This window comes from Podarcis raffonei, chromosome W (genome assembly GCF_027172205.1).
Source record: "Podarcis raffonei isolate rPodRaf1 chromosome W, rPodRaf1.pri, whole genome shotgun sequence".
NCBI lineage: Eukaryota > Metazoa > Chordata > Lepidosauria > Squamata > Lacertidae > Podarcis > Podarcis raffonei.
Genome location: NC_070620.1, coordinates 829,649 through 973,827, shown reverse-complemented (window position 1 = coordinate 973,827; position 144,179 = coordinate 829,649). Strand labels below are relative to the sequence as shown.

The 144,179-nt window shown below is 46.2% G+C and overlaps 1 pseudogene; it reads right to left on the bottom strand.

Annotated features, from left to right (window-relative positions):
* Positions 1–69,586: 69,586 nt before the first annotated feature.
* LOC128406103 (inositol polyphosphate 5-phosphatase OCRL-like) lies at positions 69,587–128,233 on the bottom strand (annotated as a pseudogene).
* Positions 128,234–144,179: the final 15,946 nt, after the last annotated feature.

Genomic DNA, 144,179 nt, shown 5'->3' with positions numbered 1-144,179 from the left:
ACTAGTTGGAAACAGCTTCCAGGCTAGGCAGGACCAAGGTTGCTTTGTAACTGTTCCTGTCTGCCTGCTTGCCATCGTGCATATTTGTAAACCATTTTTGCCAAAATATATACATCTGCAATAGTAGTTTCTGGAAGCAGACCCTGCAGTAGTGCACACTCCTTGAAGTCCATATGAATAGTGTTACGGAATGGGGGGGGCATATGAACGAAGTCTTACTCCTGAGTAAGAGACGTAGAGCCCGAGGCGATGACCTCAAGGGAACCCTGCCACACTAGGGCTCCCCTCGCCCCGTCACAACGTTGCACCAAGCACCGCAAAAAAGTCCAAAACCCCGAGAAGAAAGCGCCATTTCTGACCCCGTATCCCGATGCTATACACGATCGATGTATAGGGCTTGTAGGGCAGCAGCTGAAGAAGGAACAAAAAGGGTTTTCTTGTGTGAGTTTCTTGTGGCTGATTAGCTGCTCTCCCTGTGCAAAGGTCAGAGGGGGCAGGGCTTCTGTTGAGGTAGGTGATTAGCTGTGGGAGGAGCTTATCAGAGCTTGCAGTTTGATCCATCTTTTAGATTTAGGGGAGCTAGTCTCAAACGTTTGTTGGGGGAGACCTAGGTTTTTTTGGGGGGGTTATTTGTCCTGTCTTCACGTTTTTTATGATGGAGGACTGCTGTAGTCACCCCCAACGACACGTTCTCAAAATGGAGGGTGAGGGAACAGCTGCAGTCGCCTGTGGTTCCTGCGCAATGTTTGCCATCTTGCCAAAGGTTGCAGGCAGCTTTACCTGCAGCAATTGCATGTTGATTGCCCTCTTAAAAGACAAAGTCCAGCAACTGGAGGAACGTGTAGCTATGCTCCAAAGAATTAGAGAGCTGGAGCTCTTCTTGGAAGCAACAGAGCACACCGTCTCCACCAAGGAGGAGACAGGGGACTCCCCTGAGAAGGAGGCTAGTTCACCAACACAGGAGCCAGATATATGGAGAAACGTGACTCAAAGAAGTAGGAGGCCCAGGGTTCGCTCTGATTGTTTAGAAATACGCAATCGCTTTGAGGTCCTTTCCCCTAGCATGGAAGACGAAGAGCAGACTCCATTTGAGGATCTCTCCCTCATTACAGTCGATTGGGTATATGAAGACGAGCAGCAAAGGCAGTCCTCAGGGAATGTCCAGGCGACCTTGGAACAGACAGCTCACGGAAGAACCCCGACCAGACCTAAGAGGAGGCGTGTAGTGGTGATAGGGGATTCCCTACTGAGGGGAACAGAAGCAGTGATCTGTGGGCCTGACAAGATGTCTCGGGAAGTGTGCTGTCTCCCCGGGGCTAAGATCCAAGATGTAACTGAACGACTGCAAGGAATCATAAAACCCACTGACAAATACCCCTTCCGCTTGGTTCATGTGGGAACCAATGACACTGCAAGCAATAGCCTCCAGAAGATCAAAAGAGACTACGAGGCTCTGGGCAGGAAATTGAAGCAATTAAATGCACAAATTGTCATCTCATCTGTCCTCCCAGTTGAACGACGTGGCCCAGGGAGAGAGGGGAAAATAGTGGAAGTGAACAACTGGCTTCGCAAATGGTGTAAACAGGAACGGTTTGGATTCTTAGATCACGGAATGCAGTTTCTTGAAGATGGACTTCTGGCAAGCGATGGGCTGCACCTCACAACGGTTGGGAGGAATGTTTTGGCAAAAAATCTCAGAAACCTCATCAGGAGGGCTTTAAACTGACTAATGTGGGGGAGGGAGACAGTGCTCCTGAAGGTAGGAGTCTATCAATTGATGAAGATGATCATCCAAATGTCATAGACCAAATGGAGCAAACAGCACGCAGAGGAAAAAATCCTTAAATAAGAGACACGGGGGAATGATTAATGGACTTCAATGTCTGTACACTAATGCGCAAAGCATGGGAAATAAACAAGATGAGCTTGAGCTCTTGGTACAGCAAACTAAATATGACATAATAGGAATCCCTGAAACCTGGTGGGATAAGTCCCACGATTGGAATGTAATAATGGAGGGATACAATCTATTTCAGAGAAACAGACCAGACAAGAAAGGAGGAGGAGTGGCGTTATATGTCAGGGATGTGTATACCTGTGAAGAGATCCAAGATTTAGAACCTCAAAGCCAAAGTGAGAGCATTTGGGTCAAAATTAAGGGAGAGAAGAATAACAGTGACCTCATTGTGGGAGTTTACTATAGATCCCCAAGCCAAACGGAGGACATAGATGATGCCTTCCTGGAACAGATGGCCAAGCATGCAAAAGGAAGGGAGATAGTAGTAATGGGGGACTTCAATTACCCGGATATTTGTTGGATGTCAAACTCAGCCAAGAGCATAAGGTCAAACAGATTCCTCACTGGCCTTGCAGACAACTTCATTGTCCAGAAAGTGGGAGAAGCAACAAGAGGAACAGCCATTTTAGATCTGGTCCTAACCAATGTTGATGACCTGGTTAGTGGGGTAGAAGTGGAAGGATCATTAGGCGCGAGTGATCATGCTCTTCTGAAGTTTACTATACAGCGGAAAGGAGCAGCCAAGCATACTAGGACTCAATTTCTCGACTTTAAGAAAGCCAACTTCATAAAACTTAGGGAAGTGCTGGGTGAGATCCCATGGACAGTGATACTAAAAGGAAAAGGAGTTCATGATGGCTGGGAGTTTGTTAAGAGGGAGATAGTAAAAGCACAACTTCAGGCAATACCAATGAGACGGAAACATGGAAGGTGCCTAAAGAAGCCAGGGTGGCTATCTAAAGAACTTTTAACTGAGTTAAGATTAAAAAAGGATGTGTACAAAAAATGGAAAAGGGGGGAAACCACCAAAGAGGAATTCAAACAAATAGCCAGCACGTGTAGACACAAAGTCAGAAAAGCTAAAGCACAGAATGAACTCAGGCTTGCTAGAGAGGTTAAAAGCAACAAAAAAGGCTTTTATGGGTATGTTCGTAGCAAATGGAAGAACAAAGAAACAGTGGGGTCACTCAGAGGAGAAGATGGTGAAATGCAAACAGGGGACACAGAAAGGGCTGAACTCCTCAATGCCTTCTTTGCCTCAGTCTTCTCCGATAAAGAAAACAATGCCCGACCTGAAGAATTTGGAGCAAAGGATTCAGCAGAGGAAACACAGCCCAGAATAACTAAGGAGATAGTACAAGAATACTTGGCTAGTCTAGATGTATTCAAGTCTCCAGGGCCAGATGAACTGCATCCAAGAGTATTAAGAGAACTGGCAGATGTGATTTCAGAACCACTGGCAGTCATCTTTGAGAATTCCTGGAGAACAGGCGAAGTCCCGGCAGACTGGAGGAGGGCAAATGTTGTCCCTATTTTCAAAAAGGGGAAAAGAGAGGACCCAAATAATTACCGCCCAGTCAGTCTGACATCAATACCAGGGAAGATTCTGGAGCAGATCATTAAGCAAACAGTCTGTGAGCACCTAGAAAGGAATGCTGTGATCACCAATAGTCAGCATGGATTTCTGAAAAATAAGTCATGTCAGACTAACCTGATCTCGTTTTTTGACAGAATTACAAGCCTGGTAGATGAAGGGAACGCAGTGGATGTAGCCTACCTTGATTTCAGCAAGGCATTCGACAAGGTGCCCCATGATATTCTTGTAAAGAAGCTGGTAAAATGCGGTCTTGACTATGCTACCACTCAGTGGATTTGTAACTGGCTGACTGACCGAACCCAAAGGGTGCTCATCAATGGTTCCTCTTCATCCTGGAGAAGAGTGACTAGTGGGGTGCCACAGGGTTCTGACTTGGGCCCGGTCTTATTCAACATCTTTATCAACGACTTGGATGATGGACTCAAGGGCATCCTGATCAAATTTGCAGATGACACCAAACTGGGAGGGGTGGCTAACACCCCAGAGGACAGGATCACACTTCAAAACGACCTTGACAGATTAGAGAACTGGGCCAAAACAAACAAGATGAACTTTCACAGGGAGAAATGTAAAGTATTGCACTTGGGCAAAAAAAATGAGAGGCACAAATACAAGATGGGTGACACCTGGCTTGAGAGCAGTACATTGATGAACATTGTCCTTGGTTTCCTGCGGATGGGACATGGGAATTAAAACATTGGGATAAGATCGGGACACATTTTCATGGGCACCCTAGCATAGGTGTTTGGATTTTAAATGCATGGTGCAAGGTTCGTTACGCCATGGGCTCTTTATCACCAAAAAATATCTCCATGGCTGCATTGCCAACATCACCTCCGGCTTCTTTAATTCAGCCTGCTGTGCTGCCATCTGTTCCAATACTCGCTTTGCCAGCAGCCTCAGACCCCAAACCTCCAGACTACAGTTCCTCACCAGAGGACCCAATCCTGCAAAAATACCGTGGTCTGGCTGGAAATGACCCTACTCTCTCAGCGGCAGAACCAGCTACCCCTTTTCAATGTGCAGTTCTTGCCTGTTCCTTAATTCAGGATACTATGGCATTCCCTGTTATTGTGCCCCCTGCTGGTGCCCCGGCAGGCACCCAAGCCCAACACCAACCTTTTGACTTTAAGATCTTGAAAGAGCTACAATTGTCAGTAAGGACAAATGGACTTCAAGCCCCATTTACACAGGCTCTTTTGGAAGCCACATTAGCCCAGCTGTTGGTTCCAGATGACATCAAGCTTTTGGCACGTACAGTTTTACCCCCATCAGCTGGTGTATTGTTTGCCTATGAATGGGAAATCGCCTGCCGTGCTTATGCTCCAGCCTTATTACAACAAGCAAGAGGGAATAATCCTAACCTTACTCTTGCAGACGTCATAGATGCCATGATGGGGCGTGGCCCCTTCACTCAGGCTTCAGTGCAAGCCACACTGCTGCAGATCTTATTGAGGGATACTGCTCTTGCTGCTAAACAAGCAATGAGAAAAATCCCAGAACCCACCAGTATTCAATCAAGGTGGGGTTCAATCAGACAAGAACCTAGAGAATCATATTCTTCCTTTATGGACAGGCTGATTACAGCAGTGAGTAGACAAATTGAAAATCCTGAAGCCAAACAAATAATTATCAAACAATTGGCCTTTGAAAATGCAAATGAGGAATGTAAGGTTGCGTTGCGCTCGATAATACACAATCCTACCACAGACACAGCAGCCAGGCTTCGCATTTGTCAGTCTGTAGGTACAGCAGCTCATCTGCTGGCAGCAGCGCTAAATGAAAACCAGCCTGTAGCCACCAATACAACGTTTCCAGTATGGCAAACCAGGATCACCGATACCTCAGTGTGGGTAGAACAGTGGCCTCCACCAAAAGAAAAATCCGCAGCAATGGCACCATCTTGTTTTTGAACAGCTTATTTCTGAACAATTGACTTTCGGCCACATTAAACCATCTTCATCCCACTGGCTCCAGCAGACAGGGAACGGTTTGCTTTTACATTGCCAGTATATAACAATTTGCAGCCCACCCAGCGATATCAGTGGGTTGACCTGCCTCACAGCATGCGGAACTCCCCTACACTTTGTCAACATTTTGTGGATAAAGCATTGAAACCTTTCCGCATGCGCCACCTAGAGGTGCTGCACACGAGCTGCATCTGGCAGTGTTTGCCTTCCTAACCATCTGCCTTGCCATCCTTTGCTGCACCGTTATACAAGGAAGAGAAGCAGACTACCCAGTCCAGTTGAAACCACCATATTTCACCTTATCGGCTGGCAAGCAGCTGTCACCTGAATCCTACTCTGGCTGGCAGTATCCACGGCTCAGCCACTCTCGAACTAGAAGAACAGCGTTGTTGAATAAGACTTTTAGGGGAGAAAATTATCATAAGATATGGAGGAATAATATTTTTGTACAAGATATGATTAAGTTTACCAGTTTATTGCATGCTTCTAAATGTTGGTTATGTATGCACATGCCGCCCTTTGCCAGTCATTCAGGCATAATGCTTCATGGTGTGCCTGTCAATGGATCTTTTCAATTTACTAATATTATATCCCCTAAGCAAACTTTTTGGCCTCCAGTACAATTGACCCTCCATGAGCCTGCCCCCATTTGTTTTCAAATTAAAGAGGGGAAAGAATCATGGGGCATATATCCAAACTGTCAATATACATTGAAATTCATGTTTAATAGCACTTGTTCTCTTACAGGAACATACAGTGACCAATCTCAGTGCTATAGGAGTGACACCAGTGCATGGCTAATAAACTAGAAAGGAAGCCTACCATGCAGTTTGGAATCAGAATTCTTATATTCTTGGCTTCCGGATGGAAGTTGGCTTCGACATTTATTGATTTTAGTGATCATTATAGTAGTTATTTGCATGATCTTGTGTTGCTGTATACAATGTCTTCCTTCTTTAATTTCTATGTGTACTGCATGGTTCTCCAGTCCGCGGCCCGCTTCCGGTCTCACAAGAGTCGCTTATCGCGCTCGACATAACTGTATTGGTACTGATATATATGGCTCTGATTCAAAATATAAAGAAAGAGGGCATGTGGGAGCCAGGAAGTCATGGCAAATAGCGCCACCTGGTGCCTCGCTGACCTCAGTGACCTGCATGTCCGTGCCTTGCAGTGTATAAAGTGCATTACCATATATGGTGATGGGTGGGTAAAAGCCATGACCGGATGTAGGTAACGTGAGACATTGGCAAACAGCCATGCTGGAGGAGAGAACAAAGGATAATAAAAGTGACCGGAGAGGGGGGAGAAGAAGTCAGAAGGAGCTGCGCTCCGTCCATGAAAATATTGCTGGCTCTCTGTGTCTTTATTTTATGCTAAACAAGCGCCATATGTGACGGCTGGCTTCGTCAACCCTTCCTACCCACGCAAAAATGCAACTTTCATTGGTCTGTTTGCTACTGGACGTGGTCGCCAAGCTTGGCAAAAGGGGTTTGTTTTTTTCTTTTGTTTTAAGAAGTGAAGCAATAGCTCATTTGCTTGCGAGTGTGGGAGTCTGCAATTCTTGGTGTTCCAGGGCTTTTTGCAAGCTGGAGTTGCCTCCAGTCCACCCCGGATGTAAGAACAGTCCTTCTGGATTAGACCAATGGATGATCTAGTCCAGCACCTTGTTCCCCATAGTTGCCCAGCAGAGGCTCACAACAAGCCCATAAGCAGGACCTGAGTGCAATGGCCCTCTCCCACTCATATTCCCAAGCAGGGCCGGACCTCTGATGAGCCAGAGTGAGGCAGCTGCCTCAGGCGGCCGATGCTGAGGTGAGGGGATTGAGCTGGGAGTGGCCTGTGGCCTGGCCTGTACCCCTACGTTAGCTGACTGCTCTCAAGTGCAGGGAAAGCTCCTGTCCTTTCCAAAGTACTTGGAAGAAGATTCAACAGTCAATCCAATTGGCTTCGGTACAGGAAAGATTTTGGGGTGTTTTACTGTTTTGGATGTTTCAATTTGCTGGCAGCGCCCAGAATGGCTGGGGCAACCCAGTCCGATGGACAGCATAGAAATCTCAAGGTTGAATTTGTCTGATTTCCTTTCAGAGCCATTCAAGTTGGTACTTTTCAGCACCTAGGGGTGTAGTGGCATCTGGACCATGGACCTCTCAGCTGGTGACTTGTGGGAGTCAGTCTGCAGCTCACCACACCTCAGCCAGTGGGATGTATCACCAGAGATTACAGAACCCCAGCCGAGTCTTCAGAGGGCTGGCGCCATCGGTAATGGCGGATTCCCTCTGACTCTGAGGGACCAGCTCTGCGGGAATCGGGTCTGTACCGCTGCGGCGAAGCGGGGACCCCTCAAAATCACAGGCGGGTGAAGCCTGTGAGCGTGGGACTCGGCGGGCACCTTTCGCGCCCCCCCAACTTGCAAAGGAACCCAACTACGGGCTCCGGAGCGAAGCGGGGCGAGTGGCGCGGTGCTGTGAGTCGACTGCTTCTTCCGCGGAGCGAAGCCGCAAAGCCGTTACCGGAGAGCGCTGACTTTTTCCTGTGACAATTCGGCTATAAAAGCAACTACCCGTGAGTAGGATAAAATTGGAAATAAAAGAAGAAAAAAAGGCTTGATTTGGTACCGAAGCGGGGAGGTATAAACAGGAAGTCCGCCTTCCGTTTCTTGTAAATAGATCAAAGCAAAGAGACTGTAAGCTAAAACCTTGAAAGACGCTTCTAAAGGACTATAATCCTAACGTCAAACAAGCGATTTCCCCCCCTGGTTGCAGGAGAGGAGGGGGAAAAGGTTTGAACTGTATTTCCCTGCAAAAAAGAGAGGAAAGGAAGCTAAAATCCATCGCTTAAAACCTGGGAACGGATTGCCAATGGACAATAGGAATGCCGTACTGTGAAAAGCGCTGCTGGTAAATAGAGTACTTTTTGACAGCTAACTCTGCAAGAGAGATACAGTGTTTCTGGCTGGCTTCTCCTGGTTTTAAAGTAACTGGGAATTAAGTGAAATTGAAACTGTCGTCTATTTTCTGAAGTGGGGGATTAAAAAAAGTTATTTTCTCTAAGGTTACAAGTTATGACTGCTACTGTGTCCCCCTAGAGGAAGTTTGAAACTGTTACAATAACAATTGGGCCAGGGGAATTTTCCACTTTAAAACAAACTCTGGCCGTGGGACTGACCTTGGGTTTTAACTAGAGTGTTATGGCAGATGGAAAAGAAAAGATAGAGTTGCCTCAAGAAAAAACAACGAGGTCTGGTAGATCTTTCCGCTCAGACACAGGGTTGCAGCGAAGAGCATCGACATCTGGCCCCTCTGTACCATCAGGGGCTGCACCTGTACAATCTAAACCAAAAGGAATGGCATCTGAAGATGTTTTAGCTTTGGCACTAGCTAGAATTAACGAATCTTTGGAAAATTTAAGTAAACAAGTGGCTGAAACAAATAAACAAGTAGCTGAAGCATCAGTTAAAATTGACCAAAACACTACAAGTATCAATAATTTGGGACAGAAGGTGAACACTAATACAGAAACTATTGAGAAACTGCTACAGGAATCTACTTTGACCCGAACGACAGCTGAAGAAGCAAAGGAGATAGCAGCTGCTACAGAAGAGAAGATACCACCGATATATAAGCAACTTGAGGACCACAGGTCGATGTTCTCTATGATTGAATTGAAGGAGAAACAAACGAATTTGAGGATCAGGGCTGTACCTGAACTTGAGAAAGACAATTTGATTGACTTTCTTATGCAGGAATTTGCAGACTTTTGGAAACCAGATTTGGAGAAGGAAGAATTCAAGATAGTGAGTGCATTTAGGCTTGGAAGAGGGGGGAAGAAGAACAAAGTGAGAGACTGTTTGATTACCCTCCGAACAAAAGAGGAGAGAGACAAAATCTTGAGTCTCCATTTCAAGAAGACCTTGGAAATACATCAGTCAAGAGTGGAGATATTTAAAGACATTCCGAAACATCTTTTGGAACTAAGGTCCAACTACGGAGATTTGGTCGCCCTGTTGAGAAGTAACAGAATTGTTTTTAGGTGGGATTTTCCCCAAGGCCTATCTTTTAGTTTCAAAGGAAGGAAGATAAAGATAAGATCAGTGGACGACAAAGACAGATTTTTGAAAGATCACGGAGAAGACCTGCAGAAAGAATCTGGAGAAGAGCTAAGAGCACTGGAAAGAGGAATACTAGACATAGAAAAATTATCTTTTGGACTGCATAGTTCAGAGAAAGTGACACCACCGACAGAACAAGAACAAACACTTGGTGCAGTTGGAGGAAAAGCAAAGTAACCACATCATGGCTCTGCAACTATTAAGTTGGAATTGTAATGGTTTTAACTCCCCCCAGAAAAGGAAAAGAATTTTTCATTTATTAAAAAAGGAACAATTGGACTTGATTTGTCTACAGGAAACACATGTGATAAGGTTACATAGAAAAATATTGATTAATAAAAGACTTGGTCAGGAGTTTATCTCATCGGATAAAGTTAAAAAAAGAGGAGTAGTGATTTATGCAAAGGAGAGTTTATCACCGAAATTTATCTTTAAAGATGACCAAGGAAGATTTGTGGCAATTGAGATTCAAATACAAGGAGAGAAATTTTTGATAGTAGGAGTTTATGCACCTAATGAGGGGAAATCTGAATTCTTTAAAAAGTTGCATGAGATCTTGATGGACTATTTGGACTATAATCTGATTTTGATGGGGGATATGAACGGAGTGGTATCTACAAATATGGACAAGGCACAAAGACAGGTAGTCACCAAGGATGGTAGATTACCAAAAACATTCTTTGAGATGACAGACAATTTGGACTTAGTTGATATCTGGAGAACAAAGAATCCCTTGGGAAGAGAGGGAGCCTTCTTTTCTGAAGCCAAAATGACATGGACAAGAATTGACCAAATAAGGGTAACTAGAGGAATGGCACCAAAGACAAGGAAAGTGGAAATTTGTCCAAGAACCTGCTCCGACCATAATGCTGTGAAGATGGAGATGAAACTAACACCAACTGGCTCTTTTAGATGGAGGATGAATGACACCTTATTTAGAGATGAAGAAGTGACTAAGAAAGCCCAAAAAACCTTGAGAGATTATTTTGAGATAAACATGAATACTAATGTTGAAAAAAGAGTAATCTGGGACGCAAGCAAAGCGGTTATGAGAGGGTTCTTGATACAACAGAATGCAATAAAGAAGAGAAGCCAAAATGAGAAGAAAGAAGAAGAAGAAGAGGAAGAGTTTGGATTTGATATCCCGCCTTTCACTCCCTTTAAGGAGTCTCAAAGCGGCTAACATTCTCCTTTCGCTTCCTCCCCCACAACAAACACTCTGTGAGGTGAGTGGGGCTGAGAGACTTCAAAGAAGTGTGACTGGCCCAAGGTCACCCAGCAGCTGCATGTGGAGGAGCGGAGATGCGAACCCGGTTCCCCAGATTACGAGACTACCGCTCTTAACCACTACACCACCCTGACAAAATTTTGGAGAAAATAAAGGAAAGTGAGAAGAAATTGAGAGCAAAACCAAAGTCGCAAGAGATTTTGAGAGAAATAAAGTTATATCAAGTACAATATATGAAAATGATGAATCAGGAAATAGAATGGAAAATTAAACAAATGAGACAAAAGACATTTGAGTCAGCTAACAAATGTGGGAAATTGTTGGCCTGGCAAATGAAAAAAAGATAAAAATTAAACACTATTATAAATTTAGAAGTGGAAGGAAAGAACATACAGAACCCAGCTGAGATTAGAAACTGTTTCCAGAGGTACTTTAAACAATTATATACAAAAGGGCCACAGAAAGAAATGGATATAGATCGATTTTTGAAGATAAATGGATTACAAAAAATCTCCCAATAAAGTAAATTAACGTTGAATTATAAAATAACTGAACAGGAGGTAGAAGGCGCCATTCAGAATATGCAATTAGGCAAATCTCCAGGACCAGATGGACTGACTTCTAGATATTACAGAACTTTGAAAGAATGGTTAGTACAACCTTTAAAGGAAGTCTGTAATGAAATATTGGAAGGGAAAAGGGCACCAGAGTCGTGGAAGGAAGGGTATATCACACTTATACCGAAACCAGAGACTGAAAAGACTCAGCTTAAGAACTACCGCCCCATATCACTGCTTAATGTGGATTATAATTTTTTTGCAGATATTTTGGCCAAAAGATTGAAAAAAGTGCTGGTGGAGGAGATTCATAAAGACCAAGCAGGCTTTCTCCCGGGTAGACACTTGTCTGACAATTTGAGAAACATAATTAATATTTTAGAAAAACTGCAAGTGAATATTAATACCAAGGCAGTTTTGATATTTGTGGACGCGGAGAAAGCTTTTGACAATATTTCTTGGAGTTTTATGAAGAGGAACTTACAGGAGATGGGGGTAGGTGAAGGTTTTGGAAATGGTATAAGTGCAATTTATTCTGAACAAAAGGCCAAATTAATTGTTAACAATGTGGTGACGGAGGAATTTAAGATAGAAAAAGGGACACGACAAGGTTGCCCAATTTCCCCACTGCTTTTTATATCGGTCCTGGAGGTCCTGTTGAATATGATTAGAAGGGACCAGTTGGTTAAAGGTATACAAGTCGGAGCTAAACAGTACAAACTGAGAGCATTTGCAGATGACTTAGTATTGACATTACAGGAGCCAGAATCTAGTACTAAAAGAGTTCTGGAACTGATTCAGGAATTTGGTCAGGTTGCAGGATTTAAACTGAACAAGTCAAAAACAAAGGTTTTAGAGAAAAAATTAACAGCGATTGAGAGAGAGAGGTTTCAGAACGAGACAGGCTTAACAGTGGTTAAGAAAGTGAAATACCTGGGGATTAACATGACAGCTAAAAATGGGAACTTTTTTAAAGACAATTATGAAAAATGCTGGACGGAAGTGAAAAAAGATTTAGAAATTTGGTCAAATTTGAAGCTTTCACTGCTAGGCCGTATTGCTGCGATAAAAATGAATGTATTGCCTAGAATGTTATTTTTGTTTCAAACATTGCAAATTTTGGATAAAATGAATTGTTTCAAGAAGTGGCAGAGAGACATTTCTAGATTTGTCTGGCAGGTCAAGAAGCCTAGAATAAAATTTAAAATACTAACGGATGCAAAGGAAAGAGGTGGATTTGCCCTGCCACACCTTAAACTTTATTATGAATCAGCAGCTTTCTGCTGGTTGAAAGAATGGCTGCTTCTTGAAAACACAGACATCTTGGATTTAGAAGGTTTTAATAATGTATTTGGATGGCATGCATATTTATGGTATGAAAAGGTCAAAGAACATAAACCATTTAAAAACCATATTGTCAGGAAAGCATTGTTTAATGTCTGGATAAGATATAAGGACTCACTTGAAAATAAAACCCCAAGGTGGTTGTCACCGATGGAAGCGAAGGCTCAGAAAAAACTCAATATGGAGGCCAAATGGCCGAAATATTGGGAAATTTTGGAACAAGAGGGAGATAAACTAAAATTGCAGAGTTTTGAAAAACTAAAAAACAAAGTGCGAGATTGGCTTCATTATTATCAAATAATGGAGGCATATAATTTGGACAAGAAAATTGGATTCCAGGTGGAAAAATCAAAATTGGAAACAGAACTGTTAGATCCCAAAACTAAGACTTTGTCAAGGATGTATAACTTGCTGTTGAAATGGAATACTCAGGATGAAACGGTGAAATCTGCTATGATTAAATGGGCACAAGATGTTGGACATAACATTATGATGGCTGACTGGGAACAGTTATGGACCACAGGTATGAAGTTTACGGCATGTAATGCCTTAAGAGAGAATATTATGAAAATGATATACAGGTGGTACATGACCCCAGTCAAGCTTGCAAAAATCTATCATTTGCCCAATAATAAATGTTGGAAATGTAAAGAAACTGAAGGTACATTCTTTCACCTTTGGTGGACGTGCCCAAGGATTAAGGCTTTCTGGGAGATGATATATAATGAAATGAAGAAGGTATTTAAATATACCTTCCTGAAGAAACCAGAGGCCTTTCTCCTGGGCATGGTCGGCCAATTGGTGCCAAAGAAGGATAGAACTTTCTTTATGTATGCCACAACAGCAGCAAGAATACTTATCGCAAAGTATTGGAAGACACAAGATCTACCCACCCTGGAAGAATGGCAGATGAAGGTGATGGACTATATGGAACTGGCGGAAATGACCGGCAGAATCCGAGACCAGGGAGAAGAGTCGGTGGAAGAAGATTGGAAGAAATTTAAAGACTATTTACAGAAATATTGTAAAATTAATGAATGTTAGAATGATGTTGGATTTAAGTTAAGTGGTTTTCAGCAGTAATGTTATAAAGATGTGCAAAAATGGTTTGTTAACAGGTGATAATCTAAAGTTATAATATATTAAGATTAAAGATTAGGATAAAAACAAAGAGGGAAAGGATTTGCTGAACCAACTAACTGAACTGGATACAAAAAAGGGAGGTTCGAGGAGGTCTGGGGAACAAGCAAATGAAAGATAAGATATGGAAAGATTGAATTGTTTTTAACTGTTTTTACTTTGTATTTTTTCTTTTTCTTTTTTCTTTTTGTAACTTTCTGAAAACTTTAATAAAAATCTTTTTTTACAAAAAACCAGAGATGTCCTGCTCTCAGCAGAGCAGCTTCTTTCAGAGCAGTGGCGGAGCAGGGTGGGGGCGGTCCGCACCTGCGGGGGGGACGGACACATTCACTGTAGGCTTGGGAGCTGGGGGTCGTGGGTGGGCGCTCCCGGCTGGAGGAGGCAGGCAGGGGAGAGGACGGGGAGGAGGCAGGTGAGCAAAGAACGGAGGGGGGCAGGAAGGGGAGAGGAAGGAAGCGGGATCGGTGGGTGCGCCTTTCATTCTGCCTGGAAGACCAGCGCCTACAGCTGGACTATCAAGTGGATTGAAAGGGTCACATCGGGGGCCGGTTTCTAAACAGGGAAAGTGAGTTTCCCTCTGACAAACGCTTTCTGCCTCCCCTCTGCAAAGCTCCACATGTTTCCGCCCCACCCTGTCCTCAGCCAACCCCCCACTTAGAAGCCACTCTTGGGTTACTGACTTCTGTGTGCTTGTGTATCTGTGTCTCCCGTGTGGGGTTCCTCTCTGCGTAAAGTCTTCAAGCTGTGCCTGTGTGCGCCTGACAAATCGGCCCCATTGCCTTTCCCTCCTCAAAATGTATCTTTCCCCCCACCTCCAGTCTGTTGTTGTGGGTCCTGGCTGAGGGGGGGGGCATCGGTCAGGGATAGTCTACTTGAGATTCCTGCATTGCCCCAGGGGGTTGGCTTGATGACCCTCAGGGGTCCCTTCCAACTCCACTCTTCTCTGGTGCAGGCTTGTGCAGAGTTTTAGGTACAAGTTGGGTGCAAGGGGTGCAGCCCATCTTATGCACCGCCGGCTCGGGAAGAAGTCCCACGGATCATGATGAGACTCGCAGGCGAGTAGATTGCTGCTGTGCAGGCCTGCTGTTGAAATCAATGTTTTCCTTTTCAGAGCATGGTGAAATCCCCATGACTAAAACCTCCCCTTCCGTAGTTTCTGTCAGGAGTTCAGCCTACACTCGAGTAGCACCCTGGCAGAGACACGTGCCCGACTGGCTCCCTCCTGGTCGATCGTTTGGGAGCTTCATAAGCTTGCTTCAGCCCGAACATCACAGCGACCGATGCCAAGCGACACCGGCACACTTAGGGATCCGCAGAGTTTGTGCATCATGCGTGACAGACCTCAGCAACTCAGCATTTTGGCTAATCGACTTGATTTACATATCAACACACACACGGAGCACTGCAACATGGCTCCCTCTCTCACGAGCATCAGGCAGCAAAGAGAAAAAGAACAAAGGACAATCGTCCCACTCCACTCTGTGGAGTCAAAACATAGACAACAATCCCATGACTGCAATCATGGAGCTGGAATTCTCACAGTTTCAAGCGCTACCACAGGTTCCGCAGAATATCTGTACTGCATGGTTTAGTGTGGCAGCACCTGCCCTTTGGAACTCCCCGCCTCTTGCAACAAAGCACGTGCCTTTGCTAGACGCTTTTCAGGCACCTGCTAAAAGCATTCTTGTTGAGGCAAGCATACCTAGAAGCTTAGGAAGTTGAAGTAATTTTCATCTCTTTTAATATTTTAGCTTTTGTATGTCTTAAAGTAGGATTGTTGATTTTTCTTGATTTGACTGCTGTGGTGGTTTTTTGGTTTTTTGTTTTGGTAAACCACTTTGCAGGCTTTTAAAAATAAATTTTATTAAATAAAGAAGCAATACATAGAACTAATAATAGAAATATATAGGGAAATATATACCCCCCCCATTTTCTTTATTTTTCCTTCTCCTCCTCCTGCTGCTGCTCCTCCTCCTCCTCCTCGTGTTCCTCACCTGAAGGAAAAGCCAAAGAACCACCATTAACATTGGTGCCTGGTATGTGCAACCATATGCTGTATTTTTACTCTTTTTGGCAAGAAAATGGGCACACAAGGAGGCAGCAAACCTTTGTGCCCTCCCGAGGCACATGCTGGCCATGTCTGCTACTGGCCTCTGGTCTCCTGCGCATGGGGTGGGGGTGGGGGGGAGGCCACCCCTTCCACGCAGCGAAGGCGACCCTGGCATGGCTACCAGCTGCCCACAAAGGCGCACTGAACTGGGCTCCAGACTGTGGTGGGACTCCCCTAAGCCCCAGCCAACATGGATGATGGGACTTGAAACCCATTGGGAGGGAGGGCCATGTGAAGACAGGATTCTCAAAAATACCTCTGGCTTGCGGCTCCTGGAGTGTTGCTGGCAACGCCTGGAGTTTCTCTTCAAGCTCCCGGAGCTTCACACGGAATACTTGAGCTTCCTTAAATACTGTTTCAGCTGCATGCCACACCTCAGCCAAAATCACTGCTTTACCTCAGAAAAAGAAGGGAGCATCTGTGCATGTCATTCCGGTCAAGTTGCACCAAAGTGGGACTTGTTCATCTGAGCTCCACAGGCTGGTTTTTCTAATTGTTTGACTGGGGTTGTTTGTTGGTTTTTCTTTAATTTGGGGCAAGGCCTTTTTATGTGCCCTTTCAATCCCCAAGAGCCAGCACTGTAAATCAGTTTTAAGGGAGTCTTACAACCACAGCTGCCGCCACCCCCCACCCCCCAACATCATCAGCCGTTACACATACAGGCTTTTAAAACTTATTTAATATCTTTTTAAAAAAGTTAACCGTGTAATTCCTAAATCATTTTAAACACTTTGAAATACTTTTTTAAATTCTGCTTTTTAACATTTATGTAAACGATGTAATAAAGGAACCCAAATGGCCAGATATTTCCCTGTTTCAGTTTTATCCCATAATGTATCCATTTTGCTACATGCCAATGATACGGTGTTGTTAGCACAAACGCAAGTGGCTATGAGGCGATTACTAAAGAACTTTGGGAGACTGTGTCGTAACAAAGATTTGAATACAAATTATTCCAAGACAAAAGCCGTAGTATTGGGGGCACAGCCCAGGAAGCAGAAATGGCTCCTAAATGGACAAGCCATTGAACAAGCCAGGCATTTCAACTACAGTGGTACTTCTGGTTGCGAACGGGATCCGTTCCGGAGCCCCGTTCGCAGCATGAGCAGAACGCAACCCGCGCCTGCGCGTGTGTGGGTCGCGATTTGCCGCTTCTGCGCATGCGCGTGACGTCATTCTGAGCGTATGCACATGCGCAAGCAGCGAAACCTGGAAGTAACCCGTTCCATTACTTCCGGGTCACCGCGGGACGCAATTCTCAAAAATACCTCTTGCTTGCGGCTCCTGGAGTATTGCAGGCAATGGCTGGAGGTTTTCTACAAGCTCCTGGACCTTCATACCCAGTGCTTGATCATCCTTATGTACTGTTTCTGTCCCCGTCTTAGGGCTATTGGGCGCCTTCTTCAGTATTTCAACAGGCTCTACTTAGTTGCAAATGAAGCACATTTCAGTTATGATAGAAACCGGTGTTTCCATGCATGCTTCTTCAGGAACTATGCGAACTAGACAGCCACTGTTTTAAACTGGGCCTTTTTCTGGCAGGTTAAACGATTAAAGTTGACTTGATTCACTTCATCCGCCAACTACCCTTCTAAGCAACCAGAGCAATTACAAATAAAAGGCTCTCCAACCGTGCGCTATCCCTATCTGCAAGCAAGCTCTCCCACAAAGTGGGGGGGGGACAGGGGATCCCCTCTGCTGTGCTTTGCCTCAACGCCCCAAAGACAAGCCGTCCAGCTGGAGATAAGGGGGGAGGGGTGTACGCCACAGGAACGGCCAAGAACGCTGTTTTGTGCTCAGCAATGAGGTGTTAAAGCAGACAGACCTTCCTCTGGGTGTGCTCTCTCGGGTCGGGCTCTCCCTCTCCTCAGCGGCAGCGGCTGCAGCAAGGTTGGATCCCCCCCCCCAGCCAGCGGATTGGCTGGCTGGAACTGGCTGGATTGTCCCCGGATTTAATTAATGTCCCCGGATGTAGTCGGGAGCTCCGATGCTGCTTGCTGCCTTGGCCTCAGCCATGTTGCAGCGCAGGAAGTCCCCAGGCGTAAATCCAGGGACATTCCGGGGACAAATTTCTGCCGGGGACAGATTGCTGAATCCGGGGACTCTCCCTGGCAACCGGGGACGCCTGGTAAGCCTCCTTCTGGCCTTACCTGAGCAGCAAGTGCAGCTTGTCTTGGATCACCGTGGATCCCTTCAGCTGCCGTCAAGCTCCCAGGTGTGGATCTCTTGTCCTGACCTGATTTTTAAATAGAATTCCATTAGCCTTTACCTTTTAAACTTTTGACTCTTATCTGCAAACTCGCAGCCCCACCTCCCCACCTTAAAACTGGGAGGGCCATGTCCCCGGAATTTGTGAAGACGGGATTCTCAAAAATACCTCTGGCTTGCGGCTCCTGGAGTGTTGCTGGCAACGCCTGGAGTTTCTCTTCAAGCTCCTGGAGATTCACACTGAATGCTTGAGTTTCCTTAAATACTGTTTCAGCTGCATGCCACACCTCAGCCAAAAGAGCTGCTATCACTCAAAAAAAGTTGTAATTTTTTTATATATATTTCTCATTAAAGAATTCTATATACCGTATATATATCTACTATTCCATCCCCACTCCCCTCTTTTTCTATTTACTTATTACAATGGTGTTTTTTCTTTTCCTTCTCTTTTCTAAACAAACAAACAAACAAACAAACAAACTATTTTAAGTAGGATTTTTTGTGTTTTCTTTTTCTTTCTTTCTTCTTTTTCTCTCTATCTCTTTTCTCTCTTCCTTATCTTTTCTTTTCCATGTTGTCTTTTGTCTCACACTACAACTTGAACCACCACAGCTACTTTTGATTTTTAAATAGAATTCCATTAGCCTTTACATTTTTAACTTTTGACTCTGATCTGCAAACTCCCAACCCCACCTCCCCACCTTAACACTGGGAGAGCCATGTCCCCGGAATTTGTGAAGACGGGATTCTCAAAAATACCTCTTCCTTGCGGATCCTGGAGTATTTTTGGCAACAGCTGGAGTTTTTCTTCAAGCTCATGGACCTTCATACGCAATGCTTGATCATCCTTAAGTATTGTCTCCGCCCCCGTCTTAGGGCTATTGGGCGCCTTCTTCAGTATTTCAACATCCTGGAGAGGACAGACAGTTCCTGCTAGACATTTACTCCAGACATTTACAGAAGGCACAGAGGCACTGGTTGAAGAAGTTGGGAATGAGCAGACAGTGCTTATGCTGAGAAGGAGCTCCACCCCAGGGTGCTAAAGAGCTCTTTCCCTAGCCTGCAGGTGCCAGAAGGCCAAGCGCTGGTGTTGCAGTGGTGGTACTTCAGAGGCGTATGAGAAAAGGCTGCTCTGGATTCTGGGTATATAAATGGCCTTGCCTGAAGCTGTGGATTGTGCTCTGCATTAGCAGAGAGGCTCTACTTAGTTGCAAATGAAGCACATTTCAGTTATGATAGAAACCGGTGTTTCCATGCATGCTTCTTCAGGAACTATGCGAACTAGACAGCCACTGTTTTAAACTGGCCCTTTTTCTGGCAGGTTAAACGATTAAAGTTGACTTGATTCACTTCATCTCCCAACTACCCTTCTAAGCAACCAGAGCAATTACAAATAAAAGGCTCTCCAACCGTGCGCTATCCCTATCTGCAAGCAAGCTCTCCCACAAAGTGGGGGGGGGACAGGGGATCCCCTCTGCTGTGCTTTGCCTCAACGCCCCAAAGACAAGCCGTCCAGCCGGAGAAAAGGGGGGAGGGGTGTACGCCACAGGAACGGCCAAGAACGCTGTTTTTTGCTCAGCAATGAGGCGTTAAAGCAGACAGACCTTCCTCTGGGTGTGCTCTCTCGGGTCGGGCTCTCCCTCTCCTCAGCGGCAGCGGCTGCAGCAAGGTCGCCCCCCCCCCCAGCCAGCGGATTGGCTGGCTGGAATGTCCCCGGATTTAATTAATGTCCCCGGATGTAGTCGGGAGCTCCGATGCTGCTTGTTGTCATGGCGTCAGCCATGTTGCAGCGCAGGAAGTCCCCAGGCGTAAATCCAGGGACATTCCGGGGACAAATTTCTGCCGGGGACAGATTGCTGAATCTGGGGACTCTCCCTGGCAACCGGGGACGCCTGGTAAGCCTCCTTCTGGCCTTACCTGAGCAGCAAGTGCAGCTTGTCTTGGATCACCGTGGATCCCTTCAGCTGCCGTCAAGCTCCCAGGTGTGGATCTCTTGTCCTGACCTGATTTTTAAATAGAATTCCATTAGCCTTTACCTTTTAAACTTTTGACTCTTATCTGCAAACTCGCAGCCCCACCTCCCCACCTTAACACTGGGAGGGCCATGTCCCCGGAATTTGTGAAGACGGGATTCTCAAAAATACCTCTGGCTTGCGGCTCCTGGAGTGTTGCTGGCAACGCCTGGAGTTTCTCTTCAAGCTCCTGGAGATTCACACTGAATGCTTGAGTTTCCTTAAATACTGTTTCAGCTGCATGCCACACCTCAGCCAAAAGAGCTGCTATCACTCAAAAAAAGTTGTAATTTTTTTATATATATTTCTCATTAAAGAATTCTATATACCGTATATATATCTACTATTCCATCCCCACTCCCCTCTTTTTCTATTTACTTATTACAATGGTGTTTTTTCTTTTCCTTCTCTTTTCTAAACAAACAAACAAACAAACAAACAAACTATTTTAAGTAGGATTTTTTGTGTTTTCTTTTTCTTTCTTTCTTCTTTTTCTCTCTATCTCTTTTCTCTCTTCCTTATCTTTTCTTTTCCATGTTGTCTTTTGTCTCACACTACAACTTGAACCACCACAGCGACTTTTGATTTTTAAATAGAATTCCATTAGCCTTTACATTTTTAACTTTTGACTCTGATCTGCAAACTCCCAACCCCACCTCCCCACCTTAACACTGGGAGAGCCATGTCCCCGGAATTTGTGAAGACGGGATTCTCAAAAATACCTCTTCCTTGCGGATCCTGGAGTATTTTTGGCAACAGCTGGAGTTTTTCTTCAAGCTCATGGACCTTCATACGCAATGCTTGATCATCCTTAAGTATTGTCTCCGCCCCCGTCTTAGGGCTATTGGGCGCCTTCTTCAGTATTTCAACATCCTGGAGAGGACAGACAGTTCCTGCTAGACATTTACTCCAGACATTTACAGAAGGCACAGAGGCACTGGTTGAAGAAGTTGGGAATGAGCAGACAGTGCTTATGCTGAGAAGGAGCTCCACCCCAGGGTGCTAAAGAGCTCTTTCCCTAGCCTGCAGGTGCCAGAAGGCCAAGCGCTGGTGTTGCAGTGGTGGTACTTCAGAGGCGTATGAGAAAAGGCTGCTCTGGATTCTGGGTATATAAATGGCCTTGCCTGAAGCTGTGGATTGTGCTCTGCATTAGCAGAGAGGCTCTACTTAGTTGCAAATGAAGCACATTTCAGTTATGATAGAAACCGGTGTTTCCATGCATGCTTCTTCAGGAACTATGCGAACTAGACAGCCACTGTTTTAAACTGGCCCTTTTTCTGGCAGGTTAAACGATTAAAGTTGACTTGATTCACTTCATCCGCCAACTACCCTTCTAAGCAACCAGAGCAATTACAAATAAAAGGCTCTCCAACCGTGCGCTATCCCTATCTGCAAGCAAGCTCTCCCACAAAGGGGGGGGGACAGGGGATCCCCTCTGCTGTGCTTTGCCTCAATGCCCCAAAGACAAGCCATCCAGCTGGAGAAAAGGGGGGAGGGGTGTACGCCACAGGAACGGCCAAGAACGCTGTTTTTTGCTCAGCAATGAGGCGTTAAAGCAGACAGACCTTCCTCTGGGTGTGCTCTCTCGGGTCGGGCTCTCCCTCTCCTCAGCGGCAGCGGCTGCAGCAAGGTCGCCCCCCCCCCCCCAGCCAGCGGATTGGCTGGCTGGAATGTCCCCGGATTTAATTAATGTCCCCGGATGTAGTCGGGAGCTCCGATGCTGCTTGTTGTCATGGCGTCAGCCATGTTGCAGCGCAGGAAGTCCCCAGGCGTAAATCCAGGGACATTCCGGGGACAAATTTCTGCCGGGGACAGATTGCTGAATCTGGGGACTCTCCCTGGCAACCGGGGACGCCTGGTAAGCCTCCTTCTGGCCTTACCTGAGCAGCAAGTGCAGCTTGTCTTGGATCACCGTGGATCCCTTCAGCTGCCGTCAAGCTCCCAGGTGTGGATCTCTTGTCCTGACCTGATTTTTAAATAGAATTCCATTAGCCTTTACCTTTTAAACTTTTGACTCTTATCTGCAAACTCGCAGCCCCACCTCCCCACCTTAACACTGGGAGGGCCATGTCCCCGGAATTTGTGAAGACGGGATTCTCAAAAATACCTCTGGCTTGCGGCTCCTGGAGTGTTGCTGGCAACGCCTGGAGTTTCTCTTCAAGCTCCTGGAGATTCACACTGAATGCTTGAGTTTCCTTAAATACTGTTTCAGCTGCATGCCACACCTCAGCCAAAAGAGCTGCTATCACTCAAAAAAAGTTGTAATTTTTTTATATATATTTCTCATTAAAGAATTCTATATACCGTATATATATCTACTATTCCATCCCCACTCCCCTCTTTTTCTATTTACTTATTACAATGGTGTTTTTTCTTTTCCTTCTCTTTTCTAAACAAACAAACAAACAAACAAACAAACTATTTTAAGTAGGATTTTTTGTGTTTTCTTTTTCTTTCTTTCTTCTTTTTCTCTCTATCTCTTTTCTCTCTTCCTTATCTTTTCTTTTCCATGTTGTCTTTTGTCTCACACTACAACTTGAACCACCACAGCGACTTTTGATTTTTAAATAGAATTCCATTAGCCTTTACATTTTTAACTTTTGACTCTGATCTGCAAACTCCCAACCCCACCTCCCCACCTTAACACTGGGAGAGCCATGTCCCCGGAATTTGTGAAGACGGGATTCTCAAAAATACCTCTTCCTTGCGGATCCTGGAGTATTTTTGGCAACAGCTGGAGTTTTTCTTCAAGCTCATGGACCTTCATACGCAATGCTTGATCATCCTTAAGTATTGTCTCCGCCCCCGTCTTAGGGCTATTGGGCGCCTTCTTCAGTATTTCAACATCCTGGAGAGGACAGACAGTTCCTGCTAGACATTTACTCCAGACATTTACAGAAGGCACAGAGGCACTGGTTGAAGAAGTTGGGAATGAGCAGACAGTGCTATTGCTGAGAAGGAGCTCCACCCCAGGGTGCTAAAGAGCTCTTTCCCTAGCCTGCAGGTGCCAGAAGGCCAAGCGCTGGTGTTGCAGTGGTGGTACTTCAGAGGCGTATGAGAAAAGGCTGCTCTGGATTCTGGGTATATAAATGGCCTTGCCTGAAGCTGTGGATTGTGCTCTGCATTAGCAGAGAGGCTCTACTTAGTTGCAAATGAAGCACATTTCAGTTATGATAGAAACCGGTGTTTCCATGCATGCTTCTTCAGGAACTATGCGAACTAGACAGCCACTGTTTTAAACTGGCCCTTTTTCTGGCAGGTTAAACGATTAAAGTTGACTTGATTCACTTCATCCGCCAACTACCCTTCTAAGCAACCAGAGCAATTACAAATAAAAGGCTCTCCAACCGTGCGCTATCCCTATCTGCAAGCAAGCTCTCCCACAAAGTGGGGGGGGGACAGGGGATCCCCTCTGCTGTGCTTTGCCTCAACGCCCCACTGCTTGTGTGAGTGCTGGGAAGACCGCTCCCTCTCCTGCCAACTCCATCCGGCCGAGGGGGCGGGGCCTGCACTCACCGCCACAGCATAAGAGGCCTGAGAGAGGCCTCCGGGACACGGCTGCTGCTGCTGCTTGTGTGAGTGCTGGGAAGACCGCTCCCTCTCCTGCCAACTCCATCCGGCCGAGGGGGCGGGGCCTGCACTCACCGCCACAGCATAAGAGGCCTGAGAGAGGCCTCCGGGACACGGCTGCTGCTGCTGCTGCTTGTGTGAGTGCTGGGAAGACCGCTCCCTCTCCTGCCAACTCCATCCGGCCTAGGGGGCGGGGCCTGCACTCACCGCCACAGCATAAGAGGCCTGAGAGAGGCCTCCGGGACACGGCTGCTGCTGCTGGTGCTGCTGCTTCTGTGAGTGCTGGGAAGACCGCTCCCTCTCCTTCCAACTCCATCCGGCCGAGGGGGCGGGGCCTGCACTCACCGCCACAGCATAAGAGGCCTGAGAGAGGCCTCCGGGACACGGCTGCTGCTGCTGCTTGTGTGAGTGCTGGGAAGACCGCTCCCTCTCCTGCCAACTCCATCTGGTATAGGGGGCAGGGCCTGCACTCACCGCCACAGCATAAGAGGCCTGAGAGAGGCCTCCGGGACACGGCTGCTGCTGCTGCTGCTTGTGTGAGTGCTGGGAAGACCGCTCCCTCTCCTGCCAACTCCATCCGGCCTAGGGGGCGGGGCCTGCACTCACCGCCACAGCATAAGAGGCCTGAGAGAGGCCTCCGGGACATGGCTGCTGCTGCTGCTGCTTGTGTGAGTGCTGGGAAGACCGCTCCCTCTCCTGCCAACTCCATCCGGCCTAGGGGGCGGGGCCTCTGCTGCTGCTGCTTGTGTGAGTGCTGGGAAGACCGCTCCCTCTCCTGCCAACTCCATCCGGCCTAGGGGGCGGGGCCTCTGCTGCTGCTGCTTGTGTGAGTGCTGGGAAGACCGCTCCCTCTCCTGCCAACTCCATCCGGCCTAGGGGGCGGGGCCTCTGCTGCTGCTGCTTGTGTGAGTGCTGGGAAGACCGCTCCCTCTCCTGCCAACTCCATCCGGCCTAGGGGGCGGGGCCTCTGCTGCTGCTGCTTGTGTGAGTGCTGGGAAGACCGCTCCCTCTCCTGCCAACTCCATCCGGCCTAGGGGGCGGGGCCTGCACTACCACTACAGTTTAGAGGCCTGAGCAGCTACCGGCAGCAATGGACAAAATGGTTTTAAATGTTTGAACCGCTTTTAATTTGCAGCACCTTAAATGGTGGTTGTTGTTTTTTATAATATTATATTATTTCATTATTTTATTTTTGCTTGGGGTGGGATAAGCATTTAGTCAGCACTATTGTTTCTTGTTTGTTTTGTTTTGTTTTATTATTATTATTATTATTCTGTTAAATTATTATATAGTTTGTATTTTGCTTTTTAAGGGGAAGGGTCATGGCGGCCTGGGAGTGGGCCTCAGCCAATAGATTGGGTGGGGCAGGTTCCACAGGGGGGGATGTATTGGGACACCCGATCTCAGTGATCACGGACAGGAGGAGGAGTTATGCTAAGACCAGACCATGTCATTACCGAGGAGGCAGGTTTAGTCGTTGTTTGAGGACTATCCCTGCCTCCAGGTCTGGTCCTGACCGGAAGGCTACTGGAATCAGCAAGGGAAACCCACATGACCTGAAAGTGTTGCTGTGCAATGCCAGGTCAATGATGAATAAAACCACTGCCATCCACGACCTGATTGTGGATGGAGGATTTGACCTGGCATGTGTGACAGAGACCTGGTTGGATGAGGCAGATGGGCCTGTCCTTGCCGCTGCTTGCCCACCAGGTTTCTTACGCACAGCAACCCAGGTCATGTGGGCGGGGAGGGGGGGTTGCAGTGATTTTTAGGAAGTCATTAGTCTGCACCACGCGCCCTATTGGGAAGACCCAGTTTTCTGAGTGCATGTTCTGGAAGTTGGGCAATAGGGGCAGTACAGGATTCCTACTGGTGTACCGACCTCCCCGCTGCACCAAGGATTCCCTGCCCGAGCTGCTTCAGGTCGTGGCGGATGTCCTCCTGGAGACACCTAGTTTGGTTGTCCTAGGGGATTTTAACATCCATGCCGACACGACCTTACAAGGGGCCGCTCGGGACTTTGTGGAAAGCATGGCCTCCATGGGGCTGTCCCTGAATAAGTTTGGCCCAACTCATAGCCGTGGACATGCCTTAGACTTGGTGTTCACCTCTATGGATGTTGGTGATCTGACCCTAACTAAAAGCGAAACAAAAGAAGTGCCATGGTCAGATCACTTCCTGGTGCAACTGGACTTCTCCGCAACCCTTCCCCTCTGCAGGGAGCTGGGACCGATTCGGATGGTCCGCCCCCGCCACTTAATGGATCCAATTGGCTTCCAGAGAGTGGTAGGGGATGCTTTATCCCAAGCTGATGGCCTTTCAGCTGATTCCCTGGTGGCACGCTGGAATGCGGAGTTAACCAGGGCTATTGACTGTCTGGCTCCGAAGCGCCCTCTCCGATTGCATGGAGCCCGGAGAGCCCCGTGGTTTTCCCCGGAGCTGAGGGTGATGAAACAATCGTTGAGACGGCTAGAGCGCCGGTGGCGGAAAACTCATTCTGAATCAGACCGGACACGGGTTAGAGCTCAACGTCGAGCCTACCAAGTGGCAATGGCGACGGCGAAGAGGGCCTTCTTCGCCGCCTCCATTGCATCTGCAGAAAACAGCAGCAGGAGACTTTTTCAAGTGGTTCGCAATCTATCGGAACCACCTGTACCACCGGGGCCTGGTAGGGACCCCAAGATCTCCTGCAATGCTTTTGCCAAGTTTTTTGCAGATAAAATCGCTCAGATTCAGAAGGAGGTAGACTCCACCGTGGGAGCAGGGCCAGGGCGGGAGAGTGCTAGAGTTCTGTCTGGTCCTGTTACATGGGATCAATTCCAATCTGTTACCTCCGAGGATGTGGACAGGCTGCTTGGACAAGTGAAACCGACCACCTGTCTCCTTGATCCTTGCCCATCCTGGCTGATAAAAGCAAGCCGGGAAGGGCTGGGCGATGGGCTCTGCGGGGTGGTGAATGCTTCCCTCTGTGAGGGAGCCTTCCCAGGCCCGCTGAAAGAGGCGGTCATTAAACCGCTTTTTAAAAAAACATCTTTAGACCCGGCCAATTTGGCCAACTATCGCCCAGTCTCAAATCTGCCATTCTTGGGCAAGGTGATTGAGCGGGTGGTTGCTGAACAACTCCAAGCACGCCTGGAGGAAACGGGCCATTTGGATCCCTTCCAATCAGGATTCAGGCCTCACCATGGGACTGAAACTGCCTTGGTCGCGCTGGTTGATGATCTCCGGCGGGCTAGGGACAAAGGTGAGAGCTGTTTCCTAGTTCTGCTGGATCTCTCAGCGGCCTTTGACACCATCGACCATAACATCCTTCTGGACCATCTAGAGGGGCTGGGAGCTGGGGGCACTGTCATACAGTGGTTCCGCTCCTTCCTCCTGGGCCGTGTCCAGAAAGTGGTGGTGGGGGATGAGTGTTCAGACCCCTGGGCTCTCACTTGTGGGGTGCCTCAGGGTTCTGTCCTCTCCCCCATGCTTTTTAATATCTATATGAAGCCGCTGGGAGAGATCATCAGGGGGTTTGGACTGGGTGTTCATCAGTATGCAGATGACACCCAGCTCTACCTCTCCTTTAAATCAGAACCAGTGAAGGCGGTGAAGGTCCTGTGTGAGTGCCTGGAGGCGGTTGGAGGATGGATGGCGGCTAACAGATTGAGGTTGAATCCTGACAAGACAGAAGTACTGTTTTTGGGGGACAGGGAGCGGGTTGCTGTGGGGGATTCCCTGGTCTTGAATGGGGTAACTGTGCCCCTGAAGGACCAGGTGCGCAGCCTGGGAGTCATTTTGGACTCACAGCTGTCCATGGAGGCGCAGGTTAACTCTGTGTCCAGGGCAGCTGTCTACCAGCTCCACCTGGTACGCAGGCTAAGACCCTACCTGCCCGCGAACTGTCTCGCCAGAGTGGTGCATGCTCTAGTTATCTCACGCTTGGACTACTGCAACGCGCTCTACGTGGGGCTACCTTTGAAGGTGACCCGGAAACTGCAATTAATCCAGAATGCGGCAGCTAGACTGGTGACTGGGAGTGGCCGCCGGGACCACATAACACCGGTTCTGAGAGATCTGCATTGGCTCCCAGTACGTTTCCGAGCACAATTCAAAGTGTTGGTGCTGACCTTTAAAGCCCTAAACGGCCTCGGTCCTGTATACCTGAAGGAGCGTCTTCACCCCCATCGTTCAGCCCGGACACTGAGATCCAGCGCCGAGGGCCTTCTGGCGGTTCCCTCATTGCGAGAAGTGAGGCTACAGGGAACCAGACAGAGGGCCTTCTCGGTAGTGGCGCCCGCCCTGTGGAACGCCCTCCCATCAGATGTCAAAGAGATAAATAATTACCTGACATTCAGAAGACATCTTAAGGCAGCCCTGTTCAGGGAAGTTTTTAATATGTAACGCTGTACTGTTTTTAACACTGATTGGGAGCCGCCCAGAGTGGCTGGGGAAACTCAGCCAGATGGGCGGGGTATAAATAATAAATTATTATTATTATTATTATAAAGACAAGCCGTCCAGCTGGAGAAAAGGGGGGAGGGGTGTACGCCACAGGAACGGCCAAGAACGCTGTTTTTTGCTCAGCAATGAGGCGTTAAAGCAGACAGACCTTCCTCTGGGTCTCTTCTCTCTCGGGTCGGGCTCTCCCTCTCCTCAGCGGCAGAGGCTGCAGCAAGGTTGGATCCCCCCCCCCCAGCCAGCGGATTGGCTGGCTGGAATGTCCCCGGATTTAATTAATGTCCCCGGATGTAGTCGGGACCTCCGATGCTGCTTGTTGTCATGGCGTCAGCCGTGTTGCAGCGCAGGAAGTCCCCAGGCGCAATTCCGGGGACATTCCGGGGACAAATTTCTGCCGGGGACAGATTGCTGAATCCGGGGACTGTCCCTGGCAACCGGGGACGCCTGGTAAGCCTCCTTCTGGCCTTACCTGAGCAGCAAGCGCAGCTTGTCCTGGATCACCGTGGATCCCTTCAGTTGCCGTCAAGCTGCCAGGTGTGGATCTCTTGTCCTGCCCTGAATACAAAAGAAGTCATTTTACATCTCCATTCCAACACGAAACGAAAGCCCAGAGCCTGGCTTCATGCTCCCCCTCATCTGGAATATGGTCACTTCCAGCCCCCTCCCAGCCCAAGGATCTCCTTGTAGAGGACTGCTTGTATGACAGAGAGGTTTTCTGTGGAGTGCTGCCTCCCTCTGCTGGTGCAAGCTGTTTCTCCAGCAGAAAAATGCTTCCTGGTAGACTGGAAGTGGCCACCCCTCTTTCCCGAACCCATTCCATATGCATCCCGACCCCAACTATCAGGATTTGCCATCTGGCCTGACTCTACAGTGCTGCTGATGCACAAGATAGGCAATAGCCTGCCACTCACTAACCTAACTGCAGCCTTGCAGGAAAAGAATATAAGAGCAGCCAGAGATTTTGTAGTCCAGCCTATTCACATAAGCAGACCAGTCCCCTGCAGCGCACACCCTCCTACTCAAAACCAAGTCAGCTCACCGCCATAAACTGGGCCTCTTTCTCCTGCTTCACTTCTGAGATATTTCAGGGCAGGCTGGATTGAAGTCGGCTCACATTCCTGGCAAGGCTGTTTTCGTCCACGGAGTTTGTTCTATGAGACACATGAGCCAAATGGCCGAGGAGACAGTTTTTTAGCTGCCTGTCATTCATACACTTTATACTGAAAGGATTTCAGGGGCAGATGCTCTTTTCCTGCATGGAGGGTGGGGGTTTCCAAAGGGGCACTATTCAGACCTGCATTCATGGCTTGTGAGTCCTAGCCGTGCGACAACTGCACCTCATGCTGATGTGTTGAAGGGCTGATGTTGCACTTCCAGGTAGAAGAGCTCGTTGGCATTATTTTAGGCTCGGTGTCAATTGACTTTGTGACATGATGGGGGGGGGGAGTTCTTATTTTTAGAGTATTTACCTGCAACCTCTTATGTGGGAATCTCAAGGTACTTGACAACTAGGTCCGGAAATAGGCAAACATTGAAATGCAGCAGAATAAACAGGCCTACAGTCCAAAAATATCCTTCAAAGCCCATATTGGCTGGCAGCAGCATCCCCCCAAGTCCATGATGGATCAAGACTTTCCCCACATGGAGCAGAATTGCACCCATGTTGGCAAAGGCCTCTTTCTAGAAGGGGGAGGAGAGGCTGCCCCCACCCACTGCTCTCTTCTCCCAGGCATCTGAAGAGACAAACGGCTCCCCTTCTCTACCTGTGTGCCACAAGCCTGAATTGCAAGGCGGTTCCCACTTTGGGGCAACAGGGAACAAACATGCAGAGGACGAGTTCTGAGGCTCCCCCAACAAAGCCATTTCCCTGGGCCCACCTGCCAGCCTGCTGCTGGCTGGCTGGCTGCCCACCCACAGGAAAACGGCACGATTCTCCCCACCAACAGGACATAACAAGAAGATGGGGACTATAACATAGGACTTCCTAACTTGTGAGTTCCCCAGTTTAAAGGATGGCGGCTCAGGTGAGCCATTAAGCTCGAAGGAGGAAAAGGACCGACCCCGGGATGGGCTGTCTGCCTTCCTTTTGCCTTCCACCTCACGACATCCTTCCCCAGCCTGGTGCACTCCAGGTGTTCTGGGGCTCCATCTCTCACCAGGCCCAGGCGGTATGGCCAGGGGTCAGGGATGGGGGCAGTTGTCCAAAGCAGCTGGAGAGACTCAAGGAGGGCATTGCAGCCTCAAAGCCCTTTCCCTACCTCTCAATCTGGACTTACCTGGCCTTGCCCCTGGCCGCCTTTAGCCAGGTCAGCTGTGCTCGGAGCTGGGACAGACCCCTCTGGAGACTTAGAGGTAGAGGAAACAGCCCGGGTCTCCTGGAGAGCACTCTCAAAGGAGATGCCCGCAAAGCAGATCACACTTTTCCTACTCCCAGACTGCAGGCTAGAGAACGTCGCTGCACGCTGGTGACCCGTTCCCTGGGAAGAAGAAACCTCATCCAGAGATGGGAGGAAAGCACTTTGGCCAGAGCCAGCGTGGTGTAGTGGTTAAGAGCGGTAGTCTCGTAATCTGGGGAACCGGGTTCGCGTCTCCGCTCCTCCACAAGCAGCTGCTGGGTGACCTTGGGCCAGTCACATTTCTTTGAAGTCTCTCAGCCCCACTCACCTCACAGAGTGTTTGTTGTGGGGGAGGAAGGGAAAGGAGAATGTTAGCCGCTTTGAGACTCCTTAAAAAAAGGGAGTGAAAGGCGGGATATCAAATCCAAACTCTTCTTCTTCTTCTTCTTTCTTCGGCAAGCTGCTCGGGGACCTGCAATGGAGCACTGCCCAAGGAGGAGGACATGTGGGAGGCCTGCTGGGAAGGCTGCTGGGACCCCGACTCTTCCTGGCTAAGGGAAGCAGCTCTTCCAGGGGTATCTCTGGGAACAGAGGGCATCGAAGTGAGCTGGCAATGAGAAGGCTCAGCCAGGTGGCAGCCGGAGGTCTCTGGGGTCGCACCCAGGGATTCGCTGGGCAAACTTCTCTTCTCCATTCTGTGGACACGAAGGCAAGTCTTCTGACCACTGTACCAGCTGGTTTCAAAGGCTATTTTTTATGAAAGCTTGAAAAACAAAGAAAACACAATATACAGAAATCAGTGTCAGATATCAAGCATTTTGAAAACATAAAAATGAAAAGAAACAGAAGACGAAAAGCTTTCTTCTTTGTTGCAAAGTAGTTCCCAAGAATAAGCCCAGAGTAGGTAGGCCTTTTTACTCCTGGGGAAATCACCGGCAATTTCATGCCAAATGCAGCAGAGGAAAGGGGCACAGGAGCTGCTATGAAACAGACGATCCTCAAATCACAGCTGTTTGATGCAGGGATGGAATCAATCCTTTTGCTTCAGTAAAAACCTCAAGGGTCGTAGGTTGTGGTTAAATGAAGTGGATGGTGTTACAAAGGGTCTCAAAATGAAACACCGTTTTTCAATTTGAAAACTGTTGAATGATCTTTACCTATCCTGGGAACAGTACATGAAGAACTACATGAAGATGATGTACAGATGGTATACAACACCAGTGCAGTTAGGGAAAATGTAGAAAACTAGTTCAAATATATGTTGGAAGTGTAAGGAAAAGGAGGGAACATTTTATCATATGTGGTGGGAGTGTAAGGTAATTAAAACATTTTGGGAAATGATATACAATGAATTGAAGAAAATGTCCCATTTAACATTTGTTTAAAAACCCGAGGCATTTTTGTTGGGGATTGTAGGGAAAGATCTGCCCAAAAAGTTGAAAAACATCTTCATGTATGCGACAACGGCCGCGAGAGTTCTGGTTGCGCAAGGATGGAAGACTGAAGAAACCCCAACTAAAGAATCATGGCAAGAAAAATTGATGAGAAGAACCTACAGGGGATGGGGGTAGGCCAAGGTTTTGAAAATGGTATAGGTGCAATATACTCTGAACAAAAGGCTAAACTAATTGTAAATAATGTGGTGACGGAAGAATTTAAGACAGAAAAAGGGACACGACAGGGGTGCCCAATCTCCCCACTGCTTTTTATATCGGTCCTGGAGGTTTTGCTGAATATGATTAGAAGGGACCGGCTGGTTAAAGGTATACAGGTCGGAGCCAAACAGTACAAACTGAGAGCATTTGCAGATGACTTAGTAATGACGTTACAGGAGCCAGAATCTAGTACTAAAAGGGTTTTAGAATTGATTCAAGAATTTGGTCAAGTGGCAGGATTTAAACTGAACAAGCTAAAAACCAAGGTTTTAGAGAAAAAATTAACACCGATTGAAAGAGAGAGGTTTCAGAATGAGACAGGTTTGACTGTGGTTAAGAAAGTGAAATACTTGGGGATTAATATGACAGCCAAAAATGGGAACTTATTTAAAGATAATTATGAAAAATGCTGGACGGAAGTGAAAAAAGATTTAGAAATTTGGTCTTTCATTGTTGGGTCGTATTGCTGTGATAAAAATGAATGTATTGCCCAGAATGTTGTTTTTGTTTCAGACATTGCAAATTGTGGATAAGATGGATTGTTTCAAGAAGTGGCAGAGAGATATTTCTAGATTTGTCTGGCAGGGCAAGAAGCCCAGAATAAAATTTAAGATATTAACTGATGCAAAGGAAAGAGGTGGATTTGCTCTGCCAGACTTTAAACTTTACTATGAATCAGCAGCCTTTTGCTGGTTGAAAGAATGGCTACTTCTTGAAAATACAGACATTTTGGATTTAAAAGGTTTTAACAATGTATTTGGATGGCATGCATATTTATGGTATGACAAGGTTAAAGTACACAAAGCATTCAAAAACCATATTGTCAGGAAAGCATTGTTTAATGTTTGGATAAGATACAAGGACTTACTGGAAAATAAAACTCCAAGGTGGTTGTCACCGATGGAGGCAAAGGCCCAGAAAAAGCTCAATATGGAGGACAAATGGCCGAAATATTGGGAAATTTTGGAACAAGAAGGAGACAAATTGAAATTGCAGAGTTTTGAGAAATTAAAAAACAAAGTGCAAGATTGGCTTCATTATTATCAGATAATGGAGGCATATAATTTGGATAAGAAAACTGGTTTCCAGGTGGAAAAATCAAAATTAGAAACAGAACTGTTAGAACCCAAACCTAAGAATTTGTCAAGAATGTATAACTTGCTGTTGAAATGGAATACTCAGGATGAAACGGTGAAATCTGCTATGATTAAATGGGCGCAAGATGTTGGACATAATATCATGTTTGCTGACTGGGAACAGTTATGGACCACAGGTATGAAGTTTACGGCATGTAATGCCTTAAGAGAGAATATTATGAAAATGATATACAGGTGGTACATGACCCCAGTCAAGCTTGCAAAAATCTACCATTTGCCCGATAATAAATGTTGGAAATGTAAAGAAACTGAAGGTACGTTCTTTCACCTTTGGTGGACGTGCCCAAGGATTAAGGCTTTCTGGGAAATGATATATAATGAACTGAAAAAGGTATTTAAATATACCTTCCTGAAGAAACCAGAGGCCTTTCTTCTGGGCATCGTCAGCCAATTGGTGTCAAAGAAGGACAGAACTTTTTTTATGTACGCTACAACAGCAGCAAGAATACTCATTGCAAAGTATTGGAAGACACAAGATCTACCCACTTTGGAAGAATGACAGATGAAGGTGATGGACTATATGGAATTGGCAGAAATGACTGGCAGAATCCGAGACCAGGGAGAAGAGTCGGTGGAAGAAGATTGGAAGAAATTTAAAGACTATTTACAGAAATATTGTAAAATTGATGAATGATAGAATGATGTTGGATAGCAATTAAGGGGTTTCCAGCTGTAATGCTCTAAGAGATATGAAAAAAGGGTTATAAATGGGTTAAAATTTAATGGTAAGGATTTGCTGAACCAATAAATTGAAGCGGAATACAAAAAAGGGAGGTATGAGGAGGTCCGGGAAATAAGTTAAAGGAAAATAAGTAACAGAAAATATGTGTTTTTAACTGTTTTTATTTTGTATTTTTCTATTTTCTTTTTCATTTTTACTGTATTATTCTAAAAAAGCTTAATAAATATTTCTTTTAAAAAAAAAAGAAAGAAAAGTTGATGGACTATGCAGAAGTGGCAAAATTGACATATAAGCTACAGGACAAGGATAACTATGACTTTAAGGATGAATGGGAACCTTTCACAAAGTCTCTGAAGATGCAACAAAGCAAATTGGACTCCTTGGCAGGTTTTGAATAAACATCCACAATTTTTTTTTACTGATAATAATCAGCTATACAGTTTGAGGATCTAGACAACTTTGTAACATGCAGAAAATAGCAATATTAGAGAAACCAAAGACTGGAACTGAGGGACGTTGGGAGGTGGGGGGGGTTCTGGGGGGAGGGGGAAGGGGAGGGAGGAAAAATGGGGGGGGTAAGGATATGTTTTTGGATAATATGTCTTGTTATAACTTTGAATAATTTTTTAAAAAAAAATATTCTGGGAACAGTACACCGCAGTGGTGGGCAGTTCCACAGACCCTCCTCCTCTGCTCAAAATGCATACAGACCCATCTTTGCACGGGGAAGATCCAGACAAAAGGAGTCTGTTTTCAAACTACCCGCGGAGGGGTTTAGACGGCTCCATCCTCTTGCCTCCCCCGCCCCCCCCCCCCCATCACTGTTTCACTCCGGAAGGCGTCTCAGACCTGGGTGGAGCAGCCACAAATGACAGGCAAAGAGACAAGGTCCTGCCCAGATTCAGGCTTCCTCATGATCGTGTGGAATCTGTACACGTTTCTGTTGGCGCTTCCACTCGTGATTTATCTGTACAGGATCGGACTTCATTTCAGCCAACTACATCCTTCCTCTTCCCCCGACAGCATACTAGAGTTCATATGGCTTTCAAAGCATGCTTTCAGAACTTGTATGCTTAGCTTTAAACTCCACCAAATTAGCCCATGGCTAGGATGCTATTTATCAAAGTCTGTGTCCCTTAAGGTATGGTCAGATACAAGTAGTCTTTCCCCCTTGTTATACAATTATTATTTTTAAAATTGCATTCAAGCATTTACTATTTCAACAGCTTATACCCCACTTGACTATAATCATCTCTGAAGTGACACACGAGAAATACATTGCAGAAAAATTTAACATTGATGACATCAGACTTCCGTTAAAAAGACCTGCTGGAATAAAAAAAGGATTCGGTAGGCGCTGGGTGCTCTGCCTGATGCTCTCAACTGACAAGATGTAGGTGTGGTTGAATCAAATGGGAACAGTGACCACAGTGCTATCAAATTCAACATACACAGTATGGAAGTGGACAATTGCTAAGGAAACCCAGAACAGTCACATTTGACTTCAAAAGAGGTCAAGGTCAAGGTCAAGGTACCCCTGCCCGTACGGGCCAGTCTTGACAGACTCTGGGGTTGTGCGCCCATCTCACTCAAGAGGCCGGGGGCCAGCGCTGTCCGCAGACACTTCCGGGTCACGTGGCCAGCGTGACGAAGCTGCTCTGGCGAGCCAGAGCCGCACACGGAAATGCCGTTTACCTTCCCGCCAGTAAGCGGTCCCTATTTATCTACTTGCACCCGGGGGTGCTTTCGAACTGCTAGGTTGGCAGGCGCGGGGATTCGAACCGCCGACCTTTCAATCGGCAAGCCCTAGGCGCTGAGGCTTTTACCCACAGCGCCACCCGCGTCCCTACTTCAAAAGAGGAGACTTCCTCAAAATGAGGGATTGGGTAAAAAGGCAGTTGAAGGGGGAAAGTCAAGGATGGTGAGCCCTTCTGTGCTCCAGAGGGCCTGGGTGGCCGCATTCCCCTCTTCTTCTGAGCCCTGCAGAGGGAGGCAAACATGTCCTTCCTGGGGGCTGGTCCCTCCCCGCCCTGTTCCTGGAGGGCAGCAGGAGGAGGGGGCTGCTGCTGCGGCTGCCTCCTTTGGGGGCATGGCTCACCTTGCCTGCTCCTGCCCTCCTCCAACACAGACAACCTTACCTGCCTCAGCCATCCATGGGGGCTTGAGAGTGTGTGAGCAGACTTTGCCATGGGAGGAGGCAGGCCTTGCAGAGGAGGAATGCTGGGGGCAGGCATTCAAACTCAGCCCTGAAGCTCACTGGGTGACCCTGGGCCAGGCACTCACGCTCAGCCTAACCTACCTCAAAGGGTCGTTGTGAGGATAAAATGGGGGGGGGAGAACTCTGCACACCAACTTGACCTCCTTGCAGGAAATGGGGGCTATCAATGTAATTGTGTCTTTTGTACCCCACCCACCTCATTGGGTTTCCCCAGCCTCTCTGGGCGGCTTCCAACACATATTACAACAACAAACATTCAAAGCCTCCCTATAAAGGGCTGCCTTCCAGAGGTTTGATAGTTGCTCATCTCCTTGTCACCTGTAGGGAGGGCGTTCCACAGAGAGGCTGCCACCACCCAGAAGGCCCTCCCTCTGCCTGGTTCCCTGCAACCTCGCTTCTCGCGGGGAGGGAACCACCAGAAGACCCTCGGAGGAGGACCTCCGGGCTGAAGGATGGGGGTGGAGATGCTCCTTCAGGTATACTGCGCTGAGCTTCCTGACCTAACATTTGCCTCGCTTAACATCATTAATTAGGAAGTGAAGTTTTCCTCTTCCATTCAAGCAGTACAGGAAGTAAGAACGTGCAAAAAGGAGTACTACTTCTAGAATTCCCAACTCCTGACATAAAACAGCACAAAGGTTGCCTTTTCTTGACCATCGATCACCTGCGCAAAGTCCCTACGCCACCCCCTCTTGTGCTTCAATACAGCCCCATCGGTCAGGCCGGACACTGCCTTCTGGTGGTTCCCTCATTGCGAGAAGCGAAGTGACAGGGAACCAGGCAGAGGGCTTCTCGGTAGTGGCGCCCGCCCTGTGGAACGCCCTCCCACCAGATGCCAAAGAAATAAACAACTGTTTAGGGAAGCTTTTAATGACTGATGTTTTAATGTCTTTTTAATCTTTTGCTGGAAGCCGCCCAGAGTGGCTAGGGAAACCCAGCCAGATGGGCCGGGTAGAAATAATTTAAAAATATAATTATTAAGTTATTATACGCGTTAGAAACAGCATTTGAAGGGGCAGTCTTTTCTGGCATTGCCAAATGAAGCTGCTGACCCATTTCTAAGTCCTAAAATCCACAATTTCTCTGAATACTTGAAAAACCCAGTGGTGCAGGACCTCCTAGCATGGCATCTGCTGGGGAACATTTCCTAGCACTTGGCTGGGAGCTGCTGCAGCGCTATGGTCAAGAAAGGCTTTCTGTATATCGGTAAGTCCCAACAGTTGAAGAGGAACCTTCAAAAACAATGAATGTATTTGTATCTCAGATGTTTTAAGCTATTTCACATGTCCACCAAGCACGAGAAAATGTCCCTTCATCTTCTTGACATTTCCAACAAACATTTGGCATGTTTTCATGTATTCTAAATAACTTCTCAGGAGTCAGATACCAAAAATACTTCAATATATATATATATATTTAAAAGTCTATTTTAAGTCATAACTCCATTATTATTTTAACTCTTTAGTCCACATATGTTACCACTATTCCAACTGTACAATATAACCAAAAAAAGAGAAAATCTTGCCCCTTTAATCATGCACTTTTTAATCTGTTCCTCTTCCATTTAGGATTTCAACAAAAGTTTGTACATTTTTGATATCACATGATGTGCACAATTGTATCTCAAAACCCGTCTTCCACTCTTCCATACCCCAAGTCTTCATTTCCAACTAGAATCTCTCAATCAATCAATCATTTATTTGTATGTTGCCTTTCCAAATCTCAAACCATGTGCAAGGCGGCTTACAAAAAAAAAAAAACATTACATATGTGCAAACATAACAAAACTAGTCGTAAACAATGAACAAAATATCAAAAAGTACACAACAAAATTGAAAAAAAATCCACATAAATAATAAGATTCCACGTAAATCATATAATCCAAGCTAAAGAAAAAAAAATATAACATCAGCAACAGCAACCCCCCCCGAAAAAGAACCCATAAACAACACCCCAACCCTCTTTAATTAAGTGTAAAAGAGAAACCCCTTGTTTAAATTTTACAATCTCCCCGTTTCCACTTTAAGAACTCTCAGTAGATTAACCATTTCTCTTTATCCGTCACCCTTCTGTCGATAAAAAGTGTCTTCTGGTGAAACCCAAAATAGAGTCTTTGTGAATAAACTAACTTTATATCTATTTTCAGATTCTTAATACGCCACACACGTCTAATACAGTGGTTCTCAAGGTGCGCATTTACTCTGACTTGATCTACCACAAATATCCAAGCCATCTAACCCTGAAATCCTAACCTTCTAATTCCAAGTCTCTTCTTTCTCAATATCCCCATTCCGTTAACCGCACCAAGCAACAAGCTGTCAAATGCAAGTTTAAAACGCAAGCTTTCCTTTGCATCTCGCAGAACTTTAAATGTAATTCGTGGTTTTTTTCACCTGTCCTCCAAACTTCGGTCTTTTTCCCATCCTTTAAATGGGAAATCAGTAGTCGAGCCATACTTTTTGGTAAAACGTTCGTCTGGATCCCGGAAGTCCTACCTGAGAAGAACAATGGGAGTGTCCGCTAGCGCCAGCCGCTTCTCCTTCTGCAAGCAGCGCCACCCGAATTCCCACCTGGGATGAGCCGCTAAACTGAGCCGCAGGAGAAAGACTGGGGCGAGCAGCAAGTGGGAGGGGGAAGTCATGCGCTTCTGTCCCGTCAGAAAAGTGCTGGTCCTCCCCGGAGGCAGCCTGCTTGCAGACAAGGGGGCTAGGCTGCCTCAAAGCCCATCAAGGCCACAGGCTGCTAGCATGACTCATGCCAGCTTTATCATCTGAGGGGAAAGGGTGCGTGGTCTGAAATGCTGGCCTTGGCAACTTGGCTGAGCTACCTTGGGCCAGTCCTTGGGCAGCTTAGCCTCCCTCACAGAGGGTTGTTCTGCAGATACACTCAGGAAAACACCCGAGGCATGAAGAAGAAGAAGGAGGAGGAGAGTCTGGAAAGGGGGGTGGGGAGCGCTCCCACCCCAGCCGCTCCAGGATGGGAAGTGCGCCCCAGGGGAAGCGGGATTCAGGCGGAGGAGGACGTCGGGTTGGGTGGGGGTTGCCAGGAGCAGCACGGTGTCCCTCCAACCCCTGGCTTCCACTCTCCAGGCAGGCGCCCAACGTGGCCAGCTGGCAAGGGCTCTTTCTTACTCCAGCCTTGGCGTGCAGATCCCGGGTTCAGCCCCAGATCTCTGGAGCGGAAAGGCTCTTGGGCGTGAATATGAAAGGCAGCATCTGTCAGAATAGGTCATACTGAGCCAGTACAGATGAACGTGACTATTGGTTCGCTTCCTCTGCTATCTGCCTTTTCGGGCACCTCAGAGGTGGCAGAGAGAGGCAGGGGAGAGACTCCGGCCTCTACAGAAGGCTGCACCCCTTTCCTCCATGTCCCCACCCCAACTCTTAGGACCAGAAGCAAGAGACAGCTTTGCTGAGCACGTGCCCCTTCCCAGGGAGATGCAACTCTGCACTACTGTTCCCTGAACTGCTCCCGAAGCAGCCATACTCCAGGCTCTTATTGTCACAGCCCTGCAGGATCAGACCAAGGCCCATCTAGTCCAGCTCTCAGCAGCCCAGCAGATGTCCAAGGGAAGCCCCAAGCAGACTCCAAATGCAGCCCCACTCTCCCCACTGGGCACGCCCGCAACTGGTATGCAGAGGTAGACTGCCTCTGCGGCTGGAGGTGCAACATGGTCTAACCCTCCATGAATCTGACGAATCCTCTCTTAAAGCCATCCCCCTCAGTGCCTCTGGAAGGAGGAAATTTCAATGTCACTAGGCACTCTGTGTCTGGCCTGAATCTGCCATCATTCCGCTTTCTTAAAGAGATCCAGGTTCTGATATTATGAGGGAGAAAACATCGCTCTGCACCTTTCCCACATCATGCATACTTCTATGATGTCCCCACTTTCCCCCCTCTCGCAAAGCCCCAAAGCCTCCTACATTGTAAGCCTTCCTTACAGGGGAATCATCAGAACCACCTGTGCTGCAGAGCTTCTGGCTGAAAGGCGACTCATGGAGATTTGCAATGACTGCTGCAATGCACCCCTAATGATTCAGATTGTATCATTATAGCGTCATTGTGTTGATTTGTTATTGATATATTAAAGGGGCCTGGGACTTGCCTGTCCATTCCCAACAGCAAGGGCCCCTCGCCAGTTGGCTTGCTTCCTCTGAGGCCGCCTCAGCTCCTGGCAGCCCACACCCCCTGGCCAGCCCCAGAGGCACCATTCTCTGGGGGGAACAGCTGGGCAAGCCTTGGGGAGGCAGAGATGGCATCCGAGGAGGGAGGGAGGGAGGGAAGGAAAGAGGGACAGAGGCCAGTGTCTCCCGCGGCACCCCAGCTGCCACAGCACACTGCTTGAAAACCACTGCAGAACTGGGATGGGAAAGGTTTCTAGTCCAACTAACTGGTTTGGAGAAGAGGAAAGGCAGCCATGCTTGCTCCTTTGTCTTCTCCGAGGAGACTTCCAGCCTGACTTCTCATCTTGAGGCCCCAGGGAGAAGTGGGAAGAGGAGGAGGAGGAGGAGGAGCAAGCATCCCCAGAAGAAGTGTGCTCCCCACCAGTAGGTGCTTCCACCCCCCACTCCTAAATCTGCTCCCAACAGATACTTGGGGGGGGGGCATCCTGCACCATCTGGTCAATTCTTGGTGCTAGGAGAATTAGGAGGTCTAAGATATAAACACATACATAAATACCGTAAGTAGTTCTCATCACAAAAGAATATGCAGGTCAACCCATCAAGAGGTTTCCTGCCAGACAGGAGTCTGTTGTAGGCCGCCCCTTCTGTGATGGATGTATCGTTTTTCGCTGTATCGAATCGTATCCTTTTGGCTGTATCTTTCTCATTGACTTTAAGAATGGATCTGAATGTATTTTTCCTCAAAATGCTGTACTTTTCTAAATGTATCCAAATGTATCCGAATGGGTTTTTGTATTTCCCCCCAATCTCATCGCCTAGAGAATGTTCCTTAAATGTAACAATCACTTGTTCCAAATGTATTTGATTCAAATGTATTTAAGGCCCCACTTTTCACATGGTGTCCTGTTGTGTGGTCGGAAAGTACTCTTTATTGTTTGATTTGGGTTAATGTCAGAATAAAAGCGAGTTCCTTCAAAATTACACATTCCTTTTTCTCTTACCAATTTCTCATATTGTAAGAAGCGGAAGAAGAAACCACAGAGAGCATTCATATTTTCCTTCTGATCAATGAAGTCAAACGTTACAATTATCCATTTTAGAATGAGCACCTATAGGGAGAAGACAGATCTCAGTAAGCCAAAGCAAGGCCAAGGCAACCAACCCCTTCTGGAATATGGTCAGCGTGTACAACATCTAGCCGAATCATCACCAGGATAACTAAGTCAGACTGGGGGAAATATCATTCTTCAGAACCAAGACATCATCACCATGCTTTCCAAGTTACCTGAAAGTCACGAGAACACTTGCGAGCGCAGAGCCAAGAGACAGCGGAAAGAAGAGAACCCTCTGTGAGTACGGAAATGGGAATCAGAGTCTTCAGTAGCCTAGTGCTGATCACTGTGCCTGCAAGACCTTGAAAGACACTGCTTAACATTCTGAACATCTTCACTCTTGATAATTTCTCACAAGCTCGAAGCAGCCCCGGTTCTTGTTAAGGGAGAAGGCAGGGCAATGCAGCTCCCTTGACATACTTTGCTGCCAAGGGGAAAGAGAAGAAGCCAAAACATGTTTTCTTTACCAAGCTTGGCACTGAGTGCGATGTTCAGCAAGTTCTGAATTTCTTCTGGTGCCAAGCCTCTCTCTTGCGCAATCTTTTCCACAGTCTCCAAAGGACTCTGCAAAGCTCCCTGCTTCCGTGAGGCACTATCTTGAATTAGGAAAAAGGCCAAGTGTGATTCAAATCCATTCGAAAAACCATCCTCATGCATGATGGCCTGTCCAATGGCTTGCTTTACCATCAATTGGCAAGGGAGCCCCATTGAGATGCCATGGCATTTGGAAAACTCTGGAATGCTGAACTTGCCTTTTGCTTTCTTGCTCCTTCGTTCAGCGGGTAGGGAGGTGTAGGTCGGGGCAAGTCGAAAGCTTCCTTGAAATTCCTCAGCCCCAGCCAGCATTGCCAATGGGCAGGACTTGTAGTTCAGCAACGTCTGGAGGGCCAGAGGTTACCCTCACCTGTTTTATCGGTTAGTGTGCTAAGATCTGGGCACAAGCCCAATTCAGCTGACGGCACTTAACAAGGGCTTGCTTTACACAAAACATGAGAGCTAATACACTATTCTGCTCCAATATACAAAACAGCCCCTTCTCTAGAGAAAGCTCAAGAAAATACAAACTTCGGGGTTTGTAGATGGTTGTAAAGGTTTCCATTTCACTAGTTGGAAACAGCTTCCAGGCTAGGCAGGACCAAGGTTGATTTGTAACTGTTCCTGTCTGCCTGCTTGCCATCGTGCATATTTGTAAGCCATTTCTGCCAAAATATATACATCTGCAATAGTAGTTTCTGGAAGCAGACCCTGCGAGAGTGCACACTCCATGAAGTCCATATGAAGAGTGTTACGCATATGAACGTGTGGGATGTAAACACAGGAGCAGTCAATGACAACATTCCTAGAGTGTACATGTTAGAACATGGGGAGGGATGTCTGTCTAGCAAGCAGGTAAACTTCCTGGGGACAGACTTCCTTCGCATGTGACCAGAGGTGGGTGTGGCCTCACCTGTGCAAGTAAATGACAAAAGCACAGGGCAGGCAGCCATCTCTCTCTCTCTGCCATCTCTCTCTGCCATCTTCCTTCCATGAGGAAACATCTAAGGATGCTCTCTTGGCTCCCAGCCAAGAGAGGAGATAAGGACTATCTTGCTACAAGATAGATTCTAAATGTATTTTACCTTTTTAAGCCTGTCTGCCTTCTGGGATCATATTGTGAACAGAACGTGAGTAAACTCTTTTATACTTTTATAAAGACTGTGTTGTGTCTTGTATTTTAAGAGGGAACAAAGGGGAAATTACCAGAGTAATTATTATAGAGGTTCTAGCGAACCTGTGCACACGTTACCGTTGCAAACTTAAAGGGGAATGTTATAAACTCTGCTGATATTTTGGGAACTTGTTAGCACAAGTTGGATTAGGATATAATCTCACAATATATCCTCTCCTGCGCCCCAGAACATTCCCACAGAACGAAGTCTTACTCCTGAGTAAGAGACGTAGAGCCCGAGGCGATGACCTCAAGTGAACCCTGTCACACTAGGACTCCCCTCGCCCCATCACAACGTTGCACCAAGCACCACACAAAAGTCCAAAACCCCGAGAAGAAAGCGCCATTTCTGACCCCGTATCCCGATGCTATACACGATTGATGTATTTGATGAATGAACAATGTATTTGCATGAGGATGCGCTCTAGCCAATCAGATGGCGTTGAATGTAGCCCTTCAGCCAATCGCAGCAATGCCATGTCTCTGCAGAGGCAGCTCAGCTCCAGCTGTTTTGCACGCTCCACTGAGCGCTGACAAGGTGATGACAGCTCCCGCTGCGAGAACAACGGACTGAGTCAATCGAAACCTCATTACCCTGTTAATCCAATCAAAACTAGATGTTGTTTAGTCGTTTAGTCGTGTCCGACTCTGCGTGACCCCCTGGACCAGAGCACGCCAGGCCCTCCAGTCTTCCACTGCCTCCCGCAGTTTGGTCAAACTCATGCTGGTAGCTTCGAGAACACGGTCCCACCATCTCGTCCTCTGTCGTCCCCTTCTCTTTGTGCCCTCCATCTTTCCCAGCATCAGGGTCTTCTCCAGGGAGTCTTCTCTTCTCCTGAGGTGGCCAAAGTCTTGGAGCCTCAGCTTCAGGATCTGTCCTTCCAGTGAGCACTCAGGGCTGATTTCCTTCAGCATGGAGAGGTTTGATCTTCTTGCAGTCCATGGGACTCTCAAGAGTCTCCTCCAGCAGCAGAATTCAAAAGCATCAATTCTTCGGCGAATGTGAGCGGTATTGGCCAAGGCATTGATTGGACCTGACTATATCTGACTCCTGCCCATTGTGCAGGAAGTCCCAGTAAGGGTAAGCCACTGGTAGGGGGAGCCCTGTCGATGCGAACCAACTCAAGCTCCCCCTGGTGTTCCCGTCAGGGTCATGTCAAGGCCTTAGCCCCCCAGCCGGGCTTCAGACTAGATCAACACCCCCGGATTCCTTTAACGGAATACCCTTAAGCATGGAGGGGCAGGTGGTGGCCACACCTCCCCTCCCCCACACAAGGTCAAACAATGCCTAACCGCAACCCTAACAAAGTTGTGACGATTGCTACGAGGTAGGCGAAAACCAAGTGGCCAGTGCCAATTTGCCAAGTGGAAAAATTCCTACCAGGCCCCTCGGACAACCAAGGCGACCAACCGTAGTCCATAGCAAGGCCATTGCCTAACCTGCAAAATAGGGAGGGAGGGCGGGTGATTGAGGATAAGATAAATTTATTGTCATTGTCCATATATACACAGTATACACAACAACGAAAATCAAACACCCACCCAAAGACCGGGTTCACATACACATTTGCACGTATCTCCAACATTCTCATCCTATTCAGACATAATCTATAAAACATAACATAATCCAGAATATAACATAACCTATTTAAAGGCATAACATAACCTAAAACCTATCTCATTCCTTCCTACTTCCTGCTTGCTATTTCTTGCAACTGGCCCTAAGATCATTATTTAGTGCAATCAGAGCTCTTGGATAGAAACTATTCAGAAGGCGTGTGGTTCGTGTTTTCATTGTCCTATATCTTCTGCCCGAAGGCAACAGTTCAAAGAAGTTGTGAGCAGGATGGGTGGGATCTCTCAGGATATTGTGTGACTTCTTCAAAGTGCGAGACGTGAAGATCTCATCCAGGGTTGGTAGTTGGAGCCCAATAACATTCTGGGCAATTTTAATTATTCTCTGTAAAGCTTTTTTATCCGTTTCAGAGCTGCTCCCATACCACGATAATACACTATAGGTTAAGACACTCTCAATGGTACTGTGATAATAGGACAGAAGTAGGTGCTGAGATAGATTCAGTCCCCTGAGCATTCTCAGGAAATACAACCTCCCCTGCACCTTCCTCACAACCATATTAATATTTGCAGTCCATGAGAGGTCCTCAGAGATATAAATGCCCAGGTATTTAAAACTACCAACCCTCTCCACCTCCTCGCCATTTATGTGCAATGGTAAAAATACACTTTTCTTTCTCCTAAAGTCAATTATGAGTTCTTTGGTTTTTTTGGTGTTAAGCATAAGATTGTTTTCTTTACACCATTGAATTAACCCCTGTACTTCTTTCCTATAAGCAGTCTCATTGTTCTCACTAATGAGCCCCACCACCGTTGTATCATCCGCAAATTTGATGATTGTGTTGGACTTATACAGTGGGGTGCAATCAAATGTGTACAGGGAATAGAGAAAGGGACTTAGCACACATCCCTGAGGGGCTCCTGTGCTTAACACTAGAGTAGAAGAATAGTGAGGTCCCATTCTCACTGTCTGCGGCCTATCAGTCAGGAAATTCCTTACCCACAGACAGATCTTCTGATGTATACCCAAGTTGGTCATTTTAAGAAATAACCTGTCTGGCAGAATTGTATTGAAGGCAGAACTGTAGTCCACAAACAACAGCCTTGCGTAGGTTCCCTGTCGTTCTAGATGACTCAGTACAGTATGGACAGCGATGGAAATAGCATCATCAGTAGATCTGTTTCTTCTGTATGCAAACTGGAACGGGTCTAGAGTGGATGGAAGACCAGCCTTAATATGATCTAGCACCAATCTCTCAAAACATTTCATAACGACAGATGTTAGAGCTATTGGTCTATAGTCATTGAGAGATACCACCACTGACTGCTTGGGGACTGGCACTATAATCGATGTCTTCAGGCAGGTAGGGACAGAACCCTGCAACAGGGATAGGTTAAAAATGTCCGTAAATACCCCAGCTAATTCTGCAGCGCAGTCCCTAATAACCCGTCCCGTGATTCCATCCGGTCCAGCTGCCTTCCTAATGTTAATGCTCCGAAAGGCACGTTGTACGTCAGAGGTCTGTAATAAAAATGGTTGTCTATCAGTAGTAGTTTCTGATGATGTGCTGGTAGCCAATGCTGTAGTGACGGTAGTTCCAGTTCCCACCTCAAAGCGACTAAAAAATTGATTCAGTTGATCAGCCAGGTGCGCACTGCTACTGGCCAGTTCGTTTTTAATATTTTGCCCTGTAATTTGTCGCAGGCCTTGCCATACTCGACGAGGGTCGGAGCTTTCAAAATGTTTTTCAATCCTCCGGCAGTACATAGCTTTGGCGTTCCTAATGCCCTTTTTCAATTTGGCTCTGGCTTCTCTATACTGTTGCACATCACCAGAGTGAAAAGCAGCATTTCTTGCCTTTAGCAGAAGATACACATCCCTGTTTAGCCAGGGCTTGTTGTTAGGGAACACCCGTATTTGTTTGATGGTAGTGACAACATCAATGCAGCTTTTAACGTAGAACAGTACTGTTGAAGCGTATGTGTCCACATTATTCTCCACAAAAAGCGACCACTCGGTGCTCCGAAAGCAATCTTGAAGTTGCTCAGATGCACCTACTGGCCACACTCGTATCTCTCTAGTTGATGGTCTGATTCTGCATACGAGAGGTCTATATGATGGTATCATAAGTAAAGATATGTGGTCTGACTGCCCCAAATTGGGCAAGGGCTTGGTCTTGTATCCATGCATGATGTTACTATATACTCGGTCCAGGGTATTTCCCCCCCTAGTGGGACAATCAACATACTGGTGGAACTTAGGAAGCACAGTCCTTAAATCGGCTCGATTAAAGTCACCAGCAACCACAAATGCTCCATCCGGGTAGGCCCGCTGCTGTTTGCTAATAGCAGTTAGCAGGTGGCCCATAGCTGTAGTAGTGTTTGCATCGGGAGGTATATACACCGCTGTTATTATAACAACATTAAACTCACGTGGCAAATAAAAAGGGCGGCACTTCACCACTAGGTACTCCAAGTCAGGAGAGCAATGCGTGTCCATTTGTTTGATGTCCGAGCAGGAAGCGAGCCAAAGAGGAAGTTCTCTGGGGGTCGGCCGGCTGGGCTCTGACGTGGCCGGGATCCCAAGTGAATAGTAGCCACCTATCTGGGGGGAAATAAAGTGGTATGCTGAGAGACATGGTTACGGTGGAGAGCAAATCTGTGTTCCACAATCCGAACATCCCGAGAGAAACCAGATGGCAGCTTTTTTTTACTGTGTCCACAGAACTCAATGAAAGCCAACCAATGGTTTTGCAGTTGCTTTCCATGGACATTCTGCAACCAAGCACAGAATTCCTTGAACCTCGGAAACACTTCTGATTTCTGCTTGAGCATGAACACATGAATGTACCTGGAAAAAGCATCAATCAATACCATGAAGTACTTTGCTCCACCTAGAGAGGTTGCAAGTGGACCAACAAGGTCTGCGTGGACCATCTGGTAGGCTTTAGATGCCCACCTGCCAGAAACCTTGCCCTATTGAACTGTGTGTCATTATGATGGCCTTGGCCGGTTGTGAGTTGTGAAGGCCGCTTCCTGCAAGGCCCTTTCCACCTGGCCTGGGGGGCAGGGCCCAGACACCAGCTCTACTAAAGAGGCTCCTGGTGAGACCAGAGGGACATCGCTCGGCCTGACAAGAAACCCAAACTATTGGATTCTTTTGCCCCATCTTTTTGTGCCTGCTAAACAGCCGTGTCATGCTTATGATCATATTTTATTCTCTTGGGAATTCTGCTGTTTTAAATGTGCATTTTATATTTGACTTTACTTAGCAATGTTGGTTTTTTTTTGGGGGGTGCTTAAGTTTTTTGTTTTGTTTTTGTTAACTTTGTGTTAAATATGTATTCTGTAGTTGACTTCCTTTGTAATGTTTTATTTTGAAATCTTTAATATTTCAGTTTTTTGTTAACTATGTTGCTTTAACTGTATACTCTATATTTGACATTCTTCAGATTGTTTTATTTATGTTTTAATATGCTGTAAACTGCTTGGAGATTTTTCTTGAAAATATAAAGCGCTATAGAAACGAAATAAATAAATAAATAAATAAATAAATAAATAAATAATAATAATAATGTTCATTGAAATGTTGTGTCCAAAGACTGCAGCTGATGGAGAGATCACCCCTCCCTCAATTTTCTATCAGATCATTTCGATTTGGTAAATAATTCTTATTGCTATTCTTATTGTATTGATTATTATAATTGATTTATGTAGTTCTGACGGTTTAGCTGCCTTGAGCATGAAAATAGAAAGGCAGGCTACAAACCTAATCTAATAAAGAGCCCCCCTCCTCCTCCTGAGCCTGGGGCAGGACCGTAGCCTGAGAGAGAGAGGGTTGCACAGTTCCCCGATTCTTTTGGAGGAATTCCACACCACACATTTATTTTTATTTATTGAATTTAACAATAGAAAAATTCCAAAACAACAAACAGAGAACAATAAAAACACAAGAAAAATATAAAACACAACAATACAAAATTACACAATACAAAAATACAAACATTTAACCTAACAAGGGAAAGAGAAAAAGAAAACAGAAAAAACTAATAAATGCACACACACAAAAACCACACAAATCCCTCTTTTTTAATTGCTCATCTTTGATTAACTTATTTTCCTGACTTCCTCACGCTTCCCTTTTTTGTATCCCTTTTTGAAAATTGGTTCAGCAAATTCATATCCTATTACTTTATCCTTAATTATTTTACCTCCCAAATTATAATTTCAAATTTTTATCTGTCATCAATCCAGTCTTACAATATATCTTGTTGCTAGAACCCCTTCATTTCATTTCAATGTCAGCAGCATTCATACATTTTACAATGTTTCTGTAAATAAATTTTAAATTTCCTCCAATCTTCTTCCACCGACTCTTCTCCCTGATCTCGGATTCTGCCAGTCATTTCAGCCATTTCCATATAGTCGATTACTTGCATCTGCCATTCTTCCAGAGTGGGTAAGTCTTGTGTCTTCCAATGCTTTGCGATGACTATTCTTGCTGCTGCTGTAGCATACATAAAGAAAGTTCTATCCTTCTTTGACACCAATTGGCCAACTATGCCCAGGAGAAAGGCCTCTGGTTTCTTCAGGAAAGTGTATTTAAATACCTTTTTCATTTCATTATAAATCATCTCCCAGAAAGCCTTAATCCTTGGGCACGTCCACCAAAGGTGAAAGAATGTACCTTCAGTTTCTTTACATTTCCAACATTTATTATCGGGCAAATGGTAAATTTTTGCAAGCTTGACTGGGGTCATGTACCACCTGTACATCATTTTCATAATATTCTCTCTTAGGGCATTACATGCCGTAAATTTAATCCCAGTGGTCCACAACTGCTCCCAGTCAGCAAACATAATATTGTGTCCTATATCTTGTGCCCATTTAATCATAGCAGATTTTACCGTTTCTTCCTCAGTACTCCATTTCAACATCAAATTGTACATTCTTGATAATATCTTAGCATTGGGTTCTAACAATTCTGTTTCTAATTTTGATTTTTCCACCTGGCAACCAATTTTTTTATCTAGGTTATAAACCTCTCTTATTTGAAAGTAATGTAACCAGTCTCGCACCTTCCCTTTAAGCTTCTCATAACTCTGCAATTTCAACTTGTCACCTTCCTGTTCTAAGATTTCCCAATATTTTGGCCATTTGGCCTCCATATTAAGTTTTTTCATAGCTTTCGCTTCCATAGGTGATAACCACCTTGGGGTTTTACTCTCCAGAAAGTCTTTATATCTTATCCAAACATTGAACAGTGCTTTCCTGACAATATGGTTTTTAAATGCCTTATGTGCTTTAACCTTGCCATACCACAAGTATGCATGCCACCCGAATACATTGTCATAACCTTCAAGATCTAAGATGTCAGTATTCTCAAGAAGCAGCCATTCCTTCAACCAGCAAAAAGCTGCTGATTCATAATAAAGTTTAAGGTCCGGCAGGGCAAACCCCCCTCTGTCTTTAGCATCAGTAAGTATCTTAAATTTTATTCTGGGTTTTTTGCCCTGCCAGACAAATCTAGAGATATCTCTTTGCCACCTCTTGAAGCAATCCATCTTGTCAATAATTTGCAATGATTGAAACAAAAACAACATTCTCGGCAATACATTCATTTTGATAACAGCAATTCGACCAAGCAAGGAAAGCTTCAGATTCGACCAAATTTCTAAGTCTTTCTTCACTTCTGACCAACATTTCTCATAATTGTCTTTAAATAAATTCGCATTCTTAGAAGTCATATTCACCCCCAGGTATTTTACCTTCTTTACTAATATTAAGTCTGTCTCGTTCTGAAACCTCTCTCTCTCGATCGGCGTCAAATTTTTCTCCAAAACCTTAGTTTTTAACTTATTCAGTTTAAAACCTGCCACTTGACCAAACTCCTGGATTAATTCTGGAGCCCTCTTGGTACTAGATACTGGCTCCTGTAGTGTCAATACAAGATCATCTGCAAAAGCTTTAAGTTTGTATTGTTTAGCTCCGACCTGAATACCTTGAATCAGCTGGTCCCTTCTAATCATGTTCAGCAGAACCTCCAGGACCGATATAAAAAGCAATGGAGATTTTGGGCACCCCTGTCGTGTCCCTTTCTCTATCTTAAATTCCTCCGTCACCTCATTGTTAACGATTAGCTTGGCCTTTTGTTCAGAGTAAATTGCACTTATACCGTTTCCAAATCCTTCTCCCACCCCCATCCCCTGAAGATTTTTCTTCATAAAACTCCAAGAAATATTGTCAAAGGCTTTCTTCGCGTCTACAAATATCAAAACTGCTTTTGTGTTGATATTCACTTGTAGCTTTTCCAAAATATTGATTACATTTCTCATGTTGTCAGATAAATGTCTACCAGGGAGAAAGCCAGCCTGGTCTTTATGTATCATCTCTGCTAATACTTTTTTCAATCTTTTGGCCAAAATATCTGCAAAAATTTTGTAATCCACATTAAGCAGGGATATGGGGCGATAGTTCTTAAGTTGTGTCTTCTCAGACTCAGTTTTAGGTATAAGTGTGATATAAGCTTCTTTCCATGACTCCGGCGCCTTTTCCCCCTCCATAATTTCATTACAAACCTCCTTCCACACCACACATTTAAAGCTCTTACACCACTTGAAAGAGTCCAGGCTTTCCCTCAAGAATCCTGGGAACTGTAGTTTGCCAAGGGTGCTGAGAGATGTTAGATCTGTAGCAAACAGAGGTTCCCAGGATGTGTTGGGTGAATCTGTGACTCTTAGTGCAATGCTTCTTGAAATGTGTGGTTGTGACCATTGTCCTCATAACAGCACTGGGGTTCGGATTGCAGTGTGTGTGTGTGTGTTGCAGAATGGTTTAATTAGCTCATTCTCCTCCTAGCACATCGTCTTCATTCAACTCTGGCTGCTGAATGAATGCTTTCTTATAATCATTCTTATGTTTAAGTGGGCTTTGGCCTCCTTCCAGACAGCAGCTTGAAAGGGAAGCAGAGGAAAGCTCAAATGATGACAGAAGGCAGGGGCATCCAACAACCCAGAGTTTTGGTTTGGATGTGACACTTTGAGACTTCCCCAAAGCCCCAATTTCACTCGGCCCCATTTCACTCTGGTCCATCTGAGTATCTCCTTTCCACCCATGCCTCCCCTCCCCCCCAAATATTCACAATTAAGAAATCAGAAAACAACCCCCACCTCTCTTTCGACAGAACTAGGTGGAATGATCAGGCATAGCAACTCCTGCAGAGAGGATAAAACCAAAATGTTTCCAAGGGACACATTTATCAAACAAGATATCTGCCCCTAGCTCAGTCAGTAGAGTGTGAGACTCTTCATCTCAGGGTCGTGGGTTCGAGCCCCACGTTGGGCAAAATATTCCTGCATTGCAGGGGGTGGACTAGATGACTCTTGTGGTCCCTTCCAACTCTACAATTCCATGATATCCTGTGAGGAGTCTGAAGTGAAGGCACAAGACAGGAGTTGATCATCATGTGAGCTGCGCACAGGTGGGCTGAAGCGAGCTGTTGACCAGTCCTGTGGAGTCTCCTTTTATTGAGACAAATAGGCAAGCTAGGCAGATACATTTTGGGCTGTGACCTTTACACACCTTTGGTCCCGAGATCATGGGGTGGTTCAAAATTATTTTGGCACCTGTTTCCACCGCGTCATTTTCCCCTTGCACAGTGTATGACGAAGGAGACAGACAGGACACCGCAGACTGCTGAGACCGCAAAAGGTCAGACAGAGGGAACGATGTTCCAGACAGCCATGACTTTGTCTGTGAGGGGGAGTATGCTACGCACCCCAGGGTCACGCGTGCAGGCAGACTGTGGCTGCCTGCCGGTGGGGAGTGTGCTCCCTCCGGACCCCACTGCCCACTCCGCGATTATCCCTACAGTAGTCAACTGAGTTTTACTCAGAAGAGATGCGTTATGAGTTAAGAGTTATGAAAAACTAAAGAATAAAGTGCGAGATTGGCTTCATTATTATCAAATAATGGAGGCATATAATCAGGACAAAAAAAATGGATTCCAGGTGGAAAAATCAAAATTGGAAACAGAACTGTTAGAGCCCAAAACTAAGATTCTGTCAAGGATGTATAACTTGCTGTTGAAATGGAATACTCAGGATGAAACGGTGAAATCTGCTATGATTAAGTGGGCACAAGATGTTGGACATAATATTATGTTCGCTGACTGGGAACAGTTATGGACCACAGGTATGAAGTTTACGGCATGCAATGCCTTAAGAGAGAATATTATGAAAATGATATACAGGTGGTACATGACCCCAGTCAAGCTTGCAAAAATTTATCATTTGCCCGATAACAAATGTTGGAAATGTAAAGAAACAGAAGGTACATTCTTTCACCTTTGGTGGACGTGCCCAAGGATTAAGGTTTTCTGGGAGATGATATATAATGAATTGAAAAAGGTATTTAAATATACCTTCCTGAAGAAACCAGAGGCCTTTCTCCTGGGCATGGTCGGCCAATTGGTGCCAAAGAAGGACAGAACTTTTTTTATGTATGCCACAACAGCAGCAAGAATACTTATCGCAAAGTATTGGAAGACACAAGACCTACCCACCCTGGAAGAATGGCAGATGAAGGTGATGGACTATATGGAATTGGCAGAAATGACCGGCAGAATCCGAGACCAGGGAGAAGAGTCGGTGGAAGAAGATTGGAAGAAATTTAAAGACTATTTACAGAAATATTGTAAAATTAATGAATGTTAGAATGGTTTTTAGCTATAATGCTATAAGGAGTATGAAAAAATGGACTATTAATAAGCAAAAATCTAATGTTATATTATTTTAAGATTAAAGATTAGGATAAGCAAAGAGGGGAAGGATTTGCTGAACTGACAAATGAAACTGGAATACAAAAAGGGAGGTTAGAGGAGGTCCGGGAATTAAGTAAATGAAAGAACGTAATGGAAAGATGGAACTGTTTTTTATTTGTATTTTTCTTTTTTCTTTTTTCATTTTGTAAAACTTCAATAAATATTTTATTTAAAAAAAACAAAAAGTGAAGAGATGCGTCAAAATCAACACAGCCACATAATTTGTGCCCATCAATTTAAATAGGTCTGCTGTGGAAAGGACTGATGTTGACTACAACCCTGATGTTTTCTGATTATTTTATAGAGCGTTTCCCTCAATACCAAAAAATGGAGGCAGAGACAATTTACTGAATTTCAAAACCACCGAAGCTTTATTGAATGAACGAATCAATTTATTACAGCCACAAACCAGAATATGGACTTATACAGAGATAGAGAACATGTAGAAGAAGAAGAAGAGTTCGGATTTGATATCCCGCTTTATCACTACCCTAAGGAGTCTCAAAGCGGCTAACATTCTCCTTTACCTTCCTCCCCAACAAACACTCTTAACCACTACACCGCTCTTAACCACTACACCACACTGGCTCTCATATATATGTAGGTTAAAATCAAAATCTATAAGCTAGAACACAGTAAAGAATACAGATGTGAAACTATTAAAATGTGTAGTTTAAGACCTTAACCGCTAATTTAAAATATGCATGTCAATGCTTTATTATAATTAAGGCAGGTAAAGTAATTATTACTCTTAATATTATTCATTGCTATGAGGCTTCTTGAAGCAATTGAGAATACAATCAACATTAGCAGAACACTTTCCTTTACAAGGACAATTTAAAAAGCAACAATTTAAAAGCAATAAAAAAGTAATATTGCATAGGAAAGAATTCTAAAACAACAACAATGATCACAATTAGCAACAAGACACAATGAAACAGCAAGCAAAAATTGCCACTCCATCATCGCTGAGCCTTGAAACTTGTGTCTTATCCCCATAATCGAAACTGACATCAAGTCTTATGTCATCTGGAAGAGAATGAAGGAGAAGAGAGATGAATTTCTGCCACATTTACCGATTCACCAAATTGACCTGGCCCCCATTCCACCCTATTTACAAGGAGGCTTTATGGATCCTGTCTTTGGTGGCAACGACTCCTTCCAAGCCTGCAGTTTGGCCATCCTCTGGGACACGGCTGCTGCTGCTGCTTGTGTGAGTGCTGGGAAGACCGCTCCCTCTCCTGCCAACTCCATCTGGCCTAGGGGGCGGGGCCTGCACTCACCGCCACAGCATAAGAGGCCTGAGAGAGGCCTCCGGGACACGGCTGCTGCTGCTGTTGCTTGTGTGAGTGCTGGGAAGACCGCTCCCTCTCCTGCCAACTCCATCCGGCCTAGGGGGCGGGGCCTGCACTCACCGCCGCAGCATAAGAGGCCTGAGAGAGGCCTCCGGGACACGGCTGCTGCTGCTGCTGCTGCTTGTGTGAGTGCTGGGAAGACCGCTCCCTCTCCTGCCAACTCCATCCGGCCTAGGGGGCGGGGCCTGCACTCACCGCCACAGCATAAGAGGCCTGAGAGAGGCCTCCGGGACACGGCTGCTGCTGCTGTTGCTTGTGTGAGTGCTGGGAAGACCGCTCCCTCTCCTGCCAACTCCATCCGGCCTAGGGGGCGGGGCCTGCACTCACCGCCACAGCATAAGAGGCCTGAGAGAGGCCTCCGGGACACGGCCTGCTGCTTGTGTGAGTGCTGGGAAGACCGCTCCCTCTCCTGCCAACTCCACCCGGCCTAGGGGGCGGGGCCTGCACTCACCGCCACAGCATAAGAGTCCTGAGAGAGGCCTCTGGGACACGGCTGCTGCTGCTGCTGCTTGTGTGAGTGCTGGGAAGACCGCTCCCTCTCCTGCCAACTCCATCCGGCCTAGGGGGCGGGGCCTGCACTCACCGCCACAGCATAAAAGGCCTGAGAGAGGCCTCCGGGACACCGCTGCTGCTGCTGCTGCTTGTGTGAGTGCTGGGAAGACCGCTCCCTCTCCTGCCAACTCCATCCGGCCTAGGGGGCAGGGCCTGCACTCACCGCCACAGCATAAGAGGCCTGAGAGAGGCCTCCGGGACACGGCTGCTGCTGCTGCTGCTTCTGTGAGTGCTGGGAAGACCGCTCCCTCTTCTGCCAACTCCATCCGGCCTAGGGGGCGGGGCCTGCACTCACCGCCACAGCATAAGAGGCCTGAGAGAGGCCTCCGGGACACAGCTGCTGCTTGTGTGAGTGCTGGGAAGACCGCTCCCTCTCCTGCCAACTCCATCCGGCCTAGGGGGCGGGGCCTGCACTCACCGCCACAGTATAAGAGGCCTGAGAGAGGCCTCCGGGACACGGCTGCTGCTACTGCTGCTTGTGTGAGTGCTGGGAGGACCGCTCCCTCTCCTGCCAACTCCATCCGGCCTAGGGGGCGGGGCCTGCACTCAACGCCACAGTATAAGAGGCCTGAGAGAGGCCTCCGGGACACGGCTGCTGCTGCTGCTTGTGTGAGTGCTGGGAAGACCGCTGCCTCTCCTGCCAACTGCATCAGGCCTAGGGGGCGGGGCCTGCACTCACCGCCACAGCATAAGAGGCCTGAGAGAGGCCTCCGGGACACAGCTGCTGCTTGTGTGAGTGCTGGGAAGACCGCTCCCTCTCCTGCCAACTCCATCCGGCCTAGGGGGCGGGGCCTGCACTCACCGCCACAGCATAAGAGGCCTGAGAGAGGCCTCCGGGACACGGCTGCTGCTTGTGTGAGTGCTGGGAAGACCGCTCCCTCTCCTGCCAACTCCATCCGGCCTAGGGGGCGGGGCCTGCACTCACCACCACAGCATAAGAGGCCTGAGAGAGGCCTCCGGGACACGGCTGCTGCTTGTGTGAGTGCTGGGAAGACCGCTCCCTCTCCTGCCAACTCCATCCGGCCTAGGGGGCGGGGCCTGCACTCACCGCCACAGCATAAGAGGCCTGAGAGAGGCCTCCGGGACACGGCTGCTGCTTTTGTGAGTACTGGGAAGACCGCTCCCTCTCCTGCCAACTCCATCCGGCCTAGGGGGCGGGGCCTGCACTCACCGCCACAGCATAAGAGGCCTGAGAGAGGCCTCCGGGACACGGCTGCTGCTGCTTGTGTGAGTGCTGGGAAGACCGCTCCCTCTCCTGCCAACTCCATCCGGCCTAGGGGGCGGGGCCTGCACTCACCGCCACAGCATAAGAGGCCTGAGAGAGGCCTCCGGGACATGGCTGCTGCTGCTGCTTGTGTGAGTGCTGGGAAGACCGCTCCCTCTCCTGCCAACTCCATCCGGCCTAGGGGGCGGGGCCTGCACTCACCGCCACAGCATAAGAGGCCTGAGAGAGGCCTCCGGGACACGGCTGCTGCTGCTGTTGCTTGTGTGAGTGCTGGGAAGACCGCTCCCTCTCCTGCCAACTCCATCCGGCCTAGGGGGCGGGGCCTGCACTCACCGCCACAGCATAAGAGGCCTGGGAGAGGCCTCCGGGACACGGCTGCTGCTGCTGCTTGTGTGAGTGCTGGGACGACCGCTCCCTCTACTGCCAACTCCATCCGGCCTAGGGGGCGGGGCCTGCACTCACCGCCACAGCATAAGAGGCCTGAGAGAGGCCTCCGGGACACGGCTGCTGCTTGTGTGAGTGCTGGGAAGACCGCTCCCTCTCCTGCCAACTACATCCGGCATAGGGGGCGGGGCCTGCACTCACCGCCACAACATAAGAGGCATGAGAGAGGCCTCCGGGACACGGCTGCTGCTGCTTGTGTGAGTGCTGGGAACACCGCCCCCTCTCCTGCCAACTCCATCCGGCCTAGGGGGCGGGGCCTGCACTCACCGCCACAGCATAAGAGGCCTGAGAGAGGCCTCCGGGACACGGCTGCTGCTGCTTGTGTGAGTGCTGGGAAGACCGCTCCCTCTCCTGCCAACTCCATCCGGCCTAGGGGGCGGGGCCTGCACTCACCGCCACAGCATAAGAGGCCTGAGAGAGGCCTCCGGGACACGGCTGCTGCTGCTGCTTGTGTGAGTGCTGGGAAGACCGCTCCCTCTCCTGCCAACTCCATCCGGCCTAGGGGGCGGGGCCTGCACTCACCGCCACAGCATAAGAGGCCTGAGAGAGGCCTCCGGGACACGGCTGCTGCTGCTTGTTTGAGTGCTGGGAAGACCGCTCCCTCTCCTGCCAACTCCATCCGGCCTAGGGGGCGGGGCCTGCACTCACCGCCACAGCATAAGAGGCCTGAGAGAGGCCTCCGGGACACGGCTGCTGCTGCTGCTGCTGCTTGTGTGAGTGCTGGGAAGACCGCTCCCTCTCCTGCCAACTCCACCCGGCCTAGGGGGCGGGGCCTGCACTCACCGCCACAGCATAAGAGGCCTGAGAGAGGCCTCCGGGACACGGCTGCTGCTGCTTGTGTGAGTGCTGGGAAGACCGCTCCCTCTCCTGCCAACTCCATCCGGCCTAGGGGGCGGGGCCTGCACTCACCGCCACAGCAAAAGAGGCCTGAGAGAGGCCTCCGGGACACGGCTGCTGCTGCTTGTGTGAGTGCTGGGAAGACCGCTCCCTCTCCTGCCAACTCCATCCAGCCTAGGGGGCGGGGCCTGCACTCACCGCCACAGCATAAGAGGCATGAGAGAGGCCTCCGGGACACGGCTGCTGCTTGTGTGAGTGCTGGTAAGACCGCTCCCTCTCCTGCCAACTCCATCCGGCCTAGGGGGCGGGGCCTGCACTCACCGCCACAGCATAAGAGGCCTGAGAGAGGCCTCCGGGACACGGCTGCTGCTTGTGTGAGTGCTGGGAAGACCGCTCCCTCTCCTGCCAACTCCATCCGGCCTAGGGGGCGGGGCCTGCACTCACCACCACAGCATAAGAGGCCTGAGAGAGGCCTCCGGGACACGGCTGCTGCTTGTGTGAGTGCTGGGAAGACCGCTCCCTCTTCTGCCAACTCCATCCGGCCTAGGGGGCGGGGCCTGCACTCACCGCCACAGCATAAGAGGCCTGAGAGAGGCCTCCGGGACACGGCTGCTGCTGCTGCTGCTAGTGTGAGTGCTGGGAAGACCGCTCCCTCTCCTGCCAACTCCATCAGGCCTAGGGGGCGGGGCCTGCACTCACCGCCACAGCATAAGAGGCCTGAGAGAGGCCTCCGGGACACGGCTGCTGCTGCTGCTCTGTGTGAGTGCTGGGAAGACCGCTCCCTCTCCTGCCAACTCCATCCGGCCTAGGGGGCGGGGCCTGCACTCACCGCCACAGCATAAGAGGCCTGAGAGAGGCCTCCTGGACAGCGCTGCTGCTGCTGTTGCTTGTGTGAGTGCTGGGAAGACCGCTCCCTCTCCTGCCAACTCCATCTGGCCTAGGGGGCGGGGCCTGAACTCACCGCCACAGCATAAGAGGCCTGAGAGAGGCCTCCGGGACACGGCTGCTGCTGCTGCTGCTGCTTGTGTGAGTGCTGGGAAGACCGCTCCCTCTCCTGTCAACTCCATCCGGCCTAGGGGGCGGGGCCTGCACTCACCGCCACAGCATAAGAGGCCTGAGAGAGGCCTCCGGGACACTGCTGCTGCTGCTTGTGTGAGTGCTGGGAAGACTGCTCCCTCTCCTGCCAACTCCATCCGGCCTAGGGGGCGGGGCCTGCACTCACCGCCACAGCATAAGAGGCCTGAGAGAGGCCACCGGGACACGGCTGCTGCTTGTGTGAGTGCTGGGAAGACCGCTCCCTCTCCTGCCAACTCCATCCGGCCTAGGGGGCGGGGCCTGCACTCACCGCCACAGCATAAGAGGCCTGAGAGAGGCCTCCGGGACACGGCTGCTGCTGCTTGTGTGAGTACTGGGAAGATCGCTCCCTCTCCTGCCAACTCCATCCGGCCTAGGGGGCGGGGCCTGCACTCACCGCCACAGAATAAGAGGCCTGAGAGAGGCCTCCGGGACACGGCTGCTGCTGCTGCTTGTGCGAGTGCTGGGAAGACCGCTCCCTCTCCTGCCAACTCCATCTGGCCGAGGGGGCGGGGCCTGCACTCACCGCCACAGCATAAGAGCCCTGAGAGAGGCCTCCGGGACACGGCTGCTGCTTGTGTGAGTGCTGGGAAGACCGCTCCCTCTCCTGCCAACTCCATCCGGCCTAGGGGGCGGGGCCTGAACTCACCGCCACAGCATAAGAGGCCTGAGAGAGGCCTCCGGGACACGGCTGCTGCTGCTGCTGCTGCTTGTGTGAGTGCTGGGAAGACCGCTCCCTCTCCTGCCAACTCCATCCGGCCTAGGGGGCGGGGCCTGCACTCACTGCCACAGCATAAGAGGCCTGAGAGAGGCCTCCGGGACACGGCTGCTGCTGCTGCTGCTTGTGTGAGTGCTGGGAAGACCGCTCCCTCTCCTGCCAACTCCATCCAGCCTAGGGGCGGGGCCTGCACTACCACTACAGTTTAGAGGTCTGAGCAGCTACCGGCAGCAATGGACAAAATGGTTTTAAATGTTTTACTTGCTTTTAATTTGCAGCACCTTAAATGGTGGTTGTTGTTTTTTATAATATTATATTATTTCATTACTTTATTTTTGCTTGGGGTGGGATAAGCATTTAGTCAGCGCTATTGTTTCTTGCTTTGTTTTGCTTTCTTTTGTTTTGCTCTGTTTTGTTTTGTTTTATTATTATTATTATTATATAGTTTGTATTTTGCTTTTTAAGGGGAAGGGTCATGGCGGCCTGGGAGTGGGCCTCAACCAATAGATTGGGTGGGGCAGGTTCCACAGGGGGGGATGTATTGGGACACCCGATCTCAGTGATCACGGACAGGAGGAGGAGTTATGCTAAGACCAGACCATGTCATTACCAAGGAGGCAGGTTTAGTCGTTGTTTGAGGACTATCCCTGCCTCCAGGTCTGGTCCTGACCTGAAGGATACTGGAATCAGCAAGGGAAACCCACATGACATGAAAGTGTTGCTGTGCAATGCCAGGTCAATGATGAATAAAACCACTGCCATCCACGACCTGATTGTGGATGGAGGATTTGACCTGGCATGTGTGACAGAGACCTGGTTGGATGAGGCAGATGGGTCTGTCCTTGCCGCTGCTTGCCCACCAGGTTTCTTACGCACAGCAACCCAGGTCATGTGGGCGGGGAGGGGGGGTTGCAGTGATTTTTAGGAAGTCATTAGTCTGCACCAGGCGTCCTATTGGGAAGACCCAGTTTTCTGAGTGCATGTTCTGGAAGTTGGGCAATAGGGGCAGTACAGGATTCCTACTGGTGTACCGACCTCCCCGCTGCACCAAGGATTCCCTGCCCGAGCTGCTTCAGGTCGTGGCGGATGTCCTCCTGGAGACACCTAGTTTGGTTGTCCTAGGGGATTTTAACATCCATGCCGACACGACCTTACAAGGGGCCGCTCGGGACTTTGTGGAAAGCATGGCCTCCATGGGGCTGTCCCTGAATAAGTTTGGCCCAACTCATAGCCGTGGACATGCCTTAGACTTGGTGTTCACCTCTATGGATGTTGGTGATCTGACCCTAACTAAAAGCGAAACAAAAGAAGTGCCATGGTCAGATCACTTCCTGGTGCAACTGGACTTCTCCGCAACCCTTCCCCTCTGCAGGGAGCTGGGACCGATTCGGATGGTCCGCCCCCGCCACTTAATGGATCCAATTGGCTTCCAGAGAGTGGTAGGGGATGCTTTATCCCAAGTTGATGGCCTTTCAGCAGATTCCCTGGTGGCACGCTGGAATGCGGGGTTAACCAGGGCTATTGACTGTCTGGCCCCGAAGCGCCCTCTCCGATTGCATGGAGCCCGGACAGCCCTGTGGTTTTCCCCGGAGCTGAGGGTGATGAAACAATTGTTGAGACGGCTAGAGCACCGGTGGCGGAAAACTCATTCTGAATCAGACCGGACACAGGTTAGAGCTCAACGTCGAGCCTACCAAGTGGCAATGGCGACGGCGAAGAGGGCCTTCTTCGCCGCCTCCATTGCATCTGCAGAAAACAGCAGCAGGAGACTTTTTCAGGTGGTTCGCAATCTATCGGAACCACCTGTACCACCAGGGCCTGGTAGGGACCCCAAGATCTCCTGCAATGCTTTTGCAAAGTTTTTTGCAGATAAAATCGCTCAGATTCAGAAGGAGGTAGACTCCACCGTGGGAGCAGGGCCAGGGCGGGAGAGTGCTAGAATTCTGTCTGGTCCTGTTACATGGGATCAATTCCAATCTGTTACCTCCGAGGATGTGGACAGGCTGCTTGGACAAGTGAAACCGACCACCTGTCTCCTTGATCCTTGCCCATCCTGGCTGATAAAAGCGAGCCGGGAAGGGCTGGGCGATGGGCTCTGCGGGGTGGTGAATGCTTCCCTCTGTGAGGGAGCCTTACTTGCTTTTAATTTGCAGCACCTTAAATGGTGGTTGTTGTTTTTTATAACAACAGCGGTTGCAGCTACTGAGTGGGCTCTCCTTAGTCTGGAAAGTGCGACTGAGGGAATCGGCTGGCTCAGGGGGCGTGACCAGCCCTATTTATCGCTGGCGCGGCTGGGGATCTCCCTCTTTTGCCGGACTTGGTTTTTCGCCTGGGGCGGGGGGTTGCGAATTGATGTGCATCAGCAGGACTCCCCCTACTGGTGGTTAACCCTTCCCGGACCTCAAGCGGACGGGCTGAAGCCGGATAGTCGGTTAGGACCAATGCCTAAGCCAATACCGCTCATCACCTGTAACCAATAAAGTTGTGGCCATATTTAGCCCATTAACCTGAAATAATTGTGTCATGTGTCTTTATTTCCTCTTGGGGGGGGGGGACTCGCCACGCAATAGGGCTCTTTTTGTTTTTTTATGCACCCACAGACCCCAAACGGCTCTCCACAGGAACACAGTGGTGCATCTCATGTACGGGGGGGGGGGGGATTCCAACACTCGCCCCACCCCCAGCAAAGCAAAGATAAGGGAAGCATTTCCAGCATTTAAAAGAGCCCTCAGCATAATGCTGTTAGGACAGCAGCCCTGCCTGGAGAGGGAAGGAGGCTGTTAGGAAGGTCGTCAAAGCATCAAGGCATAGATGAGCCGAAGAATGCAATGAAAACTCTCTTAGAGCCAGAGTGACTGACAGGAAGACTGACAGAACCCCTGTCTGTTGCAGTTGATGGCTGAAGAGTTGAGAAAGGGAGAAGGGTAGAGAGAGGGGGGTGTATAGTGGCTAGAATTCTGGACTAGGAGGACCTGGGAGATCCGAGTGCAAATCCCCACTCAGTCATGAAGTGCACTGTTTGATGTTGGGTCCAGTCACTCTCATCCTAGCCTGCCTGACAGGTTTGTTGTGAGGGGGGAAACGGGGGGAAAGGCAAGCCATCAATGCCACCTTGAAGTGCTTGGATGAAAAGTGGGCTATGAATGTAATAAAAAGCATCCCCAAAGAATGATCATGGAAGGTACCCTGGGGATCATCTAGTCCAACCCCCTGCAATGCAGGAATATGCAGCTGTGCCTTATGGGAATCGGGCCTGCAACCTTGGTGCTATCTGCAGCTCCCTCTAACCAGCTGAGCTGCAATGAGATTTGAGGGAGAATGGGAAGGCGGGTGGGAAGAGAAGTTAAGCTGTTCAGGAAGGGGTTGAATTCCATGGGGATGCTGGCCGTGTGGGGGACCCCAAGCCCTCGCCCCAGAAGATTACAAAAAAGAAGCAGACGAAATCCTACTTACAGATTCACGATGCTGGCCATCTCTTCAGGTGAAATCCCCTCCTGTCTAAACTCAACTGCTTTAAAATGCTCACACAACACTAACTCTGAACCTTGCCTCTAACCCTATTGCTACTCCTCTCTGTCTAAAATATACAGGAAAATATGTGCACAAAATATACAAATGGAAATGAAATGATAAAGTGAAAGCATTTGCTGAAATACAGTAGAGAACTCACGCCTCCCGAGTTGAGGGAGGCCTTGCTTTGCATGCAGGAGATCCCAGGTTCAGTCCAGGATCTCCACCAGACAGGGCTGGGACTGCCCCCTGTTTGAAAACCCTGCAGCGCTGCTGCCAGTCAGTGTAGGCAGTGCTAGGCTAGATTGACTCTGTCAAGTGCAACTTCCTATGACTGCTCCTCTTATACGATTTCTCGAAACACAAGCAAGCTACCTTATCAATGAGTTGTGAGAGTTCATTCATGACTTTTAACCAACAGCAGAAACCCTTTTATTGTTTCTATGTGAGTACAGAAATCCTGAATATGAAAGGAAGGAAACTTCCTGCCTCTGCAATAAAGGCAGCTGCACTGCTAGGTGAGCTGTCCCGATGCCAACTGAAGCAGACCCTCCAAAGATTCAAAGGTGAAAAGGGAATTTTGAGCATCTGAGCACAACTGGGCCGTCTTCTGCGTTAACGTGAAATGCAAGAAGTGGCAGGGGTAGGCAACCGAAGGCCCGGGGGCCGGATGCGGCCCAATCGTCTTCTCAGTCCGGGAATCAATGTGTTTTTCCATGAGCAGAATGTGTCCTTTCATTTTCAATGCACCTCTGGGTTCTTGGTGGGGCATAGGAATTTCTTCATTTTCTCTCTCCAAAATATAGTCCGGCCCCCCACATGCTGTGAGGGACGGTGGACCAGCCCACGGCTGAAAAAGGTTGCTGAGCCCTGGCCTTGAGCCTCCTCAGGACTGGCGCAGGGGCCGCGCATTTCAGGGTGCCAGCCAAGGCCCCTGCCCCAGTACTGATTGCTGATTCTACTGAGTCCGTCAGTATATTGCTGTGAAGTGACCTGGCATTTTGAATGAAGTGCAATCTAGGCTTGTCTTACATCTTTCACAACAACAGCAACACCACAGTAAATTGCACAGAAGAATTCCATGTTGCCTGTGGGAGCGGCTGGGTAGACCTCTTTGCAGCTGCCTGATCCATGCATTTGATCTATAAGCAACTGGTCAATCTTCAGAATTGGCTCTGGCTTCGTGTAGGAGATCGAATGCATCCTTCTATTTCTCAGCCCTGTATTCCACCCCCACCCCCCTCCTCCTATACTGGGACGGTGCCGACTACTCATCTCTACAGAGTGAAATGTTTATGAGTCCTGCAGATCTAGTCTCAGACGTCAAACCTCTACCCCAAAGACGGGGGAGCCTGTGACCTTCTAGAGCATACCTTTCTTTGGAGTGCTATATGCTGAAGTGAAGAAATGTTTTGTCTGAAACCCTTGAGAGCTTCTGTGGGCCGCCCTAGAGAACACTGGGCTAGAGGGATCATGGGGATGACTTGCTCCACAACAGCAGATGGCATGCAGAAATTTAAACTGTAGCAAAGGGAGGTAAACTGTCTAGCTAGCTAGCTATGTCTTGCTGAAAGTGCATGCACTCCTCTTAGCCAAAGCCCCCATAACTGCAAGCGTGGAGCCACACAAGCAGGCCTGATCTCGACACTGTCTTGGGGGAAACTCCCGATGCTGGAAAATCCATGTGCTCAATTTCTGCACATTGAGACAGGAGCCAAAGAAAGCACACGCAGAGTAGGGGGGCTCATCCACAAGGTTTGCTCCGATGTGAAAGCTAAAGAGCAGCCTTTCACAGAGAAAGGAGCAGAGTAAGGCGGAAACTACTGGGACCCGTGCTTTCCAGGCACGCTGATGGGAGGGAGGGATGAGTCCAGCATTGCATTGTTGGGTCGTATTTCCAGTGACAACTATTTAGGACAGAGGTTTACAGAAAATTGATCTCAAACCTCTGCTTGTAAGAGGCTATGGGCATTTGAAGAAGCCCATCATAATCTTTACATGAAATGTATCTTTAGGACACCGGTGGCGTCATGTCCCCATTTGTTGCCTTAGTTTCTCCATCAATGCACCACCCACAATTGGCCATCATAGTGGCATCCGGTGTTTTCCAGGCCAGTGAATGTCAGCAACCCCTTCTTCTAAAGCTGCTCCCCCAGTTTCATCCAAAATAGAAAGAAATGCCATTTGGTAGCCCACTGAGAAGCTTTGGGAAGTAATGAAATACATTTCTGAAAGTTATTTATGGATGCACAAGGTCACCACATCTTTGCTTAAGGTGAATGGAAAGGAACATTTCCCCAGGCGGCACACCACTGTCCCCAAATCTCGTCCGCTGCTTGGTCATTTCAACAGATTGTGTGTCTTAGTAAGATTTTGTACATTTCAGAAAGCTTTCCCTTGCCTACAAAGGAAGTGCATGATTTTTCAAAAACTTATTAATGCCCCGTGCTTTTACTTCTGGTGTGGTAAAAAATTGCAGAATCTGGCTATCATTTAAAGCAGTGTAAGACGCAATTTAAAGCAGTGTAAGACGCTGGTTCAACCTTGATGGCAGAAAGTGAGGAGGCATTAAAGAACCTTTTAATGAGGGTGAAAGAGGAGAGCGCAAAATATGGTCTGAAGCTCAACATCAAAAAAACGAAGATCATGGCCACTGGTCCCATCACCTCCTGGCAAATAGAAGGGGAAGAAATGGAGGCAGTGAGAGATTTGACTTCCTTGGGCTCCATGATCACTGCAGATGGTGACAGCAGCCACGAAATTAAAAGACGCCTGCTTCTTGGGAGAAAGGCGATGGCAAACCTAGGCAGCATCTTGAGAAGTAGAGACGTCACTTTGCCAACAAAGGTCCGTATAGTTAAAGCCATGGTTTTCCCAGTAGTGATGTATGGAAGTGAGAGCTGGACCATAAAGAAGGCTGATCGCCAAAGAATTGATGCTTTTGAATTATGGTGCTGGAGAAGACTCTTGAGAGTCCCATGGACTGCAAGAAGATCAAACGCATCCATTCTAAAGGAAATCAGCCCTGAGTGCTCACTGGAAGGACAGATCCTGAAGCTGAGACTTCAGTACTTTGGTCACCTCATGAGAAGAGAAGACTCCCTGGAGAAGACACTGATGCTGGGAAAGATGGAGGGCACAAGGAGAAGGGGGCGACAGAGGACGAGATGGTTGGATAGTGTTTTCGAGGTTACCAGCATGAGTTTGACCAAACTGCGGGAGGTAGTGGAGGACAGAGGTGCCTGGCGTGCTCTGGTCCAGGGGGTCACGAAGAGTCGGACACGACTAAACGACTAAACAACAACAACAACAACAAAAGACACTGGTTTACGTTTCCCCTCACATTTGGTGACTAGGTAGGGATATGCAGTTTTGTGTTTTGTTTTTTGAAGAGTTCCTAAGGAGTCCTGCTGCTTCCGAGTTTTATTTTGGGGGTTGTTGTTGTTTTTGTTTACAAAAAGGTAATCCAGTTGTAACCTTTTTCTAGGTACAATTCTGTACATTCTGGTACTACCTGTTCACTCATAGTCCCTCCAAATCCCTTTGTTTCTTTTAGCAATGTGTCCTTGTGTATCTGCTACCTTTGCTGACAGAATTTCTCCTGAGGGGCGCTTTGAACATGTCCCGTAATACATGTGGATAAAAGGAATCGCCTTCGTTAATTTGAAAAGCCATTTTATTTCTTCCATGATTTTCCTCTGTTGTTAATTTATTTTGTAAAAGCAAGTGGGGTTTAGTCACCAGAGAGGTGGATTCTGTGGTTTTGCTCAATAGGTCATGGTCATTTCAAGAGGCATAGGGCCTGAGATGGTTCCAGCTCTAATTTACGTGTAAGATTAGGAGTCCAAGAATGTGGAATCAGTACTGCAGAAGGTCAGTTCTGACATACTTCCCCCCTAAATAGTGGGTGAAGTCCTTTTGGAAAGGACTCAAAGGTTTCAAAGTGCCAAGTTTTGCTGTACTGAAGGACTGTCCATATCTAATCTATTAGAACATTGAACCCTCCTCCCCACTCCAGGAATTTTGCTATCCAAAGTGGGTTTGAATTTGGATAATAAAAGTTTCCAGTCGAGTAGATTTATATATTTTAGTGAAGGTAAGCAACTTAAAATGACCACAGACCCAGTAAAACTCATTACAAAGAGAAGAGAAACAACATTTAAAAGCAGATACAAATAATGAGGCATTATTCTTTTCTCAAGAAGCCAGCAAAATTTCATTTTTCCTGTTTTATTCTAAGCATGCTTTTTATTCAAGTTTTTAACAAACAACAAGGTGGTAAGCTGCTGACTATAGGCAGACCATCATTTCTCAAGGGCCATTCCAAATGTGTACAATTGATGGCTCCAAAGTAAGCTGCACCCTGTGAGTCCAGAGGGCAACTGGTGCCATTGTCCCTGTGAGCATTTTGTAAGAAAGGGCACCAAGATTTCGCCAAGCTGTCTGCCTTGATGAGACTTGCAGTGAGGATCCCTTTGATAAGCCATCGGCAATGCATAAAGGAGGGCAGGTGGCTTGGTGAGCAGGGAAAGTCTTTCAAAGATTTGGACCAGCGATGTGCCTTTGCTTCGGGCAAAGGGTGATGGTGGATGGATCATAGCTACCTAACTCAGCACTGTCTGTACTGATTGGCAGTGGCTCTACAAGCTTCCAGGCAGGTGATGTTTTCAGTTTCACCTGGAGAGGCTGGAGACTGTTCTGGGACCTGCATCACCAGCGAGCTCTGGTCCTCCCTTAAGGAGTTAGGCGGCTCAATGGTCTGACTCTGTGGAAGGCACCCTGCTATTCCCCTTTAAATTAGCCATTTCGACAGAAAACACGAGAACTGGATTTTTGGGTCGCCTGCATGCCAAGCACATACTTCTCCCACTGGGCCAGCGCCCTTCCTCAGTGACTGAGCTCTCGTTGCACACAGCCATCCAGCAAGCAAAAAAATGTTCTTGTTAGAAGGGCAGAGTGGGGAGCAAGAGATTCAGGGGCCGGTTTTAGACCCACAGTGCTGGGGTTTATTCTGTTGCCTGCTTGACATTGTGCCTCCTTCCCCCCTACCTTTTATTCCTATGAAAGTTTCACAGTGTCGCTGCTTGGGATTCTGGATAATCTATGGGGTGTTTTTCCCCAATTTTTTTTATTAATTCCCCCCCCAAAAAATTAAGACAAACAAACAAACAAACATACATCCTAATTGTAATTAAACCAATCTTGATAACATTGTTAAATCAATCTTCTCAAAAATAAAAATAAAAAAATTAACTTGATCACTTCACATCTTTCATTCTTTCTAATCTAGCTTGAAACATCTTAATTCCTATCCTTACATATTTAAATCCTAAGCCTATCTCATATTTGCAAGCTTTTCCAGTTAGGTTATCTTGACATATTTAGCTAGATACTCTTTGAATTTTGTCCATTCTTCCTGGTACTCCTCCTCCTTCTGGTCGCGGACTCTTCCCGTCAGGTGGGCTAGCCCCGGGATTCTGGAGAATCTATGTGACTAGATGCTTGTAATGTATGCCAGGCAATCTGGCACAAGTGGGTAGGGTTGCCATCCGCCAGGATTTGGCCGTTGGAAACCAGGGTCCATGCGGGAAACGCTTGAATGTCCAGGAAAATCCAAAGGTATAGCAATTCTGCACGTGGGGAGTAGGGACGCAAGCGCAAATCAGAATAAAGCAAAGGCTGGGAAAGTTCAAACAGAAACACACACACACTGTTCCTCAAGATTTGTGTTTAAGACACAGGATCATAGAATTGTGGAGTTGGAAGGGACACCGAGGACCATCTAGTTCCGCTTTTCCCAATCAGGGGTCCGTGGCCCCATCCCTTGCCTCCCTCCAACTAATTTTCTCTCATATTGGCATGGCAATAGCATACATTTTATGGGCGGTCTTGTTGTTTTTAGTATACCTAATATCCCTTGCTTATTATCCCACATTTTGAACCCGCAGCCCTGAGATTAAGAGTGTCACGCTCTACCAACTGAGCCACCCCACTGTAATTATCCCACACCTCCCCTCTTGACGAAGCTGCCTGCACAGCTGATCTGCCGAGGAAATGTCCTTCTGCAGGCATGGTTTCAATCCAAACAGCAAATACTCGTGGTCAACTCCAAAAGTGCAGTCAACAAACCCTGCTTGCCAAAGAAGAATTGAACGCACCCTTGAAGCTCCTTTGCAGCCATGTCTTTACCTGTCTCCACACCTGACACCACGTATGATGCTAGATGTGGGGCCTGCGGGCCTGTCAAGATTCCCCACCTCTGCTCTATCTAGCCAGGCTGATGTTTTCAAATGGGGGTTAAAGCTGTGAAGCTGTTTGGATGCATGACTGGACTTGACTGTGGGCATTTCATTGTGCTGTGTCCCAGAGCCTTAAGGATGGGCTGGCCTAGGAACCTAAGCCACCAGGTATATAAAAGTCAGGTCCACTCCAGCCAAGAGCGAAAGAAAAGCACCAAGCAGCCCTGCTCCCCAACAATGCCCCCCAAAGAGGATACGGATCGTCTCGGGAATGCTGGTGTCCAGCCACTCAGTTATCTCCTGCAGCTCGTCCTGCGTGCCCAGGGTCTGGAAGAGGTCCTCCTGAAGCAGAGTATCACCCATGCGTTCGGAAGGGATGAGGTACATCCTGGATAGCATGAAGAACAATCCAGCCCTGGGGTGCATAATGTGAGGTCGAGGAATGCCACAATGGAGAGAAGCCCCTCACCAAGAGAGCTGGCACAAGGGCTGAGAATTGTATCCCGCCTGCTTTCCACAGTAGCATTCCTACTACCCTTCTCCTGATTTGGGGCAATGGGAGAGTGAAATCATTCCCCGCTTCTTCTAGTGGCGAGTCTCAGAGAGCCGCTTTGCTAGGGAGAGACAGACAATGGTTGGGAACACTTGGGTTCTTCTGAGCCGCTCTAAGGAAGACCGTATGCTGGATGTCCCACCCGCTGCCGCTCCACCAAGGTGCCACTATACTCACAGCAGGAGCTTGTAAGAGCGAGTCGGTAGCTAAGATATAAATCAGTTGTGGCGTTTGGAACCTGCACACCCCAAAACTGGTACTGGATTCCAGCCCACACCCATCCTTTCAATGGTACCGTCCCCCTCAGCTCACCTGGTGGCAGGCATTCTTGAAGAGGTGGTCCACCAAAAGCCAGATCTCCTTGGCCGCTCAGTGGAGTCATCACCATCCTGGGGTACGATATCCAGAAACTGCTTCTCCTGGAGGTCCAGTGACAAGCGGGGCTGGCATGAGAGCCTGACAGAATGTGTGCCTGTATGCATTCTTTCCTTGCTCCAGCTGGGTGGACAAGTCTTGCCCTCTGAGGCCACAACTAGGGCTGGGCGATAGCTGGCTTTCAACACGGTGATATATCACTAGCTAAACATTGCAATACACCAATATATCGCGATGTCTGAAATAAGATGGAGCTATGTAGAGGCATTGGCTGGCTTCACGGTTTCCCCCGCATTGTGATTTTTGCTGCCCCCTGCAGGAGGGCAGGGGAAAGCTGAACCGGCAGAGTCCACAGGGGCTGCAGGAATCTCGAGAAGCATTGTCTGGCTTCACAGTTTCCCCCCACATGGTGTTTTTTGCATAGTACACACACACATCATGATTCGCAATATATTGCCAGGTCAGAAATTATGAAACCAGTCTCACTATCTAGACTTCAAGCTGAGTTGAAAATATATCGCCCGGCCCTAGCCACAGCAAGCATCTCAAGTGGGGAAACAAAAAACAAATTGCTTGCACCCCAAATCCAAGCTCCCCCTCCCCCTATTAATATGCAGCTCGTAATCCTCCCACTGCGGATGTGCAGTTCACCCAAAAGCTTACTGAATATGCAGCTGTGGACATGAGGTTTGGCTAACATTTTATTTAAATTGTTGGGTGAAGGGCAGGAAATAAGTAACAAAAACAGCAACAGAACATGGATGGGTCTTCATAGGTTGATGGGCTGCAGCCCCAGCCAGCATGATGAGATGATGGGGTCACATGTTCACCACCCCTTGTCTAGAGCACGATGCAGAGGCAGTGGTAGAAACTGAGCAACAGCTGGAGCCCCAGCCCACGACTTTGTCTGGGCAATGCAGCACACAGCAGCTGGTGAACCATGCCTCCGGCCTCCTTCCCATCTTCCTCTCCAGAAATGTTCAGGGTGGTTAGTTCTATCTCAAGCTACCACATTCAAGAGAAAGAGAAAGAGAGGAGGGGGGAGCAAGAGAGCTTTAGGAGCACAGCAGTGGCAAGCAGCCCATCACTAAAAGGAGTTGGCAAGGATGGAGAATTTGATCCCCTCATCCCCAGGGCAGCTGTTGATTAGGAACCAGTTCATCCCCCCTCCCCCCCCCCCGCCAATACTCCCCACCCCTGGAGAGAGAGAGAGAGAGAGAGAGAGAGCACATTGGTGTGGGGAATGACACATACTGTATCAGAGTCTTAGTGCAAGAGTAGCTGGTGCATGCTAAAGAACACAGGAGCCTTGCTGGGTTAGATCAGCATTTTGTTCCCACAATGGCCAACCACATGCCCTTGGGAGTCCATAGGGACATGGGGACAAGAGCACTCTGTCCATCATGTTCCCCAGAAACTGGTAATCAAAAGCATGTGGTTTGTGATAATAGTGGCAAGAAATAGCCCTGACCGGTAGCCACTGATAAACATATCCACCATGGTTCTAAATGTCTACAGCTGTCCAAATTGACAGTCACCACTGTCTCCTTGTGGCTATGATAATACACCCAAGTAGATCTGATTTTGAGAGGAGTGACATTTCCCTGAGCCACCCCAAAGCAGCCACTACCGCTTCCCAAATGCCAGTGCTCAGGTGGTAAGAGTAAGCCAGAGTGGCATAGCCTGTGCAGCAGTGGCTGAGCACAGAGACAAGGAGAAAACTGGCTCTTGGGGCCAGAGGGGGCTGGCGCCTGCATCATGAGACTGGGCTTTCTGCCTCCCGTGCTGCCAATCGCAAGCGGACCCAGAGTCAAGCAGCGCAAAATCAGTTACAAGCAGTGATGGCAAATTCTGGTTTCGTCTCCGTTCTCCTCTGCCGACTTCTACAAGGGCCACGTTGAGACTAGGGAAGAGACCAAAGCAGAGAGCTAGAGCCACCACCTGGACTGGATTTGAGTCAGAAGGCAGGCAGGTGCGGGTTGCCTGAGAGGAAAGTCAGGTTGGTGGGGTAGTGCCTGGTTTGCCCTAAGGGACCAGCTGCCACTGCATGGAGCAGCTGCTGATCGCTGACAAGGGCAACTCCATTTACGTGCCTTCGAGGCACATGCACACTGCCGCAAAGCTGGAAGGGGCACTTGAAGGGGCAAAAATGTCCCCCCCCCCAAGAGCACCAAAGCGGCAAAGCGGCATGGAAACAGCATCTCGACTCCCTCCCAGGAGCTTTGGCACCGACCTCTCAGGCCTGCGGAGAGTTGGAGCAAGGAGTTTTGCAGGGAGGCTGCTGGTTTTCAAAAGGCCTTTCAAAAGGGTTTCCGGAAGTTTAGAGGGTGTTTGCAGGCTTTTCCAATGCTGTCCCCAATATACGCAATTTCATTTAAACGCACGGTACCTCGGAACGCAACCCCCGTGTAAACGGGGCGTTGCCTGTACCTGATTTGAGCCCGCTACAAGAACATCTAGAGGATAGCAAACCAGCTGTTACCTTTTCTAGGAAGCTGTCTTCTCCCTGAGATCAGAGGAGGAAGGCAAGAGCAAAAGACAACCCAGGGTGTTAATGGCACAGGCCCTGAGAAGAGAAAGAAACAGCCCGTTGGCTGAACCGTATCTGGGCAGATGGCAGGGAAATGCACACGGTTCAGTGGCCCTGCGAAAGTTCCCACCCCCACCCCACTTTCCTCTCTAGTCCTCCAAAGCAGCAGCTGCACAGAAGATGGTGACAGGATACTGGGGGGTGAGAGAAAGTGATCCTAACAAAAGAATATAAAAAGGGAAAGGATTTTTGCGCCCCCAATGTAACTTTCTTTTTTAGTTTACATTTCATTGAGTTTTTAAAAGTTTGGCTAGTTCTATATGATCCCCAAGATATTTTTGTGCCTCCACAACATAAAAATACGCTTCTTTTTTTAAAAAAAAGTAATTTTGGGACGGACTGCTCTCACTGGTTCCCTGCGATGCCAAAAGGTGTTTTGGGACCCTCCAGCATTGTTTGGCTTCAATTCATTTGTGTGTGTGTGTTTGTTTAAAGCTGGTCACACACACTTTTACACTTTGGGCTCAGCTGCTTTGACGTGTGGCCCTTGGAGGCTTGAGCATGGGGCAATGCAGCCCACAAATGTTAAGCCTCCCCTGCTCTACCAAACTCCCAAGGTTTGAGGGAGGAGGGTTGGGAAGAGGAGGAGAAAAGGAAGGCCTTCCCTAGATGACCCTTGCGGTCCCTTTCCAACTCTACAGTTCTCTGATTCCAGAGAGAGACGCGCTGGGCTCCAAGTATCCCTCGCAGGGCTCAGCGCGAAGCCATGGCTTCCAATACTGGCTGTCACTGAGCTTGGGGATAAAGGAGAAGTGGAGGGTGACCTGCCCGTTGTTTGTGATCTGGAACTTCTCCTTCTGCAGCTGCCGGAACTTCACATTCTCAAGCGGAAACTGCAGAGCAAAAGGGGGGGGGAGGAAAGAGAGTGCTTGCCTTCAGCAGAGGCAAGGAAACGTGCTCCAGGGGGAAGTTTGTCCTTGGCCCCGGGCTCTCATTTAGGGGACTGCATATGCAACAGGTCCACGTGGGGCTCTCCAGATCTTGCTGCACTTGCCACTGGCCATGTTGGCTGGGGATGATGGGAGTTGTAGTCCAGCATCTGGAGGGCACCACGCTGGCTACCCCTGGAGTCTTTGCCTGCGAGGAGGAGGAAGAGGCTGCCGCTCAGTGGAAGGGCATCTGCCTTGCATGCAAAGGTCCCAGGTTCTATCCCCAGCATCTCCAGGTAGGACTGGGAGAGATCCCCCGGAAATCGGGACTTCCGGGGTGGCGCCATCGGTAATGGCGGATTCCCTCTGACTTGGAGGGGACTGGCTCTGCGGAAATCGGGTCTGCACCTCTACTGCGCAGCGGGGACCCTTCAAAAATCACAGGCGGGTGAAGCCTGTGACCGTGGGACTCGGCGGGCACCTTTTGCGCCCCCCCAATTGGCGAAGGAGTCTAGTTAAGGGCTCCGGAGCGGAGCGGGGAAGTGGCGCGGTGCTGTGAGTCGTCTGCTTCTTCCGTGGAGTGAAGCCGCGTAGCCGTTGCCGGAGAGCGCTGCCTTCTTCTTGGAATAATTTGGCTGTAAAACAACGAACCGTGAGTAGGCTAATTTCAGAACTAAAGGAACTTTAAAAATTATTTGGTACTGAAGCGGAGAGGCATAAACAGGAAGTCTTCCTTCCGTTCTTGTAAATGGAGTAAAGCAATGAACTTGTAAGCGGAAACCTCAAAGGACGTTGGTAAAGGATTATAATCCGAACATCAAATAAGCGATTTCCCCCCCTTGACTGCAAGGGAGGAGGGGGGAAAGGATCTGAACTGTATTTCCCTGCAAAAAGAGAGAGGAAGAGGAGCTAAAATCCACTGCTCAAAACCCTGGAACGGGCTCCCAGTGAACAGTGAAAATGCCGTATTGAGAAACGCGCTGTTGCTGAAAGTATCTTTTCTTTTGACAGTTAACTCTGCGTCTGAGATACAAGTAAGACACAATATTACTGACTGGCTTCTCCTGATTTCAAAGTATCAGGAAACAATTGAGATAGAAACTGTTGTCCTTTTGTGACTGGGGGGCGAAAGGGAAAAGTTAGTTACTTTAAGACATTTTTGACTGTTACTGCTACTGTGTCCCCCTAGAGGAACTTTGAAATTATCACAACAGCAGCTGGGCCAAGGGAATTTTCCATTTCAAAACAAACTCTGACTCTGAGCGTGTGACTGACCTTGACTTTTATCTCGAGGGTTATGGCAGATGGGAAAGACAAGATAGACTTGGTACAAGCAACAAGGTCTGGCAGAGTATTTCGTACAGACGGTGGGCTGCAAAGAAGAGCTTCGACATCTGGTCCTGCTGGTTTACCATACCTAAAGGTATGGCAGCTGACGATGCCCTGGCCCAGGCACTTGGTAAAATTAATGAATCTTTGGAAAGAATAAGCAAACAAGTAGCCGAGGCATCGGGCAAAATTGACCAAAACACTACAAGTATTAATCAAAACACTACAAGCATTAATAATTTGGGACAGAAGGTAAATACCAATACAGAAACTATTCAGAAATTACTACAGGAATCCACTTAGACACGAAAGACAGCTGAAGAGGCAAAAGAAATTGCAACTGCTACAGCCGCCGTTGTAGAAGAGAAGATACCACCGTTACACAAACAACTTGAAGACCACAGATCAATATTGTCTATGATTGAGTTGAAGGAGAAGCAAGCAAATTTAAGGGTCAGGGCGGTACCTGAATTGGAGAAAGATAATTTGATTGAATTTCTTACACAGGAATTTGCAGACTTTTGGAATCCAGATTTGGAGAAGGATAGTTTCAAGATAGTGAGTGCTTTTAGACTTGGAAAAGGAGGGAGGAAGAACAGGGTGAGAGACTGTTTGATCACCCTCCGAACAAAAGAGGAGAGAGACAAAATCTTGAGTCTGCACTTCCAGAAGACCTTGGAAATACATCAGTCAAAAGTGGAGATATTTAAGGATATTCCGAAACACCTTTTGGACCTTAGGTCCAATTATAGAGATTTAGCTGCCCTGTTGAGAAGTAACGGAATCTTTTTCAGGTGGGAATTCCCCCAAGGCCTGTCCTTTGGCTACAAAGGGAAGAAGATAAAAATAAGATCAGAGGACGACAAAGACAAATTTTGGAGAGATCACGGAGAAGACCTGCAGAAGAAAGTTGCAGGAGAGTTAAGAGCACTTGTAAGTGAAACTTTAGATACACCAGGTTTACCTCCTGAATTAAAAGACCGCCTGAAGAAGGTGATACCACCAACAGAGCAGGAACAGGCACTGGGTGCAGTTGGAGGAGAAGCATAGTAACTACATCATGGCTCTGCAACTACTAAGTTGGAATTGTAATGGTTTGAATTCCCCTCAGAAAAGGAGATCTGTGTTTCATTTATTAAAAAAGGAACAATTGGACTTGATTTGTCTACAAGAAACACATATAACAAGGCTACACAGGAAACTATTGATTAATAAAAGACTTGGTCAGGAGTTTATTTCATCGGACAAGGTCAAAAAAGAGGGGTAGTGATTTATGCAAAGGAGAGATTACTACTGAAATTTTTCTTTAAAGACGACCAAGGAAGATTTGTGGCAATTGAAATTCAAACACAGGGAGAAAAATTTTTGATAGTAGGTGTCTACGCACCAAATGAGGGGAAATCTGATTTTTTTAAGAAGTTGCATGAGATCCTGATGGATTATTTGGATTACAATGTGATTTTGATGGGAGACATGAATGGAGTGGTATCTACACATATGGACAAGGCACAAAGACAGGTAGTCACTAAGGATGGTAGACTACCGAAAACTTTCTTTGAGATGACAGACAACTTGGATTTAGTTGATATTTGGAGAAGAAAGAACCCCTTGGCCAAAGAGGGAACCTTCTTGTGATGGCCTGGGATTCCGATTCTGAGAGTGAACCGGAGGAGTCCCAGCCGGCACAGGAGTCCCCGCCTCCAGGGCCGGCTGAACTGGGGCAGGGCCTTGATTCTGAGGAGCCTGCACCTGTGCCGGATCCTCAGGAGCAGGCACCAGGTGAATCCATTCTGGCCCCAGAGGTGGTTGAGGACTCAGTGCCTACAGGTGAGTCTTCCCCTGGGCCCAGTAACCCTTCAGCCTCTCCTGAACTGCAGAGGCTTAGGGCAGAGAGGCGAAGGGAACTGGTTTCTCCCAGGAGGAGTGCTCGCCTTAAGGCCAGGAGAGGCGGGGCTCCTGGGGGCCGGGACCGCCCCTGGCCTCAGAGAAGATAAAGGCCAGTCAGCCCGGTCCCAGGTTGCGGGAGCAACGTCATCATTGAAGAGCTGTTTCGGCCAGCATCCAGTCCTGCTTCTCCAGTGTTCCTGTTCCCCGCCCGGCTTCCTGCTTCTGACCTTCCAGCGTTCCTGTTCCCCGCCCGGCTCCCTGCTTCGGACCTCGCCTCGCACCTTGTGAACTATTTCCAGGCTAGTGACTCAGGACTGAACTTTGACTACGGTAACAGTAACTTTCCCCCCGGGACCAGCACACTTCTTTTCTGAAGCCAAAATGACATGGACTAGAATTGACCAAATATGGGTAACTAGAGGAATGGCACCAAAGACAAGAAAAGTGGAAATCTGCCCAAAAACCTGCTCCGACCATAATGCTGTCAAGATGGAAATGAAATTAACACCAACAGGTTCCTTTAGATGGAGGATGAATGACACCTTATTTAGAGATGAAGAAGTGTTTAAGAAGGCCCAAAAAACCTTGAGAGACTATTTTGAGATAAATATGAGCACCAATGTGGAAAAAAGAGTAATCTGGGACGCTAGTAAAGCTGTTATGAGAGGGTTCTTGATACAACAGAATGCAATAAAAAAGAGAATCCAGAATGAGAAGAAGGATAAAATTTTGGAGAAAATAAAGGAAAGTGAAAAAAAATTGAGAGCAAAACCCAAGTCGCAAGAGATTTTGAGAGAAATAAAGTTATATCAAGTGCAATTTATGAAAATGATGAATCAAGAGATTGAATGGAAAATTAAACAAATGAGACAAAAGACATTTGAGTCAGCTAATAAATGTGGGAAACTGTTGGCTTGGCAAATGAAAAAAAGACAAAAATTAAATACAGTTACAAATTTAGAAGTGGAAGGAAGGAACATACAGAACCCAGCTGAGATTAGAAATTGCTTCCAGAGGTACTTTAAACAACTATATACACAAGGGCCACAGAAAGAAACTGACGTAGACCGATTTTTGAAAACAAATGGACTACAAAAAATCTCTCAAGAAAATAAATTAATGTTGAACTATAAAATAACTGAACAGGAGATAGAAGGTGCCATTCAGAATATGCAATTGGGTAAATCTCCAGGACCGGATGGACTGACTTCTAGATACTACAGATCTTTAAAAGAATGGCTAGTACAACCTTTGAAAGAGGTCTGTAACGAAATAATGGAGGGGAAAAGGGCACCAGAGTCGTGGAAAGAAGCATATTCACACTTGTACCGAAAATAGAGACTGAAAAGACGCAGCTTAAGAACTACCGACCCATATCACTGCTTAATGTGGATTACAAAATTTTTGCAGATATCTTGGCTAAAAGACTAAAAAAAGTGTTAGTGGAAGAGATACATAAAGACCAAGCAGGCTTCCTCCCAGGAAGACATTTATCTGACAATGTGGGAAACATAATTAATATTCTAGAAAAACTACAAGTGAATATAAACACTAAGGCAGTTTTAATATTTGTGGACGCGGAGAAAGCTTTTGACAACATTTCTTGGATTTTTATGAAGAAGAAGAGTTTGGATTTGATATCCCACCTTTCACTCCCTTTAAGGAGTCTCAAAGCGGCTAACATTCTCCTTTCCCTTCCTCCCCCACAACAAACACTCTGTGAGGTGAGTGGGGCTGAGAGACTTCACAGAAGTGTGACTAGCCCAAGGTCACCCAGCAGCTGCATGTGGAGGAGCGGAGACGCGAACCCGGTTCCCCAGATTACGAGACTACCGCTCTTAACCACTACACCACACTGGAAAAAGAACTTACAGGGTATGGGGGTAGGCCAAGGTTTTGAAAATGGTATAAGTGCAATATATTCAGAGCAAAAGGCTAAATTAATTGTAAATAACGTGGTGACGGAAGAATTTAAGATAGAAAAAGGGACACGACAAGGTTGCCCAATCTCCCCACTGCTTTTTATATCGGTCCTGGAGGTTTTGCTGAATATGATTAGAAGGGACCAGTTGGTTAAAGGTATACAGGTCGGAGCCAAACAGTACAAATTGAGAGCATTTGCAGATGACTTAGTATTGACGTTACAGGAGCCAGAATCTAGTACTAAAAGGGTTTTAGAATTGATTCAAGAATTTGGTCAGGTTGCAGGGTTTAAACTGAATAAGTCAAAAACCAAGGTTTTAGAGAAAAATTTAACACCAATTGAGAGAGAGAGGTTTCAGAATGTGACAGGTTTAACAGTGGTTAAGAAAGTCAAATACTTGGGGATCAACATGACAGCAAAAAATGGGAATTTATTTAAAGACAACTATGAAAAATGCTGGGTTGAAGTGAAAAAAGCTTTAGAAATATGGTCAAATTTGAAGCTTTCACTGCTGGGCCGTATTGCTGCGATAAAAATGAATGTATTGCCTAGAATGTTGTTTCTGTTTCAGGCATTGCAAATTGTGGACAAAATGGATTGTTTCAAAAAGTGGCAGAGAGATATTTCTAGATTTGTCTGGCAGGGCAAGAAGCCTAGAATAAAATTTAAAATATTAACAGATGCAAAGGAAAGAGGTGGATTTGCCCTGCCAGACTTTAAACTTTACTATGAATCAGCAGCTTTTTGCTGGTTGAAAGAATGGCTACTTCTTGAAAACACAGATATTTTGGATTTGGAAGGTTTTAATAACGTATTTGGATGGCATGCATATCTGTGGTATGACAAGGTCAAAGCGCATAAAGCATTTAAAAACCATATTGTTAGAAAAGTATTGTTTAATGTTTGGATAAGATATAAGGACTTATTGGAAAATAAAACCCCAAGGTGGCTGTCACCGATGGAAGCGAAAGCTCAGAAAAAGCTCAATATGGAGGTTAAATGGCCGAAATATTGGGAAATTTTGGAGCAAGAAGGTGACAAATTTTGGAACAAGAGGGAGACAGACTGAAATTGCAGAGTTTTGAGAAACTAAAGAACAAAGTGCGAGACTGGCTTCATTATTATCAGATAATGGAGGCATATAATATTGGACAAGAAAATTGGCTTCCAGGTGGAAAAATCAAAATTAGAAACTGTTAGAACCCAAAACTAAGATTTTGTCAAAGATGTATAACTTGCTGTTGAAATGGAATACTCAGGATGAAATGGTTAAATCGGCTATGATTAAATGGGCACAAGATGTTGGACATAACATAATGATGGCTGACTGGGAACAGTTATGGACCACAGGTATGAAATTTACGGCATGCAATGCCCTAAGAGAGAATATTATGAAAATGATATACAGGTGGTACATGACCCCAGTCAAGCTTGCAAAAATCTATCACCTGCCCGATAATAAATGTTGGAAATGTAAAGAAACTGAAGGTACATTCTTTTTTTTTTTTTAAATAAATTTTTATTAATTTTCCAATACATATTAAATAAAAATACAAAACAATACAAAAACAAACAAACATATAAACATGTATAATTTCTTAACCTTCTTTTCCTTAAACCTTCTTTCAACGACTTCCCCATACCTCCTTTTTCTGCATCCTTGTTTTAAATTTTTCCAGCAACCCCTAATTTTATTTACTTATGGCACTTCCTTTAAATCCTTTTTCCCATGTCCAATTGTTTATCGCTGCAATTCTATTTTGCATTACTCAAAACATTTTAGCACTCATTAATTTTACAACAGTTCTTAAGGTAAACTTTAAATTTCTTCCAGTCTTCTTCCACCGTCTCTTTCCCTTGGTCTCGGATTCTGCCGGTCATCTCAGCCAGTCCCATGTAGTCAATCACCTTCGTCTGCCATTCTTCCAGTGTGGGTAGTTCTTGTGTCTTCCAGTACTTTGCTAAAAGTACTCTTGCTGCTGTTGTTGCATACATAAAAAACATCCTATCTTTCTTTGACACCAATTGGCCTACCACGCCCAAGAGAAAGGCCTCTGGTTTCTTCGCAAAAGTGCATTTAAGCACCTTTTTCATTTCATTATAGATCCTTTCCCAGAAAGCCTTAATCTTTGGGCATGTCCACCAAAGGTGATAAAAAGTACCTTCAGTTTCATTACATTTCCAGCATTTGTTATTGGGCAAATGGTAAATTTTTGCAAGCTTGACTGGGGTCATGTACCACCTATAAATCATTTTCATAATATTCTCTCTTAAGGCATTGCATGCCGTAAACTTTATACCGGTGGTCCATAACTGTTCCCAGTCAGCAAACATAATGTCATGTCCAATATCCTGTGCCCATTTAATCATAGTTGATTTAACCAACTCATCCTGTGTATTCCATTTCAACAGCAAGTTATACATTCTTGACAGATTCTTAGTACTGGGTTCCAAAAGCTCTGTTTCTAATTTCGACCTTTCCACCTGAAAGCCAATTTTCCTGTCCTGTTTAAAAACTTCATTTATCTGGTAATAATGAAGCCAATCTCTTACTTTAGACTTCAATTTCTCATAACTCTGCAATTTAACTTTTCCCTCCTCATACTCTATAATTTCCCAATATTTCGGCCATTTAGATTCCATGTTTAATTTTTTCACTTCCTTAGCTTCCATCGGTGACAACCACCTGGGTGTTTTGTTTTCCAACAAGTCTTTATATCTAATCCATACATTATATAGGGCTTTTCTAACAATATGGTTTTTGAAACCTTGGTGGATCTTGACCTTGTCATACCATATATATGCATATCAGCCAAATCTATTATTAAACCCTTCCAAGTCCAGAATATCTGTATTTTCAAGAAGCAGCCAGTTTTTCAGCCAGCAAAAAGCCGCTGATTCATAGTACAATTTTAAGTCCGGCAGGGCAAACCCCCCTCTTTCTTTTGCGTCAGTTAGTATCTTAAATTTTCTTCTGGGCTTTTTGCCCTGCCAGACAAATCTAGATATATCTTTTTGCCACCTCTTGAAACAATCCATTTTGTCCACAATCTGCAATGTTTGAAACAAAAATAACATTCTCGGCAAGACATTCATCTTAATGACAGCAATTCGGCCTAACAAGGAAAGTCTCAAACTTGACCATATTTCTAAATCTTTTTTCACTTCTGCCCAACATTTCTCATAGTTATCTTTAAATAGATTCACATTCTTAGATGTCAAATTTATCCCCAGGTATTTCACCTTCTTTGCTATCAATAAACCAGTATCATTCTGGAATTTCTCTCTTTCTGCACTTGTTAAATTTTTATCCAATACTTTAGTTTTCTGTTTATTCAGCTTAAAGCCTGCTACTTGACCAAATACTTGTATTAACTCTAAAACTCTTCTCGTACTAGTGTCTGGCTCTTGTAAAGTTAAAACTAAATCATCTGCAAATGCTCTCAGTTTGTACTGTTTAGCTCCGACCTGAATCCCTTTAACCAGCTGGTCCCCTCTAATCATGTTTAATAAAACCTCCAGGACAGATATAAAAAGCAATGGGGATATTGGGCATCCCTGTCGTGTCCCTTTTTCAATAGCAAATTCTTCTGTAACCACATTATTTACAATCAGTTTTGCTTTTTGTTCAGAATAAATCGCACTTATACCATTCTCAAAACCTTGGCCTACCCCCATCCCTTGGAGATTCTTTTTCATAAAACTCCAAGAAATATTGTCAAAGGCTTTCTCCGCATCCACAAATATTAATACTGCCTTAGTGTTAATATTAACTTCCAGTAACTCCATAATGTCTATTATATTTCTCACATTGTCTGACAAATGTCTTCCTGGAAGAAAGCCCGCTTGGTCTTTATGAATCTCCCCCACCAAAACTCTTTTCAATCTTTTTGCTAAAATGTCTGCAAAAATTTTGTAATCCACATTGAGTAGTGATATAGGGCGGTAGTTCTTAACCTGGTTCTTCTCAGTCTCTGACTTTGGTATAAGTGTGATATAAGCCTCTTTCCACGATTCAGGTGCCTTTTTCCCCTCTAAAATTTCATTACAAACCTCCTTCAGTGGTTGTATAAGCCATTCTTTCAAAGCTTTGTAGTATCTGGAGGTTAGCCCATCAGGTCCTGGGGATTTTCCCAATTGCATACTTTGAATGGCTCCCTCAATTTCTTGATCAGTGATCTTCTGGTTTAAAGTCACTTTACTTTGTTCAGAAATTTTTTGTAATCCGTATTTTTTAAGAAATTCTTCTATTTCTTTTTCATTCACCGGCCCTTGTGCATAAAGTCTCCTGAAATAACTCTGAAAACAGTTTCTAATCTCATTTGGTTTATAAATGCTCTTTCCTTCCACTTCTAGATTTGTAACCGTATTTTGTTTTTGTCTCTTCTTCAGTTGCCATGCCAGAAGTTTCCCACATTTATCAGCCGATTCAAATGTCCTTTGTCTCATTTGTTTTATTTTCCATTCTATCTCTTGGTTCATCAAATCCATATATTGTCTCTGATAAAACTTAATTTCTCTCAAAATTTCATGTGACTTTGGTTTGGATCTCAATTTTTTTTCCCCTTCTTTTATCTTTTCCAAGATCTTATCCTTCTTCTCATTATGTCTCTTCCTTTTTATAGAATTCTGTTGTATTAAAAATCCTCGCATGACGGCTTTACTTGCGTCCCAAATTACTCTTTTTTCCACTTGTGTTCTCAGATTTATCTCAAAGTAGTCCTTCAATGCCTTCTGGGCCTTTTTATACACCTCTTCATCTCTAAATAGGGAGTCATTCATCCTCCATCTAAAGGATCCAGCTGTTGTTGTGTTCATTTCCATCTTTACGGCATTATGGTCGGAGCAAGTCTTTGGGCAGATTTCCACTTTCTTTATCTTAGATGCCATTCCACTAGTTACCCAAATTTGGTCAATTCGAGTCCAGGTCATTTTTGCCTCAGAAAAGAAAGTTCCCTCTCTCTCAAGAGGATTCCTTGTTCTCCAAATGTCGATCAGGTTCATATTGTCAGTCATTTCAAAAAAGGTCTTAGGTAGTCTCCCATCTTTGGAGACCACCTGTCTTTGTGCTTTGTCCATATTTGTAGAGACCACTCCATTCATATCTCCCATTAAGACTACATTATAGTCCAAATAGTCCATTAATGTCTCATGCAATTTCTTAAAGAATTCTGACTTCCCTTCATTCGGTGCATAAACTCCTATAATCAATAATTTTTCTCCTTGAACTTGAATTTCAATTGCCAAATATCTTCCTTGTTCATCTTTAAATACAAATTTGGGAACCAACTTTTCCTTTGCATAAATCACCACACCTCTTTTCTTTACTTTGTCCGATGAAACAAATTCTTGTCCTAATCTTTTATTAACACATTCTTTCACCTTTGGTGGACGTGCCCAAGGATTAAGGCTTTCTGGGAGACGATATATAATGAATTGAAAAAGGTATTTAAATATACCTTCCTGAAGAAACCAGAGGCCTTTCTCCTGGGCATAGTCGGCCAATCGGTGTTAAAGAACTTTCTTTATGTACGCTACAACAGCAGCAAGAATACTTATTGCAAAGTACTGGAAGACACAAGACATACCCACTCTGGAAGAATGGCAGATGAAGGTGATGGACTACATGGAATTGGCGGAAATGACTGGCAGAATCCGAGACCAGGGAGAAGAGTTGGTGGAAGAAGACTGGAAGAAATTTAAAGACTACCTACAGAAATATTGCAAAATTAATGAATGTTAGAATGATGGTGGATTGAAATTAAGTGGTTTCTAGCTGTAATGGTTTAAAAGAATATGAAAAAATGGTTTTTTTAAAGTAAAAATTTAATGTTATAACAATTTAAGATTAAAGATCAGGGTAAAATAAAGAGGGAAAGAAACTGCTGAACTAATAAATTGAACTGGAATACAAAAAAGGGAGGTATGAGGAGGTCCGGGAAACAAGTAAATGAAAGATAAGTGATGAAAGTTTGATTGTTTTTAACTGTTTTTATTTTGTATTTTTCCTTTTTCCTTTTTCCTTTTGTAATATTGTAAAAACCCTAATAAAAATTTATATAAAAAAGAAAGAGATCCCCCGGAAATCAAGACTGAGCTAGATGGGCCAAGGGCTTCTTTCCCCCCTGGTCTTTTTGCAGCAAACCCTCTTTAAGGGGTTGGAGAGGATCCTATTGGTCTTTACCTCCCTCCAGGGAGGGAAGGAATTCGTTCTCCATCCTGTCCATCAACTGAACAATACCCTCCACAACCTTCACCTATGTTTGTTTTTTTTAGAAAATGTTTATTAAGATTTTACAAAACATATATCACATATAACCAAACAAGAACATCAACAACAAACAAAAAATACACACTTAACAAGAAAAAGAAGAAAAGAAAAAAAAAAGAAAAATTCCACTTTTTAAATTTCAAAAATCCATATCCCTCTTTCCTGACCTCCTCACATCCCCCTTTTTTGTATTCCTCTTTATTCTGTCAAATTCAGCAAATTCTAACCCTTTTTCCAAACTCGTTTATAATTATATATTTCCAATTATTATGTCTCTAATTTCCCTTATCTTGAACCTTTACACCACCTTATATACTTTGACATAATATTATTCTAGTCATACCCCCTCCTTATTTAAATTCCTCTTTTCACAACTCTTTTAACCATATCCCAAATGCCATGTCACCTTCACATCCCACATCATTTTAACACTCAAACATTTTACAATATTTTTGTAGATAGTTCTTGAACTTTTTCCAATCCTCTTCCATCAATTCTTCTCCCTGGTCACGGATTCTGCCAGTCATTTCTGCCATCTCCATGTAGTCAATCACTTGCATCTGCCACTCTTCCACGGTGGGTAGATCTTGTGTCTTCCAATACTTGGCGAGAAGTATTCTTGCTGCTGTTGTTGCGTACATAAAAAATGTTCTGTCTTTCTTTGGCACCCATTGGCCAACTATGCCCAAAAGGAAGGCCTCTGGTTTCTTAGGAAAGGTAAATTTAAATACCTTCTTCAGTTCATTATATATCATTTCCCAGTAAGCCTTAACCCTTGGGCACGTCCACCAAAGGTGAAAGAACGTTCCCTCAGCTTCTTTACATTTCCAACACTTGTTATCAGGCAGGTGATAAATTTTTGCAAGCTTAACTGGGGTCATGTACCACCTATAAATCATTTTCATAATATTCTCCTTTAAGGCATTACATGCCGTAAACTTCATACCGGTGGTCCACAACTGCTCCCAGTCAGCAAACATAATGTTATGACCTATGTCCTGCGCCCATTTAATCATCGCTGATTTGACCGTTTCATCCTGTGTATTCCATTTTAACAGCAAGTTATACATCTTTGACAAAATCTTAGTTTTTGGTTCTAGCAATTCTGTTTCCAATTTTGATTTCTCCACCTGGAAGCCAATTTTTTTATCCAAATTATAGGCCTCTCTTATTTGATAATAATGAAGCCAGTCTCGCACTTTATCTTTTAATTTCTCAAAACTCTGCAATTTCAATTTGTCACCTTCTTGCTCCAAAATTTCCCAATATTTTGGCCATTTGGCCTCCATATTGAGCTTTTTCTGAGACTTAGCTTCCATTGGCGACAACCACCTTGGGGTTTTGCTCTCCAACAAATCTTTATATCTTATCCAGACAATAAACAATGCTTTCCTGACAATATGGTTTTTGAATGCCTTATGTGCTTTAACCTTGTCGTACCACAAATATGCATGCCACCCAAAAACATTATTAAAACCCTCTAAATCCAAAATGTCCGTGTTCTCAAGAAGCAGCCAGTCTTTCAACCAGCAAAAAGATGCTGATTCATAGTACAATTTAAGGTCTGGCAGGGCAAATCCACCTCTTTCTTTTACATCAGTTAAAATTTTAAACTTTATTCTAGGCTTCTTGCCCTGCCAGACAAATCTAGAGATATCTCTCTGCCACTTCTTGAAACAATCCATCTTGTCCAAGATTTGCAATGATTGAAACAAAAATAACATTTTTGGCAAAACATTCATCTTTATAGCTGCAATTCGACCCAACAATGAAAGCTTCAAATTAGACCAGATTTCTAAATCTTTTTTAACTTCTGCCCAACATTTCTCATAGTTATCTTTAAATAAATTCAGATTCTTCGCAGTCATATTAACCCCTAGTGTAATGGGAATTGGGGTTGCTTATGTGTAAAACTCCAAACTGCTCCAAGCGGGTTGTATAGCTAAACCTTTCCCTAGTTTGACAGCCCCTTACAACGCGACTGTCTCAATCACTGGCAGAATCCGTCAGTGGGCGTTTCCTGAACTTCTTCCAACATAAAAATTCCTTGACAGCCAGTCTCTGCCTAGCTTCTCTGCGCGGAAGCCTTCTGCGCAGAGTAGGCGTGCCAAGCGGAGGTCCTGCGCTCTCCCCACTGATCTCACTGGAAGAGTCTCGGAGCCTTCCCTCCGAAGTACTCTCAGCCTCCCCTTTCTTCCTGGTGTCACCTTGGTTTCCTTCCCCAGCGGAAGCTCTCTCTCTCTCCTTGCTAGTTCCCTCCCCTGCATCATTGGAGCGACTTCCCTCTCCGCTAATCTCTGATGTCAGTTCCCTGACATCCACCTCCCTCCCAGGCCCCTCCCCTCCCCCATCTGTCCCGGGGACGGTGAAGCGGGAAAACCCCGGAAAGAGCTATCCTCCTCCTCAGATGATTCCAACACCGCTCTCCACCTGCTGTTCTCTCTTTCCTCTGTCCAATCTCCCCAGTCAGATTCCTCTTCCTCGGATCTCTCCCCTTCCTCCTCTTCTGAGGCGGGAAATCCCACAAACTCTTCTTCATCCTCCGTGTCACCAAATTGCTCCTCCCAGAACCTCCCTAATGGCTTGGGCTTCCTTGGGAACCTGCGATGAAACTCCTCCTGCAGATACTCATCCCTGATCTCTTCTGCAGGAACCCAAGTGTTCTCCGATTCGGGCTCCCCCTCCCACGCCACCAAATATTCCACCCTCCTCCCTCTCCACCTTGAATCGAGAATTTCAGCTGCATGACCACTGAGTTCCCTTTCCTCCACCCGGGGATGCCTGGGTGTTTCTCTTCCTTGTCCCAGAAATTCCCTCCCTTCCCTGTACGGTGAGAGTAAGGACCGGTGGAATACCGGGTGCAGTTTCATGTTGGTGGGCAATTTGAGTCTAAAGGTCACAGGATTAACCTGTTGTGTTACCTCGAAAGGTCCCAATCGCCTTGGCCGTAGTTTCTTACACCCCCCTTTGAACGGTAACCCTTGGGTAGACAACCACACCTGGTCCCCCACTCTTATAGTTTCCCCTTCTCTGCAGTGCTTGTCTGCCTGCCTCTTGTACGCTTCCTTCGCCCTCTCCAGGTTAACCTTAAGTTGTTGGTGTAAAGCCTCCATTTCTTCCACAAATTGTTCGGCTGCCGGTACACTCCACCTTCCCCCCTCCTCCCCTGGGAAGGTCCTGGGATGACACCCGTAATTGGCCATGAATGGACTCATCCCCGTGGACACATGTTCCGCGTTATTGTATGCAAATTCAGCCAGCGCTAGTTTGTCCACCCAATCGTTCTCCCTTTCGTTGACGTAGCAGCGTAGATACTGTTGAAGTATGCTATTAGCTCTTTCTGCTTGTCCGTTGGTCTCTGGGTGTCTGGCCGTCGAGAAGCTAACCTCAACTTCCAGCAGTCTCATGAGCTTCCTCCAGAATCTGGAAGTAAATTGCCGGCCTCTGTCGGATAAAACCCTCAAGGGGGCGCCATGCAACCTGAAGACGTGATCTACAAACAGCCTAGCTGTTTCCTCTGCAGTCACTGCATGCGAGCAAGCAATAAAATGGCACATTTTAGTCATCAAGTCAACTACCACCATGACTGCTGTTTTCCCCCTGGACTTGGGTAAATCAGTCATAAAATCAATTGATACCCCTTCCCATGGTCTTTCTGGTGTGGGTAAGGGTTCCAGTAACCCCGCGGGTGCTGCCCTCTCCCCTTTAGCTTGCTGGCAGCACTCGCACCCCCGTACGTATTCCCGCACATCCTCCCTCACCCTTGGCCACCAGAACTGCCTGGTGACAAGCAACATGGTCTTGTGTTGACCGAAATGTCCCGTCGTGGGGTTGTCATGCAGTTGTTTGAGTATTCTTCTCCTCAAGTCCCCTTCCGGTATGTACAACACACCCTTATAGTACAAAGCCCCCTCCTTAACCTCAAAACCCCCCTGATTTTCGGCATCTCGAATCTCCCTGATTTTGGTTTGGGCGTACTGGTCATCCCTCATTAAACCGGCTAGTTCTTGTCTCCCTACCAACACTCCCCCACACACCCATCGGTCCTCGGGTATGACATGACGTACTTCTGATACTTCCTCTCCTTCCAAGTACTCCGGTTTGCAAGAGAGAGCGTCTGCTCTGACGTTTTCCTTCCCCGGCACGTACCTAATCTCAAAAAAAACCTTGGAAAACTCCTGTGCCCATCGCACCTGTCTTTGGTTCAGGACTCGCGCAGTCCTCCAATATTCCAGGTTCTTATGGTCCGTGCACACCTGGATTTTGTGCTGTGCACCTATTAGAAAATGTCTCCAGCGGCGAAAAGCCTCATGAATGGCCAGCAGTTCCCTGTCATACACCGTGTAGTTTTGTTCTGACTTGTTCAGCTTCCTTGAGAAAAAGGTGCACGGCTTCCACTCTCCCCGATTTCCCGGCTGGAGCAATACGGCTCCCACCGCTCTGTCTGACGCGTCTGTCTCCAGCCTCATCGGCTTCTGCAGATCCACGTGTAAGAGTTGCTCTTCCGAAGCGAATGCCCTTCAAAGGACTGCTGAGCCTCTTCCGTCCATTCAAACTTCTTCTTGCTGCTGAGGCAATCGGTTATGGGTGCCGTTAAGTGGGCGAAGTTCTTGATGAACTTCCTATAGAAGTTCCCAAACCCCAGGAACCTCTGCACGTCCTTCCGGTTCTTGGGAGTCCTCCATTCTAGCACCGCTTGCACCTTGCCTGGGTCCATGGCTAAGCCTTTGTCCGACAACCTGTAACCCAGGAACTCCACCTCTCGGGCGTGGAATTGGCATTTCTCCAGTTTGACCCACAGCTGGTGCTCCTGCAGCCTTTTCAGCACTTCCCTGACGTCCTTTACATGCTGCTCTTCGTTCTCCGAGTAGATTAGCACGTCGTCCAAGAAAGCCACGCAATTCTTGTACAGTAGGGACCCCAGCACGTGGTGCATGAAGGCTTGAAATGTGCTTGAACCTGATTGTAATCCGAAGGGCATAACTAAGTACTCAAAGGCCCCCAGAGGGGTGAACATGGTGGTTTTCCATTCATCCCCCTCCCTCATCCTTATCAAATTGTACGCCCCCCCGAAGGTCCAACTTGGTAAAGACCTTCCCTTTCCTTACCCTGGCTAAAATGTCGTCAATTCTGGGCATTGGAAATGTCACTGGTTCCGACACCAGGTTCAAAGTCCGGTAATCTACGACCAATCTGGGCTCTTTAGAGTCTTTCTTGTCCACAAAGAACACTGGACTGCCCCCCACCGCTCTTGATTCTCGTATGAAACCCCTCTTCAGGTTCTTGTCAATAAACTTCCGCAACTCCTGCATCTCCCTGTCCGACATGGCGTACAGCTTACCCACGGGCAGCTGAGCCCCTGGGAGTAGGTTGATCTGACAGTCAAAGGGCCTGTGAGGGGGTAGTCTATCAGCCTCCTTCTCACTGAAGACTTCTTCCAGGTCTGAGTACTGAGATGGTATTCTCCCCTTTTCTCCTACCGCCATCCCTGCCACCCTTGCTACTGCCATCCTCCGGGTCTCCCCCCCATGGCAGTGCTCTACACAGTGAGCAGACCCAAAGGTGACTGTCCGCTGGTGCCATCCCACCACTGGATCGTGCAGTGCCAGCCAACTCATTCCCAGTATGATTGGTGGTCCTGCTAGTGTGGCTATGTGAAAGGCAATTGTCTCAGTGTGTCTGGCGACCCTCATTTTCATGGGGGGGGGGTCTGGTGGGTCACTTCCCCCCCCCAGGAGTTCTCTCCCATCAATGGTCGTTACTTGCAAGGGGTGTTCTAGAGGCACTACTTGGAGCTGGTGCTCTAGTGCAAAATCCCTGCTAAAAAAGTTACAAGAGCTGCCTGAATCCAGCAACGCCTTCACCTTAATTGGGTGTCCGTTAGGGAGTTCTAGTATCACCTCTATGGCTATGGCCGCTCGGGGAGGGTCTGGTTTGGGCACCTTTACTGGTTGCTCGCCTGGCTGCTGTGCCCGCTCTCGGGCAGCCAAGCATTCCCGTTTCCCTGCTCTTTATTTCTTTCCTCCTCCCCCTCCACTGCCCCCACCATTCCTTGCCACGCCTTTTTCTGAGGGCAGACTCTGGCAAAATGTCCTGGCTGCTGGCAGAGAAAGCACTTCTTAGTCGTTTTCCCCTCCTTCTTGCGAACCTCGCTGGAGTTTGAAACCCCCCGCGCGCGCGCTCCTCCAATCTCTATTGGTTCCGCGGGCGGCGCGGGTTGCTCAGGCACGTCCGGAATGCGGTTGTCATACCAACGCTCTGCTCTCCCTTCCCACCTTTCTAGAGCGGGCGCCTCTTGGTGTACTCCCACAGCCAGTGCCATTTTGGTCAGCTGGTCCATCGATTCCGGGCGGGGCGCGCGGGAGAGTTCATCTTTTACCTAAGGGGATAAGCCTTCCTCAAATAACATTTGCACTGGCGCAGAACCCAGTTCCCACCCAAGTCTATGGATCAGCATCGCAAATCGCGACCAGTACTCTCTCACTGATTGGTTCCCTTGTTTGCACCCCATCAGTTCTTTGCGGGTCACGCTCTGCTCCACATCACTCGAGAACATATGGTCCATGGCGCTAAAAAAATTTCTCAAATCCTTCAAGGCAGCATTCTCCGACGCCATCAAGGGTCGGATCCAATCTCTGGCGCGCCCTTCCAGATGCCCTACCACGAAGGCTACCCTCCCTGCATCGTCTGCAAAGTCCTCGTACTGCAGGTCCAGCGCATACTGCACTTCTGTCTTAAATGCATTATAGTCTCTGGGATTGCCCCCAAACTTCTGCACTAGTCCCGGTACCTTCCTTGCGATGGGGGTGGGCTTCCCCTCGGCATCCTGAGTGTGCCTTTCATCCAGCCGCGCCGCTAGTAGGGCCAGTTGCTGCTCCAACTCTCTGTTTCTCTCCTCCAGAGTAGGTCCTCCTCTGCCCCCCTCTCCGGCGCCGGCTCCTCCAGTTTGACTCATGATGCTGCCCCTGCTTCTCTGCGCACAAGCAACTTAGAGGACTGACGGATTGCTGTAATGGGAATTGGGGTTGCTTATGCGTAAAACTCCAAACTGCTCCAAGCGGGTTGTATAGCTAAACCTTTCCCTAGTTTGACAGCCCCTTACAACGCGACTGTCTCAATCACTGGCAGAATCCGTCAGTGGGCGTTTCCTGAACTTCTTCCAACATAAAAATTCCTTGACAGCCAGTCTCTGCCTAGCTTCTCTGCGTGGAAGCCTTCTGCGCAGAGTAGGCGTGCCAAGCGGAGGTCCTGCGCTCTCCCCACTGATCTCACTGGAAGAGTCTCGGAGCCTTCCCTCCGAAGTACTCTCAGCCTCCCCTTTCTTCCTGGTGTCACCTTGGTTTCCTTCCCCAGCGGAAGCTCTCTCTCTCTCCTTGCTAGTTCCCTCCCCTGCATCATTGGAGCGACTTCCCTCTCCGCTAATCTCTGATGTCAGTTCCCTGACACCTAGGTATTTCACTTTCTTAACCACAGTTAAACCTGTTTCATTCTGAAACCTTTCCTTTTCCACTGGTGTTAAATTCTTCTCTAATACCTTAGTTTTTAACTTATTTAATCTAAATCCTGCCACATGACCAAATTCTTTAATCAATTCCAAAGCTCTTTTCATACTAGATTCTGGCTCCTGTACTGTCAAGACCAAATCATCTGCAAAAGCTTTCAATTTATATTGTTTAGCTCCGACCTGAATTCCTTTAATAGACCCTTCTGATCATATTCAACAGCACCTCCAGGACCGAAATAAATAGTAATGGAGAGATAGGGCAGCCCTGGCGTGTTCCTTTTTCTATCCTAAATTATTCAGTCACCACATTGTTTACTATCAATTTTGCTTTTTGTTCTGAATAGATTGCTCCTATACCATTTTCGAACCCCTGTCCCACTCCCATCCCTTTAAGATTTTTCTTCATAAAGCTCCAAGAGATATTGTCAAAGGCCTTCTCCGCATCAATAAATACTAGCACTGCCTTCGTATTAATATTCGTTTGCAGCAACTCCAAAATGTCAATTATATTCCTTGTATTATCAGATAAATGTCTGCCTGGAAGAAAGCTTGCCTGGTCCTTATGTATTATTTCAGCTAACACTTTTTTAAGTCTATTGGCTAAAATGTCTGCAAAAATTTTGTAATCCACATTTAAAAGGGAGATGGGACGGTAGTTCTTTAGTTGTGTCTTTTCAGCTTCTGTCTTGGGTATCAATGTGATGTATGCTTCTTTCCACGACTCCGGCGCCTTCTTCCCTTCCATAATCTCATTGCAAACCTCCTTTAATGGTTGAATTAAAAGATCTTTCAAAGTCCTGTAATACTTGGAGGTTAGCCCGTCCGGCCCTGGAGATTTGCCCAATTGCATATTCTGAATGGCACCTTCAATTTCTTGTTCTGTAATTTGATGGTTCATCAAATTTCTTGAGATATTTTTTGTAATCCATTGGTTCTTAAGAATAGTTTTTTTAAAAAATAAATTTTTATTAGTTTTCCAACATAAAATAAGACACATCACAACACACAATACATAAACAAACAAACATATAAACACGTATAACTTCATAACTGTCAGGGGCTCAGGAGCAGAAGCACAGGGGAGAGAGGAAATGGAGAGCGAAGGGGAGGAATCCGAGGGGAGTGTAGGGGAGTATGACAGTGACCCGAGAGATTCCATGAGCTTCTCCAGCGAATCAGAAGATTCCCAGAAGGGGGCGCCGATGGTGAGGGCAAGAGGGGTCCCAGGGGGGACGCACCAGAAGCAGGGGGCCAGTGGGGACTCCCAAGGCAGCAGCGGGGGATCAGGACCAGCTCCCCCACCAGAGCGCAGTGGGGGGGAAGAGTCACATGTGTCAGGGCCAGCCTCTCCTCCAGCAGGGAGAGAAGATGAGTCAGGGCTGACCACGCCCCCATCGGAAAGTGGGGAAACGGAGGGGAGGTCAGCTCCAGCTAGCCTCCCGGAAGGAGGGAGTAGTGACAGCAGTGTAACGGTCAGAAGGAAAGTGGGAGGCTGGGCGCGCGCGCCAAGTTCAAATGTACAGGCGCGCGGGACAGCAGGAAACCCGGATTGGGAGCCAGGTCCTAAAGCCCGACGGAGGGAGGGGGAAGAGTCAGGGGACTCAGTGTCAGAGGAGTCTAGGAAGGGAGAGACCCCGACGGGCAGGCGGACCCAGAGGAGGAAAGAACAAAGGAGGAGGTGGAGCAAGGCTAGAATCTTAAACTGGTGTCGGGGGGGGGGAGATTCAGATGGAGCTTCGGCGGTCTAGAGTTTGAGACGTAGTGCTGCACGCTGCGGCTGTGGAAGTGAAACTGAACTTCAATAAAGACTTTTATACTAAACAACGAAGCAGCGTTGGTCCGTGGTGAGCTGGGACCTCGGGCGGCACTGACAATAACCTCTTTTTCTTGAGCCAAATTTCAATGACTTCCCCATGCCTCCCTTTCCTGCATCCCTATTTCAACTTTTTCAGCAACCCCTGATCTCAATTACTTATGGTTCACTTTCTTTAATCGTTTTTCTCTTACCCAATCATTTACCACTGCAAATCTATTTTACATTACCCATGGCATTTTAGCACTCATTAATTTTACAACAGTTCTTAAGATAAAGTTTAAATTTCTTCCAATCTTCTTCCACTGTCTCTTTTCCTTGGTCACGGATTCTGCCCGTCATCTCAGCCAGTCCCATATAGTCAATCACCTTCGTCTGCCACTCTTCCAGCGTTGGTAGTTCTTGTGTCTTCCAATACTTTGCTAAAAGGACTCTTGCTGCTGTTGTAGCATACATAAAGAACGTCCTATCTTTCCTTGACACCAATTGGCCTACCATGCCCAGGAGAAAAGCCTCTGGTTTCTTATGAAAGGTACACTTAAGAACCTTCTTAATTTCATTATAGATCATCTCCCAGAAGACCTTAATCCTTGGGCACGTCCACCAAAGGTGATAGAAAGTACCTTCAGTTTCCTTACATTTCCAACATTTATTATTGGGCAAATGATAGATTTTTGCAAGCTTCACTGGGGTCATGTACCACCTGTAAATCATTTTCATAATATTCTCTCTTAAGGCATTACATGCCGTAAATTTTATACCGGTGGTCCATAACTGCTCCCAGTCTTCAAACATAATGTCATGACCAATGTCTTGTGCCCATTTAATCATTGCTGATTTAACCGTTTCATCCTGTGTATTCCATTTCAACAGCAAGTTGTACATTCTTGACAAGTTCTTAGTATTGGGTTCTAACAGTTCTGTTTCTAATTTTGATCTTTCCACCTGGAAGCCAATTTTCCTGTCCTGTTTGAATACTTCATTTATCTGGTAGTAGTGAAGCCAGTCTCTTACTTTAGACTTCAATTTCTCATAACTCTGTAATTTCACTTTCCCCCCCTCTTGTTCTATAATTTCCCAATATTTTGGCCATTTGGATTCCATATTAAGTTTTTTCACTTCCTTAGCTTCCATTGGTGACAGCCACCTGGGGGTTTTATTTTCCAACAAGTCTTTATACCGAATCCAGACATTATATAGTGCTTTCCTAACAATATGGTTCTTGAAACCTTTATGAGTCTTTACCTTGTCATACCATATATATGCATGCCAACCAAACCTGTTATTAAACCCTTCCAAGTCCAAAATGTCTGTGTTCTCAAGAAGTAGCCAGTCTTTCAGCCAGCAAAAAGCCGCTGATTCATAATACAGTTTTAAATCTGGCAGGGAAACCCCCCTCTTTCTTTTGCATCAGTTAATATCTTAAATTTTATTCTGGGCTTTTTGCCCTGCCAGACAAATCTAGATATATCTTTCTGCCACCTCTTGAAGCAGTCCATTTTGTCCACAATCTGCAATGTTTGAAACAAAAATAACATTCTCGGCAAAACATTCATCTTAATAACAGCAATTCGACCTAACAAGGAAAGTCTCAAGTTTGACCATATTTCTAAGTCTTTCTTAATTTCTGTCCAACATTTCTCATAATTATCTTTAAATAAGTTTACATTTTTAGATGTTAAATTGATCCCCAAGTATTTCACTTTCTTTGCTACCATTAATCCAGTTTCCCTGTGAAACCTCTCTCTTTCCACTGCTGTTAGATTTTTTTCCAATACCTTCGTTTTTTGTTTATTCAGCTTAAAACCTGCTACTTGACCAAATACTTGTATTAGCTCTAAAACTCTTTTTGTACTAGTGTCTGGCTCTTGTAAAGTTAATACTAGATCATCTGCAAACGCTCTCAATTTATATTGTTTAGCTCCGACCTGAATCCCTTTGACCAGCTGGTCCCCTCTAATCATGTTTAATAAAACCTCCAAGACAGATATAAAGAGTAATGGGGATATTGGGCACCCCTGTCGTGTCCCTTTTTCAATAGCAAATTCTTCAGTAACCACATTATTTACAATTAATTTTGCTTTTTGTTCAGAATAAATTGCACCTATACCATTCTCAAAACCTTGGCCTACCCCCATCCCTTTAAGATTCTTTTTCATAAAACTCCAAGAGATATTGTCAAAGGCTTTCTCCGCGTCCACAAATATTAATACTGCCTTAGTATTAATATTAGCTTCTAGTAATTCCATAATATCTATTATGTTTCTTACATTGTCAGATAAATGTCTTCCTGGAAGAAAGCCGGCCTGGTCTTTATGAATCTCACCCACCAAAACCCTCTTCAATCTTTTTGCCAAAATGTCTGCAAAATTTTTGTAATCCACATTAAGTAACGATATAGGGCGGTAGTTCTTAATCAAGTTCTTCTCAGTCTCAGATTTTGGTATAAGTGTAATATACGCTTCTTTTCACGATTCGGGTGCCTTCTTCCCCTCCAAAATTTCATTACAGACTTCCTTCAACGGTTGTACCAACCAATCTTTCAAAGCTTTGTAATATCTGGAAGTCAATCCATCTGGTCCTGGAGATTTTCCCAATTGCATATTTTGAATGGCTCCCTCTATTTCTTGCTCAGTTATTTTCTGGTTCAGGATCACTTTACTTTGTTCAGATATTTTTTGTAATCCATATTTTTTGAGAAATTCTTCTATCTCTTTTTCATCCACCGGCCCTTGTGCATAAAGTCTTCTGAAATAACTCTGAAAACAGTTTCTAATCTCGTTTGGTCTATAAATGTTCTTTCCTTCAACCTCTAAGCTTGTAACCATATTCAATTTTTGTCTTTTCTTCAATTGCCATGCCAGGAGTTTCCCACATTTATCTGCCGATTCAAATGTCTTTTGTCTCATTTGCTTTATTTTCCATTCTATCTCCTGGTTCATCAGTTCCATATACTGCCTCTGATAAAACTTAATTTCTCTCAAAATTTCATGAGACTTTGGCTTTGATCTCAGTTTTTTTTCACCTTCTTTTATTCTTTCCAGAATCTTATCTTTCTTCTCATTCTGTCTCTTCCTTTTTAAAGTGTTCTGCTGTATCAAAAATCCTCGCATAACGGCTTTACTTGCGTCCCAAATTATTCTTTTCTCCACCTCTGTTCTCAGATTTATCTCAAAATAGTCTTTCACAGTTTTCTGGGCCTTTTTGTACACCTCTTCATCTCTAAATAGGGAGTCATTCATCCTCCATCTGAATGAACCAGCTGTTGTTATGTTCATTTCCATCCTTACAGCATTATGGTCAGAGCAAGTCTTTGGGCAGATTTCCACTTTCCTTATCTTTGGTGCCATCCCACTAGTTACCCAAATTTGGTCAATTCTAGTCCAGGTCATTTTTGCTTCAGAAAAGAAAGTTCCCTCTCTCTCAAGAGGGTTCCTTGTTCTCCAGATGTCAATCAGGTCCATATTGTCTGTCATTTCAAAAAAAGTCTTTGGTAGTCTCCCATCCTTGGAAACCACCTGTCTTTGTGCTTTGTCCATATTTGTAGAAACCACTCCATTCATATCTCCCATCATAATTACATTGTAATCCAAATAGTCCATTAATGTCTCATGCAATTTCTTGAAAAACTCTGACTTCCCTTCATTCGGAGCATAAATCCCTATTATCAATAATTTTTCTCCTTGGACTTGTATTTCAATTGCCAAATATCTTCCTTGTTCATCCTTAAAAATTAACTTAGGGGCCAACTTTTCCTTTGCATAGATCACCACTCCACTTTTCTTCACTTTATCTGATGAAATAAATTCCTGTCCCAATCTTTTGTTAACAAGTAATTTTCTATGTGCTCTAGTCACGTGGGTTTCTTGTAAACAAATCAAGTCCAATTGTTCTCTTTTTAAAATATGAAAAACCTCACGCCTTTTTCTGGGAAGGTTCAGTCCATTACAATTCCAACTTAGAAATTGCAGAGCCATCTTGTTGTTTACTTAGTTGTTCCTCCAACGGCCCCAAGGAGTTTTTCTTCCTCTGTCTGTGCCTTGAGCCCAAATGTTAAATTCAAAATGTCTGTTACTTCCTTTACTTTTGTGGTTTGTTCCACCACTTCCTTCATGAGGTCTTCCTCGTTTCTTTCCAGAAATTGTTCTTTATCTTGCACTGTTTTTATTTTAATTTTCTTTCCTTTGTAGCTAAAAGACAGGCCTTGTGGGAACTCCCATCTAAATGGTATGTTGTTCTTGTTCAGCAGATTAACCAAGTCCTTATAATACGCTCTCACCTCCAAAATATATTTAGGGATGTCTTTGTATATCTGCACATGAGAATCTTCAATCTCCAAAGTTTTTTGAAATTGTAAATTTAATATTTTATCTCTTTCCTCTTTAGATCTTAAAGTTATCAGACAATCCCTTGGGTTCTTTCTATTTTGTCTCCTGCCCAGTCTGAAAGCAGTTACTATCTTGAATTCCTCCTCTTTCAGATTTACTTGCCAAAATTCCGAAAATTCTTTTGTAAGAAAATCTACCAAATTATCTTTTTCACTTTCCGGGACCAATCTCAGTCTCAAATTTCTCTCCTTTCTCTGAAGTTCCAATAAGGACAGGGCCGCCTCATGCTCATCCAGCTTTTTGCAGACTGGTACTAGCTTTTCCTGTGTAGTTTCTGCAGAAGTTTTTGCCTCTTCAGCAATCTTTCGAGTTATAGCATTTTCTTCAATTAATTTATTTATAGTCTCTGTATTGGATGTGACACTTTTGGTGTTTAAATCTAATTTTGTTGACAGCTCTGTCAGCTGTTTAGAATTTTCTGTGCTTTGCTTAGTCAAGGCTTCCAGGGCCTCATTTATTTTAACTAGTGCTTGTGTCACTGGATCCATAGGTATAGTTGTCACTTTTTCCTGTCCATCTGCGCCTGCTGGAACTGAGCCTGATATAGAGCCCCTTTTCTTTTGTGCAATTTTACTTTTAGCTCTTGTTGTTATCTCTTCTGCTGGGCCACTCATGTCCCACGGTCGTTCCCACGGGAATTGCTTCTAGATGGAAAACTCCACTGACTTGCTCTTTACAAACTGTCTTGTAACTGTTTCCCCACAACCCTCTAGAGGGAGTAGTTCAAAGTCCAAAATACAAAGAAGCAAGAGAAAATGGCAACAAATCTTCCAGTATATTTCCACTAATAAGGCTGTCAATTAATAACTTCAACAAAGTCCCAAACTTGTAACAAATAAAGTCCCAACTTTGTATCAAATAGGCAAAGCACCAACTTTGTAGCAAATCTCAAATGACAGTTTTCAGTCCCAGTGACTTACTTTCCTCTTAGGGCAGTCCTTTCCAAGGATTTAAAACGGCAGAAAATTCTTTCTTTACTTCTTTCATGCAGGTAATACAAGTTTAAATTCTTCCCCCCCGCTCCTGCCTGCTAAGGGGGAGGTTCAAGTTCAATGTCCGGGTTAAACAGATTTAAAATTATTTTCCATCAAATTGCAGCTTTGTATTTCGTTGCTTTAGCTGTCATGCAGTCCGGGAAAGGCAGACTTCCTTATTTTTAACCTTCCCCGTTTTCGGCCAAATTTTCAAAGTTGTTATTAAGTCCCAAGAGCTTTTCAATCCTACTCACGGGTATTCTGATAATTCTAAATGTCAGGAAGGAATCGGCGCTCTCCGTCTATGGCGACGCGGCTTCACTCCACGGGCTGGGTAGCGACTCTCAGCACCGCGCTCACACCCGATGCCACTCCGGAGCCTTTAAAAAGGCTCCTTTGCAGTAAGGGGGGCGCTTAAGGTGCCCACCGAGTCTCCGTGTTCACAGGCTTCCGCGCCTGTGATTTTAGGGGTCCCCGCTTCGCCGTAGCGGTCAGACCCGAACTCGTGGAGTAGTCTCCCTGAGCGGAGCTCAGCGGGAGACCGCCATTAAACGCTGGCGCCGACCGGAAGTCCATTGGTTCTTAAGAATTGGTCCATATCAGTTTCTTTCTGCGGCCCTTGCGTGTAGAGTTGTTTAAAGTATCTCTGGAAACACCTTCTGATCTCCACCGGGTTCTGTATATTTTTCCCTTCAATCTCAAGATTTGTAATCGTATTTAACTTCTGTCTTTTTTTCAACTGCCACGCTAATAGTTTTCCACATTTATTAGCTGACTCAAAAGTCTTTTGTCTCATTTGTTTAATTTTCCATTCTACTTCCTGATTAATCAGTTTCATATATTGTACCTGATATAACTTAATTTCTCTTAAGATCTCTTTTGAGTTTGGTTTTGATCTTAACTTCTTCTCTCCTTCTTTTATTTTCTCCAGAATTTTTCCTTTTTTCTCATTTTGAGATCTCTTTTTTATTGCATTCTGTTGAATCAAGAACCCTCTCATAACCGCTTTGCTTGCGTCCCAGATTACTCTTTTTTCCACCGTAGTTTTCAGATTTACCTCAAAGTAGTCTCTCAAGGTCTTTTGGGCCTTCCTTACAATCTCTTGATCTCTTAGCAAGGTGTCGTTCATCCTCCATCTGAAGGAACCGATAGGTGTTAATTTCATTTCCATCCTTACCGCATTATGGTCGGAGCAGGTTTTAGGGCAGATTTCCACCTTTTTTATCTTAGGTGCCAGTCCTCTAGTTATCCAGATTTGGTCAATCCTAGTCCATGTCATTTTGGCTTCAGAAAAAAAGTCCCTTCTCTACCTAGGGGGTTTTTGGTCCTCCAAATGTCAATCAAGTCCATATTGTCAGTCAGTTCAAAAAAGGTTTTTGGTAGTCTGCCCTCTTTCGTTACAGTCTGTCTTTGTGCTTTGTCCATGTTCGTAGATACCACTCCATTCATGTCTCCCATCATGATGATGTTATTATAATCCATAAAATCCATCAATGTCTCATGCAACTTCTTGTAAAACTCTGATTTCCCCTCATTTGGTGCATAAATTCCTAAAATCAAAAATTTTTCTCCTTGAGATTGGATTTCGATTGCCAAAATTCTTCCCTGTTCATCTTTAAAGAGAAATTTAGGTGATAGGCTTTCTTTTGCATAGATAACCACTCCTCTCTTCTTCACCTTATCTGATGAAATAAATTCTTGGCCTAGTTTTTTATTGATTAACACTTTCTTGTGAAGCCTAATCACATGTGTTTCCTGCAAACAAATTATGTCCAATTGTTCCTTTTTTAATAAATGAAAGATTTTCCTCCTCTTTTCAGGGGAATTCAGACCATGAATATTCCAACTTAGTAGTTGCAGAGACATGTCGAAGTAGCTCTATTTTCCTCCAGTTGCTCCCAAAAGTGGCGTCTCTTTCTCAGGATCTTTCAATCCCCCAGGTGTAGGTATTAAGCTTAATGGTCCAGGTCCTAAGTCACTTGATTCTTCTTCAATCCCTTTCTGAAGGTCTTCTCCGTAATCCTTCAAGAATTTTTCCTTGTCTTCCACAGATTTGATTTTAGCTTTTTTCCCTCTAAAGGTAAAAGATATCCCCTGGGGGAATTCCCATCTGAAGATAATTTTGTTACTTCTCAGTAGTGTCACCAAGTCTCTGTAGTCCGCTCTAAGCTCAAGCAGATGCTTCGGGATGTCCTTGTAAATTTCCACCCTTGAATCTTTGATCTCTAAAGGCGTCTTAAAGTGCGCACTCAGAATCTTATCTCTTTCTTCCTTCGTTCTTAGGGAGATCAGACAGTCTCTCGACTTAATCTTCCTCCCTCCCTTTCCCAATCTGAATGCACTTACAATTTTAAAGTCCTTTTCTTCTTCCAGAGACCAAAATTCTGCAAATTCCTTTGTCAGATAGTTAGTTAGATCTTCTCTATCAAGTTCTGGTACTGACCTGATTCTCAGGTTATTTTTTTTATTTTTTAACTCTCTCATAGACAGAAGTGCCTGATGTTCCCCTATCTGTTTACGCATAGGTTTAATTTCTCCTTGAACTTCCTCAACTTTCTGCTTTGCCTCCTCAGCTATTTTACAATTTGCAGTAGTGTCTTCCACAAGTTTCCCAATAGTTTGCGCATTTAAATTGACTTGCTGGGTCAGATTGTTAATACTAGCAGTATTTTGATCTATTTTAGCTGACTGGTCAGTCACTTGCTTGCTTAGGCCCTCCAATTTTTCAAAAAAATTATTTAACACTGAGGTAAAATCCCCTCCTGAGGCCATTCCTTCCGGCCTAGTTTGATCTAGATCTTCCTCTTGTGCCACAGAAATCGTGGGAACAGATGATCTGCGTAGCTGAGAAGTTAAAGTAGTCTGCAGTGTTTTGGCTTTAGCTGATCTTGTCTTTCCACTCATCCCACTTCTTGTCTATGCGTCAAGGTCAGTCCCACAGTCTGCTTTTCTCATGGAAATCCCCAAATTCACAGATGGAAAATTCCCCCAGTATATTGTCAAACTTCGATGCTCCACTAGAGGGACACTATGTTCAAAAATGTCGCAGTTAGTAAAAGTTTTCCCCAAAGTCACAGAGTGCCCTCGACAAATTAAATAGTAGCCAGTTACCAAAGAACCTTCAGAATCCTTTTAAGTCCTTAGAGTTTTCACAAAGTTACTCTTAAAGAGTTAACATGTCCCAAAAAGAGAAGTGTGAGATACAAAATGACAGTTCCAAACAGCCTTCTAATTCCAAAGTTGACAGCCCGATAACCAGGGATTCAGTTTTTTTTATAAATCCAAGAAACAAAGAGGAAAGCTAATTTTCACCTTCTCCACCCCAAATAAATTGAGGTGGGGTCTTCTGCTTGGTGTGGAAGTTTAATTCTTATTAACTCCCAATTTCCAAGGCATAGGTTCTTTAAAAGTCTTTGCTTTGGTCTTTAAACAAAAGCCGAGAGACGGACTTCCTGGTTGCGTCTCCCGCTTGTGTGCCAAATTAATTAATTTTAAGTCCTAATTCAATCACCTACTCACGGGTAGTAGTTTTCTTTCAGCCGAATGGTCCCAGGAAAAGGGTCAGCGCTCACCGACAGCAGCTTAGCGGCTTCACTCCGCAAAAAGAGCGATCGACTCACAGCACCACGCCAGCCCCGACACGTTCCGGAGCCCCTTGCGGGGTCCCTTTGCGTATTCAGGGGGCGCTAAAGGTGCCCGCCGAGTCCCACGACCACAGGCTAACACCGCCTGTGGGTTTTCCAGCAAGGGTCTCCGCTTCGCCGTAGCGGACGACCCGTTTCTGCGGAGCTTCCCCTTCACAGATGAAAGGGGACCGCCATTGCCGTTCGCGCCGCCCCCGGAAGTCCCACAACCTTCACCTATGGGGGGGGCAGAGCACATTTGTTGGGGCTATGGACTAAAGGGGGGGGCATGAGTTAAGAGCAGAAAGGCCTGATGCACCCCCCTGTTCCCAGCCCTGAAAGAGGCAAGTACTGTAACTCTGAGAGCTTCCCCAGGATGGCAGCGGCTGTGACTTCCAGAGCCAATGGGCTGAAGCCAAATGCTCCAAGCCAAGTACCACAGAAGCTCCATTGCATGAATGGAGCCAACGGTTAAGGTATACAGTTCAGCCCATGTGGTCTGCCATGCCTGCAGGAGCAGCGTGTACTCAGAAGAGTGGAGAATGGGGCACTTCCGGTCGACGCCAGCGATTAATGGCGGGTTCCCTCTGAGCTCCGGAGGGAACCGGCCCCGTGGAGCGTGGGTCTGGCCGCTGCGGCGAAGCGGAGACCCGAAGAAATCGCAGGCGGTGAAGCCTGTGAACGTGGAGGCTCGGTGGGCTCCATTTTAGGCCCCCCCCCGACTGCAAGGGAGCCTTTTTAAAGGCTTCTGAACGGAGCGGGGGTGAGTGGCTCGGAGCTGAGAGTCGCGCACCATCGTACCATCTTCACGGGGCGAAGCCGCAAGCCATTGTCGGAGAGCGTCGATTCCTTTCTGGAAATTCGGACTGAAAATAACTACCCGTGAGTAGGGGTAAGAAGAGAAATTTATACAAATTTTTAAGCAATTTGGCACTGAAAAGGGGAAGTATCAACAGGAAGTCTGCTTCTCCCGATTTGTAGACAGGACAAAGCAAAGAGAATATAAAGTAGAAACTTTGAAAGACGTATTGAAAGACTCTAATTCAACACTAAAGAAAAAGGATCCCCCTCCGCTTAGCGGGGCGGAGGGGAGAATTTTGAACATTATTCCTCCTGCAAAGACAGCGAGAGGCATTTCCATCGGCCGCCTCTAAAACCTGGAACGGACTGCTTTTGACAGCTGTCAAAGTGCTAAGTGTTAAGAACGTTGATACTCTGTGAAGGGAATAATTGCTTATGTGATGGGATGATGAGCTGCTTGTGCATAAAGTCCTAGTCCATCAGAGTTTGGCTAAGTCCACAAACCTCTGTCTGTGACGGAGCTCCTTAAGCATGGCTCCGTCAGTCGCTTGTAGAATCGGACAGTGGGCGTTTACGGAACTTCTTCCAGCATAAAAGTTCCTTAACGGAAACGCGTCTTCTGGACTCTCGGCGTGACAGTTTCCGGCGAGGAGTGGGTGTCCCTATGGGCGGTCCTGAAACCTCCCCACTATTTTCGCTGGAAGTGTCTCTGAGCCCTCCCTCCGACTCACTTTCCCTTGGAGCTCCTCCTCTCCCCCTGCTGGTTCCCTCCTCAGCTGATAAGTCTCTCTCAGCCTCTGTGAGCCCTTTCACCTCCTGTTTCTCCGATGGCAGTTCCCTGACATCCACCTCCCCTCCAGGGCCCCCTTCACCACCTCCCCTCCCCTCCTCTGCGGGAGGCGAGGGAGCAAAACCCCTGAAAGAACCTCCCTCATCTTCCGAAGTTTCGAACACTTCCCTCCACCGGTTGCTGTTTCCGGTTTCTAAGTACTCCTCCTCATCGGAGTCTATTCCTTCTTCCAACTCCGATCCCCTGAATCCTTCCAGTTCCTCCTCCTCGTCGGTGGTGCCAAAGTACTCCCTCCGGAACCTCGCTACTGACTGAGGTTTCCTGGGGAACCTTTGGTGGAACGTTTCGATCAAGATCTCGTCATTGATCTCCTCTGCCGTCACCCAGGCGTTTTCCGACTCCGGTTCCCCTTCCCACGCGACCAAATACTCCACCTGATTACCCTTCCACCTGGAGTCGATGATCTCCGCCACATGGTTGCTGCTTTCCCTTTCTTCTAAGACTGGCCCCCGTGTGGAGACCCCTTCACCTTCCCCCCTATACGGTGACAGTAATGACCTGTGGAATACTGGGTGCAGTTTCATGTGGTTCGGTAACCGGAGTCTGAAAGCCACTGGGTTGACCTGTTGAATGACCTCAAATGGTCCCAATCTTTTGGGTCTCAATTTCTTGCAACCCCCCTTGAACGGCAACCCTTGGGTTGACAGCCACACCTGACTCCCCACCCTAATGGTTTCACCTTCCCTTCTGCTCTTGTCTGCCTGCCTCTTATATTCTTCTTTGGCCCTTTCTAAGTTGAGTTGGAGTTGACGATGGATCGCTTCCATTTCTTCTACAAAATGTTCGGCGGCCGGGACACTCCATCTCTCCCCTCCTCCCCCTGGAAACGCCCTGGGGTGGCACCCATAATTAGCCAAAAAGGGGCTCATCCCGGTGGACACATTCTCCGCATTATTGTAGGCAAATTCCGCTAGCGCCAACTTTTCGACCCAATCGTTCTCTCTGTTGGTCGGAGCTAAACAATATAAATTGAGAGCATTTGCAGATGACCTGGTACTTACATTACAAGAGCCAGAAGCTAGTACGAAAAGAGTTTTGGAATTAATCCAAGAGTTTGGTCAAGTGGCAGGATTCAAATTGAATAAGTTAAAGACTAAGGTATTGGAGAAAAATCTAACACTGTTTGAAAAAGAAAGGTTTCAGAATGTGACAGGGTTAACTGTGGTTAAAAAAGTGAAATATTTGGGGATAAATATGACAGCTAAGAATGTGAATTTATTTAAAGATAACTATGAAAAAACTTGGATAGAAGTGAAAAAAGATCTGGAGATTTGGTCAAATTTGAAGCTTTCCTTGTTAGGTCGAATTGCGGCTATAAAAATGAATGTATTGCCAAGAATGTTGTTTTTGTTCCAAACATTGCAAATAATGGATAAGACGGATTGTTTCAAGAAGTGGCAAAAAGATATATCTAAATTTGTCTGGCAGGGCAAGAAGCCCAGAATAAAATTTAAGATACTAACGGATGCAAAGGAAAGGGGGGGATTTGCCCTGCCAGACTTCAAACTTTACTATGAAGCGGCAGCTTTCTGCTGGCTAAGAGACTGGCTACTTCTTGAAAATACAGATATCTTGGATCTAGAAGGTTTTAATAATATCTTTGGGTGGCATGCATATTTGTGGTATGACAAGGTTAAAGCACACAAAGGTTTTAAAAACCATATTGTCAGAAAAGCACTACTTAATGTCTGGACTAGATATAAAGATTTGTTGGAAAACAAAACCCCAAGGTGGTTGTCGCCAATGGAAGCTAAGGCAGTTAAAAAGCTAAATATGGAGTCTAAATGGCCAAGATATTGGGAAATTCTGGAAAAGGAAGGGGACAGACTGAGATTGCAGAGTTTTGAGAAATTAAAAGGGAAAGTGAGAGATTGGCTGCACTATCATCAAATAAATGAAGTGTTTAAAATGGACAGTAAAATTGGCTTCCAGGTGGAAAAATCAAAATTGGAGACTGAACTGTTAGAATCCAGCACTAGAAATTTGTCAAAAATGTATAATTTGCTGCTGAAATGGAATACGCAGGATGAAACGGTTAAATCAAGTATGATTAAATGGGCTCAGGACATTGGTCATAACATTATGTTTGCTGACTGGGAGAAGTTGTGGACCACCGGGATGAAATTTACGGCATGTAATGCCTTAAGAGAAAATATTATGAAGATGATCTATAGGTGGTACATAACCCCAGTCAAGCTCGCAAAGATTTACCATTTGCCTGACAATAAATGTTGGAAATGTAAGGAAAAGGAAGGCACATTCTTTCACCTCTGGTGGACGTGCCCGAAGATTAAGGCATTCTGGGAAATGATCTATAATGAACTGAAAAAGGTATTTAAATATACCTTCCTTAAGAAACCAGAGGCCTTTCTCTTGGGTATTGTCGGTCAAGGGGTGTTAAAGACGGATATAACTTTTTTTATGTATGCTACAACAGCAGCAAGAATACTCATTGCAAAGTACTGGAAGACACAAGATCTACCCACCCTGGAAGAATGGCAGATGAAGGTGATTGACTACATGGGCTTGGCAGAGATGACGAGCAGAATCCGAAATCAGGGAAGAGAAGCAGCGGAAGAAGAATGGAAAAAATTTAAGGACTATTTAAAGAAATATTACAAAATTTATGAAAGTTAAAATGATGCTGGATTAGAAAATAAATGGTTACTATTAGTAATGGATAAGATAAGGAGAATAAGTAAGATCAAACTAAATTGAAATAAGGGAAGATTTGCTGAATAAATGATTAGAAATTGGAATACAGAACAGGGAGGCATGAGGAAGTCGGAGAAGTAAGGTATAAGAGAATAAGATATGAAATTGTACTTGTTTTTTTATGTTTGTTTGTTGTGTCTACTGTATTGTATTGTTATGTTTTTGTTGTTATAAAAAAAATCCTTTAATAAAAAAAATTAAAAAAAAATCGTTCTCTCTGTCATTGACATAACACCTCAGGTATTGTTGGAGGATACCGTTTGCTCTCTCCGCCTGCCCATTGGTCTCAGGGTGCCTGGCAGTCAAAAAATTGACCTCTACGTGCAGTAAGCTCATAAGTTTCCTCCAGAACCTGGACGTGAACTGTTTCCCTCTGTCGGAGACCACCCTCAAGGGGGCGCCATGCAGCCTAAAAATATGTTCTACAAACAATTTCGCTGTCTCTTCCGCCGTGACTGCATGTGAGCAAGCTACAAAGTGGCCCATCTTAGTTAACAGGTCTACTACGACCAGTATGGCGGTTTTCCCCTGGGATTTCGGCAGATCAGTCATAAAATCTATCGATACCGCCTCCCACGGTCGTTCTGGTGTGGGTAACGGTTCTAATAACCCCGCCGGCGCCCGCCTTTCTCCTTTGGCTCTCTGGCATTGGTCACACCCTCTTACATACTCCCGTACATCCTCCCTCACCTTGGGCCACCAAAATTCCCTGGTCACCAACCACATGGTCTTGTGTTGCCCAAAATGCCCCGCTGTGGGGTTGTCGTGCAGCTGTTTGAGTACTCTCCCCCTCAATTCCCCTTCGGGTATATATAGTGCCCCTTTGTAATACAATACCCCGTTTCTTTCTTCAAAACCTCCGGGGTCTTCTCCCTCTCTCCTTAAACCTCTGAGCTTATTCTGGGCGTATTCATCATTCACCGTTCCCTCTACCAGTTCCCTTTGCCCCACCCAGGCCGCCCCACACACCCAGCGGTCCTCTGGGATGATATGTCTTTCTTCAGGTGCTCCCTCCCCCTCCAAATATTCAGGTTTGCGTGAGAGAGCGTCCGCTCTGACGTTTTCTGGACCTGGCACATAGCAAATTTCAAAATGGAATTTGGAGAACTCCTGGGCCCACCTCACTTGTCGTTGGTTGAGCACTCGTGCCGTTCTCCAATACTCCAAATTCTTGTGGTCCGTACACACTTGCACCTTATGTTGTGCACCAATTAGTAAGTGTCTCCATCTCCGGAACGCTTCGTGAATGGCGAGTAGTTCTCGGTCATATACGGTGTAGTTCCTCTCGGATTTGTTTAGCTTACGCGAGAAGAAGGCACACGGTCTCCACTCCGACTTATTCTTCCCCGGCTGAAGAAGCACCGCCCCCACCGCCCGGTCTGATGCATCAGTTTCCACTCTCATGGGTTTTTGTAAATCCACATGCAGGAGCTGTTCTTCCGAAGCGAATGCCCTTTTCAATTCCTCAAATGCTTGCTCCGCCTCCGCCGTCCAAACAAATTTCTTCTTGCTGCTGAGACAGTCCGTGATGGGAGCCGTTAAGTGGGCAAAGTTCTTGATGAACTTACGGTAAAAGTTCCCAAACCCTAAGAATCTTTGCACATCTTTTTTCGTTTTCGGTGTCTTCCATTCCAGCACCGCCTGGACCTTGCCTGGATCCATGGCTAATCCCTTGTCTGACAAGCGGTACCCCAGGAATTCCACCTCCTTGGTGTGAAACTGACACTTCTCCAATTTCACCCACAGCTGGTTTGCTTGCAGTTGGCTCAGCACTTCCCTGACATCCTTTACATGCTGCTCCTCATTCTCTGAATATATTAACACGTCATCTAGGAAGGCCACGCAATTCTTGTAGAGCAGAGGTCCCAGGACGTGGTTCATGAACGATTGAAAACATGCTGAGCCTGATTGTAATCCGAAGGGCATAACTAAATATTCAAAAGCCCCCAAAGGGGTGAACATGGTGGTTTTCCATTCATCCCCTTTCCTTATCCGTATCAGGTTGTATGCCCCTCTCAGGTCCAGTTTAGTGAATATCTTTCCCTTCCTCACCCTGGTCAAAATGTCATCAATTCTGGGCATGGGGAAAGCCACTGGTTCTGACACTGCATTTAGGGCCCTAAAGTCCACTACAAGTCTCGGTTTATCCGTGTGTTTTTTTGTCCACAAAAAACACTGGGCTGCCCCCCACCGCTCTGGACTCTCTGATGAAGCCTCTCTTCAGGTTTTTATCAATAAACTCCCTTAACTCCTGCATTTCCCTGTCTGACATGGCGTACAGCTTGCCCACTGGGAGCTGGGCCCCAGGGACTAGATTGATTTGGCAGTCAAAGGCTCTATGCGGTGGTAGTTTATCTGCTTCCCTTTCGCTGAAGACCTTGCTCAGGTCAGCGTATTGTTTGGGCACCTTCCCTTTGTCCGTTACTTCCGTCCCTGCTAGAAAGGCTTTTGCCCCTTCCGGCGCCTTTCCCTTTTTGCAGTGTTCCAGGCAATGTGCTGACCCAAAGGAGACCACTCTCTGATGCCAGCCCACCTGCAGGGGGTTACTTAAAGGGAATATCTGTATCTGGTGTTCAGCTGCAAACTCCTTACTCATAAAATTACAGGAGCTGCCTGAGTCCAATAGCGCCTTTGTCTTTAGTGGGTGTCCGTTTGCCAGCTCTAGCAACACCTCTATCACTAGGGCTGGTCTTGGAGGTTCCGGCGTGGGCACTTTTACTGCTCCATGGCCTGGCTGCTGTGCCCTGACGGTGGCAGCCAGGCGTTGGCTTTTACTTGCTCCTGGACTCCCTCCTCCTTTCCCCCAACAGCTCCCGCCATCCCTTGCCATTCCTTTCTTTGCGGGCAGACTCTGGCAAAGTGACCTGGCTGCTGGCAGAGATAACATTTCTTGGTGCTCTTCCCCTCCTTCTTCCGCCCTTCACTGGGATTTGAAACTGCGCGCGCGCGCGCTGTTCCAATTTCCATCGGCTCTCCTGGCGGGAAATTTGGCTCCGGAATCTCTGGAATGCGGAAATCCCTCCAACGCTCTCCTTTCCCTTCCCGCTTCTCCAAGGCTCTCGCCTCCTGGCGCGCTCCAATGGTCAGCGCTGATTTGGTCAGCTGGTCCATAGACTCCGCCCTGGGCACCCGGGAAAGTTCGTCTTTCACCGCCGAAGAAAGCCCCTCTTCAAAAAGCATTTGAATGGGTTCCGCCGATAGGTCCCACCCCAATTTATGTATCAGCATGGTAAACTCAGTCCAGTACTCACAAACCGATCGGCTCCCCTGTTTACAAGCCATCAATTGTCTGCGCACCACTCCCTGCTCAATCTCGCTGGAAAACATCAAATCCATGGCGCGAAAAAACTTCCTCGTGTCCTTCAGCATTTCATTATTCCCTGCCATCAGGGGTCTAACCCAGTCTCTCGCCCCCCCTTCGAGATGGCCAACCACAAACGCCACTCGCGATTCCTCGTTGGGAAAGTCGTCAAACTGCAGATTGAGAGCATACTGCATCTCTGTCCTAAAGGCTTGATAGTTCCTGGGGTCCCCCCCAAACTTCTGCACCAATCCTGGCATCTTTCTTGCTAGTGGGGCGCCTTTTGCCTTTTCTGCATCCTGCGCCCTCCTTTCCTCTAGCCTCGCCGTTTGCAGCGCTAGCTGGACCTCCAACACCCGGTACCTTTCTTCCAGGCTTGGACCCTCTCCAGCTCCTCCTGCTCCTCCGGTTCCGGCTGGGTTGCTCATGATGCCTCTCTGCATAAGCTGCTTTCAGGGTCTGTCCGATTGCTGTGATGGGATGGTGAGCTGCTTGTGCATAAAGTCCTAGTCCATCAGAGTTTGGCTAAGTCCACAAACCTCTGTCTGTGACGCAGCTCCTTAAGCATGGCTCCATCAGTCGCTTGTAGAATCGGACAGTGGGCGTTTACGGAACTTCTTCCAGCATAAAAGTTCCTTAACGGAAACGCGTCTTCTGGATTCTCGGCGTGACAGTTTCCGGCGAGGAGTGGGTGTCCCTATGGGCGGTCCTGAAACCTCCCCACTATTTTCGCTGGAAGTGTCTCTGAGCCCTCCCTCCGACTCACTTTCCCTTGGAGCTCCTCCTCTCCCCCTGCTGGTTCCCTCCTCAGCTGATAAGTCTCTCTCAGCCTCTGTGAGCCCTTTCACCTCCTGTTTCTCCGATGGCAGTTCCCTGACAGCTTATAAAGAGATTTTGGACAGAAAAAGCTATTTTTGGTGGAAAGTGTGCTTGGTTAAAGAACAAAGGGGAGCTACTAGGACTATATTTGTTACTACTGAAATTGAAATTGAAACTGTGTCCCCCTAGAGGAGATTTGCTGCAATAAGCTTTGTGCTACAAAATAACAGAGCCTGGAAAATTCCCTTTCAAAACAAAGTAACCAAGCGTGAGACTGACCTTGGATTGTTGTATGCGAGTGATATGGCAGATGAGAAGGGAAAAATAGAACAAACGGAAGAAAAAAAGCTTAGATCTGGGAAACAATATAAAACCAACATTGCACAGCAGAGAAGGGCCTCAACATCTGGTCCAGCGGGCTCATCAGGAGTTACAGTTCTACAGCAAAGACCAAAAGTTATGTCATCTCAAGATCCAATCGCCCAGGCATTAAGTAAAATTAATACATCACTGGAATTCTTAGCTAAACAAGTTGCAGAGACAAATAAGCAAGTAGCGGAGGCCTCAGCAAAAATTGACTTGAATACTACAAGCATAAATGAATTGGGGAAAAAGGTGAACTCTAATACACAATCTATTGAGAAGCTTATAGAGGAATCAGCCTCCACCAGGAAATTAGCTGAAGAAGCAAAAGAAATTGCAACTGCTACCCAGGAGAGGTTTCCACCGGTATATAAGAAACTTGAGGACCATGACCTGACCCTGTCCATGTGGGAACTTCAAGGGAAAGAGAAGAATTTGAGACTTCGGGCGGTACCAGAAGAGGAACAAGACAACTTGGTGGACTTTCTTATGAAAGAATTTACTGAATTTTGGCAAAAGGACTTGGGAAAGGAAGAAATTAAGATAGTGAGTGCTTTTAGGATTGGTAGGAAACAAAGAAAGAATAAAGCAAGGGACTGCCTGATCTCGTTAAGATCAAAAGAAGAAAGAGATAAAATTCTCAATTTACAGTATCAAAGACGTTTGGAAATTGGAGACTCTTTCGTGGAAATTTTTAGGGATATCCCTAAACTCATTTTGGATGTCAGGGCCCATTACAGAGATCTGGTGGACCTACTGAAAGGAAATAGAATTCCTTTTAGATGGGAATTTCCTCAAGGCCTATCCTTTAAACTTAAAGGAAGGAAAATAAGAATAAGGACTGTGGAGGATAAAGACAAATTTCTTAATGAACAAGGCGAGAACCTGCAGAAGGGAGTGATTGGAGAGGACCCAACTGACTCACAAGGAACTTTGGATGTAGCAAATTTATCATATGGACTTGCTGAACCAGGGAAAGACACACCACCGACTGAGGAAGAAGAGCAACTCGGGGCAGTAGGAGGGAAGAACAAATAATTTACCATGGCTCTGCAACTTCTAAGCTGGAATTGTAATGGGATCAATTCCCCTCGAAAGAGGAAAAGTGTTTTCCATATATTAAGGAAAGAACAATTGGATTTGATTTGTCTACAGGAAACACATGTAATGAGGTCACACAGGAAGCTGCTCATCAATAAGAGATTGGGACAAGAATTTATTTCATCGGACAAGGTTAAAAAAAGAGGAGTTGTGATATATGCAAAGGAGAAACTTTTACCGAAACAAATTTTTAAAGATGAACAAGGAAGATATCTGGCTATTGAAATTCAACTTCAAGGAGAAAAATTCCTGATTGTAGGGGTGTATGCACCGAATGAGGGGAAATCTGAATTTTTTAAGAAGTTGCATGAGGTTCTTTTGGACTATATGGATTATAATATAATCTTAATGGGAGATATGAATGGAGTTGTCTCCACAAATATGGACAAGGCACAAAGACAAGTAATCACCAAAGATGGGAGATTACCAAAGACCTTTTTTGAACTGACTGACAATATGGACCTGATTGACATTTGGAGAACTAAGAACCCTCTAGAGAGAGAGGGAACTTTTTTCTCTGAAGCAAAAATGACCTGGACTAGAATTGACCAAATTTGGATTACTAGAGGAATGGCACCGAAGATAAAAAAGGTAGAAATCTGCCCTAAAACATGCTCCGACCATAATGCAGTAAAGATGGAAATGAAACAAATGACACCCGGCTCCTTTAGATGGAGGATGAATGACACCTTATTTAGAGATGAAGAAGTATACAAAAAGGCCCAAAAAACTTTGAGAGACTATTTTGAAGTGAATTTGGCCACTAATGTTGAAAAAAGAGTAATATGGGATGCTAGTAAAGCCGTGATGAGAGGGTTTCTGATTCAACAGAATGCAATAAAGAAGAGAAGTGGAAATGAGAAAAAGGATAAAATTCTGGAGAAAATAAAAGAAGGAGAGAAGAAACTGAGAGCAAAGCCAAAGTCACAGGAGATTTTGAAAGAAATAAAGCTACTTCAGGTACAATATATGGAATTGATGAACCAGGAAATAGAATGGAAAATTAAACAAATGAGACAGAAGACATTTGAATCAGCAAACAAATGTGGGAAACTACTAGCATGGCAACTGAAAAAAAGACAAAAACTAAATACAATTACAAATCTGGAAGTGGAAGGAAAAGACATACATAACCCAAATGAGATTAGAAATTGCTTCCAGAAATATTTTAAACAACTTTATGCACAAGGGCCACAGAACAAAATGGATATAGACCGATTTTTGAAGACAAATGGATTACAAGAAATTTCACAAGAAAGTAAACTCATGCTGAACTGTAAGATAACCGACCAGGAGATAGAAGGTGCCATTCTAAATATGCAAGTGGGCAAGTCTCCAGGACCGGACGGGTTGTCTTCCTGCTACTACAGACTGTTGAAAGAGTGGCTATTGCAACCATTGAAGGAAGTTTGTAATGAAATTTTGGAGGGGAAAAGGGCACCAGAATCGTGGAAAGAGGCCTACATTACACTAATACCAAAAACAGAGACTGAAAAGACTCAACTTAGGAACTACCGTCCCGTATCCCTATTAAATGTGGATTACAAAATCTTTGCTGACATTTTAGCTAAGAGATTGAAAAAAGTACTGATTGAGGAGATTCATAAGGACCAGGCGGGCTTTCTTCCGGGTAGACATCTTTCGGATAATCTAAGGAATATAATTGACATTTTGGAGAAGTTAGAAGTGAACATAAACACTAAGGCTGTTTTGATATTTGTGGACGCGGAGAAAGCCTTTGACAACATTTCTTGGAACTTTATGAAAAAGAACCTACAGGGTATGGGGGTAGGCCATGGTTTTGAGAATGGTATTGGTGCAATATATTCAGAACAAACGGCTAAACTAATTGTAAATAATGTGGTTACAGAACAGTTTAAGATAGAAAAAGGGACACGACAGGGATGCCCAATCTCCCCTCTGCTTTTTATCTCGGTCCTGGAGGTTTTGCTGAACATGATTAGAAGGGACCAGATGGTTAAAGGTATACAGGTCGGAGCCAAACAGTTTAAATTAAGAGCGTTTGCAGATGATCTAGTTTTGACATTACAGGAGCCAGAATCTAGTACTAAAAGAGTTTTAGAACTAATTCAAGAATTTGGTCAGGTGGCAGGATTTAAATTGAATAAGTTAAAAACCAAAGTTCTTGAGAAAAATTTAACACCAATAGAGAGAGAAAAGTTCCAAAATGAAACAGGCCTGACTGTGGTTAAGAAAGTGAAATATTTGGGGATTAATATGACAGATAAAAATGGGAATTTGTTCAAAGACAATTATGAAAAATGTTGGGCTGAAGTGAAAAAAGATTTAGAAATTTGGTCAAATTTGAAGCTTTCCTTGTTGGGTCGAATTGCAGCTATAAAGATGAATGTATTGCCTAAAATGTTGTTTTTGTTTCAAACTTTGCAAATTTTGGACAAAATGGATTGTTTCAAGAAGTGGCAGAAAGACATTTCTAAATTTGTCTGGCAGGGCAAGAAGCCTAGAATAAAATTTAAGATATTAACTGATGCAAAGGAAAGAGGTGGATTTGCCCTGCCAGACCTGAAACTTTATTATGAATCAGCAGCATTTTGCTGGTTGAAAGATTGGCTGCTTCTTGAAAACACAGACATTTTGGATCTTGAAGGTTTTAACAATGTTTTTGGGTGGCATGCATATTTGTGGTACGACAAGGTGAAAGCACATAAAGCTTTTAAAAATCATATTGTCAGGAGAGCACTGTTTAATGTTTGGACTAGATATAAAGATCTACTGGAAAATAAAACTCCAAGGTGGTTGTCACCAATAGAGGCTAAGGCTCAGAGAAAACTTAACATGGAGGCTAAATGGCCAAAATATTGGGAAATCTTGGAACTAGAAGGGGACAGATTGAAACTGCAGAGTTTTGAGAAATTGAAAGATAAAGTGCGAGATTGGCTTCATTATTACCAAATAATGGAGGTTTATAATTTGGACAAGAAAGTTGCTTTCCAGGTGGACAAATCAAAATTGGAAACAGAATTGCTAGAATCCAAAACTAAGACCTTGTCAAAAATGTATAACTTGCTGCTGAAATGGAATACTCAGGATGAGACGGTTAAATCTGTAATGATTAAATGGGCACAAGACGTTGGACATAATATTATGTTTGCTGACTGGGAACAGTTGTGGACCACCGGGATTAAATTCACGGCATGTAATGCCTTAAGAGAGAATATTATGAAAATGATATATAGGTGGTACATGACCCCAGTCAAGCTTGCAAAAATCTATCATTTGCCCGACAATAAATGTTGGAAATGTAAGGAAAATGAAGGTACATTCTTTCACCTTTGGTGGACGTGTCCCAGGATTAAGGCGTTCTGGGAAATGATATATAATGAATTGAAAAAGGTATTTAAATATACCTTCTTGAAGAAACCAGAGGCCTTTCTCTTGGGCATGGTCGGCCAAGTGGTGCCAAAGAAGGACAGAACTTTTTTTATGTATGCTACAACAGCAGCAAGAATACTCATCGCAAAGTATTGGAAGACGCAAGATCTACCCACTCTGGAAGAATGGCAGATGAAATTGATTGACTGTATGGGACTGGCAGAATTGACGAGCAGAATCCGTGACCAGGGAGAAGAGTCGGCTGAAGAAGATTGGAAAAAATTCAAGGACTATTTGCAGAAATATTGTAAAATTAAGGAAAGTTAGATGGTGTTGGATTGAAATTGAGAGGTTTCTAGCTGCAATGATATATAAGAACATAGATGGGGGGGGGAAAAGGGTTTGAAAAATAAGGTAATGTTACAAGCTGTAATGCTTTAAATGAAGGATTTGCTGAACAAATAATCTTAATTGGGATACAAGAAGGAGAAGTATGAGGAGGTCTGAGAAATTTGTTATTTAAAAGTATGGTTTATGAATTTTATGCCTTTGTTTAATGTTTCTGTTTGTTTTGTTTGCTTGTTTGTTTAAAAAATTGGAAAACTTAATAAATATTCTTTAAAAAAAAAAAAAGAAGAGTGGAGAATGGAAGCCTAGGGATTTAACAGAGCCAAAACCTGCCCACTCCTTGCACCGGAAGTCCTTGGCCAAGGAGGAGCTCTGTGGAAAGGGGCCTGGTTGTTGGTCAGGGCCTGCCCAGATTCGAGGAGGTGCCACATGGCAGGCAACTAAAAACCCTGAATAGACGATAGCCCTGGCCAGGGCAGGGGTTACCCCTGTGAGGAAGAGGGAGCTCCTTTTCAATTCCATGTGGCTTCGGTAGCTGAGCTGATTCACGCTGCCTCCTCTCCAGAGGATTGGCTCACACCATGCTGGCACACGGCACTTCCCACTGCAAGGAGACAGTTGGACTGGCTGAGGCAACACACAAGGCTCACGCAGTCAAACTTTGGCTCCACACACGGCCTGTGATCTTGACCACGGTCCGGAGCTGGAGATGATGGGGCTTGGGAGTCCAACTTCTGAAGGGGCGGACCTTGCAGGTGTGCAGGCATGTTGCCTCATGGAGAGAGTTGTCAGGAAATCAAAAGCTGCCTTCGACCAGGTCAGAATGAATTTCTGACCTCCCCCAGTTTGGATTCCTACATTGCAGGGGGTTGGACTAGATGACCCTCGTGATCCCTTCCAACCCCACAATTCATTAATTAAGTCTACTCTGGCTGGCAGCAGCTCTCTGTGGCCCAATCCTTTTTCAGGTGGAGGTGCCATAGAGTTTCAACTTGAGACTCTGCATACAAAGCATATGGCACACCACCAAATGATGATCCTTCCCCAAAGCAAGGGGCCCCGTTATTCTTGTTCAGACACTATTTTTTCAGTGATCCAAAAGACCCTTTCTGGCACCTGAAATGCTGCCCAAAGGAGCCTGCCGTTTTCCGGCTTCGTCACTACATGTTCCGCCTGTCCTTTTGATTTCCCCATTACCACAGCAAGAGCAATGAAACTAGCAGGCCTAGGTGGCTTCTGACAGTTGTCAAGAACCACAAGAATATGCCAAATCCTGGATGCAGATAGGTAGCCGTGTTGGTCTGCCATAGTCAAAACAAAAAAAAATTTCCCTTCCAGTAGCACCTTAAAGACCAACTAAGTTAGTTCTTGGTATGAGCTTTCGTGTGCATGCATGTGTATCTGAAGAAGTGTGCATGCACACGAAAGCTCATACCAAGAACTAACTTAGTTGGTCTTTAAGGTGCTACTGGAAGGAAAAATTTTTTTTGTTAAATCCTGGATGGTGAGGCTCAATGGCTACTAGCCATAATGGCCACCGAACATACTCCACCAAGAGAAGCAGTATGGCTTGGAGGAGGGGAGCGTGCTGTTGCATCTCATTGGCCAATGTGAGAACAGGATGCTGGGCCAGATGGACCAATGGCCTGATCCAGCAGGGCTGCTCTCATGTTCTTATGCCCTGGCAGACTCATCTTGAGAGAGCACCAAGTCTCATTCCCAGACTTCCTTGACACAAACAGGATTCTCTGCTTATACACGCCATGAAACAGAGGATGCTGGTTATCAGGACAAATGTGGGGGAAAGGCTGCTTGTGGAAAAGGAGCCAAAACATTTCCAGAGACTTTGAGCAGGGATGGCTTGAGGAAGACAACATATCACAGCCTTGCATTTCACAACTCGCCTAGCAGCCTTTGGCAACCCGGAATTCCATGCAAGCAAAGTGAGCAGGTGAAGGAGAGCTGGATCTCTCTCTTCCTCCGTGGCTTGGTGTCCATTCTGGCTGCAGAGGAAAGGAAGTCCGCCCAGCCCTCAACTCTAGCCCTCCTCCAACAGCTTGCTTAGCAGAAAGCCATTTGTTACTAGCCTGCTGAGGAGGATGGAAAGGCAGGACACTACTAGCATCTCAGCAGACTAGGAAAAACAAACAAGCCTTGCAGAAGAATGATTGAGAGGACTTACTTACAAAGGCTCAACTATCAAGCAGGATCTGTTTTAGAGTCGAATTTGTACGTCGGGATGAACTTGATCTCTCCCTCTGTGAAATCAGCAAAAGCTGTCTTTTGGGTACGCTGAATGTTTAGCTAAAGCCAAAAAGAAACCGCTTATCAGCAGAGAAGCAAAAGACCCCCTGTTGCCTGACAATGGAGTCTATTAACAGCCACTGTTGTGCTGGAAGACCAAGGTGAAGTACTAGTAGGTTAAAGCTAAAGGTAAAGGGACCCCTGGTTGGACAGTGTTCTCGAAGCTACAAACATGAGTCTGACCAAACTGCGGGAGGCAGTGGAAGACAGGAGGGCCTGGCGTGCTCTGGTCCATGGGGTCACGAAGAGGCGGACACGACTAAATGACTAAACAATAACAACAACAAAGGGACCCCTGACCATTAGGTCCAGTTGTGACCGACTCTGGGGTTGCGGCGCTCATCTCGCTTTATTGGCCAAGGGAGCCGGCGTACATGTGGCCAGCAGGACTAAGCTGCTTCTGGCGAACCAGAACAGCACACAGAAACGGCGTTTACCTTCCCGCCGGAGCGGTACCTATTGATCTACTTGCACTTGGACGTGCTTTCGAACTGCTAGGTTGGCAGGAGCAGGGACCGAGCAAGGGAAGCTCACCCCGTCGCGGGGATTCGAACCGCCGACCTTCTGATCGTCAAGCCCTAGCCTCTGTGGTTTAACCCAGAGTGCCACCCGCGTCTCTACTAGTAGGTTAGCCAAGTGCAAAAAAAGGGGTATACCTGCTGAAATCCTATCTTATACACACTTATTAAAGGTACAGGATGCTTGTGCATTTTTGCCCCATGTCATCTTAAATTACTTTGCTGCATCACACGACAGGAAAATCCTTCCATTGCATCCGCTAGCTCTCGCCCGGCACAACATTTTAGAATAATTAGGTTGATAATGTCCTTAGGAGGACAACCAAATTTAAGCACAAATTCGACCCACAGCTGTGAGGCATTCGCGAGCTTTTTTGCGGAGAAAGTCCTGTTGCTCCGCCATGACCTCCCTGCCAATTTAGATACAGTGACTGAACTGGAGGCCCCTCGACTGTCTTCGGGTTCAGTGTTGGACCATTTCAATCGGCTACTCCCTGCTGATGTGGATAGATTCCTCCAAGCTGGTAGGCCCACCACCTGCCTCCTCGATCCGTGCCCGTCTTGGCTGATTAGGGCGTGTCCAGATGTTGCACGGACCCCCCTGGTTGAAATTATCAATTTGTCCCTTGGCATGAGGACATCCCCAGGGGACCCGAAGGAAGCAGTGGTATGTCTGCTCTTAAAGAAAAACTTCACTAGATCCTTTAGACCTATCCAATTACCGGCCAGTTTCAAATCTTCCATATCTGGGTAAGGTAATTGAGAGAGCGGTTGCTGATCAGCTTGGTAGGTTTCTGGAGGAAACATCGGCTTTAGGTCCATTTCAGTCCGGGTTCCGTCCTGGTTTCGGGACCGAGACGGCTCTGGTTGCCCTAACAGATGATCTACGTAGACAACTGGATCGAGGCGGGTCAGGACTGCTGCTTCTTTTAGATTTGTCAGCAGCCTTTGACATGGTCAATCATGATCTTCTGGACCACCGCCTTGCCGACGTGGGGATACAGGGTATAGCCCGTAAATGGCTATGCTTTTTTATCTATGGTCGGGGACAGAGGGTGGCGCTAGGGAGGGAGATGTTGTCATGCCACTCCTTGGTGTGTGGAGTGCCGCAGGGCGCAATTCTCTCCCCGATGCTTTTTAACATCTTTATGCCCCCCCTTGCCCAGATTGTCCGAAGCTTTGGGCTGTGCTGTCACCAATATGTTGATGACACTTAGCTCTACCTGCTGATGGATGGCCGCACCGACTCGGCCCCGGACACACTGAGCAGATGCTTGGAAGCTGTGGCTGGATGGTTTCGTGGGAGCTGATTGAAACTAAATCCTTCGAAGACAGAGGTCCTATGGCTGGGTTGGGATGGCATGGGGATGAGGGACCAACTCCCTTCTCTTGCGGGGGCCCAATTAGTGCCATTGCCTTCTATTAAGAGTTTGGGTATAATCCTTGACACCTCCTTTTCCATGGAGGCGCAGGTTACAGCAACAGCCAAGGCGACATTTTTCCACCTTCGCCGCATCAAGCAGTTGGTCCCTTACCTTTCCCGCCCCGACCTGGCCACAGTGATCCATGCGACGGTCACCTCCAGGCTTGACTACTGTAATTTGCTCTACATGGGGCTGCCCTTGAAGTTGTCCCAGAAACTCCAGCGGGTGCAGAATGCTGCAGTGAGGCTCCTCACGGGGTCTCTGCCATGGGAGCATATTCACCCAGTGCTTTTCTAGCTGCACTGGCTTCCGGTGGAGTACAGGGTCAGATTTAAGGTGCTGGTTTTGACCTTTAAAGCCCTTCACGGCTTAAGACCTTTTTTTAAAAATATCTTTTTAAAAAGAAGTCAGCGCTCTCCATCCATGGCATGCGGCTTCACTCAGCAGGGGAAGCAGTCGACTCACAGCACCACAGCCTCATCACAGGAGGAGAAAGGAAAAAGAAAGAGGGGGAGGGAATCAAATTGGCTCCAAGCCAAAGGCCAGGCGGAACAACTCTGTCTTACAGGCCGTGCAGAAAGAAATCAGATCCCGCAGGGCCCTGGTCTCATGAGAAAGAGCGTTCCACCAAGCTGGAGCCAGTGTTGAAAAGGCCCTGGCTCTGGTTGAAGCTAATCTAACTTCCTTAGGGCCTGGGACCACTAGGGTGTTGCTATTTATAGACCTTAAGGTCCAGTGTGGGGCATACTGGGAGAGGCGGTCCTGTAGGTCTTAAGCCGCGGGACTTCCGGGTTAGCGCCATCGCCTAATGGCGGATTCCCTCCGAGCTCCGGAGGGAATCGGCTCAGCAGGGGTCGGGTTCTGCCGCGGCGGCGACGCGGGGACCCTCAGAAACCACAGGCGCTGAAGCCTGTGGACCTGCTGACTCGGCGGGCACCATTTGCGCCCCCCCGACCCGCGAAGGAGCCTTTTTAAAGGCTTCGGAACGGGGGACGGAGAGCGGTGCGGTGCTGAGAGTCGACTGCTTCCCCTACTGAGTGAAGCCGCATGCCATGGACGGAGAGCGCTGACTTCTTTCTCTGAACATTTGGACTAAAAGTAACAACCCGTGAGTAATACAGAAATTGGACTTAAAAAGGGAAAAATTTTCTTGGGAATTAGGCACGACCGGGGAAGGCGCAAAGAGGAAGTCCGTCTACCCGCCTTGTAAACATCTTAAAGCAAGGATTTGATAACTAAGGTTGAGAGAACACCTTTCTCTTTAGTGAATAAAAGCAAGTAACTCCACGTTTTGGCAATATAAGTGATTTTGCTGGAGGATAAGAGCTAATATTGAGAGCGGAATTGTCACCCCTCCCCCAGGACCCGGGAGCGATCGGTGAGAGAGCCTGCTGAAGAGATATAGAAGACTTTGACAGCTGTCAAACTAGCTGTCAAAGTTGGGGAAAAAGGAGAACTTTGTTTCTGTTGTCTTTGCTGGTTATATTTGTTACAATTTGGTAATAAATTGTTAAAAATAAAGAAGAAAAGGCTAATTTGACTTTTGGGTTGGAACTGGAAGATACTAAGAAACCAGAACTCCTCTAGAGGGGGTTCAGGGACATTACAAGAATGGCTGTAAGTGGAAAAATACTGGCTGAACTGGAGAGGACTTTTTTTCTCTTGGGAAAGTTACAAGAACAAAGTGATGTTTTGGCTACAAATGTTACAATATTGAATGAAACAGTAAATAAAACTACTGAGCCTGGGAGGGATTTGACTCAAGTCTTTGCAGCTGAACAAAAAGTTTTTGCAGCTGAATTAAAAATCTCTGCAGCTGAACAAGAAAAGAAATCTGAGAAATTTGAGAATGTGAGGAAAGAGATATATGATGATTTGAAGGAAAAGGAAGGAGGAGCTATAATGTCACAGATGATTAAGGAGAGCCAGAGGCCTGTTAAGATGGATACAAAGGAAAATAAGAACAGGATGATGAAAATTTGGTTTGAATTGAAGAATGGAGAATGGAGAGATCTCCTCATGTGGAGATCTGAAGACCTATGGATTACAAACCTGGCTAAAGTGGAAACTGGAGCTTTTGGGACATTTGGACTTAAGAGAAGCAAGAAACAAGATTTCGGCTCCACTTTTAAATATGGAGGTCTGGCTGGAAGAAACATGGACCTTATTAGGACAGAGCTTCTTCGAGATTTGGTGTCTAATACAAAGGACTATCAAAAAAACCGGCAGAGAGGAATTGAGAGAGAATTAAGAGCCTCGGACGTGAGGTCACCAGGCTGACAGCAGATAGACTGATGGACATTTGTTGGGGTTCGGAACCGGGAAAGGGGGGGGGCTTTGGGAATCCAAAGGGTGTACAATTATACTCTGTTTCTTTTTATTCTGTTTTGCTACTAATATAAAAATGGGGAATTCGTGGAAGGGAATTGGGGTCGACCTTAGAAAAAGATTTTTAAGAATAAGTACTGATGTATAAAGACTGAGGTTTATAAGTTAAAATTGGTTAACTAAAATGAATTAAATATAATAAGGTAAAATTTGAGGACAAGAACTTGCTGAGCTAAAAATTGGAACTGGAATACAAGAAGGGGAGGTGTGGGGAAGTCAAGGAAATATGTTATTGAAAGTAAGGAATGTAAATTTTATGTGTTTTTAATTGTTTTTTTGTTTTTTCTCTATTTTTTGAAAACTTCAATAAATATCTATATTTTAAAAAAAACATACAATTCCCATCATCCCTGATTACTGGCCATGATGGCTGGAGCCAACAGGAACTGCAGCTCGGTAACATCTGGCAGACCACAGGTTAGCCATACCTACAATAGACAATGTTATATGTACCAATAATCCATACAAACTGTTAACAACCACCAGAATACACCCCCGACACTAGGAGCAACTGCAAAACCATCCTTTTGCATCCTACGTTGGCTCCCAGGACGTTTCTGAGCACAATTCTCAGTGTTGGCGCCAACCTTTAAAGCCCTAAATGGCCTCAGCCCTGAAAGAGTGCCTCCATCCCCATTGTTCAGCCCAGGCATCAGGGTCCAGCACCGAGGGCCTTCTGGCGGTCTCCTCACTGTGAGAAGCGAAGTTACAGGGAACCAGGCAGAGGGCCTTCTGAGTAGTGGCACCTGCCCTGTGGGACACCCTCCCGTCAGATGTCAAGGAGATAAGTAACTATACAGCCTTTAGGGAAGTTTTTAATGTTTTATGATGGTTTTGCATATGTTGGAAGTCTGAGGCTGCCCCCCCTTCCCTTCCTTGCAGCATCCTCCTCAAAGGGCTAAGGCATGACTACGCTCACAGAGTTGAAATCCACCGTAAGGTGCAGCAATCAGGCCTCTGTTTCAACACAAAATACCAATGATCCTTATGCCAAGTGGGAGAAAGGTCGTCAACATGATGAACACACAAACCTTGGAGAGAAAAATGTAAAACAAAAAGCATCAGCAATTTAATTGGACTTAATGGAAGTCTCTGCTGATAAGAACATGTGAGCAACGCAGATTTTCCAGACAGATGCAAAACCTAGAGCAGGAAACCTTAGACCTTTAGATATTGCTGGACAGCAGCTATGCTGGGGCTGATGGGAGTCCAACAACATCTGGAGCGTGTGCTGAGCTAGGAAAGCCCTCTAACTGGGAAATTGCAGAGCAGTCCTACTTATTCCAAGGCAACCCTCCAACTTAATTGGGACTTGCTTCTAATTCAGGTTGCACAAACCTGCAACCTTAAAAAGCATTTGTAGAAGTCGCAGTCACCCTATGTTATAGCTACACTTTGCTCCTAACTGTCTGAAAGTGGTTTCTCTAGCCTAGGCTGGGGTATCCCAGACAAAGGAAATAAACAGGGCAATATCCTAAACCACCACATATAACACAAAGATGTCTCTCACCTGGTCGTAGGTCAGAAGTCTCTGAAGCTCATTTTTAGTGATCAGATGACAATGCTGGAAAAAAGCAAAGAAACCACAGCTACAGGCTAGCTCACGGGGTCGGGGGGTGGGGGGCAACCTGCTGCCACTTCCTGCAATATGTAGTAAGACTGATAACTAGGATTGGGCAGTATGATCATATTAGGCTAGTGCTCTGTGAACTAGACTGGCTCTTGAACTGCTTCCAGGCCCAATTCAGAGCATCCCATTTGGCCTTTCAAGTGTTTCAAGGTTTGGGAAAAGGGTACCAGAAGAAGGCCCACTTATGTTTGCACTGCCTCTCCACTGACTAGAATCCCTTTCCCAGGGAACTCCTGCTCTTTCAAGCATGGCAGGGCCTTTTCAGTCATGGCACCCGACCTTTCAGAATAATCTCCCAAAGAGGTTCACCTGGCCCCTGCTTTGATGTCCTTTCAGCAAAGACTTTTAGAATTTCCCCTGGTTCTTTAATTCATGGGCAGGGCGCTTGTGGCCCTCCAAACCCTGCTGTAGTACACAGGAACATAGGAAGCTACCTTATATTGAGGCAGACCATTGACCCATCAAGCTCAGGACTGACTACATGGACTGGCAGCAGCTTTCAGGCAGAGATCATGCCCAGCCCGATCTGCACACACTGGTGACTGAGCCGGGAACCTTCTCCATGCAAAATGGCCGCTCTGCTTTCGCGTTACTGCCCTTAACAAACTGCAACTCCTACCCCGATCACTGGAGAAGTTGCCCACATTTGCTATAATCTAATCTAATACATCTCTGCCACTCGGTTTATGTTGCTCTCTACTGGCTGCTCTAGTAGAAACCTTAGTGGTGCAGCTGCAGCAGCAGGGATCGCCGACACTGCACCCTCCTGGTGTTGCTGAAGTGGAACTCTCATGAGCCCCAGCCAGCAAGGCCAATTCTTAGCGATTATGGGAATTTTGGTCTATCAACATTTGGAGAGCACTATGCTGCCTGCCATAAAGAAGGCTGATCACCAAAGAATTGATGCTTTTGAATTCTGGTGCCGGAGGAGACTCTTGAAAGTCCCATGGACTGCAAGAAGATGAAACCTATCCATTCTGAAGGAAATCAGCCCTGAGTGCTCACTAGAAGGACAGATCCTGAAGCTGAGGCTCCAATACATTGGCCACCTCATGAGAAGAGAAGACTCCCTGGAAAAGACTCTGATGTTGGGAAAGATGGAGGGCGCAAGGAGAAGGGGGCGACAGAGGACGAGATGGTTGGACAGTGTTCTTGAAGCTATCTGCATGAGTTTGACCAAACTGCGGGAGGCAGTGGAAGACAGGAGTGCCTGGCGTGCTCTGGTCCAGGGGGTCACGAAGAGGCGGACACGACTAAACGACTAAACAACAACAAATGCTGCCTACCCTGAGCTACACACAGGCAGGAAAGTTACAGAAACATGACTCAATTTGCTTCTCCAGATAGCAGAGACCAACAAGTTACATCCTTGTAATCCTGGTTTCGGCGCTCAAAGTCTTCCACGTGGGCAGCAAGGTGGGAATTGACCATGCAGAAGCTGGTATTGTTGCAGACAAACCTCGTGGCCACACACCCCTTGTTACCCTGCAGGGGCGGAGCAAAGATGGCTGTTAGTGAGCAAGCAGGAAAGAGGGGGAAACTGGTTGGCAGAGATTAGAAAAACAGATAGACAGACAGAAAGATCGACGTAGGGAATTCCGCTGTCAGGGTCTACTCCCCATCTTCCCCATGATGCCTGTGCCCACTGTCTCCCTCATCGCTTCCTTGATGCGGCTGAGCTGGTCCTTCCTGACAAAGATGAGCACCAGGTGCACCTAGAAGATGCAAGGTACTGGGATGTCTACCAGCTCTGTTCAAGACTGTGAGCAAGAGGAGGTGTTGGAAACTGAAGAGGCAGGAGGGCAGGGAGATTCTGTGGCAAACAGCAGCCCAGAATCCGAGGCAGAAGTGGAGGCTGGAGGCGGGGGTCAAGAGGCAGAGATCAGGCAGGCTGCTGCAGAAGCCAGGGGGTCTCCCCATCCTGCTGCGATCAGCTCCCCTCCCTGCTGGTCTCCCAGAAGACAGAGAAATTAAGAGGAGGGAGCAAAGACAGGCAAGGTGTCAGAGTCTCAGGTTGCTTGGGAAGGACCAGGGGGAGGAGGAGACTTCAGAGAGTGGTGGGAGGGTAGCAACCTTCAGCCTTCACAACTACCTCACTGGGGAAGACCTGTTGGGAAAGGTTTCTGTGATCACGAGGCCTGCACGGTTTGGGTTTCTTTGAATAAAGAATGTTGGCTTCTTTTGAATAAAACACCACTGACACCAGGTGTTTTTTCTTGCTGACCTCCTCCTCCTCCTCCTCCTCCTCCTCCTCCTCCTCCTCCTCACTCCAGCTCCTGACAGCTGTCTGGCTGCTGAAGAAATGGGTGGGGTTGGACTTACTTTCTTGTACTTGGATTTGGAACGCAAAGCCTTTTCCACAGCTGTCAGCCACTCTTGCTCCTTTGTCGAGTCCAAGTAGAAGAAAGCCTCTGTGCTCAGGTCCAGCTCCTGGAACCAAATGCCCAAGTGCCAAAGAGAAGGATGTGGAACTGCAGGAATAGGACTCCAATCAGGACAGACGTGCTGGTTAAATATGCAAAGACAACAGGAGTGTGCAAGGGCAGGCAAGATCAGGACCAAGAACAAACAAGTAATACCAGCCACTTCTTCCTCAGATTAGCTATTCGGGGGCCCAAAGGAGCTTTGCTAATGAAAGAAAAGAAAAAAAGTGTTTTCCTTGTATTTTTTAAGATGTGTCAGCCAGCCTGATATCTAAGCACTATCCCAGTAGCCACAGGCAACCACAAATTCTTTGAAGGCAAGTGAGTTGGTTGATCTCTCCATTCTTCCTTCACCTGGCAACATGGTTTCCAGGCTGGCTTTCCGGGAGCAGAAAACCACCTCTCAGGGACTTCCGGGTTGGTGCCTCCGGCAATGGCGGAGTTCCTCTGATCGGGAGGAACTTGCCCTGTGGGAATTTGGGTCTGTACCGCCACGGTGAAGGCGGAGACCCGTAAAAATCACAGGCGGGAGAAGCTTGTGAACGTGGGATTCAGCCGGCAGCTTTTGCGCCTCCCCTACTTGCGGGGAAACCCGGTTTCGGGGATCCGGAGCGACGTGGGGTGAGCGGCGCGGTGCTTCGAATCGTCTGCTTTTTCCATGGAGCGAAGCCGCATAGCTGTTGCTGGAGAGTGCTGACTTTTTCTTGTGGACAATTGGACTCTAAAGTAATTACCCGTGAGTAGAGCTGAAGCGGGGGAATTGGATTTTTAAACGTTTAATTTGGCATCGAAACGGGGAGGTTCAACACAGGAAGTCCGCCTCCCCCTTTTGTAAATAAATTAAAGCAATGAGTCTGCAAGCTGAAGTCTTGGAAACCCTTTTGTAAAAAGACTAAAATCTCCATCGGCAAAGAACTAAACCCCCCCCCCCTTTTTGGAGACAGGAGAAGAGGGGGGGAAGTGGTGGACTGAATATGACTGTAGGAGAGAGTCAAGAGAGTTAAAATACCGCCGCTCAGACCCTGGAAACGGGCTGCTAGCAGGATCGATGTCTTTTGGAATGTTCATTGACAGCGTTTAGAACGTTCATTGACAGGTAGCAAAATAAGAGAATACATTGTTCCTACTGTTCCCGGCTGCTTTTAAAGAGGAGTAAAAGTAACTGAAAACTCAAACTAACTTTGGATTATTGGAACATTGTTTAAAAATTACTGACTAATACAAATAGAAACTGTTTCCCCTAGTGGAAGTTTTTGAAATTGGTTGTTCCATAGGAGCTGGGCTAGGGGAATTTCCAGCTGCAAGATAAGAAGTGTGAGACTCTGGGATTGACCTTGAGTCTCTTAAGTGTTATGGCAAATGGAAAGGAAAAAATAGACAAAATGTCAACAGAAGAGGCCTTAGTAGTCGCATTATTGAAAATAAACGATTCGCTGGAACAGCTTCACAAGAAAACAGATTTGATGAATGTGAAAGTAATTGCTGCAAATATTAAAATAGACTTAATGGTAGAAAGTTTAAATAATCTGGGACAAAAGGTGAATACCAATACAGAAACCATCCAGAAATTGATACAGGAATCTACTCTGATACGGCAAACTGCGGATGAAGTTAAGGAGAAAACCCTTGCTGCTGAATTTAAAGCAATTCAACTGGAGAGAGAGAGAGTTCCATCCATACAAGGACAACTTGATGAACATAAGCTGACATTTGTTATGATTGAACTTAAAGAAAAACAGATGAATTTGAGGATCAGAGCCCTACTTGAGGAAAAAGAAAGTTTGACTGAGTTCCAGGAGGAGACAGGACTAACATCGGTGGAGAAAGAGAGGTTTTTGGGGGTTAGTATGACCGCCAGAAATGTGAGTTTATTCAAGGACAACTGTGAAGGACGTTGGATTGAAGAGAAGGGGGATTTGGAAATATGGCCAAATTTGAAGCTGTTCTTGTTGGGTCGAGTTGCTGTGGTGGGAATGAGGGTTGCTGTGTTCTCGGGGATGTTGCTTTTGTTTCAAACATTGCAATCTTTGGATGGGATGGATTGTTCCAGGAGGTGGCAGAGGGACGTCTCTAGATTTGTTTGGCAGGGCAGGAAGCCTCGAGTAAAATTTAAGATATTGACGGATGCCAAAGAAGGAGGTGGACCTGCCCTGCCAGACCCCTAAACTTTGTTGTGAACCATCTGCTTTTTGCTGGCTGAGAGAATGGTTGCTGCTTGAAAGCACTGAAGGGTTGGACAATGGCAGATGAAGTTGATGGACTATATGGAATTGGCGGAAATGACTGGCAAGATCCGAGACCAGGGAGAAGAGTCGGGGGAAGAAGACTGGAAAAAGTTTAAAAACTATTTATAGAAATATGGTAAAATTAATGAATGTTAGAAGAATGTTGGAATGAAGCTATATGGCTTTAGTAGAAATGTTATAAGGAATTAAGTATAAATAGTGTCAGGGAACTGCCATCGGATTTATTAACTGCAGTCTGATTTATTACCCACACAAGCAGCAGTTTCCCCCCGCTGTGTAAACTCTGCTAAAAAGGCCAAAGAGGCTGGGAAGAGATTATTACCGGCACGGACAGCAGTGACGCAGCTAAGAAGGGTGCCAGACGCCATTGGGCTCCATAGAGAATGTTAGAGCCGATGCTCTCTCCCGGAAGCCAGAGTACATGGAAGGAGAGGGACCGCTGGAAGCCCGACACGTGTTCCCCGAGGACAGATGGGTGTGTGGGGGAGTGTTGGTTGGGAAACGGGAACTGGCCAGTCTCACCAGGGACGACGAGTTCGCCCAAACTAAAATCAGGGCACTACGGGAAGGAAGGGAAAACCAGGGAGAATTTGAGGAAAAGGAAGGGGTACTGTACTATAAGGGAGCGCTGTACGTACCGGGGGAGACATTGAGGGGAAGGGTACTCAAACAACTCCACGACAACCCAACAGCAGGGCACTTTGGTCAGCACAAGACCATGCTGCTTGTCACCAGGCAGTTCTGGTGGCCAAGGGTGAGGGAAGATGTTCGGGAGTACGTACGGGGGTGCGACCGCTGCCAGAGGGCAAAGGGGGAGAGGGCGGCACCTGCAGGGCTACTGGAACCCTTACCTACACTGGGAAGACCCTGGGAGGTGGTCTCCATAGATTTTATGACTGATTTGCCCAAATCAAGAGGGAAGACAGCAGTCATGGTAGTAGTCAACCTACTGACAAAAATGTGCCATTTTATAGCTTGCTCGCATGCGGTGACGGCAGAGGAAACGGACAGATTTTTTGTAGATCACATATTCAGGTTGCATGGGGCTCCCTCGAGGGTCATCTCAGATCGCGGGAAACAATTTACTTCAAGGTTCTGGAGGAAGCTCATGAGCTTGCTGCAGGTCGAGGTGGGGTTCTCGACAGCGAGACACCCGGAAACCAACAGACAAGCGGAACGAGCGAACAGTATACTCCAGCAATACCTACGCTGCTATGTCAGCGAGAGACAGAACGATTGGGTAGAGAAACTAGCGCTGGCTGAATTTGCATACAACAACGCTGAACACGTGTCCACGGGAATGAGCCCGTTCATGGCCAATTATGGGTGTCACCCCTGGGCCTTCCCGGGGAGAGGGGAGGAAGGGTGGAGCGTACCTGCAGCAGAGCAGTTTGTGGAAGAAATGGAGGCCTTGCACCAGCAACTCCAGATGAATTTGGAGAGGGCCAAAGAAATTTACAAGAGGCAGGCAGACAAGCACCGTCGGGAAGGGGAGACCATACGGGTGGGGGACCGGGTGTGGTTGTCAACCCGACGGTTACCCTTTAAGGGAGGGTGCAAGAAGTTGCAGCCGAGGCGACTGGGACCTTTTGAGGTAACACAGCAGGTGAACCCCGTGGCATATAGGCTCAAGCTGCCGGACAGCATGAAGTTACACCCGGTGTTCCATAGGTCCCTACTCTCTCCGTACAGGGAGGGGCGGGAATTCCCGGGACGGGAGGGGGAAGTCACCACACACCCGCAAGTAGAGGAGAAAGAACACCACAACCAAGCCACGGAAATACTCGATTCCAGGTGGCGGGGGCGCAGAGTAGAGTACTTGGTCACTTGGGAGGGGGAACCCCGGTCTGAAGACACGTGGGTTCCCACGGAGGCAATCAATGACGGGTATCTAGTGGAAGAGTTCCACAGTCGGCTCCCACGCAAACCAAAACCACCAGCGAGATTCTGGGAGGAGCAATTTGGCACCACCGACGATGAGGAGTTCGAGGGTTTTCCTGACTCCGAAGAGGAGGGAGGAGAAGTGTCGGAGAGGGAGGATTCAGACTGGGAGGCCCACCCCGCGAGGAGAGATCAGAGAGGGTGGGAAGCAGGTTTTGAATCCTCTGAGGATAGCGACAGCTCCTTCCGAGGATTTCCCGCATCGTCGGCCGAGGACAGGGACGAAGTTGGATCCAGAGGTGGGGCCGGGGGTGGAGGGGGTTCTGGGGGGGAGATGGATGTCAGGGAACTGCCATCGGAACGAGAGGAGGAGGAGAGGCTCCACGACGATGCTGGAGAGGGGCCAAGTAGGGAGAGAGGCAGGTCTCCTGTTGGGGAAGAAATTCAGCGCGACACCAGGGATGGAGGGGGGCCAATGGGGGAAGCGGAGAGCAGGCTCCGAGACTCTTCACTGGACACCAGCGGAGAGAGCACAGGTCCTCCGCTACCCACGCCCACCCTGCGCAGAAGGCTTCCGCACAGGGAGGCTAGGAGGAGACTGGGCGTCAAACAACTTTTATGTTGGAAAAGGTTGAAGAAACGCCCACTGTCGGATTCTGCCAGCGACTGAGCAGCCACGAAGTGAGGGGCTGTCCAGCCAGGAAAGGTTTAACCAGGCCACCTACCCAGGAGTGGCGGCAACTTACGCACGAGCAACCCCATAACCATTAGAAATAGATTAATAGAAAATTAAAGGAGAAAAAAAAGGCAAGAATGTGTTAAGATAATTATAGGATAGAAAACAGAGGAAGATGGAAAGGAATTGCTGAAACAATAAATAGAAGTGGAATACAAAAAGGGAGGTGTGAGGAGGTCGTTGGAAATAAGCGAATGAAAGATAGGATATTGAAAATGTTTGAGGTGTTTTTAAATTGTTTTTGTTTGTTTTTGTTTTGTTTTGTATGTAGTGTTTTTGTATTGTATTTGTATTGTTCTTTTTTTCTTTTTTCTTTTTTCTTGTAGTGTTGTGTTGAAGTTGTTTGAAAAGTAATAAATATCATTTAAAAAAAAAAGAAAACCACCTCTCAGATCTGCTGTGCCAAGCTTGTTTGCTAGAAGATTACCCCGTAACACCCTTGTCCTCTTTGCAAACCTCCTAAATGGCTAGCCTTCTGTGTTTCCATGCTGGCCATGAAGGAATGGGCATTCCCCACTCTGAAAACAGCACAGAAATACAGCCTGTCTAGTAAAGGGGTAAAAAGAGCAAGCTAAACAGCCTCTGTAAAACAGTAGCATCTGAAGCTGCTAACCACATACTGATAAACATATCATAAAAGCAGACATGAAAAACAAATGGCCACTGGGTACTACTAACAGTGGGACACGGGTGGCGCTGTGGGTTAAACCACAGAGCCTAGGACTTGCAGATCAGAAGGTCGGCGGTTCAAATCCCCGTGACGGGCTGAGCTCCCGTTGCTCAGTCCCTGCTCCTGCCAACCTAGCAGTTCGAAAGCATGTCCAAGTGCAAGTACATCAATAGGTACCGCTCTGGTGGGAAGGTAAACGGTGTTTCTGTGTGCTGCTCTGGTTCTCCAGAAGCGGCTTAGTCATGCTGGCCACATGACCCGGAAGCTGCACGCCAGCTCCCTCGGCCAATAAAGCGAGATGAGCGCCGCAACCCCAGAGTTGGCCACGACTGGACCTAATGGTCAGGGGTCCCTTTACATTTACCTTACTACTAACAGTACGAGGAAATTGTTGGGATAATGCCAGGGAGATAAAGTCCATCTGAGCCCCAAGCTCGGTGCCGGACGATCCATCGACCTCCCGTAGTCAGGCAATATCAGCAATCAGCAGCACGAAGCCTCAAGAAAAGATAGCCACATTCTTGGACTTGTGCACACTCTTTCAGCAGAATTCACACAGCAAAAGTTTCACAGCAGGACAGCATATTTACAGTTTTATTCAGCGTTGGTCAGAACAAAAGAAGACATGACCGTCTGCTCCGACTGCTCAGGCAAACAGCAGAAAACGAAAGGAACAGACAACAGAAACATCCTGTGAGACAGGAAATGCGCAGGCTGTGACACAAACATCCTGCTCCCTTTTAAGGTGGAACGGAAATATCCTAACAGAAATAACCAAAGCAAAAACTCAAAAACTTTGTTTGAAGTAGTAAGCTCAGCATTATAAGTATGACCCACACCAAGTGTTGGGGGGGGGGGCACGCCTCCCTTTCCTCCAGCACAGCTTTTAGGAGGAGTTCCAAAGGTTTTGCTTCAGTTTTGGATTAACTGCATCTTGTCACAATGTCTGAAGCTGCACAAACCGCTTCATTTGAACCATGGCTCATTGAAACAAGCCAACTTCCAATCGTGGGTTTACAAAGCTGGTAAAATGAACCACCATAGGATCTGGACACACCAAACTGTGGTTAATTTAAAATCCAAGTGGAAGCTTCCCAATAGGCTTGGGGTGGGGGAGAGGTGTGCAAACCTGGAGGAGAGGCTGCCGTCTTGCTCATAATATGAAGCCACGGTTCAGTATGTGGCACCAAGGAAAATTGCCCACCACAACTAATACTTTCAATTACCCACCCATGTGGCCTGAGTGAACAGGACAGACTTTGCCTGGCACCCAACAATAAAGCTGTCATGTAGATGTCGCTTTCTCCAGCCCCAACTCTTGTGGGATGTAAACACAGGAGCAGTCAATGACAACATTCCTAGAGTGTACATGTTAGAACATGGGGAGGGATGTCAGTCCAGCAAGCAGGTAAACTTCCTGGGGACGGACTTCCTCCGCATGTGACCAGAGGTGGGTGTGGCCTCACCTGTGCAGGTAATGACAAAAGCACAGGGCAGGCAGCCACTCTCTCTCTCTGCCATCTTCCTTCGATGAGGAAACATCTAAGGATGCTCTCTTGGCTCCCAGCCAAGAGAGGAGATAAGGACTATCTTGCTACAAGATAGATTCTAAATGTATTTTACCTTTTTAAGCCTGTCTGCCTTCTGGGATCATATTGTGAACAGAACGTGAGTAAACTCTTTTATACTTCTATAAAGACTGTGTCGTGTCTTGTATTTTAAGAGGGAACAAAAGGGGAAATTACCAGAGTAATTATTATAGAGGTTCTAGCGAACCTGTGCACATGTTACCATTGCGAACTTAAAGGGGAATGTTTATAAACTCTGCTGATATTTTGGGAACTTGTTAGCACAAGTTGGATAAGGATATAATTAGTCAATATATCCTCTCCTGCACCCCAGAACATTCCCACAACTCTGATACAGGTTCCACTGGTCTTTGCACTTTTGCATGATCTGACCTGAAATTCTGGGTGTTGACACATTCCTTCTCTCTCTTGGCGAGGACGTGCTGGATGAGTCCCTCTCTCTGTCCGGACTGCGTATGTGTGGAAGGCACAAAGAGCTTGCGCATAGTGTGGGTCATTGGGGTTGCTTCTTGCTCATGCTCTCCTTGTCACGGATACGCCTCAGGGAGATGAGAACAGAACTCAAGTAGTCCTTAAAAGCAAGGAGGCGGGAGGGCACAGTACACCTCTAAGGCAACTTACAGCCTGCTTGGTGGCAGCGGTGGGGGTGGAGGCTCCCGGCGGGCACTCATTTGCTGATTCTGCAGGTTTCTTTCCTTCTCCATGAAGTTATCCTCGAATCCCAGAATTCCGGAGAGAGGAAAAGACTTCTGAGGTTAGAGAGGCTTCAGAACCGTTTGGGGAAGTTTCGGGAAAGGAACTTAGAAAATACTTAACTGCAGGAAAATGTTCCTGCCTCCCCACAGCACCACATTTGCCGGACAATTGCCTCTCAGCTTATGCATGCTTAGGAAGGATTGTGGAGGCAACAGGTCCTCCCCTCAAGGCCTTTTCCTCTAAAGGAGGTAGACTGGTCTTCTTCTCCAATCCTCTGGCCACTGCTGAGTTTTCCAAACTTTCTGGCATATTGCATGTAGCACCTTAACAGCATCATCTTTAACATAATTTAATAGTTCAGCTGGAATATCATCACTTCCACTGGCCTTGTTATTAGCAGTGCTTTCTAAGGCCCATTTGACTTTGCCCTCCAGGATGTCAGGCTCAAGGTCAGCAACCACACTACCTGGGGTGTATGAGACATCCATATCTTTCTGGTATAATCCCTCTGTGTATTCTTGCCACCTCTTCTTGACGTCTTCTGCTTCTGTTAGGTTCTTTCCACCTTTGTCCTTTATTATGGTACTCTTTGTGTGAAATGTTCCTTTCATAGCTCCAGCTTTCTTGAACAGATCTCTGGTTCTTCCCATTCTGTTGTTTTCCTCTATTTCTTTGCATTGCTCGTTTAAGAAGGCCCTCTTGTCTCTCCTTGCTATTTTTTGGAAATCTGCATTCAATTTCCTGTATCTTTCACTATCTCCCTCGCATTTTGCTTGCCTTCTCCAAGTCCACCTTTCCTTTTGAAGCAAAATGTCATTGAAATGGGGGAGAAATGCCCTGCATGAAGTCTTGGGTTTGCAATTTGAGGAGAGGGAAGACTGTCTGCGGCGCTGGTTAGCGGGCATGCTGGCGAGGCCCCCTAGATCTAGAGGCCCTAGGCTTCTGCCTACTTAGCCTATACATAAATCCGACCCTGCCTATGTCACAGTGAGCACTGTAGGAATCAAGCCTTGTCAGAGGAATTGGCTACTCTCCAGGCACCCGGCTTGAGTTCCTTGTTGACCTCCCCGTCTGCGACTCCCGGCAAGATCAGGCGAGATCTCAATCGGCGATCCTCCTCTAACGTGAGAAGAACACACCACTCCTCCCCTGCCATCCCCAGGGAGGGGAAGAGACAGACAGAAATGTATTTACATGCCTTTATTTCTGTCTTTCCAGCAGTACAGAGAAACGTGTCTGCACTCTCTTTACACCAACAGCAGAGAGAGAGAAACTCCTCCCCTGTACTTCCAGTACAGGTCAGGTGACACACTGAGCTAACATCCGGTGCTCAGTGGTGTGAATAGACTGTTCCTTTGTTCCCATGGAACAGTCCCAAACATCAACATCCTGTTTGGCTTTCCAGCCACCTGGAGCTCGCTGCTGCATTGCTCCTTTTTCGTAACAAGCACAGGCCCATCGATCACGTGCAAGCCATTCTTGTGAAGAGAACCTGAGCTTACAGGGTTAAACAGCTCAGAGTGTACGCCCTGCCTACTGTTGGGAGGGGGGAACTTCTGCGTCATATCCGAGAGCCTCCAGCCTTTGTTTTTTCCCCCTCTACTTTCGCTTTTGAGGAGAGAGGACGTTTTTTTCACGATGCTGTTCGCTGTGATAGACAATGGATAGTCTGCTGTAAATAAAAACTGCTTTTAGCTGCTAAGATCCTGAGTGGACTTTATTTAAGCACACTGAAGAAAGTGCTTGAGTTTACAGCTTTCTCTTGCCGCTGCTTAATCTCTGCGTTTGCTCAGAGCCTTTGGAATGTGGCCTTTGAAGTCCGGAGGCCTAGCAGAACTGCGCAGCCGAAGCGGGCTGGACGCCAAGGCTTATCTGAGCAATAAACATTCTTCAGGTTATGGACGACAGTAACTGCAATTAGAGAAAGCTGCTGTTTTTGCTGCCAGGAAAAAAAAACCTGCTTTGAGGCTTTGCCTGGGAGAAAGCAGGGAAACTGGCTGAAATGCTGTGTGCTGCAAAGAGTCACTGGAGGCCTCTCCTTTGAAGCTGGCTGGTACGCGTTAGTACTTCAAAGCCCCGATGGGAGCACTGGGGGAGGAGATGTCTGAGCTCCAGGACTTTTATGATGTCCCGTTTGAAAAGCTCACAACCCAGTCCTGGGATATCTGGGTTAGGAGAGTAAGGGGGTGGTTTTTGGCCACAGGGCTCTGGAGTATAGCCCAGAAGGAGCCGGCTCCACCCACGCCAGTTGCTGCTGAAGATGGCGCAGCAGACCTGGAGGCTGCTTTGCTGGAAGATAGAGAGCAGAGAATGCAAAGAGAGCTCTGCATGTTGAGAGCAAGCGTGGACGCTTTGCTGTTGCCCCACCTGGAGGGCGTTGAGTCGGCTCAGGCCGCCTGGCAGGTGCTGAGGAGTCTGTGTGAAAGCTCAGCAGGAGCCCAGGGCCGGGAGAAAGCCGAGAGCAGGGAGGAAGCCGAGAGCCCAGTGGGGGCTGCTGGCCATGTTCCTGAAGTTACAGCTGGGAGTAGCTGCTTTGTCTCCGAGGGGCCGTGTGATGTTGAGGCCCGCAACCAGAGTGCTGGGGAGCGTGCAGGCCCAGGCTGTGCACCCAAAGGTGGGGGTGCTGGGAACAAAGGAATGGCTGAAGAGAGAGCTATGAGAGCTGTTGCTACACGTCGCCGCTGTTATCGCTGTGGCTCCCCCTCCCATCTGGTGAGAGAATGTCCAGTGGAGGCACAGGAACAGCCGAAGGCCGTCTCCTGTAGCAACCAGATAAAGGGCTCTTCTTCAAAGCGTGGGAAAGGCAAGCCGAAAGCAGCTGGCAGAGACACTGAACATAAACATTTGGCGGCCTCTATGGCTGCAGTCAAGAGTTGTCTTTTTTTTTTTTATAAAATTTTTATTGGTTTTTCAACATATAATATAAGACAATACAAACAACAAACACTGACAAACAAACATATAAACATGTATAATTTCACAAATTTTTTCGTGTACCCAATTTCAACGACTTCCCCATGCCTCCCTTTTCTGCATCCCTGTTTTGAACTTTTTTTCAGCAACCCCTGGTCTGAATTACTTATTAATTCCTTTCTTTAACCCTTTTCTTTCCTCTTGTCCAATCATTTATCGCTGCAAATCTGCTATGCTTTACCCATGGCATTTTAACACTCAATAATTTTACAAGAATTTTAAAGATAAAGTTTAAATTTCTTCCAATCTTCCTCCACCGTCTCTTTCCCTTGGTCACGGATTCTGCTCGTCATCTCTGCTAGTCCCATATATTCAATCACCTTCGTCTGCCACTCTTCCAGTGTGGGTAGTTCTTGTGTCTTCCAATACTTTGCTAGTAGAACTCTTGCTGCTGTTGTAGCATACATAAAAAACGTCCTATCTTTCTTTGACACCAATTGGCCTACCATGCCCAGGAGAAAAGCCTCTGGTTTTTTATGAAAGGTACACTTAAGCACCTTCTTAATTTCATTATATATCGTTTCCCAGAAGGCCTTAATCCTTGGGCACGTCCACCAAAGGTGATAGAAAGTACCTTCAGTTTCATTACATTTCCAGCATTTATTATTGGGCAAATGATAAATTTTTGCGAGCTTGACTGGGGTCATGTACCACCTATAAATCATTTTCATAATATTCTCTCTTAAGGCATTACATGCCGTAAATTTTATGCCGGTGGTCCATAACTGTTCCCAGTCAGCAAACATAATGTCATGACCAATGTCTTGTGCCCATTTAATCATAGCTGATTTAACCATTTCATCCTGTGTATTCCATTTCAGCAGCAAATTGTACATTCTAGACAAATTCTTAGTATTAGGTTCTAACAATTCTGTTTCCAACTTTGACTTCTCCACCTGGAAGCCGATTTTCCTGTCCTGTTTAAAAACTTCATTTATCTGGTAATAATGAAGCCAGTCTCTTACTTTAAAACTCAATTTCTCATAACTCTGTAATTTCACATTTCCACCTTCTTGTTCTACAATTTCCCAATATTTTGGCCATTTAGATTCCATATTGAGTTTTTTAACTTCCTTGGCCTCCATTGGTGATAACCACCTAGGGGTTTTGTTTTCCAACAGATCTTTATAACGAATCCAAACATTATACAATGCTTTCCTGACAATATGGTTTTAAAAACTTTTATGAACTTTTACCTTGTCATACCATATATATGCATGCCAACCAAATCTATTATTGAACCCTTCTAGATCCAAAATGTCTGTGTTCTCAAGAAGTAGCCAGTCTTTCAGCCAGCAAAAAGCTGCTGCTTCATAGTACAGTTTTAAGTCCGGCAGGGCAAACCCCCCTCTTTCTTTTGCATCAGTTAATACCTTGAATTTTATTCTGGGCTTTTTGCCCTGCCAGACAAATCTCGATATATCTTTCTGCCACTTCTTGAAGCAGTCCATTCTGTCCACAATCTGCAATGTTTGAAACAAAAATAACATTCTTGGCAAAACATTCATCTTAATAACAGCAATTCGGCCTAACAAGGGAAGTCTCAGGTTTGACCATATTTCCAAATCTTTCTTAATTTCTGTCCAACATTTCTCATAATTATCTTTAAATAAGTTCACATTCTTAGTTGTTAAGTTAACCCCTAGATATTTCACTTTATTTGCTACCATTAATCCAGTTTCACTCTGAAACTTCTCTCTTTCCTCCACTGTTAAATTCTTTCCCAGTACCTTTGTTTTTTGTTTATTTAACTTAAAACCTGCTACTCGACCAAAAACTTGTATTATCTCCAAAACTCTTTTAGTACTAGTGTCTGGCTCTTGCAAAGTTAAAACTAAATCATCTGCAAACGCTTTCAACTTATATTGTTTGGCTCCGACCTGAATCCCTTTTACCAGCTGGTCCCCTCTTATCATATTTAATAACACCTCCAGAACAGATATAAAAAGTAATGGGGATATTGGGCACCCCTGTCGTGTCCCTTTTTCAATAGCAGTTTCCTCAGTGACCACATTGTTCACAATTAGTTTTGCTTTTTGTTCAGAATAAATTGCACCTATACCATTCTCGAAGCCCTGGCCTACCCCCATTCCTTTGAGATTCTTTTTCATAAAACTCCAAGAGATATTGTCAAAGGCTTTCTCGGCGTCCACAAATATTAATGCTGCCTTCTTATTAATATTGTTTTCAAGTAACTCCATAATGTCTATTATATTTCTCACATTGTCAGATAAGTGTCTTCCCGGTAGAAAGCCAGCCTGGTCCTTATGAATCTCACCCACCAAAACCCTCTTCAGTCTTTTTGCCAAAATGTCTGCAAAAATTTTATAATCCACATTAAGCAATGATATAGGGCGGTAGTTCTTAATCTGGTTCTTATCAGTCTCAGATTTTGGTATAAGTGTAATATATGCTTCTTTCCACGATTCTGGTGCCTTCTTCCCCTCTAAAATTTCATTGCAGACTTCCTTAAACGGTTGAATCAGCCAATCTTTCAACACTTTGTAATATCTGGAAGTCAAACCATCTGGTCCTGGAGATTTTCCCAATTTCAGATTTTGAATGGCTCCCTCTATCTCTTGCTCAGTTATTTTCTGGTTCAAAATCACTTTGCTTTGTTCAGATATTTTTTGTAATCCATATTTTTTAAGAAATTCATCTATCTCTTTTTCGTCCACCGGCCCTTGTACATAAAGTTTTCTGAAATAACTCTGAAAGCAGTTTCTAATCTCGTTTGGCCTGAAAATGTTCTTTCCTTCAACCTCTAAGCTTGTAACCATATTCAACTTTTGCCTTTTCTTCAATTGCCATGCCAGAAGTTTCCCACATTTATCTGCCGATTCAAATGTCTTTTGTCTCATTTGTTTTATTTTCCATTCTATCTCCTGGTTCATCAATTCCATATATTGTCTCTGGTAGAACTTTATTTCTCTTAAAATTTCATGAGACTTTGGCTTTGATCTCAATTTCTTTTCACCTTCTTTTATTCTTTCCAAGATCTTGTCTTTCTTTTCATTCTGTCTCTTCTTTTTTAAGGTATTCTGCTGTATCAAGAATCCTCTCATAACGGCTTTACTTGCATCCCAAATTGTTCTTTTCTCCACCTCTGTTTTCAGATTTATCTCAAAGTAGTCCTTGATAGTTTTCTGGGCCTTTCTATACACCTCTTCATCTCTAAATAGGGAATCATTCATCCTCCATCTGAAGGAACCAGCTGTTGTTATGTTCATTTCCATCTTTACGGCGTTATGGTCGGAGCAAGTCTTTGGGCAGATTTCCACTTTTTTTATCTTGGGTGCCATCCCACTAGTTACCCAAATTTGGTCAATTCTAGTCCAGGTCATTTTTGCTTCAGAGAAAAAAGTTCCCTCTCTCTCCAGAGGGTTTCTTGTTCTCCAAATATCAATCAAATCCATATTATCAGTCATTTCAAAGAAAGTCTTAGGTAGTCTCCCATCCTTAGAAACCACCTGTCTTAGTGCTTTGTCCATATTTGTAGAGACCACTCCATTCATGTCTCCCATCATAATTACATTGTAATCCATATAGTCCATTAATATCCCATGTAGTTTCTTAAAGAACTCTGACTTCCCTTCATTCGGAGCATAAATCCCAATTATCAATAATTTTTCTCCTTGGACTTGTATTTCAATTGCCAGGTATCTTCCTTGTTCATCTTTAAACATCAACTTAGGGGCCAATTTTTCCTTGGCATAAATCACCACTCCTCTTTTTTTCACTTTGTCTGATGAGATAAATTCCTGTCCCAGTCTTTTGTTAACAAGTAATTTTCTATGTGTTCTAATCACGTGGGTTTCTTGCAAACAAATCAAATCCAATTGTTCTTTTTTTAAAATATGAAAAACCTCACGTCTTTTTCTGGGAAGGTTCAAACCGTTACAATTCCAACTTAAAAATTGTAGGGCCATCTTATTGTTTACTTAGATACTCCCCCGACAGCTCCCAGCAGTTGTTCTTCCTTTGTTAGAGTTTGAAGTCCAAATGACAAGTTCGAGATATCCGCTAAGTCTTTTGCCTCAGTAGTCAGGTCCACCACTTCCTTCACGAGGTCCTCTTGGTTTCTATCCAGAAACTGTTCTTTATCTTGCACTGTTTTAATTTTGATTTTTTTCCCTTTGTAATTAAAAGACAAGCCTTGTGGGTACTCCCATCTGTATATTATATTGTTCCTCTTCAGCAGAGTGGTCAAGTCCTTGTAGTAGGTTCTCACTTCCAAGATATATTTAGGAATATCCTTATAAATCTGCACAAAAGAATCTTCAATCTCCAAAGATTTTTGATATTGTAAGTTTAGTATTTTATCTCTTTCCTCCTTGGATCTCAAAGTTATCAGGCAGTCCCTTGGATTCTTTCTATTTTGTCTTCTGCCCAGTCTGAAGGCCGTAACTATCTTGAATTCCTCCTCTTTCAAACTTACTTGCCAAAATTCCGAAAATTCTCTTGTGAGGAACTCTGCCAGACTTTCCTTTTCACTTTCTGGGACAGCTCTCAATCTCAAGTTCCTCTCCTTTCTCTGAAGTTCCATTAAAGACAGGGCCGCCTCATGCTCCTCTAGTTTTTTACAAACTGGTTCTAACTTTACTTGTGTGGATTGTGCTATGGTTTTTGTCTCTTCAGCAGTCTTACGAATTGCAACATTTTCTTCAATTAGTTTATTTATAGTCTCTGTATTAGATGCAACACTTTTAGTATTCAAATCTAACTTCTCTGTTAGCTCTGTTAATTGTTTGGAATTTTCTGTGCCTTGCTTAGTCAAAGCTTCTAAGGACTCATTAATTTTTAATAATGCTTGTGTCACTGTTTCCATCCCTCTTTCCTGCCCTTCTGCACCTGCAGGGGCTAAGCCTGATATAGAACCTCTTTTCTTTTGTGCAATTTTTGTTTTAGCTCTTGTTTTCATCTCATCATCTTGGCCACTCATGTCCCAAGGTCGTTCCCACAGGAATTATTTCCAAATGGAAAACTCCACTGATTTGCTCTCTGCACCTTAAATTTTCCCTCAACCCTCTAGAGGGAGCAGCTCACAGTTCAAGGTATAAAGAAACAAAGAAGAAGAAAGGAAAAAAAATGGCTGCAACTCTTCCAGTAACTTTCCACTAAGGGAACTGTCAGTTTGTATCCTCAGCCAAACTCCCAACAGTAGCAAATAAAGTTCCAACTTTGTAACAAACTCACTACGCACCAACTTTGTATCTAATCTCAGATGACAGTTTCCAGTCCCAGTGACTTGCTCTTCTTTTAAAGCAGTCCTTTCCCAAGGGTTTAAAACAGCAAAAAGGTCTTTTTCCTTTAACCTCTTTCCGACAGGTAATACAGGTTCAAATTCTTCCCCCCCCCCCCGCTCCTGCTGCTAAGGGGGGAGGTTCAAATTCAATGTCAGGGTTAAATAATATTAAAATTGTCTTCTGTCCAATTGCAGCTTGTATGTCGTTGCTTTAGCTGTCATGCAGTCCGGGAAAGGCAGACTTCCTTATTTTAGCTCTTTCCCGTTTTCAGCC